The sequence below is a fragment of the Uloborus diversus genome, chromosome 10 (assembly GCF_026930045.1).
Source record: "Uloborus diversus isolate 005 chromosome 10, Udiv.v.3.1, whole genome shotgun sequence".
NCBI classification, from domain to species: domain Eukaryota; kingdom Metazoa; phylum Arthropoda; class Arachnida; order Araneae; family Uloboridae; genus Uloborus; species Uloborus diversus.
The window spans coordinates 122,544,565-122,671,293 of record NC_072740.1 but is presented as its reverse complement, the minus strand read 5'-3'; the positions used below and the strand labels follow the sequence as shown (position 1 = coordinate 122,671,293).

The 126,729-nt window shown below is 32.7% G+C and overlaps 1 protein-coding gene across 1 annotated transcript; it reads left to right on the top strand.

The window, feature by feature from the left end:
- Positions 1-27,348: 27,348 nt before the first annotated feature.
- LOC129231423 (protein lap4-like) lies at positions 27,349-125,806 on the top strand. The gene is made up of 27 exons (XM_054865735.1): positions 27,349-27,564; positions 40,741-40,858; positions 41,972-42,050; positions 45,869-45,958; positions 48,538-48,658; positions 53,918-53,992; positions 62,095-62,268; positions 62,381-62,670; positions 65,604-65,670; positions 71,500-71,605; positions 71,684-71,769; positions 72,948-73,046; positions 77,678-77,747; positions 78,871-78,995; positions 79,144-79,234; positions 81,770-81,888; positions 81,999-82,076; positions 82,242-82,355; positions 88,353-88,940; positions 93,682-93,792; positions 95,696-95,758; positions 99,277-99,393; positions 102,558-102,674; positions 109,078-109,140; positions 113,629-113,841; positions 122,236-122,427; positions 124,998-125,806. Exons 1-27 carry the CDS (start codon positions 27,415-27,417, stop codon positions 125,037-125,039), a joined length of 3,558 nt encoding a protein of 1,185 aa, XP_054721710.1. The 5' UTR covers positions 27,349-27,414; the 3' UTR covers positions 125,040-125,806.
- Positions 125,807-126,729: the final 923 nt, after the last annotated feature.

The window sequence follows — 126,729 nt, the reverse complement described above, 5'->3', positions numbered from 1 at the left end:
CGTCTCATTTACACATACAGCGAAATCACGTTACAACAAACTTCAAGGACCGCAAATTTTAGGGATTTTTGTTGTAATGAAATTCAAGCAATGTTTTGGGAACTATCTTGGGACTGAAAATTAATTCTGTTGAAACTGATATTTCGTTGCATTAGTTTTGGGATTCGTTGTAACCGGATTTCACTGTATAACAGGCGGCAGTTGCACACCAGCCCCCCCCCCCCCCTTTAATTGGTCTCCAAAACCATTTTTTCAGAGCAAGTGACTTAACCAAGGAGAGCGCCCTTGGGGTTTGGACCGTCGAAGAAATAAGTAAGAAAATTTAAAACTGAAAATGTGTCTATGAAAAAAATGACGTCCGTTCACCTTTGCAGTAGTTCATTGTAGGCCATTGTATGCCTCTTCTTTTGTCCACTCTCTTTCTCCACTCTTATATTTTGGTCAGGCCCATAATTTTGGGAGGAGGGGGGGGGAGGGGGCTCGTCTTTGAAACATTTTTTTTTACATACTACAAGTTGACATGTTTTTTGTTGTGTTTCGACGAAACTTCCATTGAGGAAATGCCCTTTGCCCCCCCCCCTGGAAAAGTTTTAAATGTCGGCCCAGGGTTTTGCCTTACAATTTCAGAATTTTACTTGAACAATTTACGTTCTTTAACTCGGTTGTGCTAAAAATTACAGTAAAAACTCATCTATTTTTGGCATTCAAGTCTCTAGAAAGCCAAAGGTGTCCACTAGGGTGGTTCGAAAAAATCGATTTTTTATTTCGGAATCGTGTTACCTCTCAAAAGTTGTAGTTTAGTATCCTCAATTGAGGAAAAACATTTTAATAAATTCTAAGTTGACATCTTCAGTTCGCGCATGAGGCTGAGGGTTTGAAAAAATATGTTAAAAATTGAAATTTTCAGAAAATAATAAAATTAGTTTTTTTGTATTTTTTCATAACGCAACGGCCATAAATTGTTAGTACAAAGCGTAGTTTGAACCTAAAAAAAATATTTCATAGCTTTTAAATAAGATCTTTAGTTCGCGCATACGCCTTAAATTGGGCTTCAAATTTCAGGAGATTTTAGCCCAATTTAAGGCAATAAATACGCAAAACGAAAGATCTTAAGTAAAAGCTTTAAAATGCTTTTTTTTCTGGTTCAAACTACGCTATATACTGACAATGTATGGCTGTTGCCTTATGAGAATCTAAAAAAACTATTTTTTTTTTTTTGGAAAAATTCAAATTCAATTTAAAACTTTCAGCTTCATGCGCGAACTGAAGATGTCAACTTAGAATGACCCCCCCCCCCCTATTGAGGATACTTAACCTCAACTTTTTAGAGAAAACGCGATTCCGAAATTTAAAAAAAAAAAAGATATTTTCGAACCAGCCTTGTGTCCACGGTCCACCTGGGGGAGGTGAGGGCGGCGCAGACTTCAATATTGATATTTTTAGGGGCGTATTTTCAGGGATATTTCGAATCGCATGAAAAGAAAGAGGAAATACGGAAGCTCCCATTGCTGAGCAAAATGAAGAGCACTAAAAAAGCAATCAATGCAGCGCTGAGTTGATATCACGAAATCTCCATGATTTTTCTTCGTAGGAGAGAGAAATCCGAAATTTCCAAGGATCTCTATTCTTGCGCGGACAATTCACGGCCGTGGTGCGCAATTATTATCGTAGCTCATCTGAAACCGTCGAATTGTATTCACCAAAAGAGCTTCGCATTCATGCATGGCGAGAGAGCACGACTTTTTCCTTTGTTTTGTTTTTCAAAGTAGTAGCCTCTGACATGCGAAAACCCACTCGAAGTGATTTTTAGAGCTGTTCCTATTAAAACCTAGGCCATAAAACTTCAACAAAGGTTGCTAAATGCGGTTATTTCAACGGAATCATTTACAGTTAAGTGGTTGTTGAGAAGTTGAGAGATGCATTATTCAGTGAAGATGGGAAGTCTTACGGAAGACATTCTCAAATAGAAGCAGAAATGTGAGATGCCACAAGGAGTGACTTTTCAATCAAAATTTTTGTGTCTCATAACTAAAATTGAAATAAACATGACTATGGATTATGTCATTTGGAAAAAAAACATATCTGGTTTTAGTATTGCAGAATATAGAATGAATAATACCTTCTATAAATATTTTTTATAAGTTGAAAATTGCCTTACTGGAAAATTCACATCATGTGGCATATCACATTCTTGCCCTGAGCCCTTCAATTGCTTTCTTTCTACTACTTGCACAGAAGTTTCTCAGACGAAAGTTATACTTGCAATGATTCGCTATTAACCCTATTTACCCCCTGCTGTTTTTTCTTTTTTTTTTTTTTAATCCCCGATTTGAAAATTCCTTCACCGATCCAACTTTTTTTTTCTTTTTTAGTATAAACGGGCTTTATAAGAAGAAATATGCTGCTAGCAGGCCTCAATACCCAAAAAACTCTGGAAGCTTGAGTTTCCACTCATAATTGTCAAGGGACCCAGAAATGACATGAAACTGCTCAAAATTTTTCATTTATGCTTTTGAGTGCATTTTTAATAATATTCCAAACATGAGAACTGACTCTATAAAAGAAAAAAAAAAAGACAAAAAAAAAATTTTGCGTTTATCTGCAATCCAAACATCAATTATATATATTTTGGTACGATATATTTCATTTCATTTATAAAATAAATATTGATGCAAATTTTTGGAAATATTTGAAAATAAATTCTTAGGTTGTGTTACTCAGTTTTCCATGCATACAAATAAAAAACAATAAACATAAGGGAACGGCAACAGTAACAGACAAGGGTCCAGTTACACATAGTCATAAGTTTGGATTTAAATAATATGAATTTTAGGTGAGTAAAACTGATATTGCTGTGGCTCATGAATACGGTGCACCCATCAAGTGTTATCAGAGTGGATTTCATGAGCCAGTTGGTATTTACAAGGCAGTGGTGGAAGGTTATGAACAGCCACCACGAGGTCAGTTGATGTTTCATGTTCATTTGAATTTAATAAGGTTTTATAGTTCTAAAAAGGAAAAACTTTTGCCCATTTTGAAGAGAAAAAGGGAGTTTGGTACATTACTCCGCCTTTCCTCCCCCTTTCTGTTGCTGAGTATCAGGTTTTTCGGTGCTTGTTACTGGGGGGTCGAACTTTTTTTTCGAAATTGAGCAAATAAAAATACAATTAGCTAATTCAAAGTATTCAGAAGCAGCCAAATGTTAGATGAGATGTCGTTGCATGAGGGAATAATAGTTTTAAAAGTCTAAATACATTAAAAGACTCCGAAAATTGAGTTAACCTGAGAGCGATGTCTTAAGCATGTCTGTTACTGGTGCCGTTGCCCTACTGAACTTTCCACGCATTCAATTTACTGTGATTTCTCTCTTCAGCCAACATGCCGAGAAGAGCCGACATGCCGTGAAATTGACCAGCATGCCGGGAAATTCGAATTTTGAGGCACGCCAGATAATTCGGGGCTCATTTCCAAAAAAAAAAAAAAAAAAATCAGAACTAAATTCAAAAAATCTTATTTACATCAAAAAAAATCCAATTTTTAAAAAAAAAATTTCAAAAATATCATGATTTTTTTACTCTTTGATCATCATTAATATTTTCATTATATTCCAAAACCGATAGTATATGTTTATGGTAACTAAAATTGGAAATAAAAACTTTGATTCGAATACATTTAAACATCTTGTAAAGACTGCATCAATTGTAGTTTATATCTGGTTGTGCTAAGATTGCAATCATTGCACATCGTTAAATTAATTCTCTATTTAAAAATTAAAGTAATGGTAGATTTTTATCATCTGCAAAATTGATGTCGAAATCTCCACTCAAAATCATTGGCAAATCATCAAAGCCCTTCCCACTTTTTATTTTTAAGTTATGCAGAAGCGTCTTTAGAAAAAAAAAAAAAAAAAAAATTCAAAAATTCCTCGTTATAGACTCAGCCAGTGAAATATAAACATTAACCATTACAATTAGCTGTCCATTTTCAGAGTGGCAACGGCAAACACATATCTCACCGATGTCAGAAGCATTGTTTTTTTCTCATCTCAAAAAATATCCAACGCGCCTGAAGAAGTTTTCACTTCAAAAATATTATATAAGCTTAAACATGTTTATTTATGAAGAAGAAATGAAATGCCTCGTGTGAGGATCGAACTCACGCTCACTCAGGAATCGGATCATGAGACTGGCGCGCTGCCGTCTGCTCAAACCGCGCTTCCGCTGCATTCCATATGTCGGTGAGGTGACGATGTCGCAAAATGGATAGTTTTTCTCCACCTCAAAAATGCTCCACGCGCCTAAAGAAGTTTTCACTTCAAAAAAGGATCTAGCTATTTGCAAATGTGAGGTTTGATTCAACTGTGTTGCGTTACAATGTAGTTTTTTTAACTACGTATATAATTAATTTTGTGAAGGACATTTTCGTTTATAACCAACACTTGGGCTAGCAAAAAAGCACAGTTGCAATTTGCAGTTCTAAAAGCATTGCTGATTTTAAAAGTAAATTGCATGAAATTTTGCCAGGAATTCATTCTTATTTAAAATCAGCGCCAAATTTATACAAACAAATTTCATTTATTAAAAAAACTATAGCAATTCTCCCTTTTTAATTGTTCATTTCCATTTTGTCGGTACTCTACTGCATATGAACTGGTTTCGTTCAAGGTCAAAGTGAACGCACTAATGTTTTAGCATTTAATCGAATTTTTCACTCTTTCACACTGGAAATCCTCGGAAGAAAAATAAGCACCAGTTGTTTGAACAAAAACACATTATTATTTTATTTTATTTTTTTCAATTTGAGAAGTTTTGGAAAAGCATTCATCCGAAATATTCATTAGCTTCGTGGGAGGTCTCAAAAGCTGTTTTTTTTTTCCTTCTCTACTGCTATCAGGGAGGTCCTAGCTCAGTTGTGGTTTCGTAATATCCTGCATTTAATAGCAAAATTTGTGGCAAAGCGAGCAATACCGCGATAGAAAAGTTTTTTTATTTTTTTTGCTCATCAGCGGTGCATATGGTTTATGCTTAACGAAGGCGTTTCAGAAGTGATTTTTGTGAAAGTTCTTTTGCGAAAATATATAAAAATTACCTAGGACAGCGTTTCTCAACCTTTGTTCTCCTGCGGATCATGCAAATCCTTTTGAAAAAAAAAATCTCGGAACGGTGGTTTTTTTTTTTTTTTTTTTTGGAAAATATTAGACTTTTGACTCGTAGACTGTTAAAAACTCATGTAAAACTTTGTGACCGGTGAGGTTTTTTTTTCCCTGCGTTTTATTTATTTATTTATTTATTTATTTTCTGTAACAAAACAAAGGGGGGGGGGTGCTCGCAGACCAATTAAAAACTTGTGGAAAAAAAACATTCTCCGGTGAGGGATTTTTCACACAAAGAATGAAGAAATTAATAACACATAAAAACTTTTCTTGGTATTCAAGAAATGCCGCAACAAAAAAAAAGTAATTATAGTAAAAGTTATATAAAAATCAATACACATATGATAAAAATCATAAAATTCAATGAAAATCGATCACAACATTCACGTAAAAATGTCGTATAGGGGACTAAGATGGGATTTCATTACCATATATTTTTTTTTTTTTTTTTTGAGCAAACACGATTGCTAATTGTTTTCATTTGACCCTCCGTGATGTTGTGGTTCCGTTTTCAACCCCACCGTCCTCTGCAGGCGCGGCTCCGGCGTGACTCATCGGTAGCCGATTCTGCTGGTCGGTGGTGTCCATGACCTAAACACACGCAAGCTCATACATATACACACTCACACACATACACACACGTGCCTTTACACACATACACACACGTGCCTTTACACACATACACACACGTGCCTTTACACACATACACACACGTGCCTTTACAACACACATACACACACGCCAACTTGCATACACACAGGTCTACGCACACACACAAGCCTACACATACACAACTAGACACACGTAACCGCCCAAGAGGAGGGGTAGGCTTGGGGGGACAGGAACCGTTTTTAGAAACAAGTGAGTGGGGTAGTAACCAATGAGTAGGGTCCTGTCGCAACTCGTGATTGCGAAAAACATAATTTAAATTCAAAATTTCAGAATTCAAACTAATTTTGAAAATTTGTTTCGAGTTTATTTTCTTCTGTTTCTTAAGAAATCAACACATTGTTTGTTTACCTCATCTGACCGTTTTTGATGTCCCTATGATTTTTGAACCTGGATCATTTGCGAGCACCACCAGCCCCTGCAGGTGGCAGCTAAACACTCCCGCCACCACCCAGGAGGAGAGACACGGATGCTACCGCTTAGATGGAGAGATATGCTCGCGAAAGTTTGTTGTTTGTCAAAACAGGATTGTGTGAGGTAGAGAAGGTTAAGTATAAATAAAATCAATTCCGGGAGAATTTTCCTGTTTATAGAAACAATAAACCCAACGTGTCAGTGGTAGCGTCCATGTCCTATGGTCCATGGAAATTCGCGAGCATGTCCAGCCTCCTGGGTGGTGGCGGTGGCGTCCATGTCTTCTAGTCCACTGGCATCCGTCAGCATGTTCCTTCTTCTGGACGGTGGTGTCCATGTGCCTCGGAATCTAATTATTTATAAGCGATTTTCTCGACTTAACACAAACCTTTTTACGCCGAAAAAGTATCCAGCATCCAGCCCCTGGCATTCATTTGAATTTTGATGACTTGATTTCAAATTATGGTTGCGATATGCGATAAAAGCCATTAGTAAAAACAAGAAACCCAACGAGTAAAGTGCTATCGCAATTCATGATTGTGAAGAACAATTTGAATTCAAGGTCTCAAAATTTAAATGAATGTTTTGTTTCATTTTTAAAGGAACATGTCTACATATCTATACCGTATTCTGAGGTGATGTTCTAAGGCTCTTCCCAAAAATAGACTACTTCGTTTAAATGGAAAACATATGATTAATATGATATTAAAAGTAACATTTCAAAACTGTCCCAACAATTGGCACTTAAGTGTACTTTGAAAAATAATAATTTGGCGTGTTGTGGTTGTGACCGCAGGGTCACACAAATCATTGCTTTTTTTTTTTTTTTGTTACCTAAAAACGTTGTAGTAAGTTGATACTTAAAATCCTAAAATTATTGCGATACATAAAATCCTTATATTTAACTATTTAGAAATTAAAAGCCAAAGTTAAAATTTCCAAGAGAAGTGCAAACATAAATTAAAAATGTCTCATTTGTGCAAATGGATTGAGAAAAAATTAAAATAACAATTAGTTTGAATTTTGAGATCTTGAATTCAAATTATGTTTTTCGCAATCATGAATCGCAATAGCACCCTACTCGTTGGATTTCTTGTTTCTACTAATGGCTTTTATCGCAACCATAATTTGAATTAAAGACGTCAAAATTCAAATAATACCAGGGGCTGGATGCTGGATGGTTTGTGCTGCATACTGTTTTCGCGTAAGAGGATTGTGTAAAGTCGAGAAGGTCGTTTATAAATAATTAGGTTCCAAGGCACATGGACGCCTGCATTATAATCATAGAAAAATAAAATCAAAGGACGGACATCATTCAACGGTCAAGTGAAAACAATAAGCAATTTGTGATTGCTCAACAATATAGGACTTTCATTTCTACTTCTTAAAAAAATGCAGGATTACCCCTTTTATTCTGTTCCAGTGGGAAGTTATAAAGGTACTCTTAATTGCATTGATCAAAATTTAAGCCAACAATGAAATTAATCTGAATTTTCATTCAAAAAATCACAGGATTTAGGACTTTATGGTATTCTGTTTTAAAAGATCCCACATCCCAGTCAACTTTTGTTTGCTACATTATTCACGTCTTTTGTTGTGAGTTTTGCAGAAAGCGCGAAAATTCTTCAAGATATCCCTCTTATCAAGAGCATTTTGATCCAGGTTTCGTTAGATTGCTCCAATAGCACGTCATATTTGTATGCATTATCAGTAAAAGAACCACATTTTTTCTTTTATCAAGGCGAATGCAGTTACAATTCTTATCTCTAATTTTTTTAAAACACTCTATGACAGGTGAATACAACGAATCTCCTTGACGTATGTTTGTTGTTTGACAACATGATGATAAGTCATGATCAGTTTTTCTTCCTCGTCTCTAAATTTTTGTTCCACTTTTTTATGATCAAATCAGACTGGGGAACAACTTGTAACAGAGTTTCTGTTGACTTCAATTTTTTGTGCTGTTTAAGGGCTAAAACAGCCTACTGTTTTCAAAACTGCAGTTAGTTTTCTTCTGTCACGTCAGTTTTTTTTTCTGTACGTCTTATATAATAAATGTAAGCACTTTCCGCGGGAAGAAGTGCATTGCAGGAAGCCTTACTGCTGCTATTCGTTGACACATAACTGTTTAAACTGAGATAGTTTCTTTTCTAAAATACTGTAGAATCCCGAAAACTCGGTCTAATGTGGACCGAAAAGTGGTTTGAAAATCCCGATTTGCAGAAACGTGCACGCAAAGTGTTTCAAGCGAGGTTTTTTCGTCCTGCCAGGAAGTGGTTCAGTTTTTGGTATTCAGCCGAGTATTCGGGACACTACTGCATTATTATTATTGTGTGGAACAAATTTTAACACACTCGATTGTTAAGGCAAAAAAAAAAAAAAAATGCAAAGAAATTAGTTACAATTTTGTGTTTATCGATTAACTCAAAAAAAAAAAAGAATTTTTTTTTTTCACAATACAAAACTTATTGATTGATCCCTATGCAGCTTCAAAGCTTGGCAAGGTAGACTAAAAACGAAAAACATTTTTGGACTCAGAGGCTATAATTGATGTCATGCTTTTAGGGTCAGGGGGGTTTGCGAATTTGCGACAGTTTGGGACAAAAGGGAGGGAGAGGTAACAATAAGTATGACATCACGCATTTCCTATGACAAGTAGCGTGATATTTGACAAAGGGGGAGGGGTATAGGGAAGTGTGACCCTCTGTGACAAAGGGGGGGGAGGATCAAAAAGTTGATGCAAGTGTGGCATTATTTATGGATGACATCCCACAAGTTAACAGAATTTAAGTAGCAGATCTAGGAGAGTCAAATCGGTTTTCTCCACTATATTTTAAATGCTGCATATTTTAATATTTGCTATATTTTAAATAGTTATGCAAATAAGGTGATGCTTAATTTAAGCCATAAATAGTAGAGAAATTAAAGAAAAAATAACAAATACCATTTCAACAACTATTTTGCTTTTTGCTATTCTATAAAGTTTAATAAAAGCCAACTCTCTTAGAATATAATGCAACTTTTTGAAAAGAAATTGAGGCTCTAAACCTTGGGAGCACATTGGCCTGAGCCCTAATGTCCTCAAGGGCAAACTAATATTTGGGGGGGGGGGGGGGAATTCTCAATTTGCCGAATGAAATTCCAATTTTACCAAAGGATAAAGTACGAGCATGCTCACATATCATGGATACGTAATATCTAATAAGAAGAAACATTAAGCATCATTAATATGTAATTTTAAAATTTAAAAAAAAAAAGGATCAATGATGAAGTTTTGTCTATTTGCAGAATAGCCAGTAAAATTTGCCGAGTAAGTAAATTTTTGAGAGGTCACAGTGACCTCCGTTAACCCCCACTCTGGTTGACCCCTGCGTTGATCAGGACTTGCGTAAAGCGAAACTACGAAATTTATTTTAAAAATTTCCTTCGGGCAAGACAAAGTCTTTTGTATTTCACGGTTGTAAGGCGCAAGAATTTTATGATAAAGGTCCGATCGCAGATGACGATTTAGATTGCAATTGTACATCCATGGAGATATCCATGTTTACATCAAATCCAGCTAATGAAAGCATGCAGTTCAGTTTTCAATGTTCAGGCGGTCTGAAATAATGAAAACGACTTTTTCCCACCATCAAATAAGTTGAGTGAACTTAAAAACCGGTTGGTTCCAAAGAGGGAAACAATTCCGTTAAAGAGGACACTGTCCGAAGCGATGCTCCCGATTACTCTTAATTCGAACTGAACCGTCTGCTTCGGTGCGAGTAGCGTTTGGCTAGTATCATCGGGATCTTTCCGAAGCAGTCGTCCTCCCCAATTTTTAATTAATTTTTGAAACTACATTTTTCTCGAGGAAGTTTTCATGTTAAATTTGGAGCTTTTCTCCACTGACACAAAAATCTAATTAATACAAAACTTGAGTTACTACAAAATTTTTGACACTAGCACTTTTGAAGTTTATGAAAATATCTTCTAAAAACAGCATAAACTTTTTTTACGAAACCCTTCTTACCTTCCAGAACGCGACTTATTTCTCTAAAATTTCTAAAACTAGACAGTTCGCCAAAAATTAGCTCGAAAAGTCAAAATGTAATGACAATTTACGTTAGTACAAAATATTTAAACAGTTAAACTTAAGCTGCTTTTAGAGGGCATTTTCAGAAACTTAAAGATGGATATCTTTAGAAATTATTATATTATACTTTCTTTAAAGGATTTGCTTTGGGATTTACTATAATAATTTCTTTTACTATTTTCGGGGCTATGGACCTTTATTTGAAAACTGATGTAAATTTGTAAAAAGACTTATTTTTTCTATTAGCTCTAAAATCTTTATTTAATCAGATAACATTCAGATTCTATTATATTCTCCGGAAGAGGTTCCCAATATTTCATGCTCTGTGCCTCCCTTTGAACATTGATGTGAACATTGAAGGAAAGTTTTTTTTTTCTCCAGTTCACTCCGGCAGCCGTAATGCCGGCATAACGAATTCCCAAAAGAAGCATGACTTCAAAATAGTCTCCAGAAAAAGTGGCCACTAATGAAATTGATAACACCGACCACTGGCGACGAGCGAATTTCCCTGCATCTATTTCTTCGATTATATATTTGTCAATCTGTAGATTTTCGTCATGTTTTTCTACTGCCTGCCTGAGAAACAAAGACCTAACTTTAAAACGTTAACGACATTTTTCAATTTTTTTATTTGTAAGGTTCAGTCTCGTTTTAACAAATCGATTTCGCTGTAACGAAGCTTCGTTATGCCGATATTACGAGTGTTGACATCGTTCTGATATAATTTGACTTGGAGATTTTACCAATGTCTTGGCTAAAATGAGATTTTCGCTGCAACAAACTTCGCTAAATTTAAAAACGATTTATAAATATACTAGTCGCCTCGGCGCCCGGCTCGTGCAAACCGCCTGCGGCGGATTGTTGTACACCACCTTCGGTGGTGTACTTTTGGGGCTACGCCCCGTATTTGTCCCCTAAGACAGCTTAAGCTAGTGAAAGAATTTAAACTGACGTTTTTGGGACGTAAATTGCATTCCTTTAAAAGAAAAGAAGAAAAAAATCATGGTCAAGAAACGCACTTTAAGCCATTCAAAAAGTAATTTTTCTTATCGCTTCGGAAAGCGCGCTTCATTACGCCACTCGATCAACGTTCGCTTTGCTTGCTTGTTTTCCTGTCACGCGTCACTTTCACTTTGGCTTCTTGCCTACAACCCCGGAAGAAGGACTTAAATAGAAAAATACAGTTATTAATTAATGTATCCGCTAATTAAAGTTGCACAATTATAACACCTAGCTAAACATGTAGCCAGGAAAATTAGGTATCGATGGATATCTGGTTCGATACTCAGCTTTCTGTCGTTCGCCAGGAATAGCGAGAACATAGATACGATGACGTTATAGTCACATACAATCAACTTTTATTAATTTTAGATATACATTTGTTTTTAGTCCCAGCAGTTGATATTTCCACTATACATTTTATTATAGACAACGCCAACGGGTTTAACTCTATTGTAAGCTTGACAAAGGATCTATTTTTAAAAAATGTTATTTCTAGTGGCAGTCTACAATTAAAATAAAATCTAAATAATGGATAAAAAAGAAGGCAACGTGAGATTTATCTTATTTGCTTTAAAAGGCAGCATAATACAACAAAGATTCTGTTGACGCTCGATTTTACTACCCTCTAATGTATGAACTCTCTCGATTTTACGAACAGCTTACCAGTACTAAAATGTGTTTTATTGAAACAATGCTATTCAAATTTTTAACATTTTTCGCGGTCCCAAACAATTCGGAAAATCAAGCGCATGTCAATGTAGCTACCCTACTAGGGAAACAATCCTCCTTGAATTTGGTTTTTATGCGGTTGATTTTCTTTCACGGAATTATTATTGCTTATTGAGCGCACTTTACTGTTTGTAAGCGTTATGCCTTTTATTAGCTTTGTGATTGGTAGATAGCGAGTCACATGATCCATTATCATTGAGTGACGAATGAAATTCTTGAAAGTTAAATTATTGAGTGGGGGGGGGGGGGGATCGCAACTATGGCAATTATGGTGTTAAATATTATCGTCTGTTTTTTTTTTCTTTTCTTTTCTTTTTTTTTTTTTTTTTGTGTGTGCTTAAAACTACATTATTTTAATTTTCATATTCATTTTATTTTTATTTTATGTTTTTTTAACTTTTTTTCTTACCTTAAAGTAATTTCTTTAATTTCAAATTTTTATATAACGGTGGTTATGAATTAGTGTTCTTTTAATCACATCTATCTTAAGAAATTCTTATACCAAAGGTGAGATTGATTGATGAATTTTTTTAGATGAATGATTTTTTTTTTTATCATCAACTTTTTTAGATGATGATTCAAATGACTTCTTTTAGAATATGTTTTTCATTTTGTCTGTTTCAAATTCAACAGTTTTGCTTCTTTTTTAAAATAATTATTACAATTAAATTAAGAATTATTACAATTATGCAAAAGCAGTACCTTTTATCCAATATTGCAATTGCACACAGTTCCTATTGCATAGATAATTTAATTTTTACTTAAATTACAGTATAAATCTAAAATATTGCAATTTTTCAGTGTTCTTTTTGTATGAAATTTAGAGCAAAAAAAAAAAAAAAAAAATCTAAAGGGAAAGATTGAAATTTGTGTAAAATTATGTGTAGGTGACTATCCAAAAACCTGACATTTTCCAATCACATTTTTTTTAAATAAAAATGCTGAAAAAAATCTGAAAAAAAGTATACTTACTCTTTGTGAGGAACTTATTAAGAGAAAAATAGAGGGAACTCACTTGAACACCCTCAAAAGAGGGGGTCAAATTTTCATACATCAAGAGACTGACAAGCAGCACCAGGAGAGTTCCGAAATGAATTTCTTTATGGGTTACCTAAAATGTAACTATAGTAATAAAGAAATAACTGAAGCCTGTATCAAAAAGTATGGTTATTATGACAAAACAAAATCTATGTAAAACCTCCCTTAACAGACACCCCCAATTTCTTCAAGTACAAGTCCCACATAGGTTTTTCCATATTATTCACTCTGAATAGCTTACACTTCAAATAACGGACATTCATTTCAACGAAAAAAATCGATTGCTACATTAAAACTTTCTTTACGTTAGCCATTCACAGTATGATAAAATTTACAAAAAGAAAAGTTACCTTCTTCTCACCTGCGAAGTGTTTTATGGTTCAGGAAATACAAACATAAAAAACAAAAAGGGAATCAGCAATATTAATAACATATATTTTGCTTTTTATTTAAAGCAACCTCGAAATTTATAGCAACTTCACTATCTTATTCGAGCAACATTTAGATAAACAAATGTTTAACCAATAAATCTCCTTTGGAACAATTCGTCTGAACAACAACAAAAAAATATTAAATAAATAGAATTATTCCACTGATACATTTTTTTTTATCGTTTGCCAAATTTAACTTTCTTTTTTTCAATCAATCTTATTTTCCAACTAATGTATTGGAAATAAATCCTTCCATTCTACGGGACGCATTACCAGTGCTTGAGAAATAATGCTAGGAGCGTAATTTTAGGACAGGATCATGACTTTTTTTTAGGACAGGAGTATGACATTTTCCATACACTTGGCCTGTTGCATAAGCCCAGGATTATATTAAGGTAACTAATGTTATTGCTCGATTCTAACCTCTAAATTCAACTACACACTATGAGTAGAATTATTATTTTTCTTTTATTTAACACAGAAATTTTGCCCAGGACAGCAAAAATGTTACACACCAATTTTTGAACTTCAAAGTTTTAATAAGAACAGCAGACAAATCATACGAACTTAATACTCAAGGAATCTAACAAAATGGTGATAATAAACACTGTTGTAGCACAGCAAATCAAAAATTCTTTCTGGGGACAAAGTTTAAAACGATGTACCTTGATGATTTAAATAATTTAATTTATTTAAAGAACGCTATTTTACACCTTTAAGTATGCTTAATTTTGTACTACAAATTGAATTTGTAGAATGTTGATATAAAATTTTAAAATAATTTAAGTCCATTTGAAAAATGGATGGGGACACGCCAAAAGTGTGACTTTCTGGTTATTTAAAATTTTTTGTAGAAAAAACTATATGAGTTATTGTTTTAATAAGAGTAGAATAACATCAGATAAGTTATTTCTAACTATTAAAAAAATGAAAACACTTTCTGAGTCAAACAATTTTTGTGTTAGGCTACTGGAACATAATATTGTTAGGATTTTGGAGAATCACCCATGTGTTTTAGAAACATTTCGTAATCAACTAACTACAGAACACGGGAAATCGAAACGAAAGACAAAAGATTGATTCAAAAAAAGAAAAGAAAAGAAAGAACGAAAGAACGTTTTCCAAAATAAATCAACGTTTCAAAACCTGATAGCAGTTCTTAATTGCAAAATTTTTTATTGTCAGAAACCAATTCAATTGTTTGTTTCTTTCTTTCCGTTTCAATAGTAATACCAACAAACGAGGGAAAATTTTCGAAATCAACTTTTTGAGCATTTAAAAAAAAAGTGGTATTTTAGTGCAATTTTTGCGTTTAAAAGCGGCGATGCTGTTTCTGATGCTGGTTTTCTTTTAACATCTCCTCCAGTTTCCGTCTTTGTAAAGTACACGATGATCTCATTGTTAAAAAGCAATAATCAGTTTTGCCCAGTTTACGACATCCCGTTACCTTGAGGTCCCAGACTTTTTCAAATGCGAAGCATTGCAGATAACAAATTCCACGAAAAGATCAATTTCTTCCCTCAGATGCAAAAATAATGTTTTAAGAGCGGTATAACTTCAATTATCCGAACTCTGGCTATACGAATCACCAATTATGAATCTCTTTCAGAATGTCAGAAAAATAAATAAATAAATAAATAAGACAGAAACGTCAGCAATCGATAGACAACCAACGACAGCATTAAAAGGAGCCAACTTACACTGTTAATCTTCGTGTCAATGCTGAAAACAAAGAATGAAGTTCTTCAAGAAAATAAATGAAGGGGGCAACACACTATTTATAAGATCCAATATTCGAGTGAATTTTGCTGCAACCATAGGCGGCTCGTACGGGAGGGGGGCGGCAAGGGAGGCAACTGCTCTCTGACTTCCAAAAGTATAGGGGCCTTACCCCCCTCACTTTTCAGAGTAAAAAGTTATTAATCGATTGAAAAAGGATTTTCCATATATGGTGGATTGGCTTATTTCACGAAAGTAAGCGCTAAAAATTCGAAATAAATAGACATATCTATTTAGTAAATTACCGCCCTATAGCCCAGACTAAGGCAGAAATACATGAAATACACCGCCATCTCAGTCAATTCTAGCTGAGGACTTATCTAATTTCATAAAAATGTAGTTTTGCAATGGAAGGCAAAAGTCTACGTTGACCATCCGTCCCAATTTTTTGTACCACATTCCACATCTTGAGAAGTATTTTAAACAGTAATAATAAAAACCAGTAATATAGTCCAATTTTCCAAAAAAAAAAAAAAAACAGCTTCAGAGGTCACGACCCTCTTACCCCCACACTTTTTTGATTCCACTACTAATTCTGACCCCCCCCCCCTTTTTTTTGGTGCACCAACCGCCTATGGCAGCAACGTTCTATAAAACAACAACTTCTTGTCTGATTCTTTGTGAAAAAGCTAAGATCTTAGCTCAGAAACTTGATTGTTCAATCTTTAAAGCAAAAAAAAAAAAAAAGTCCATGATTTAAATTCAAGTGGCGAGAAGTTAACAGCTGACTCCAAAACTTCAAAAGTTTTAGAACCATTTCACCAAAAAAAAAAAATAGATCGTGTTTCCCCCCAAAAAAATCCAACTATCCGATTTTTTTATAATCCGAGTGGGACTTGGTCCCATTTGATTTGTATAGTTGGAGTTCTACTGTAGTTAGATTGGGGGAAGTGGGGATGTACTGACAGGCGGGTCAAACCGACCCCTCTCGTTTTTGCGTAATACGTGCTACTATCTGATAAAAAGATTGTCAATAACGTTTAAGTAACTGAAATAAAAAACAGTTGAAGCTGTATTTAGTGTCTGTCGGTCGGTTAGTTTAGGTGTGAAATTGTTTTGGAAATTTTCATAATTTTTTGTCTAGTTTAATGGTAATATTGATCCAATTTTGAATTAAATTTACTCTCCAGTTTAAATTATAGAGTTATTGTGTCATTTAGCAAATATTTTTTAACAAATATATTATTCGGCTCACTGTCAAATTTTTCAGTTTCGTTGCATGATCTGATCACTGGTTAGACTAGGAAAAAAAAAAAAAAAAAAAACCTTTTTCGACTCAAGTAAAAAGAACATTTTCTTATGTAATTATTCTTATTACATAACGAAATATTCTTTGTACTCTGTTGCTTTTAAGCTTCATGCAGTGAATAATCATGTATTATAAAATGATTTAAAACTTCAGTACATATATACACAGTCGAATCTCGATACCTCGAAGCTTATAACTCGAATATTCCTTTACCTCGAAGTTTTCATCGGGTCCTTAACTCTTCAGACTGTTGTGGAAACTTCCCATATCTCGAACTACCAATAACTCGAACGTTTTAGCCGGTCCCTTGGAACTTCGAGTTATTGAGAATTGACTGTATTAATATCAGGGCCGTATTTAGGGGGTAGGTTGTTAGGTAAAAGTGTTTAGTAAAAAGTGCTCCGTCATGTCGTATGAATAATGTAATTTTGCTTATTATCTGGAAGAATATTCCGGATAATCCAAGTTTTCAGTTTTATCCGAGGTGACGTAAGCCCCAAACACCTTAGATTTTCGAGACACAACTGTACATGAACATATATGTATGTAGGCGCGCAACGGGGGAGGGGGGGTAGAAGTAGACGCCACAGAAGCTAAGGTTTTGAGCCGTATTATTGAGAATCCTTGTTTGTTGTCTTATATGCATGTCTGAGTCTGTTAAACCCCTGCCCCTCTTCCTTCGAAAAATTCCTCCAAAATAATATCCTTAATTTAAGTCAGTGGAAAATATTTTTCAAATCAAATAAAGTAAGTTTGGCTTTCGTAAAAAAAAAAAAATCCTTTTCAACCAGATAGTATTTCTTTTAAACTATTTCCTTTGAGCGTTATATTTCATTCCCGAACAGAGTTGTCAAAAATAAATAAATAAATAAATAAAATGCAAAAATTTTATTTCAAAAATGTTTAATTTTTACTTTTTAAAACTTGCAAAAAAAATTAATAAATAAATAAAAGTAAATTAAGTAGAATAAAAACAAAAAAATATTCAGCACACAACATCTAGCATCCATTCCCTGGCATTAATTTGAATTTTGACATCCTGAATTCAACTTATGCTTTTCGCAATCATGAATTGCGACATCACTTTTACTCGTGGGTTTTTTTTTTTTTTTTTTTTTTTTTTTTTGTTTCTACTAATGTTTCCTATCGCTATCATATTTGCGAGAAAAATTATTTGAATTCAATACTTAAAACATAAAATTAGTGTCAGAGGCTGGATGCCTAGATATGTTGTGTGCTGGATGTTGGATGTTGTGTGTAAGGGTGGATCCAGCTTCTGGCTTTGGAGAAGGTCATTGTCGGAAAGATAGAGGGATCAAAGTGCAATTTTGTGCTCAAATAGGAGGTTTGGGACATTTTTTTTTTAAATTATCGGACCCATAATACAGCTTTAGGCAATATTTGGTCGCTTTAGGATTGGTCACGACCCCCCCCCCCGGATCCACCTGGTTGTGTGCTGGATGATGTTTTTGCTTAAAGAGGATTGGTGTCAAGTTGTCAATTTCGTGGGACATGGATGAGAAGCCGAAGGAGTCATCAGCTCCCCCCACCACCCAGGAGAAGCACCCGTGCGTGCAGAGGCCGGTGGACTCAAAAAGGATAGTGCGTCATTCAACGGTTAAGTGAAAAAAATAAAAGCAATCGTGATTGCTTAGTATAAAAGTTTTTCCCAAAAATGAAGATTTTACAAATCAGTAATCATTATGTATGAGCAAATAATAATAATAATAATAATAATAATAATAATAATAATAATAATAATAATAATAAAATAAATAAATAAATAATAATAAAAACAACTTGAATTTTGACATCTTGTATTCAAATAATGTTTTTCGCAATCACGAGTGTGTGTGTGTGTAGGCGTCTGTGTTTGTGTCTGTGTGCAGGCATGAATGTGCGTGTGTGTATGTGCGCTTGTGTATGTGTGTGTATGTGCGTGTATGTGCGCGTGTGTGTATGTGTGTGTAGGCGTGTGTGTTTGTGTCTGTGTGCAAGCATGAGTGTGTATGTGTGTGTCTGCGTGCGTGTGTGTGTGCGTGTGTGTGTGCGTGCGTGTGTGTATACGTGTGTATGCGCGCGTGTGTATGTGTGCGTGTGTAGGTATGTGTATGCGCTTGTGTGTAGGGATATGGATGCAACCTGGAGACGGTTTTCGCAAGAGGAGCAGCATCGTGAGGTCGGTCGACGGTGGTGCTGCAGAGGGAGGCGGGGGGAAAATAAAACCATAGGAATTCAAAACAGTCAAATGAGAACAATAAGTAATGTGATTGCTCAAAAAAAAAAAAAGAAAAGAAAAAGAAAAAAAAAACAGTGTTATCGCGCTTTAAGTTTTATATATTTCGCTTTGATTCATTTAATCAATCCAGGGTTTAATACTGAGATATTTTTTGGAAGGGACAGTAGCGGACAGTAAAATGTGCCCCCCCCCCCGTCCTTCCGCTCATACAATGTTGATGATTCGCGATTGTGTGTTTCTTTAAGTGTTATACTGAGAATTTCTGCAATTTTCTGAATTTTTCGGTGCTAAAAAATAATTTTTAACGTTGATGAATCTAAAATCAATGACTTGAATTTCTCCTGTAGGATCAAATGTTAGTTTCTTTAAATTGTTTAAAAAAACCCTTTGGATAACTTAATTATAAAGCTTATTTTATTTGTTCCTCGACAAAGGTGCCGACCTAAAGGAGAGGTGGAGGAGGGGAGAGGAGAGGCAAAGACGTACACTGCGCCATTGAAATTTTTAGATAGGGTGTTTTCAGGGGTATTTTTCTCAATTAGGGGGGGGGTTCTTGTTCTTTGGAAGGGGTCTTTGTGCTATTTAGAAGGATGCGCCATTGCTCTTGGGGGGGGGGGGCACATTTACATTGTTGGTTCAAATAAGGAATATTTTGATACATATATATTTACCTGCGATTGGTTGAATAGAAAAACACCCCAGACGAGGAAGAGAGCCTGTGGTTGTAGTTTTGTTTTAGAAAAGCTCGGTTTAAATGCTGTTTTTGCTTTCTATAACTTTTAATAGAATTTTGTGTACATCGAAATTCTAAAATAGATAATAATACAACGTAGTTCAAGTAATAGAAATAGATACATAATTGTGCCGCTTTGCCAAATAGTAATGTCTAATAAATATTATTTAAATCTTTCGAAGTGACTCTAAACGTTTCTAGTTATCAAATATTATGTTTTTTCTCCCTTGTTGCTCTAAAGGTACAGGCCCGCAATTTTAAGTCAAAATAACGGGCCCGTTGCGATTTTAATCTGTAAATCACAGTTATGCACTGTTTGAATTTTAATTTTTTAAACTTGTCGCTTTTCATATTCAAAGAGATTCTGTTGCACCCGCATAATGTTTTTATTCCTGAAAAAAATATAAACACTTTCAAACAGGCGTATCCAGGATTTCTCCTTCGGAAGGGCAAGCATAAACGCACATGATTGTGTTTTTTTGTCTCTCCCCCCCCCCGTGTCTTTATTTTTTTCTTCGCGGAACAAATACTTCAGCTTTGCACCCTTCCCTACTAGCAAAATTTCTTGCATCAACCTTGACAGATCTTGATATTATACTGACGGCGTCAATATTGACACGTTTCATACTGCATAAAGCTTGCATAAAGATTAAAAAGCAATATTACAATAACAACACGTATGCAACATTGCATTCATCTTAGAATATCAATATTGATATTACCTTAAAATAACAACACGTATGCAACATTGCATTCATCTTAAAATATCAATATTGATATTACCTTACAATAACAACATTGCATACATGTTAACGCCGTCAAGATGATATTGATTTCATGCTGTCGCCGTCAAGGTAATTAGTACACAATAGAACAGGCGGACCTTCGTTGATACTTGCGCATGCGCACAGTTCTTTCTACCCAGCGTCCCTCGCATTGCTTGCTGGCACATCTTTCTAATTCGATTCAGTCGGTTCAGAGGAGCTGCACGTGGCGTTGCATTTCTTTAGGCTTCGTTAAGTTGGTTGCTTAGTTATTATACAAATACAAATACAAATACAAATGTGACGACCAGCAACAGGCTCTGGGCCCAGCTAGGCTGGTCCTAGTCAATTAATTAGACCCCAATGAAGATCAATGGCCCTCTTAAAGCTATCCACCCCCTTGCTCATTACCGTCTCTTCCGGTAAGCTATTCCAAGTGCCCACGACCCTGCTAAAGTAGTAGTTTTTCCTGATTTCCAAGTTAGCCTGAGATTTAAATAGCTTAAAACAATGACCCCTTGTCCTGCTTTCCCCACAAAAATTTAATCCATTTACATCTTTCATTTTGATAAATTTAAATAACTGAATCATGTCCCCTCTGACTCTCCTTTGCTCCAGGCTATACATGTTAAGCCTATTAAGTCTGGTATCATAATCTAAATCTGAGAGTCCCCTTACTAATTTAGTTACCCTTCTTTGAACCCTTTCCAATACAAAAATATCTTTCTTCAGATAAGGCGACCAAAACTGAACAGCGTACTCCAAATGAGGTCTTACTAAACTCCTATATAAAGGCAGAAGAACTTTCTTAGATTTGTTTGAAATAGATCTATTGATAAACCCAAGCATTCTGTTGGCTTTGTTACTAGCAATACCGCACTGTTGACTAAACTTGAAGTCCTGATTTATTAAGATACCCAGATCCATAACATTTTCTGCCTGATTTATGACTGAACCCTGTAAATGATATCTCATACGCTTATTTCCATGACCTAAGTGTAGCACTTGACATTTCCCTACATTAACTGCCATACCCCATTTATCTGCCCACTTCGTAATATGATTTAAATCCTCTTGAAGCTGATTTACTTGTTCTTCATTTTCGACAATCCCCATAACTTTTACATCATCAGCAAAACAATTCATGCTTCCAGAAATATTTTCATTGATGTCATTCATAAATATAATAAACAAAAGAGGCCCTAAAACTGATCCCTGAGGAACCCCACTTAAAACATCACTCCAATTAGAATGATTTCCTCTCACAACTACTCTTTGCTTCCTACCAGTGAGCCAATTTCTAACCCAAAGTAAAGTTTTTCCTCCTATTCCTATGTCAGCTAACTTGCTGAGAAGAGCAACATGCGGTACCTTGTCAAAAGCTTTTTGAAAATCAATATAAACAACATCCACACATTTTTTGTTATCTAAAGCTGAGGTAACCTTGTCGTAGAAATGCAATAAATTAGTAGTACAGGATTTACCTTTCCTGAAACCATACTGCAAACTAGTCAACAGACTATTAGTCTCTAAGAACTTCATGATCTTAATTTTGATCAAAGTTTCGAAAATCTTACAAATCATCGAAGTCAAACTTACAGGTCTATAATTCCCAGCAATACCTTTAGACCCCTTCTTGAAGAGTGGCGTTATGTTAGCCAGCTTCCAGTCCTCTGGCACCGTCCCCGAGTTATAAGAAGCATTGAAAATAATCAAAATAACATCCACTAATTCATCTGCACATTCAACTAAAATTTTTGGATAAATATTATCTGGTCCCGGAGCTTTAGTTGCTTTAATCTTTTTCAAATGAAATAAGACCTCCTCCCTGGAAAATACAAAATCCTCAAGCTGTATAATAGCTTGTGTCTTGTTAGTGTCAACTGTTGAGATACAGTTATCGTTAAACACACTGGAAAAAAATTTATTTAGAACATTTGCAATATCCCTATCATTTTGGATTAAATTTCCAAACTCATCAACCAAAGGCCCAATTTGACTGTTTCGAGCTTTCCCAGAATTAGCGTAAGCAAAAAACCTCTTAGGGTTCCCATCAATGTCATCTGCCAGCCTTTGCTCCAATTCCCTTTTCTGAATCCGTACCAAATACTTAAAATTTCGCCTTGCCTTACCATACTGGAGCCTCTCCGCACTCTGACCAGTTTCTTTAAACTTACGAAAAGTGGCTTGCTTATAATTAAGAGCTTCTTTAGTCTCCCTGGAGAACCACATGGGCCAAATTTTGGTACTAACACCTTTTCTCCTAAATGGAACATAGTCCCCAACGGTTTTAGCAAGTTTATCCTTAAATTCCGTCCACTGCTGATCTACGTCGTTATTTTCCAACCCTGACGAAAAAACCTCTTTCAAGCTCTGCCTAAGTGCAACAAAATCGGTGTTTCTGAAATTGGGCACAAACCTAAAATTATCATCTTTGCACACTTCAAATTTAACCCGGAACCTAATGCTGTTATGATCACTATCTCCAATATGCTCCCCTACACTCAACCCTTGAACAAAACTACCTATGTCACAAAAAACTAGATCCAAAATGGCCTCCTCTCGAGTTCCCTGAGTTACAACTTGATCTAAGAAACAGTCACCAATTACTTTTAAAAATTCCTCTTCTTTGCCATTACCAGGATAAAAATTATTCCAATCAATACCCGGAAAATTGAAATCCCCCATTATGATAACGGATCCTTTACTGGACATGTCACTTATAATACGGTACATCTGTTCATCTTGTCCCTGGTTTGAATTAGGTGGCCTATAAATGTTTCCAAAGTGTAGCTTTTTGCCCTTACTGCTCATCAACTCCAGCCAAACCATATCAATATCAGTAGGCTTATCATTTATGACCAATTCATTGCAGATAAAATTGTCTCTAACATAAAGTAAAACCCCACCACCTCTTTTACCTACTCTATCCTGTCTGAACAAATTATACCCAGCAATATGTAATAACTCTGCATCAGATTCGGTAGCCCATGTCTCTGTAATTCCAATAACATCCAACTTCTCATCCATAACTATGCTTTTCAATTCATCCATCTTGTTCCTAATACTGCGAGCATTGGTATAGAAAACTTTAAGCATGCCTAAGTTGCTTTTATTTAACACCCTGAAATTTCCTAAATTACAATTGTTAACATTACTACTCTTGTTCGTCACTTTATTTCCATTCCTAGCAATACCTAAAAAAATTTCATTCTCTCGATACCTGATGCTTGAACCATGCCCCCCATTCCAACTTAGTTTTTTGACTCCGAAGCCCTTAAAATTAATCCACTAACCATTTTGACCCCTGTAGAGCTCAGATGCAGGCCATCCCTAGCAATCCAATCCCGTTTACAATGACTCCATACATCAATGAACCTGATACTGCGCTTTTCGCAAATTGACTTCAGTAGCAAGTTCATACACCTCGCACGTTGATTTAGCCAGCTCCTATGCACTCCATACCTGGGAAGCAAACCAACCACTTGGACATTCGTCGAAAAGCTGGTTGCTTTATCCAACAGGGATTCCCATTCCCTAGAAAACTCCTCATTTTTACTGTGGCCTACATCATTTGTTCCCACCCACAAAGTAACCATATCCTCCTTATTCAATACTCCCTTCTTTTCAGCAACCATATTAACGTCTTTTACCCGAGCCCCTGGTAAACAACACCTAGCCACCTTACGCTTTACTCTCCCAACTGTGTTACCCACCTCCCTTACCATAGAGTCCCCCAAAATTACACCCTTAGTTTCCCAATCTAACTCCTCATTTGAAACTTCCCCCTGAATCTCTGGAACATTTATACCCTCTACAACTGGCCTACACCCTAATGCTAACTGGGCTTCCAAAACTAGCATCTTAAGTCTTAAGTCTGAGAGTTCAGCACATTTAGTGCAAATATAATCCTCCTCAAAAACAGACTCATTTTCCCCCTTATACAGGCAGAACATATGACATAAATCACAAGAGATCCACCTGTCCCCCTTCCCACTCTTTACCTCTTTCATAATGCATATAACACCCATTTCTACTCAGTGAATATGTTCCAAAAGGCAAAACAAAAGATAAAAATGCAAAAAAAACACAGAATAAATACTAAAAACAGCAGTAAATAAACAGAGTTGCTACACCCAATAAAGCACACAAGATCAAAAACCAGGAGATCACCACATGTTAGGCTTAGCTCCAAAAAATGCAAAAACACTTCAAGAATACAATAACAGCAAAAATGAGCCCCCAAAACACAATAAAACTAAATTACATGATAAAGTGAAGTAAAAAAACCTAAAACTAGACAGTAATAATGAAAAATTATAGTAAAAAAACACTTATCAAATTAGTAGCAATAACACTCCCTGCATCACAGGCGCCCTCTAGTGGCTTATGTATTGTTTTAGGGAGGCTTATGTATTGTTGTGTGGAATCGTATTGTTTTAGGAATAACTTATGAATGACTGCTGCTATATGATTTGTTTAGTACTATATTAATAAACAAATGCAGTTATCAGTCATTCATAAGTTATTCCTAAAACAATACGATTCCACACAACAATACATAGTGGCTTATGTATTGTTGTGTGGAATCGTATTGTTTTAGGAATAACTTATGAATGACTGATAACTGCATTTGTTTATTAATATAGTACTAAACAAATCATATAGCAGACGATGTGCGATCAATGTTAAAAATGGCCGAAAATAACTTTTTTCGTCCCTAGACTTTGAAACAAAGGACATGAAGCCCAGAATTTCGTATTATCACTTCAATCTCATGAGTAAGATTAATTTTATTCAATGGTTATTTATGTTATTCCTTAAGATAAATTCATGTGTTTTGTCCCTGGGATATTTTCAATGCTGACATCCATTTGGAAATGTACTTTATTGTATTTATTTACTTATTTATTATTTTGCTTTCTTTACTCCTAAATGTGTCATAAAAACTTCCGCAATTATTCCTAACTAGGCATGTTATGTATTTATAATACAATTAGAAGCATGAATTTAAAAAATAAGTCAAGTATTACGCAAAACGAAGAAACTTTCATTTTTTAAATTAAATTGCGAGTACTATTAATACATTTATATGAATTTCCGATCAGATGTCAGCTTTAAGAAAATATTCTTAGGCTAGAAAACTAAATTGAAGAATAACAGAAATAATTAAAGAATGAAACTTAATTCCCGACTTTAAAGTGAAAATAATACAAAAAATAAAATAAAATAAATAAATAAAATAAATAGATAAAACACCTTGCAAACGTGCTGATTTCATACTGTCATGACAATGTATCCTGACATTTTCCTGTCATATCAATACGTATGCAATGTTACAAAAGCAAGATCATCTTGCATAGACCTTGATTTCATGCTGTCATGACAACATCTTGATATTATCCTGTCATATCAATACGTATGCAAGATTACAAAAGCAAGATCATCTTGCCTAGACCTTGCTTTCATGCTGTCATGACAACATCTTGATATTATCCTGTCATATCAATACGTATGCAACATTACAAAAGCAGCATACCTTGATATTTTCCTGATATTATGCTGCATACACCTTGTCATTCAATATTGTGGCAGCCTGCTGACAGCATAAATGGAGTAACATAACAACAATGAGGCAGCATTAATGCAAGATGATTTTTCTTGCACGTCAACCTTTATGCAATACTGAGGCAAGATATTTTGCTTACTGGGCTTCCAGATCCTGTATTAAGTTTTAATTGTCTACATAAATGGTGAATTCATAAAAAGTTACCACAAGTTTAATATCGTGATTTTCTTTTATTGAAATTTATTGTTTTGAAAGATATAGATACCAAATTTTACACGTTCAAGGGCTCATTTGTAGCATCAGAGAAAGGACGGGGTAGAGGATCGGGAACTTTCCTCCAAACTTTTTGGAGATTGAAGTCTCACAAACGCAGTTTTATAGTCCATCTTTAGTGGTGTTAGAGGTTTGCTGGGGAGTTTCAGGCTCCATCTCCAGATAGTTTTTTTTTGTTTAATTTCCTGCCTAAATTCGCAAGTTTTGGCTATTTTAGTATTGTTAAGGGAAAGGGGGATTGGGGTCTCCTTCGCAATATTTCTTCGAAGATAATACCAATTTAAGATTATCTATGTGGTGACATCAAATCTTGGTCGTCAAATCTTCTCCTCGGAGTTGTCTTGAAATTGAATCTGTATAAACCCAGTTTGAAGCTATCTTTGGTGATAGGGGACGCTAAAGGAATGGGAATGATTCAAAAAGGCTCTTTATGTAAACTTTTAAGAATTAAAGTTCTAAAAATACTGAATAGTCGGAATTTAGCAGCTATTCTCTGAATTTTTTTGATATTGAAGTTTTAGAAACGCAATTTTTGGCGTTTTGTTGATATGTTCGGGGAGGAGATGGGGTACTCTCTCTGGGAAGTTTTGAAACTTAAGGCCCGAAAATGCATTTTTCGTCTCTCTTCGGTGACATTAGCGGTAGAGAAAGGACACAAGTGCTCTTCGATACTGAGGTTCTAAAATCACAATTTTGAGTTATCTTTGGAGATCTTATAGGAAAGGGTCGAACATTCGGAGTGTCCGTAACGTTGAGAAGCTACGTCAAACAAAAAAAAAAAAAGAAAGAAAGAAAAAGGGAGGGGGTGTACCAGAGATCGCTTTAAAAAAAGTCCCCCCCCCCCCCCAAAAAAAAAAAACATTTTATGCTGTTTTTTATCAGGTAAGAGAAGGGAAAGGAGGTTAAACGGTTCCCTTCCAGAGGTTTTCTAAACAAAAGTCCCAAAAGTTCAATTTTAGGGAGGAGAGTGATGGGGATCAGAGGCTCTCATTTGAGGGGCAGCAACACCTCTCTGCCTTTTCTGTCTATACCCATTCATTAAAATTATTATATTCCGAAAATTGCAATAACAATCCAAACAATTTTCGGAAAAGGTTAAGAGCTTAGAAAGCTGAAAAAAGAGTCTGATGCAGTCCCCGACCCCGTAGTTTTCACTCCTGGTTCTCAGCTCAATGCCACCGATCGATATATGGCATGTATAAACAATATGAAATGGCAACAGTGCTGTTGCATCCGAATAGTGAAAGTAGTTTCCGATTTGTTTAGATCGGGGTAATGTGTTATGTTTTACGTCTTAAACTATGTTTACATTGTTGCGAGGTTTAAATCAAAATGTACAATTCCTTGACAGAAGACATAATAACCTCAAGGAGGTCCCCGATGATGTTTTGGGGGCAAAAGCGGTTGAAGAATTATTGCTGGACTCGAATCACTTAAGGATGCTCCCAAAGGTAAACAAAACTTCAATTTTATGATCTGTGATGCAATGGGCTTTTCCTGATGGCGTAGATTTTTCGCCCTGTAAATTAGTAAATTATGACCGAATGATTTTTTCCTCAGTTGTTGATAAACTGGTGACTTGAAATTATGAAGTAGATTGCTTTTTAAATGACGCATTAGTGCGATGTGCGCTGTAATGTAGATCCAGTATCTGAACATTTTCAGCGGTTTTGTGACGCAGATTCAAAAAAAAAAAAAAATAATAATAATAATAATTGAAAAAAAAATGCACAAGATAAACCGACATTAGAGTTATCCAAAAATTTGAATCGGCACCGAGATGTGCTCAAAAATAACATGCTAATATAAGTACATGCTACTTGTGAATTAAACCCAGAAAATACGGCACAAATCTTTATTTGCTGAGATTTTTTACTCTATAAAAGTTTTAGGGTTTTTTTTTTTCTCCCCAACGAAGAAATTTTGTGCGTACTTTCTCTAGAATCTGCGACGCACCTCACTATGTGCGCTATTTCTTTCTACCGGGGTGTGGACTATCAGTCCTGCTGGAATCGGTCTAAAGTGACGAGTCAAATGCTATGTGAAAGTATGTTAGGAGAAACTTCATTCCACTACACCATTATTATCTTAGGTATTTTTAAGGGAATAATTTTTTTCTTTACTTCTAAATATTTAACAAAACTCAGCTGTTTCTAAAGCTTTAAAGTAGGGGAGAGGGGTTCACACATGGACAATTTTTTTTTCTTTTTTAATGTTTTTTTAATACAAGAATCAAGCCTCTTTCATTTTTTTTTTACTAACCATAATCTTATACTTAGTCTCTTCCAATGTGCATGTTAAAATTAGGAAATGTGACAACATTGAGTGCATATATATATTTTAAAATGTGCAAAATTGTCCACATATGCCCCTACATGAGGTACATTTGGACATGCCTGGAACACATTTCGACACCATAAATGAAACAATATTAAAAATTTAAATGACTTGAATGCATATAAATTAAAAGTTATCTTCATTCTCTCAAAACTGCTTGATTAAATTTATTGCCACTTTCAGAAATTACTTTTGGACTTGGTACGAATTTTGAGATTCCAGACATATAAAGATTTAAAAGTCTACTTGACTGAACTTGTATCATGCCATAGCATTGAAACTATTTATTTTTTAAAATTTTATCAATATTTTTGCATTAATGGCCCTGCCTAGATTTTTGTTTTTGGTCCTGAAAGGGAAAGTTTTGGACATTGCCTCATATAGCTATTTGCCTTCCTTCATCGGTTGACACAAGCATAGGCGCCCATATGGGTGGGGGTGGGGGGACTCCAGCCCCCCTCCCCCTTAGAAGTTAGAACTTCTTTGCCTTTTGTATTTTTTTCTTTACAAAGATGTAAAAACATTTCTTCTCCAGCCATTAATGAATAAGTTATTGAAAATGTGAAATTTTAATAATTCTAATCTGTACTGAAATTGGTTTCCATGGGGAAAATGTCCTGCTAAACCATGGGGAAAATATCTGAGCCCTCCCCCCCCCCCTTTACAATTTTGCATGTGGGCAGGGCCGGATTTAGAGGAGGGCAGATGAGACTACTGCCCCGGGGCCTCCACAACAAAGGGCCCTCACAATAAAATTTTTACAAAAATATCCTAACTTTCACGGGCCTATAATATCGGATATATACATATATATTTCAAAATATCGGATATATATCAAAGTATCGGATATTTTCGAAAATATGATGATCTTTTCGAACCCTGATTGGGGGTCTCCACTCCTTCGTTGCCCCGGGGCTTCCACACTTCCAAATCCAGCCTTGCATGTGGGACCCCATGGACACAAGCCATTCCATTATTTCCCCAAGCACTAGGAAGCCTTTAATTTAAATCTTCTGCATGGTTAAATGCAAAAGCTTTCTAGCTTGAAAATAGGATAATATTATGTACCTACTAGAAAATTGCCCATCTTGACATTTGAACATTTGATCGATGCCGTTATCTGTTTGGTAATATTTTGATAGTTAAAATTTTAACCCTAAACTCTAGTTGATAGCATCAATTGTTGACCACTTTTTCGTTTCTTCATTCTCTTTAAATTACAGTCTTACCAGTAAAAAAGTTAAGTTATTGGATCCACTTCAGCCTTGTCAAAATAAAGCATAGTACAGATGTGATATACCCCCCCCCCCTCCCATTTGGCAACATCCGATTTTTTGCACAAAATTTAAATATTTTTCTCTGCAATGAGGTGATAATTTTTTAAGCATGGCATCCCTAGCGAAACTAACCTGTGTTTGGCAACCCAAAAAGGCAATCTTAGATCTGTTCAAACTTGTTTACCTTTTAGCGGTTCCACTTCAGATAGATAGTTATTTTTTCATGCAATATACCTTATAGGAAAGCTTATTTTGTGTTGGTTTAAACTTAGTAGTTGTGTTTTGATGAATAAATATTAGAAAATGCCAGTTTCTTCAAATTTGAGCATTAACTAAGAGTAAAATCCAACTTGGGGTGTGTCTCGGTGAGGAGCCATTGTTTCATATGCTGTGTTTCAGCCTGAGTGTAAGGATTTATACAATAAAAACGTAAGTTTCTTTTTTTTAGAAATCAAAAAAAAAAAAAAAACTCTCACTTCCGAAATTTTTTATGTTTTCACAAAATCTTGAGGGTTTCTTGTAGTTTTTAATTTAATTTGTTGTAAATTTTTTTTACAAAAATAGTACAGTTATTTTATTCTAAAAGTTGATTCTTATCGATGCCAAGAACTATACAAGCATATTCTGTAAACGTGCCTCCTTTAGGTACTGAATTTCTAAAAATAAGTTGACTCTAGCATTTTATAAAAATATGAAGGTGTTATTTTATGTAAAATATAGTAGATATTTTTGGTATGTATTTTGAAAGCATTTCTGGATACCAAATTAATGCATGGTATTTTTGTATTGTTTATGTTTGCGATGTTCTGTAGAGACATTTTACTTTTCATACGTCGAAATTTGAATAACTGAACGTTTTTTTTTTTTTTGGCTGAAACAGTTACATTTTGGGGATGTTTTCCGCTTTAAACATCACATATTGAATCGCTTCGCCCTTTTTTTAATAGAGTATAAGAAAAGTTTTTGTTCGATGAAATGTATGTTGGAAAATAGCTTTTATTTCTATTGGAACATATTTCTTTGGTGAGCTGTAATAGTAATTTGTTAATTTAAGCATTTAAATACCTTCTAGTAATTTTTCTTTGTGTACAAAAACTTTCTAGTTTCTGGTATTTTTGAAGTAAATATTTGCGATGTTTTTTTCTGTGATTTTATGTTTTTATATATATTGTGTTTTGGAGTGCTTTGATCATGTTTTTTTATCTGAATTTCTCCTGTTGGCACTAAAAAAGCATCGCTCAGAACGATGTATGACATATGTCGTCACACATCGTTTTCTTGGCAGCGCTTTCTTGGCACCAACAGGAAAAAGTCGTCAAGGGTGGGGTATATGACATTAGTTCCTAAAGTATTTCCCTGCATGTCAAACATTGACAAAAAAAAATATATCAAATTATAAATAACTAACTGAATTTTTGGTGCTTCAACAATGACATTATGTGATCATGCATGCTATGGTGCGAGTTTCATTGTTGATGACGTCATAGCGTTACTTGATCAGTGAACTGGCTATTATATATATGAGGATTTGAAAAGATTTTATTTTTCTTCTTTACTAGAAAGTGCAAAAAAACACATAAAACATTAAATAACTTTTTTTCTAATTAAAATTTCAAAAATCGAAGCCCGAGGTGCACATCTTTGGCAAAAACTGCTACTGTATACCAAATTTCATCTTTCTAGGCCTTACCGTTTTCCCGGGAAGCGCACCACACACACACATACAAACATCTTATTTTATTATATGTATAGATTTGTACTTATAAAGACATGTTGACTGCTGTATTTCAAACGTATCTTCATTGTGTGGCTTATACAGTCAAAGAATGAAACCAACAGACTTTAAAAAAATATTTTAAGCACCCTATTTCTTCAATATTGTCTACTAGCTTATAGATATAAAGTATAAGGGCAGGGGCGTGCACGGAAATTTTGGGGCACAAATGACTTTTCCGTGCCCCCCTCCATATTGTTTACCTCTATAGTTCACACCTTCTTTTAAAAATATTGGGGCTTCAGGCCCGGGCACAGGCCAACAGGTGGCCCTTGCACGCCTGCATAAAGGACACAGTTAAACTACCCATATGTGCCTCCAAAAAAGTCTAAATTTAGTCCATATGTAGATGTTTATAATTTATTAAACCTAGCCTACTAGAAATATTTTGAAAAATTTGAGCAATTAATCATTATATTCAACAAGTTGGCTATTTACATTTAAATAACTTTTACAATGCATTTAGCGTCTGTACGTAAACAAATAAACCAGTTATTATTTTATATATTTGATTTTTTATGTTTTTCTTTTCTTGTAATGCATTGCTTAACTATTTCTTAAACCTATTTAGACTTTCTTTATTTTACAATGAATACATAACATCTGATATTTTAATTATTTTTAAATCACGTTTATATTCAAGTATGATCTTTGACTAAAAATCTTGTTTGATAAGGCATTGTTAGAATTACACGCGAAAAAGCTTGATGCTACTAAAAAAGTCAACTACATTCGTAAAATTGGTGATGCTATTTGTGGGAAAATATTGAAGTTGTGTAACTTAAATTTTTTGGAGCTGTACTAAGTAACTATGTTATTGAGCAATGACTCTAAAACTAGAGAGATCCACAGATTAGTCATTATTAGTTAAATTATTTTTTTGTCATGGCCTTCTAAAAAGTTGTTTATTTGCAATTTCAGAGCTTCTATTTCTTTTTAGGAGAAGTAAAAAATTATAACAAAAGCTCTAACAGTTTTTATCTGTCTTGGTATGTTAGCCAACTTAAAATTTCATTAACACAAATTTAGTTGGGGGGGGGGGGGGGCACAATAAGATGGCCACCACGGGTGTCACCTATTCTTTCACGCTAGTGATATATATATATATATAGAACTGTAAAGTAAAAACAAAATACTATTTTCTGCATCCATTAATTTTACTATGCAAACAAAATAATTGGTGTAACATTTTTATATTTTAATTAGAGATGTGTCGTTCATGAACAAACAGATCAAAAAGAACGAATCCTTAAAATGAACGATCCGTTAGTTCACTTAAAAAATGAACGACCATTCTTTTGAACAGTGTGCAGTTTGGAACATTGTATTGATGCACCTGTGATAAAATCGCATGTTTCAAAAAAATTACATTCATCTTCAAATTTTTAACTTTCAATCAATCTCAAATTTTCTTTTTATCAATTCAGTACAATATATTCATTTCGAACCTTTTTACTTTCTGCTTTTTCATTCTTTTTCTTTAATCGTTGAAGTTCATTTGCAATTTTCCAATGTATCCATTAGTAATGTTTGGTGTAACTTGTTTGGGCTACTAATGAAATACCCACTTCCTGTCCCACACAACTGCTAATATCCTTCTCACGCTTTATGTCGCCAAAATTATTTCGAAAAATGCCTTTTATCACTTTTCTGGCCATCCTTTTGTTTTCTTTAACATCCCTATCAACTACCATCTGTATTGATTTGACTTTATTTTTAACTTACTCGATGACTTCCAAGTTGCTTGTTTTAAATTCAGTATCCAGAGATTTTGAAAAGGATTATTGATGTCTAATTTTTTTTCCCATTTAGAAAACTGTTGCGTTTTTTTTTTTGTTTTGTTTTCTGTTCTCATTAGTACTGTGGAATTTTTTGAAGCTCCGTAACAGATGATTTAGCCCTCATGGCGCCCTATAATACACATTTATTTTTTTGGGATAGGTGCGTAAATGTTGTGTATATATAATTTATCACTCCAAGTATTTTATTTTTCGTCATAATTGTTTTCATGTCTTGCAACTCAACTTGAGCTCTAAAGGTATGCCAGCTCGAAATGATTCCATTCAGTGTGGCATGTTCCGGAATGGCGATGGTGTTTCGTCTTATAAATAAAATAGTTATTGTGTTTCTAAATAGTGCCTCCTCGTCCAATTTATTCTACCTAAAATACATAATAGTAAGTGCGATGAATAAGGTTTCGTTAAGGTTAAAAACCTAATATCTCGTTCCTTTATGATTGTATTGATCCAAGTTGACTCCTAAAAACAAAAGAAAAAAATAAAACCAAGTGAAAATTCAAGTTTCAATTATGTTTTTGAGCAGTTTCAACAAAGAAAAGCGATCTGCCCTTACATGGAATATGGGTCACATTAAGGAAAACTCTAGGCAAAGATTACTTTTTCGCAGAATTGAAGACAAAATTGTCAAAACGTACTATCAAACTAAAACAAATCGAAAGAGATTTTAATATCAATATATATTAAGCCACACTTGATAAGCTCAAAAGCATTATCAAAAGTTCCATGTTTGCTTCCATGGAAAGGAGAAACATCTATGGTCATATTCGAAGCAACTGATAATTCGCTATTTTCTGTTTTCTTTTTTGTCACTCCTGCTTGCAATTCGTGCATATATGTGCAGCATATACTTCATATGATCATCCCGTTACTCTGGTGTCATATTATTAAGACACCGGAGTGCTAAGAAGGCTAACCAGAGCTTTAATGGCCTACAATCTACTTTTCTAGGTTATCAAATCTCACAAAAAATGAAGGAGCACAGTGACATTTATCTTTCTGAATTCCTCAACTGCATAAATTAGGCTACAAGAACAATAAACAACTCTTTTATATACTAGCAATCTAAAGTGAGCCATGTATAGAAGCAAAACTTACAGAAAAATAAGAACTGGTAGTTTTTACACCACTCTTCTATAATAACAATTGCTACACTTTTGCCTGGTTATTAAAAATTGCATGTTGATACAATTGCATTATCATCAGTTAGGATTTCTGATGAAGATGAATTTATTTAAGCAAATTTTTACTATACTACATCAAAAAATGGGAGAGTGGCCAAATTGGTCTATATCACCTTATTTGGCAGACCATCTAGACATACATAGGTATTGACAATATGGACACTTTGCAGCACTCAGTTTGAGAAGCCCTGTTATACATAGTCTAATGGTAATACTATGTATATATACAGTACTGTAGCCGGTAAATTTAATAACTGAATTTTTTGACATGCTGAAATGGAATCTGTGATTTTTGGAATGGAAAAACATTTCTTCCTATTCAGCAAATGAAAAATGTCTTACAAAATGAACTGTAATTGTTTTATGCATCTAAACCCAAATAAAGTTTCTTGATTCATTTTTCGTAGGCATATTTTCTTACTTTAAGATAGTTTAAGTTAGGTTTCCTTCAAATACTATTACTGATCTAATGAAACATATCGAATGTACGTGAGTATGTCGTGCAGAGAGATCACCTGCAAATTTTTTAAATGAATGAAATCATTCAAATGAACAAGTTGAATGATAGGATCAAAAAAATGAACGATCCTCTGATGAACGGATCATTAAAAAGAATGACATTGGCCTCCTCTAATTGGAATATAAAGCAATAAAATGCATACTTTAAAAAAAAATACATTAATAGGTTTTATATAATTGAAAATTTATTTTTTTGGTACTGGAATGCAACAATTTGAATTCTCCAAAAGCAAGAATTATTTTTAAAGAAATGTTATGGTTAATTATTCTTCTGAGTTGAAAGCTCTTAAAAGTTTTTTAGTTTTGGCACTTAACATCCCTTTGCTTCTCAACTGCCTCAAATAGTCTTCTGATGCTTGTAACACATGAAAGGGGATACTGCAAACATGTGCAACACATCTGATGCTCTTTTGGCTCCTTAGTAAATTATTTATTGATGGCTCAAGTTTTCCCATCATCAGAATGTATTATCTCAGGCTTCAGTATCAGGTTTTAAGCTGAGCTGAAAAGTTCTTTAGCCAAAAAAGCTAAACTTGGGGGAAAAGTTTTAGCAAAATGCTAAAACGTTGAAGGTTAATGAATATGCGTCTACATATCTTTCTCACTGCCTCAGTGTGTTTCATCTCTAGTTGAAAGCTAAATTCAAAATACAGCCACAACATTTTTAAAGAAATAAATACACAGTAGTTTTTTTTTTTGTTTTAGTTTGAAATAATAAATTTAGGAGTATTGTACTTAGTATTAAGACAAACTATTGTTGAACTGAATAGCAGTTTAAACAAGTTAGCTAAGATTAATAGTACGATTAAGTTGAATATCACCATTGTGATGATGTTGTTATTTGGTGAATTTTGGTAAATCATATGATACATGAAGTTTCATACGTGATCTTATTAGGTTTCGTAGAATGGAAACAGGGCCGTTACTATTATTATTAATCTTTTATTTTCCATTATTAACTATATATACATATATATTATTTCAAATGGTACTCAGCCCACTAAAGGGCACTTAAATATTCAAATACTAATGAAAGGCACATTTTTCTATAAATACACCAACAAGAATGCCTTACCTCATGTTTCTCACCAAGCATAGGGGCTGCATTTGAAACATCTGAACTGTTCTTTCCACACCCGCTATATATCTTTCCCCTTCGTTCATCCCTTCTCCTTTCAAACCTTTCCCCTGGAACCCAGGCAAGTTCCTCGCTCGCCCCCGCAGTAAAACAAAATACGCCAAAAGTGCCAACACACGCGCATTTTCACTGCTCGCGAGGCCAAAACATGTAATGTCAGGATTACAACCTTCTCTCGGATCATCCCCCCTCCCCCTCATTTGAGCAAAAAAGCGAAAATGCCTTGCTTCATTTTCGTAATTTAGATAATGTTTTCGCATTTTGCAATAAATGCAACCGTAGCGGCAGTGCCGGATTTAGAGGAGGGCAGGCGGGGCTACTGCCCTGGGGCCTCCACAACAAAGGGGCCCCCACAATAAAATTTTTACAAAATATCCCTTCTTTCACGGGTCAAAAATATCTGATATATACATATATATCAAAATATTCGGATATTTTCGAAAATATGATGATCTTTTCAAACCCTGATTAGGGGCCTCCACTCCTTTGTTGCCCCGGGGCCTCCACACTTCCAAATCCGGCCCTGCGTAGCAAAAATCCTGTTCAGTATACATGTGGATTCTGATTATACCTCAAAACACCAATTCTTAATTGGTAGCCAGTGGTTTCTACAACCCTGCAAAATGTTAGCCAGCTTAAAAAACAGTTAACAAGATGTTAATATTGCAAAAACTCCAGCTACTGTGGAGCAAAAATAATTTGGGAATTGTTAACAATATTTCCCCATCTTCCTCATCCCCTCAATTACCATCTTTTGAAAATGGGCATCAATAGAACTTTTCTGTGCAGATCCCCATGTAATTTGACTAAAAATTTGCTCAAATTTAATTGAAAATGCCACAAAATTGAAAATGATTCTAAAATATTAAAGCAAAGGATTAATTAACTAATATATTTAACTTTTAAATTAACTAATATGATAAGTGTTAGAAAATTTTCAAAATAATGAAAAATATCCTGGGTTTTTGGAGCTTGCAACATTTTCTGACTTTTGTATAATTTTACTGTCTAAATTCCCTGATTTCGATATTCCATTGCTATCCAAAACGTTTTAAATCAATATTTAAAGAAAATGAATAATCTAACTCGGTTCAACGTCGACGCAACTGGTTTGAAATTCCGTAGCATAAAGAGGGTGGAATGATCTTGCACGTCCTCTGTTATAGAATGAGATTAATTAGGATGATTAAGGTAATTATTTAAGATAAGTTTAAAATAATGGTAAGCACCAAATTAGAGGTAACTGTTGTTGAAACATACAACAAAAAAAGCAGAAGAAGTTTACTTAGATGGATGTGATCAGATTTTGAAATGGGTAAAGAATTGGGACCAACGCAAATTTAAGGTTGGCAAGTATGCTTCCTTATCCTAATTAAAGCTAAATTTTTTGTGGACAAGAGGATATAACCTCCCCTTTCTACCCCTCCGATGATCCAATAGCCAAATTTTTAGTGGAGAAGACAATTTGGCAAAAGTTCTGGTGTCAGGACTACAGGTTGGGAAAAAGGTTTAACATTAGCGAGTGGTAGCCAAAATGTGAAAATGGTCACATTAGGCAACTGGCGACCGAAAGTTTTGAGCTTTAGTTCTGACCCATCCAAACGAATGACTATCGAAAAATTTTATACTTTCTCTTACAATTTTCTTGAGCATAATATTTTTTCATTAGGACTTGAACACAGTGCACAACCATTGGTGCAGTCAGAGGAAATTTTAGTCTGTTAATAGACGGTTCACAAGACTCAGTTTAGCCATCACCTAATTTTCAGACAATTATTTGCTGTATACTTGCATTTTAGGCAACCCCCTTACTTTTTGAGGGTAAATCCAGAAAAATTGAAACTCACGTATAAGTCTAACATCTTCTCTCTGGAAAAAAATCAGACATGTTTTGCCTTGATTTTTGAAAATAAGTATTTTAAAAAGAAGAAAAATGCAGACTCTCCAACTCTCCTGCTTTTAGCTGGAGATGAAGTTCTAGACTAAGAATTTGAAATAATAGCCACTGGCTACCAAAGTCACATTTGGTAGAATTTTTTAAGAAAAAAGTATGCAGGCAGCACAAATAGTAAATTCCCTGTTTGCTGTTAGTAATATTAACAACAAATTAAAAGATTATGAAACTCTATGAAAACTACAAAGTTTCTAAGGATATATTTCTTAATATAGATATAAGCATCCAACAAAAGGAAATACATTTTACGAATTTTTAAATGTAATGCAATGTAGGCAAATAACTAAGTATGTGAGAACTCATACAGGCTTTACTTAGTAGTCAGAAAATCTCTGTTGCCTGGCTTGATATGGTTACTTTTCAGAGAATTTGGGATTGTAAAAGGTTGTAAATGCAAAAATGAACCATTTATCGAACAATTTTTCGTAATTTTTTAACAAAGTTTTCAATGGAAATAAAAAGTACAGTTTATCTATGTATTTTGTAATGGAGTACGATAAGTATTGGTCCTTTTTCCATGAGAAGGCACTTGACTCCTCCCTTATCAGGTGGTTTCGATGATTCTATTTCACTGTTTACGGCTGACGGTATATTCCGATCATAGCATTTTGTTGAAAAAACCGCAGTTTTTAAAATGCAAGAATAACTAAAATGACAACAGACAAGTGGAGCAAGTGATCTAATGGACATTAAGACTTTTTTGCACATTAAAATGCTCGCCCAATTTAAGGCTGTCTGGTTGTCTTATATAGAAGCGTGTGGATTGCTTACCGATCACCAGACTTAGATAAAATGAAAAGCTTTCTGCGAACACAAATCCTAACTGGAAAATTTTCTGCAAATAATTATTTTGCCTAACTCACCCTTGAATAAAAAATTAATTTATATTCAAATATGAAAGAATATAAAGCTAATTTTCGTGCATGAAACCCAATTTCTAATTTATACGAGCATCGGATTAAACGAAAGTTAATAACTGGAAAATTAACAGAAATTACATTTTTGTGCATTCATACATCTTCATTCTTCGGCAGTTCAACTTGATTCGCAACATGAGATGATTTTCGTTTTGACAATGTAATCGAGAGAAAAGTAAAAAATCAATCTACTTAACTTGAATGATTTTACTGAAACTAAAAAGACTAAGAAAGATGATCAACAGACAAAAAGGATAACTTGAAACTGATTTTACAGTGTTACTGGTTACAACTAAGATTTGAAATAAACTTGAGGGAATTTAAGAATTCCAGAACGGAACAAAGATCTATCTACACACCCCTCAAACCATGATTTCTTAGCAACCTTTAGTAAACATAATTTTCTCCCGTAACCTTCATTTTTCAATGAGAGAAACAATCTAAAGTGGAAAAAAAAATCTACGAATGTCTCGAAATTTTTTTTCGATATATAGAGATTTTTTCGATATATAGAAACAATTTTTCTATGTAATGAACATAGAAATTTGCTGGGATTTCGATATATAGAAAATTTCGATATGTGGAAGTTCGATTTATGGAGGCTCGACTGTAGTTTGCTTATTTCTCACCAACTAAAGAAAACTACCAAAACCATTTTTTTTTACACATGTGCTTTAAAAGGCTCTTTTGGAGAAAGGCTTTAACAGAAAGAAACTCTAGGATTTTCTTAAAAAATCCCTTTTAAAAAAATTGTTTTTTTCTTTTTTATATCAACGTTAGCAGTTTGAAAAAAAATTTCTGCAGAGCCAAAAATTTTCTGCGAACGCCGTTCGCGCGTTCGTCTATATTATGCAAGACTGCCGATCACCTCTGCATGAAATGGAACTCTTTGTTCTAGGAGATGTGGTGAAGTGCCTTCTCGTGAAAAAATAGACAATAGTTGAAATGAAAAAAAAAAACAATTCTTGCAAAAGGTGCAGAAAGCTTGCCGAACATATGCATTGAGTTGAGATCAATGACACTTTTTTAAATCAATCACCACTCTTAAAACTGTAATTGTCTAACTGGCGAGTGGAGACCACTAATTTTTTTATATGTACAGTTAAACCTGTGTATAACGATAGTCTATAAACTGTCTGCAACAATTTTTTTTTTTGGCCCCAGCAAAATGTCAGCATGAATAATCAAACCGTCTATAATGATAACCTGTCTATTACGATATTTTTTTTAGGTCCCAACAGTATCATTGTAGACAGGTTTTACTGTATTTCTTATTATGAGAATGTATAAAAAAAGGCAGAGGTTGAGTAATTCCTTGACTCCAAAGAGTGCTTAAACTTCTTTCTTGTTTAATTCTTAAATGAAACTTGAAGCCGAAATTTTTCAATTGGAAATGTGCAAAAAACTTGGAATGGTCATATTGAAAATGTGTAATTTTACTACACTGAGCAGTTTTTACTTTTAAGTATGTAAGCTTCTTGGTCGTTGTAAGCATTTTTTTTATTTACAGTTGCCTTTAAAGCGCTGTGAATTTGGCATATGAATAGTTAACAGTTATTTAATGTGTATTTTGAGAAGTAACTATGTTTATGATTTTGTTATCAAATTTAATGTCCCTTTTTGGGTTTTTATTAATTGTACAGACTATTTGTAGACAATAATTGTAGCTTTGTTTTTAGCTTTATTGCTTGCTTTTGTTTTTAATACTTTTATTTTCAATTTTTTCTGTAGAATTTCTTTAGATTCCCTAAAATAAGATGCCTGAGTTTGAGTGAGAATGAAATTTTTCGCATTCAACCTGAAATTGGAAACTTATCAACTCTTATTGAATTAGACCTTAGCAAAAATGGTAAGTTGGAAGAAATAACTAAACAACCTATATGTGTTATATGTATATTGAGATTATTGATGTTACCAACTGTAGGGTTATCATGTGTCTGGGGGACACATCCACGTTTTAAGGATGGAATAGTTGAAGGCTTTCTTTTAAAAGTACATCGTGTTTAAATTTAGAGGCACCTCAATGGGAGATCTTGAGATGTTATTGTAATCTCCAGAAAATAGTCTTATTTGGCAAAATTTGTCTCATGAATCGTCAAATTTGAAGGGCATTGCAATATTGCATTTTTAAAAGTGATGCCTAATATCTCTTGTCATTAGATGTAGGTATGTGTGCATACTTTTATGTTATTACTCAGCAAAATTCAGAGTTTTATTTGGGATATTGAAAATTTCCTCCTCCCAAAAATCTTAGTTTAGGGCACCCCAGTAGAAATTCAAAAGGGCAATTGCATGATAATGTCAACCAGATGATCAAATTTTCAAAATTAAAATTTCTAAACAAATAACGTATCATTTTAAAGGTAAAGAGTTGTATATTTTGAAATGCCTGTCTAAAATTTGATGATTTCAGTTATAAATTAGTTACAAGAGGTTAAACTAAGGTCAACATCTTGAGTATTTTCAAACCATATTTGGTGACTCTCAAAGAAATTCTGTCTTTTCCAAAAAATACAAACTAATATTATAAATTGAGATGAATAACCATTTAAAAATTCAATGTTGCTGGTGATGTTGAAAAATTTTGTTCTTCAATTATCTTGATTTCTGCAGATACTGGGGTTTATCTGCCACGGCAATGTAGCTTTCTTGCTTTTTAAAGAGATAATACTTTGGATTTTATGCTGGTTAAAAATGCTTAATATGTGTAGCTTACTTAAAGATGCAATGATGCATATTCATGTACATTAATATGCTACATTAGGTGTGTGTGTAAAAGTTTTTTTTTTCTGCTTTTAATCCAATGAGAAAAAAAGAAAATGTTTTTAAATCATTTATGAAAGAAATTGCTTTTATGTTCTTTCTTAGTAAGAGAAATGCTCCTTATTGTATGTAAGTAATAAGTCATATTAATTAGCTATAATATTACATGTTTTCATTTCTATTTTACTTTTTATTTTAGATATTTATGACATACCTGAAAACATAAAGAGCTTAAAGCAGTTGCAAATTGCCGATTTTAGCTGTAATCCACTAAAAAGGTAATATGAACATGTATATATATATATATATATAGTTTCAAGGTGTTCCGTTTTAACCTGCAAGACCTTTATTTTCGCAACCATTAGTCCTAGATGTATACTTCCAATTGCATTAATAATCAAAGTCTAATACAGAGATAAGATATTGAAAGTTTGAAGTAAAGATAAAAATAAGTCAAAAAGTACAAAATTTAACTTTTTGTACAGGCCCCAGGTATCCTTACTTATGTTTAGGGAAATAATCTCCATTAAAGAATAATTCCAACATAAAAAGTTTGAAATTAGTACGATAAATATTCACTGAGATATGAAACGCAGTGTTTTGTGACTTACACCACTTTGCGCTTGCCAATAATAACACCTTTTGGGTGGAAATATAATGGTTAACAAATGCTTAAAATTATATGTGTGCATAGAGTGTGATTTTTTAAATTGTTCAAGGTTTTGTAGTGTGTTTTTGCATATCACGGCATAACATTTGCATTTATTTTTGAATAGCAATGAAAAATATAACTACCTTGTTTTTCTTACTTTGACGACCTGTCATTCTTCTGAAAGGGCGATAAGTTCCAATCTCATCTTCTGTATGGTGCCTTGAAATTTTGAACTGGAATATCTCCTTGAGTTTTGGTCACACAAATGTCAAGTTTTTTGTGTCAATAATAGTTTTCAATAGAGATTATTTCTCTAAATATTAGTTAGGGGACCCAGGGCCTGTATGAAAAGTTAAATTTTGCATTTTTTGACCCATTTTTATTTTTGCTTCAAACTTTCAATATCTTAACTCTGCATCTGATTTGGAACATTTTTGCAGTTGGAATTATACATCTAGGACCAAGGGACTAGAAAAAGTTATCATTAAATAAAGGATGTCAGTTTAATCAAGGAATGTAGACATTCAATGCAGTCAAATCCAGACCAGTGAAATGTATCATTATATTGAAGAAATCGTTAAATCGAAGTTGTGTGTACTGTAGCAAAATGAACTTTAGGCAATTTCCCTAACTAAGGAAGTTAAGAAATAATTAATTAATTAAAAGAAAATAAGTAAAATTGAGCCTTCCGGAAAATCTTAAAAAATGATCTGTTGTACTCCAGTAATTACTGTACATTCTTGCTGTAATTTTTTAAAATTAGTTTTCAGATATGATTCTACTATTAAAGTATACAATCAAGTTCTATGTACAAGCAATTATAATCAGTTGTTATACAGGGAAGTCCCATTACAACAAAATATTCGTTTCAAGGAAATACCTTTTTAGTCCTGATTCAATTTCCACAGATCCGTGTCCAGGATTCCAAAAGTGGAGGGGTTCAAACTTGTTTCCTTTGTAACTTCGATTGTCAAAGGAAAACTAACTAAGCATGTTGAATAGTACATTTTAGTTCGATAACTAGACTTCTTTTTTTTTTCTTTTTTTACAGTTTGTGTTTTTTTTAATGAAATCTTTTTTTCCTACATTTCAACAATTTGCAAAAGTGGAAAAAACTGCACACATAGTTCTTTCATGCCACCAAATGCTGGTTACTCTTTTCTTTCTTTTCGTTTTCATCAAATAATATTAATCAAGAATTTAATAAAAATATGAATTTTATACCAAACAATTGCTGTTTGGCATAAAAACATTCTTCTGAATGTGAATCAACAAATTCATCCAACACCAAATACGTATCCAAGGGAAGGGAATTGAGGACATATCCTTTCCCGAAGCCCAATAAGCTTTCCGTTTTTGACCATAAAAAAATCTAATAGTAAGCAAAGCAGGGGCAGCGGACTGGCCCACCGATCCACGAGCCAATGGGCCCTCAAGCTGGACACCTCTTTTTTTTTCTTAGTTGTTGAATTTCCCTTTTCTTTCTTTCTTTCTTTTTTTTTTTTTTTTTTTTTTTGGCACCTTTTTTTCCAAGGTTGACGCTCTCTCAAGGGATCTAGTCTGCTCCTGAAGCAAAGTAACCATTTCCCTTGTCCCTCTGATTTTTTTTTTGTCTTTTGACTACATCATTGTCTAATACTCTCTTGAAATAAATTTTCCCCTGCATACTCAGCATTGGGGGATTCTTCAGCCATTCCTTTATCGTTAATTTTTTCAAACATTTAACAGTGAAGATGCTTTGGAGTCCTAAAATTCAGAAAAATGTTAATTGTTCTAAGATAGGGAAAGATTAAAGAGGTTCAACACTTTTAACGATTCATTGTTTTTTTTTTTTTTTTTCCAATGGGAGGGATTTAACCTCCAAAACCCTCCCCTTGGACACAGCTCTGAATTTTCATTGCATTCCGTAATTCCATTACAAGGAAATTCCTGATACAGGAAACATAATTTACAGTCCCTTGAAATTCATTGAAATGGGATTTCACTATAGTTGTGTGGTTTCAAAATTGTCCAGTGGCATTTAATAGTATAAAAAGAAATGTTTTAGAAAGGGATAATTGCTTTTAGGGAAGGTTTTTTTTTTCTTTTTTTTCTTCATACTTTATCTAAAGGAATTCAAAAAATATCATATGCCTTGTCTTTCTGTGTATTTCTTGGCTGAATAAAATTATAAAAACCAGTTGAAAAATTTGATTAGTGCATGGTTTTGATTTTAAGGCTTCATTAACTGAAAGTTTGTTTGTTTTAAGACTATATTTCCATTAATATTTCTTTTTATTTCATCACAGTTTTTTGTCTTCAGTAAACTTCGGAAGAGAAATAAGCTTGTACTTTCATCTGACAATTGATTAAACTAGACTCCACCCCCCCCCCCACTAGCTTTAAAAGCTTTTCAAAAATACAAGAACTAATGTGACTTAAAAATCAGGTTCAAAAATGGAGGGTCAATCAGTGTAGGATCATTCCTGATTGAAAATATTTTTGCAAGATTACCCATAACAGTTTCTGAATTGACTTCAGCAAGCTTACTAGCTGCATAAAATAAGTTTTTTCCTATGCTGATCTGTCAAGCAATTTGAAGTTGTGAACTTCTGCACTTCCTTTATTATAAACTGGAGAAACTAAATTCTTGGATTCGTGAGGACTTCAGATTTCTTGTTTTACAGTAATTTCTCCCATATTTCCAAATTTCTTCATTGATAACATAGTATTTATTAGATATTATAGTTCTTCATAGTATTTGCTTGCTTTGCAATCAGCTACAAAATGAAGTGTGGAATCATGATTAAAATTGCCTTACTGAGATTTACTGGCATTGTAATCTTTTTCTATTTTAAATAAATGTAAAAGGTACACATTATTTTGTTTCATTGGTAAGCTACTGGATAATGGTGTAGTATATTTCTGAATAATAACAAATTTTATTAAGCTGCATGTTCTGTACCACAAAACTAATTGTATTTCTAAAATATTATACCAAATATTATTTGAAATTTTTTGTCTATAAAATGCTCCGGTCAAAAGGTATGCATTACAAGTATGTTTTACCACATAGATCCCTGCTGTAAACTAAAAATTCAGTCCACACGAACTTACTTTATACAGTGAAAAACATTTAACATGGAATTGAAACAACCAAATTTTTTTTTGTGTGTTGACAGAATTTTTGTGCTATAGGATTGCTTTAAAGTGCACAGTATACTGTCTGGACCACTACATCATTTTGCTTTGAAAGATTTTTTATGTTAAATGAATTTCAATGTACATTATATTAAGGATTGTTTAATGTACATTTAACATGAGATTTGTATACACAACTAATTCTTAATTTGGCACATATGTTTTGTTATAGAAAATGATGTTAAAAATAACATTATAGAGTTTTTGCTGATAAAGCTTTTTTATTTTTATATCTCAGCTAACTTTTTACTTTGTATTATCCAGGATACCTGCCAGTATTGTTCATCTTCAAAATTTGACAGATCTCAAGATAAATGATGTTAGCTTAACTGAACTTCCATCAGACTTCGGCAGGTAGGTGCTATATATATATAATAAGTACATAGATACATTGAAAGTTATGAAAATACCAAACCAAAAGTCTATAGATGTACAAAAGCAGCATATCTAATAAGTCAAGTAAATATTATGACAGAAAAAAAAACAAAAGTGCAAAAAACAAATTAACAGCAATGCAAATGTAAACTGAAAACTAAAATTGAGTTGATGGAGTCAGCATTCATCAGCAGTGGAAACTCCATCTTATAGTTGAAAAACCCACAAAATTAAAACTACTGACTAAAAGAGAAATGTGAATGTCCTGCCAAATTGGGCTAAACATGCCAACTGCTTAGCTGTAAGTAAATAAGCTGGAGCTTACATTTAAAATTATAGCTGGAGGTTTTGTCTCTGTTATTAGAAGCCAAATTGGCTATCAATTATAACACACCGACCAGCACATGCAATATTAATGTAAATATCTTACCTCAAATTCCAAGTATATAACCAAATAAATCCAATGCCAAGGTGTTCTGGTCCGAATCAAACTTACGGGGTTCCTTGATTGGTCAAAAAGGAATGGGCCCCAACTGTTGATCCTTATATTCTGCTTTTGAATTTATGACTTGTCTTATGTGTGTATCGATTATAATACTATTTCAATGGTGTAGTTATTCAGTAGTACTTAATAACATTCTAAACTACTGGGCTTACATTTTTGTCTTTTTAGTTTTTTTGGTTTTTACGCAGTCGAGGTTTTTTTTAAAAAATTTAATAATTATTTTTTATTTTTTCTGAGGAATTCAAGTCAGTTTTGAAATTTTGTATTTCCACTCAAATTTATGGGTTCTGTTAGCTTTAATTTCAACAAAGCGAAATATTTGTAGCTCACAAAGCCTGACAACTGGATGATTTCTTTTAAATGTACCTGCACAGTAAAAGAGGGCTCCTTTGAATCTAAGTTTCATACCCAAAATTCCCAATTAGTTCAGAGAAGGAATTGGAACTTGGATGAAAATTTACCCTCCAAAACTTTTACAACAGTTTCTGAGACTCCTGGTATACTGTTAACTCTAATACCTTGATGCTAAACCTTAAATAAGCTCATTCATGTTTGGGTAGAAAGAGAAGAAATTCTTAGATTGATATGATGCCAATTAATTGTTATCCCAAAGCAAATTGGCTTTTCTTGCGCCTATGGAATTATAGCCAGAATATACCAAGCGATTGTTTACCAGGAAAAGCGCATTTTCATTTGGATTTGCAAGCATCAGAGAGCCCTAAAGGTAAAGAGCAGTAACCGCAAATTTTTCATTTTTCTTTTTTTTGCAATTTTATCATCTATTGTAGCTTAGCTTTACTGAACAAGCTTGCTTATTTGATTTTCAATTCAAAAAAAGTGCAAAAAACATCTCATTCACACATTTCCCTATTGTTAGTATTGAATCCAAAGTGTTTTTTTTTTTTTTTTCAAATATCTCGGGAAAACTCATTTCTGCACATTTACCTGCCCTCGGCAGCCTAGTTATACTCAAAGTAGTTATAGTTTGTTGCATTTTCTTTTAATAAGTTGACTAAAAGGAGGAAAAAACAATTATCTTCAGTATGACTTATTTCTAAATTAATCTGAAAATGAATCTTTCTGAAAATGAATTTTTTTTTCAAAGAATATTAATTGAAACTTTTATTTGCATCTATCTGCTTCTTATTAAATTGTCTATTATCTTCAATTGCATTATTCAAGGCAGTAATATAAAAGGCCCCCACATTTTTTTTTTACCGCCTGGTGCCTCCAAATTTCTTTAACTGCCCCTGAGTATTGTATTACTTTTGTTTGTATTATCTCTTTGAATAATTGAACTACTTTTTAGAAATGTAAAACTTGATCATTGAAAAGATACACTTTCGATTTGCATGTTGCTTTTCATTGTAAATTTGAAAATTTCATTTTGATATTTAATGCAGAAATCACAAAAATAATGACAAATAATGTGCTATGCAGAAGGATATATTTACTACCCAATATATTTTCACACAGTTTTGGGTAAAAAACGCTGGCCTGATTTTTAGAGAATTTGTAAATTTTTGCTCTATAATAATTTTAGCATCTTTAATGTTGTACTTCATTTCTTTAAACTTGTTTTACATTTAATTTTATTATTTTTAACTTAATAAAGGGGGGGGGGGTTGTAATTCAATATGATGTCTATTTGATTGTTCTTTTTTATTACCCTGCTAGTCTTACTGTTAAACCAGGGGCAAAAAAAAAAAATCTTTTTTGCTTATTTCTAACATGATAGCAGTGTTGGTATGAATTTTATTTTGTAATCGAATGAAGAAAAAAAACATATTAAGTAATACGTAACAGCATACAGAATGCTAGAAGCTTGTATACTGCTCTGCAGTAATAGTAATGAAAAGGTTTAAAATCCCTTTTGCTGCTTCATCATTTAACATGAATAAAAATAGGCATCTTATTTTTTCTCCCTTCATACAAAAATATTTGCATTGCTTATTACATTCTAAATGCTAATCAAAATGAAATACTTTTGAAATTTTGTATTAATATGTCATTACTGTGTTCTTGGTAATTTTGAAACATATGTATTTTTCAGATTAGTAAATCTGCGTGTACTGGAGTTGCGTGACAATTTATTGAAAGAATTACCATCATCTTTTGTTTCACTAAAGAATTTGGAATGTATTGATCTTGGCAGCAATATGTTTGATGAAATGGTATGCATTTTATGACTTTTGAACTTTTGTTATCTTTTATTTGCAAGATATGTTTTTTAGCTGGGGTTTTTTAATTTTATTTGGTGCATGTACAATGGGCTCAGAATTTCCCATTGTTAATGTTTCGGGTTTTAATGCTATTATGATTGTTTTTTCTTATGAAATTGGTATCACCTTTTTCAGGTTTGCCATGCACCGGGAACATCGGGAAAACCTGGAATTGTCAGGGAAAATGAATATGGCCGAAAATGGTCAAGGAAATGTCAGGGAAAAAGAAAAATAACATACATTTCTAGAAATGTCAGGGGATTTTGCTTTATTTTCCGATCGTTCTTAGTTAGTGCAGTGCTATATGATGTCAAAAATAATTTTTTTTCTCCTAATCTTTCCCGCTGCCATTCGTCGTTTTGTAGTTTGGACTTTCTCCTTCCCCTTGAAGTTATTTTTATCAACTCTGGCATTGGCGCGCCATAGTAGTCGAGGCTTACATGCGCAGAAGGTATATTTTGTCTTTGTATTTAGCGGGCTCTATCTAAACGCTATTTTTTTACGTCAGCAATTCTGAAGTTGTTATTAATATTTTGAGTTCGTGGCTCATTGTTTTGTCTGCAAGTGCGTCAGTTCTTAATGAGCTGCAATAATATTTTCATGTTTTATATTATTTCTCTAAATTTAATTAATGAAATCGTTTTCTTCTAAACAGTTTTGTTCTGAAAATTTAGCTCATTAGACAATTTTAAATTTGGAAAGTTTCCTTTTACAGGAGTATCGCTAATCGTTAAGTATTTTGGTAGTGACCTTTAATGACTCTTTCAATGAGCTTGTTTCTTTCAAAATGAAAGAAATCCCATAAAAAAAATAAAAAACCTGCACGTCAGAAAGTTTTGTGATCATTGCTCATAATTTTACTTTATGGCAGGGGTGCCTACAGGGGGATTATGACACAAGCTGCGCCATAAAAATTTTGGGAGGATTTTTTATTTTTTTATTTATTTAAATTCATTAATTGATACAAATTTATTTATTTATTTATTTTTATTTAAAATTATTTATTTTATTTTATTTATTTAGTGTGGTGTATTTCATTGGCAGAGCGCAGAACTTTTCTTTTAAAATAATAATAATTAAAAATAAATAATGTGATACAGATGTCACAATTGAGATCTTTTCACTCAATGTAAGGCAGTGACTCCTCGCCATTGAAAAGAAGATATGCTACATTTACATTATTTCATAATACTTTATTATAGGGATTTGTTTCAGTTTTGTTAGTACATATTTTGGATTATTTTAGCTTGACTAAATTAAATTTGGTAACCATTGTTTGTAAAGTTTGAAAATAAGGAAAGTTTTATCAAAATTTAAGATGTATATATATATTAATGTTGCAAAAAGAAGGTGAACATCGATAGCCAAGAATTTTCTCAAAACCACTTGGAAAACCTCGAAATGTCCGGGAATTTCATTTGTGAACTTTTGTGGCAACCCTGTTTATTTAAACTTTACTATTTAAAACACTTGTTCATACATCCTGAAAAAGTATTTTGTTTAGCAGTAAATTATTTTTTCTTGTTTATTTAATTGCTTGTCTTGATCTCTTTTCTCTTAGCATAACCATTCTAATAAAAGTAGAATAATATTATAAATTTTGAAATGCTTGTATGTAGGTGATTAAGTGGTAGGAAGTCATATGAAGGTCATCCCAGCCTTGTATCTTTTAGGCATCTTGTCCGCTATCTTTTTAAAACACTTGCTCCACTTGAAAATGCATGTTTTCTTCAGAGCATATCACCATAAACAGCTGTCAACATTTCAGTCATTTCTTGACAACTTACCTAAAAATTTTATATTGATTAGTTGCTCCGTGATTTCATATTTTTCCATTTTCCAGGAACAGTAAAAACAAGAACAACAGAAACTAGCATAACTTGCAACATACACGCAGTTTGGCAATCTGCTAAGCACTGACAGCTCATTGGGTGTCAGCAGGGGTGGCAAATAGGGGTTCAAGAGGGGGCGGTCGCACCCCCAAATTTTTTAAGCAGAATGATAGAAAATGGGTGAATTCAATTTATGTAAGTCAGAAATCAATGTTCATTAAAAAAAATCTCGCTGGTTCTCAGTAACTATTTGATGAAACTCGACACATTCCCAGACTAGAAAAGTGTTTTTCGTTATTTGGATGATGACTTGAAAATTCATGAAGTATTTTTCGGCCTTTTCACGGCTAAATATTTCATACTTGTGTGCCCAGTGTAACGATGGTATGTCCAATATGAGAGACTCGTGCAAAGTGGTGTGTCTGCATGGTTTTCTCAAGAAAATTCCTTGATATTTTACATTCACTTTTACGCTCATTTTTTAAGTGTATATTTATTTAATGAGTGTTCATCGCTTTCTTTTGCTAGAAACACGTTTCAGCTGCTCAATGCATTATCTGCTTTCATAGAAGCTTCTTAAAAATGCATGTGCTTATTGAATAAAAAAAGACAAAATACCCTTTATGGGGCTCATGCAATCTCAAAGTGACACAAGATGGTCTTCAAGAGTTAAACCATAAAAACCTTTCTCTATAACTTCAAAGCAGTGATTTGACGACTGTGAGAATTATTGCAAAACGATTCTTTCAATGGTGAAAAAACTCATGCCCTTCAGCATGTATGACTTCGTTTGAATTTTTATTCAATTTGTTTCTATTGCGGAAAGTGTTTTAAAAATGCTTTACTCTATCAAAACATCTTCAATCCGCTGCCCTTAATTTTAGGACTATTCAAGCCACAGTTCAATCTACAATTGATCTGTGCGTTCATACTACCATAGTTCAATCTGCAACTGAAATTGAAAATAGATTTTACATAGATGCATATTTCAATCAATGATGAAACGTTTTCAAAAAAATTCTTCCTCCGAGCCAATTTTAAAAAGGAACTAAAAAACGAAAAATCCACTTGATGATGTGAAGTCAAACACTGATTTTTTAATATTTTGTATAAAGTAATAGATTCTTTTTCGAATAAAATTAACACAAGATTTTGTTGATAATTATTTTTCTGCATGGTTGGCTCTATATTATCTGGATTGGATTTTTTGAAAACAAAAAATAAAATGTTTCAATTATGAGTAAAATTTTTAGCACTAGGCAAGAAAAATTACAGGCAATATACCGACAGACCGGTTATCACATCCAGAGACTGCTGTTCCGTCCTTGTTGTGGACTCTTCAGCCTGGAATAGTGAATAACAGAGCTAGTGGTAGATGACATCTCATTGAAGCTGAGAGTGCCGACGAGACTAGATTATTCAATGATGAAAAATTAAGTTCCTCCCAATTTTTGAAGTTGCCTGTGTGATTTTGAAGAGCAAGACATAAAAAGTGTTTTCATACATAACTTTGTTACTTCAATTATTTTTTAACTATTCCAGTCAGCTCAGCTGGTAGAGAAAAATTTTTGTTAGGTTAGAGAAATATTTTCGAAGCACAATGGGCAAAAGAAAAAGAAAGAAAAAACCTTTTCTATTTAGCTGTACTGGCAAAACAGCATGACACTGGGCACTGATAGTAAGCGGATTCCCTGCTCTTCTGAATTCCAAAAAACATGCATTAAAACTTTTCCAAAAGGTATAAAAACTTCAGTATCGAGATGTTTTGTATGATAACTTATTAGAAAATGAATCAAAATTTTAATTGCTTCCAAGCACTAATTTTTATTCATATTAAACCCATTTTATGACCACTTCCTGTTAGCTTATGTGTGTTTGTTACTGCACTGTGGTAATACATATTTAAGAAACTCGACCCCCCCAAATGAAATGCTGAAATGCCGCCCCTGGGTGTCAGGCAACTATCGCCGATAGTTAGGGGGACTATAGTTTGCATCATGGCTGCTAGATTACCAGAGTTTGCGTATTTATTAGACAGATTACGTATGTTCATTCAGGACTTTTTTAATTACATGTTATGCTGATGAAAGTGCTCCATTGCTGCTTCAAAACACAACTATTTGTAAAATTTTCTTGACAGTTGTTGTTTTTTTTTACATTTTGTCTTTCATATATTTCATTCTTTTATTTTCCATGTTTGATGTTTATTTTATTTAGTAATTTCTTTACCAAGAAAAATATTATATAAAATTGAATTATGAACTCTATTGTTGTAAAAATCATCCAAAACTATTATCTGAACCATCAGCTCAGCAGTCAGTCTCTTGTCTTGCAAAGCAGAAAAGTTTTGTATTAGGCACCTTTTTACATCATTTTTCAAATCTATTTCATCTCTAATAGCAAATCTTTGTACATCTGTTTCCTCTCTAATAGCTATCGTATTAAATTTTAGGGAAAATGTTATGAACGATAAGTGATTTTATTCCCCTTTTGTTTGCAATACAGTCAAGTCCCAACTTACGCGAGGGATGTGTTCCAAGACTCCTCTTGTAAGTCAAAATTTTGCATTGTGAAAAAGGGTGTGTATATGCCTTTTTAATAAACATAAATAATTATTTTAGACACTTGTAAACACCCCTCAGACTGCTGCAAACCTTTCTTTAAGTATTTGTCAACGTTTTCCACTCAAAGAAGTGAATTTCTATTGCATTAAAACAAACCACTTAAAAATTTAAGTTATTCAATATAAACTACTGTTATGATGCACAATAAATCAATGATCATTCGGAGAGTGGGACAAAGTGCTATACTGTATGTACAGTACGCAATAATAATAATGACAACCAATCGCAACACTATTACACTTCTCTATAGTAGATAAAATAATAATAATTAATGTAACTAAAAAACAAAAATGATGATGGTTGGGATGTGAAGCTGTTCTCCTGCATATTGAGGGTCTTCACTTTTTCTTTGATTTTACGAAACTTTCTCTTCCCTAGTTTAAACTGAAACAGCACACTTAGATACTACTATGTTAAACTAATTTTATCATTAAGAGTGGAAAATACAGAGCGGTTATTTGTATACACAAACAAAGCGATGATACGACTAGTAAAGTGTGGGAATTTCCGCACTTAAGTGACGCCGAAGAGATGAAGTCCATTCACGAATTCAATATTTAGTAGCCAGTATCGAAGACAATACTTATTCCCAGGGATTCCCCAACAAAAAATTTTGTGTAGTGGGGGAGGAATTCAGGTTAGCTCTAAAATTAGTTACTGGTGAAAAACTCTCACCATAGCCACTTCGCCTGAGTCGAATCGCGTTGTAGCGTGAATCGACTGTTTTACTAATTTCTCTTTTTTTTTCATCTTAGCCTTCCTGCTTATGTCAACTGACTAAATTGCAAGAACTTTGGTTAGACTCTAATGAGATTACTACCCTTCTAAATGTAAGTATGAGTTAAATTTCTTGTCAGCATGTCTGGAATAAGTACCTTTTTGAGATTTTTGAATATAACTATTAAGTCATCTTGAAAGTATTCATTATCTTCATATTGGTTTAATTTACAACTCATATATGTCTGTGTTGCTATGAAGTCTAAGTTTACAATAGTGGACTATTCAGTTGGCCAATTCTCTAGAAAGGTGCAATTTCTTGTCCTAGGTTCATTGCAACCTTAGACGTGTTTTCTTTTTCTTTTTTGCTATTATTTATTTGTCTTCATTTAAAGAACATAATAATGGACATTTAACAATGCTAAACGATACTTATTTATGTGGTGGCATAACGTACAAAAATGTCACTACCATACACTGTCCCTCATCAGAATTTCTCTCTTTGATGGTCTGTCTAAACAGCTAAAAAAGCTGAAAAGTATCTCTGAAACATATTTTTACAAAGCTTCAAGTACTCTAATTTGCAATTAAGTTTCTATTTTGCTTGATTGCATACATTAATATGTTTCTTGCATAGTTAAAACTTTTCCCCAGCATTTTTGAGTGAAGATCGGTTGTTCGCCACATACTCCCCCAATTGAGTTTCGCCAAGTTGAACCTTGACCCTTGATTTTTTGAAAGTTAACTTCTTTTAACTATGGTTGTTTTATTTCAAAATTTAATCAAAACTCATTAGAAAAATGAGAAGATGGGTATTTTAATATATTGCAATATATTAGCAACATTTTTAGTAGATTTGTTGTGATTTCAGCTTGTAAATAGCAGGAAGTATTAACTATTCAATTGATACAGGAATCAAAATTGAGGAAAACTGTGGAGGAAATTTGCATTCATAAAATTTATCAAATTTAACCCTCAATATCTCTGAAATAAAGGAAGATTTTTTGTGAACTTTTGCTAGTTAAAAAAAAATCTGTGTTGTCTTTCTAAAAGGGGGAAAAAAAATAACTGCAATCCCTTGTGGAAAGTTGAAAATTTGAAAAACTGGAGTGCAAAGTAAGATTTTCAATACAATTGCCCATACATAGGCTTGCTGATTAGGGCAAGAATGTCATTGGTCATTTAACTTAAAAAAAAAAAATGAAAAACATGATTGAATCAATTGCAGTATTTAGTTTCACAATTATAACAAGAGGTAGTAAATAGTTATAACAATCAAAAATATGTTTTCCTTCACTTCTCTACTCTGTCCTCATAGGGTTTAGTGGTCATGTGGAGGAGGGGTGTTACCATCAGCATTAAATACTCAATACAATGTGTATACATATATACATTTAACTTCCTCTTGATTTGTTGTTGAACAAGTTCAGGCTGTCTAAAATGTATTAGATACTTTTGGTTGTGTTAAATAAGCTTGACTCATCTTTTTTTTTTTTTTTTTTTTTTCAATTTCTGTCAAGTGAACTTGATAAAATTTGCATTTTCTAAAGTATAATGTTCAGCTTTACAGTGTTTTACACTGTGATTATATAATTAATTATTCATTTGGGGGGGGGGTAGCAGTCTTGTTAGTTATCTTATATTTTGAAGTAAATATTTTTGATACAGATGAAAAAACATACTTCTAAATAATTATTCTTTATTTTCTCCAAAATTCAGTAATTTTCACAACATCTTGTTTTTGAATGAAACTAAGTACTACATGTGTTCATATAAAACCTTTACTATTCCATAATTTTGTAGGTTTTTTTTTTTTTTTACATTTGTAAAATTGGAACTTGTTTGTACAGAATTTCATTTAACATAGATTGCCAGATCATTAAACCAGAAAAAAATCCATTCTTTATGTGAGAAAAATTAAGCACTGAAATGGTTGTTTTGAGAATAGTTATCTTTTTTTTTTAATTGGGGAGAGGATGAAAGTTTAAAATAGAATCGCCTTCAAATAGTTTAAGGATTTCTTAAATCACATATATTTTTTGATCCAATAACGTTAATATGCAAAAAATTTAAAATGTTTGAAGTGTGTACCTTTTTTTTAATTTGATTGTGTTCTTTATGCTCTCAAAGTATAGTTTTGTATTTTCCATAATAATTTATGTTTTGTACATAAATTATGAATGTAGTATTGGATAAATTGGGCAAACAAGGCAGGCTTTAACTTTTAGGTTGAAAGAACATCAGAGTTATATGTAAAGTAACTTAAAAATTACTAAGCAATCAGTAGCTGGATATCAGGTCATTGGGATGTTACAGTTGTTGGGATACAGCTCACATCTTTAGATCTTCCAAAGCCAAGATTATTTGCAGACCATCCTTTGTTAAACTGACGTGCAACAAACGCTAATATTTATAATGAGTCAAACAATACCTCACATTTCTCTAATTCTACTGAATGATCTTAAATTTGCATTTTTCAATTTCTCTATCATCAATTAGTACTCGACCGATACATTGGTGCCAATGGTTCAACAATTTAGCCATCAGCATCGGCGGCCGATGCTAACTTGGTGAAAACATCGGCCCATCAGCCTTAAAAGACGTTGAAAAGCCAGTGGAATTGACCGATGTTTTCGAGAAAAAAAGGACCTCCGCTGTTTTACTTTTTAGTACAAAGTAAAGGGCATTATTGTTTTCATATAAAATTTTTTACTTGAATTTCAGTATGAATTTCAATTTTAATCTCCCCTAAAAGAATTTTTAATGCTGCATTCAGGTACAAACAAGTTAATTATTGCATTGTTTTTTGTGACTGGATGTATGCATGTATCTCTCATAAGTCATAACTCAAAAGTGGTAAGCTGTTAGAAGAATGAAATTTCGTATGTGGGGTTTGCGTACCTTCCAGTTGTGCACTTGTTTTCCAGTTGTGCACCCTTTTGTTTTCAATCAGGTATTCTAAAAGGCCTATTTACTCATTATTTTGTGGCTATCAATTACTTATTTCAATGCAAAACTAATATATCGTCTTAAACTGATGGTTTAATGATATAGTGCCGACTTGGAGACCAACTTGGAAACAAATATGAGATGGCAAAACCGGATTTTGTGACACTTTGTTAGATTCCTGTTGAACCGACTGTAGTTTTTAATTTTTCGATATTCATAATATGAATCCCAGTAATGCAGTCTTTTCTGTATCGCTTCGGTGGAGTTACAAGTTTCAGGCCCTCTTTCTCTATCACAGAACTTGTAAAGCATTTATCATAAGCATTTTTGTAAGTCCTACAGGCCCCTACGATCATGGGGCCTCTCTCGCAATTGCTACATTTGTGATATTTAAAATTCGCCACTGCACCTCAAAACAAACTGGGGTACAAGTTTTAAAAGGGTTTTTCTGCTCGCTCTAAGGCAGGGGTTCTAAAACTAAGGCGGGGGAGGTGCACACCTCCCTAGTGGGCGAAGAAGAGTGTTATCTGGGAAGCATGCATGTTTAGAAAAAATAAAATGAAAAAGTAAAACTAACTGTAATTTGCTCAATTTTGTGATCACATGTGAAGATTTTCGACATTATCGCCTTTTTTAGGTTGTTGGTGTAGTTTTCATCCACATATGAGTGTTTTTCAACATTAGTACCACATACAAAGTCAAATCATCGAAGAAGGTATTGAAAGTAATCTGATGCATTGCTTTAATTACAACCTAACATTCAGAAATTTATCAATAACAAACAATGGTAGCCCTTCCACCAACATAGCTGGTCTTATATGCCAATCTCACTTAGATCATATATTTCCTCAAAAATGTGTATTAGTTCTTTGCTTCTTTGATTACATGAATTCTAATAATAACACACTCAAAATAAAGTAATATGTGTAGTAGTAATATACATATGTTTTACATACGATTTTACTTTACTTTCACTTAATAGCCTCTGCTTCGGTTTCCAATCGGGGTTTTTCGATTGCACTATACTTGTATTGACCAAATACAGTTGAGGTGATAGAGGAAGTGGGGGGGGGAGGGGAGGACGTGAGACCAGTGGCATAGCTAGAGTGGGGCAGAGAGGATGTTCGCCCCGGGCGGCACTTTTTTAGAGAAAGCAAATTTACCCACGATATTTTGAAAAAACAAACGTATTTTCCCAAAAAGGGTAGCATTTTCTTAATCTATATTTGCAAGCAAAAAGAAAATCGCTTAGAAATGCAAGTCTTTTGTATCACTACCAGAATAAAATTACTTAGGTACCAAACAAGAGTTTTTCTTGATAGCATATCAGTACAATTCCTTGTTTTTCTGAGGGAATGGCAGAGAAAAATCATGGAACTGATGTTTTTTCTACTGTAGAGGTTAACTCGAGGAGGAAGAAAACAATGAAGTTTTCCTAAATTTTGTCATAAGAAAAAGTTAACACATGATTATAGAGTCTTGAAAACCTCCTAATAAAACACAAACTTCTCTTTTTAGCCTACTTTCCCAGTAAAAGTAAGAGAAAGAAGAAAAAAGCATGAAAGAAGGCTTAATGCATCTTGAAAGTATTGGGAAAAACAAAAAAAAAGTCAAAAATTTAAAAAAATAATTAAATAAATATCAAAAAATTAAAAATTGGAAAGTAGGGTATTGAGATGGGGGAAAATGTCTGTCGGTCTGTCTGCCCCCCTCCCCAACCCCCACCCCTAATAATTTTTCAGTGATTCGAACAATTTTTTTTGTTCGAAAGATCTCCGCAAGGACACCTCATTCCAAGTTTTCACTTTTTGATTTGAACAATTTTTTGTTCAGTTTTGAACAGTTAAAAAAACGTACCATTAGCACCTATGGGAAAATTCAAGGCAAAAATAAATCTTGAACTTAGAGGCGTAGTGACTTCAAACAAACTTCGTAGGAAAAAGCTTTTGATGAAGAACAATTATCGAAAATCTTTTGGATTTGAACAATTTTCCATTCAATGTTGAACATTTCAAATCTCTTAAACTTTACCGCCTACGGGGAAACTGAAAGTCAATATAGATTCTGAAAATAAAGGCGGATTTACTTCAAACAAATTTTGTTGGAAATAGCTCTCGATGACCTACTCCCAACTCTGACTCTAAAAATTTTGGGGCACTTTACTCTGACTCATGTGCCCGAAAATTAGACAGACTTCGACTCCTCAACTTCGACAATGACTTCGTAGCTCTTGCAAAAATTTATACACGGAGGAAAAATGACTGACAATGACTGTGACTCTTGGAAATTCGACTCCCACTCCTGTATCAAAAAATAAGTCCGACTCCGCAAACATTGGCAGACTTGCGGACTTTAAGGGAAAATTGATAGCCAAAAAATGTCTATTCAGGTTTTATTCTCACCAATTCATTTTAAAAGCTAAGTGTAAAATGTATTACTCACTTGTTTCTTTATTAATGAATGAGCAGTTTATCTTGTCCGGTTACGGACGCTTCTTACGAGTCCCGGATTAGAAAGCTACGATGTGTAAACATCAGAATGGATGAATGATTCAAAGGATGTGACGTCAGTGCATGAGCAGATGGACAATGTAATCTCCTGATGACTCGGAGCCGATGGAAAGTTCTAGAAGCATCCAGGTGGTTCTTATGTACACATTTTCGGCATGACATGCTGCGTGGTACGGAGTAGGATATAAGCAGAAGGAATGCAGAGGGAGATCATTTTGCTCATGTTTCTCATTCCTTCAACTGAGGATAGTCGTTCTTTTTTGAGGATCGCTCGCTTATTGAAGCAGCATCCTGAACTCAGCATAGAAAATGGCTGTTAGTTTTCTACATGAGATTTAGGGAATTAAATTTTTTTGAAACATATTAAGGAAACTTTATAGTTAGTTGAATGCTGTTGAAACCTATTATGATTATTTTACTATTTACAGAAGTTATATTATTTACAGTTGTTGTTTAATGAAGTTAGTTTTTAATTGAATCCTGTTACTTCAATCTTCAAGAAAACTTTCAGGTATAACAATGAAGGCATCTGCTAAACCTTAGGAGTTACTCTATTTTTAGAGTTACTTGAGTTAAGCTCGCATGTTGGGTTAACAAAAATAACCCATTCCAACTCGAATCTTTAAATTAAAGTCTTGTGGCTCTCGAATCTAATTCTTTCATCCAAAAATCAAATTGACTCTGACTCTGCAGCCATGGTTTTTACTGTGAAATAATTATTTTTATTAACATGATTTGATTTTATTTTCACGCTAAAGTTTCAATTTATGTGTTCAGTTTATGGCGGAAAAGTTCGGAGTCCTTTACATAAAAATATGCGAAGACGATTTTTTTTTCGACAATGAAGATTATTTTTTTTAAGTAGACATTTTATTGTTTTTATTTATTTTGAACGTACATTAATTCATTTGAAAAATTATTTTCGGCAACAAGGGAAAAAATGATTTTTTTTTTTTTTTGATATGATGCATTTATTTTAATGAGCTTGTAATTTTTATTTATTTTTTTTCATTCTTTGTTTAAAAGGTGCTACTACTTTGTTTGTTTGTTTATTTATTTTTTATGCATCTAATTCTTTGGACGAGCAAGGCGTATTTTATTTCTAGAAATCAGCTTAAAATATAAAAAAATTATGTTTGAAATATTTTGCGATTTTAGCTAATTTTGAGAATATTGATCAGATACTAGATAATTGATTTTGGTATGCGGGAAATCAGGCTTGTTTAGTTCTAAACAGAACTTCTTGTTTAACATCAGGAAAATGGTGGCAAAAGTAAGAAAGAGAGGGGGAGGGATCTTTCAAATCCATGACAATCTTAGCAATTTATTTCCGTTTCTTTTTTTTTTTTTTTGCCATCGGCCATGGGCATTAGCCAATCGGCCAAAAAATGCCATTGGTCGAGCCCTATCAGCAATCCTAATTCAGCAAGTGCTGAAATCTTTTTTTTTTGGGGGGGGGGGGGTTCTCTCTTAAGTATTTAAGCTAAACACTTTCATTAGTCTTTTATTTTTTTAATTGGGACAAACGAAGGTCTGAGGGGCAATTGTCCTTGAAATTGGTCTCATATTTTTATCTCTTTTAGTTGCAGCTATCAAGGTTTGTACTATTTTAATAATTTAAGCATCCTTATAACCAGAGCTTGACATGAAACACAGATGTGATTTCCAAAGATACTAATATTTAAATTACATGCTGTAATTTCTCGTCTTTGGAAAGCTGCTGTGAAATCCGTAGTGATCTATCATATGAATGTCCAAATAACAAGGTGTGACTGCAAATACTTTTTTTTTTGAGTGAGAGATGATAAAGAAGGATTGCAATATACAATATGTTCACAGTAAGTTACCGCCCTATAGACTGGGCTAAGGCAGAAATACATAAAATGCACCTCCTGCTCAGTCGGTCCATCGGAGGACTGCAGTTTTGTGCTTATTAGCACTCATCAGCCCAAAATAAGAAGACTGAGCTGGCAATGCATTTCATTTAAGTACAATATGGCTTGTATTTATGAAGAAAGCTTGTGACTTAAGCTATTTCTAATTTTTATGAATGTTTCATTTTTCCCCCACATCCTCCTGTGTCAAATACTTGCTTTAGATTTCAAACAATTATAGTGCATGTGTTGATTAATGAGGAACAATAATTATTTTGACTACTTTTGTGTGTACATTGAAAATCTGATTGGAAGTGACACAGACAGAACAGGAGGTGATTTGATCATAACTGTATACAAGCCTACTGGTTGACAGAAATTTCAAGGAGAATGCTCAACTGTTCCCCTATGGCAGTGTCATACTCTTTTGTCACCAACAGGTTAACTTTTGAAAACATTTTAACATTCTCAAGAGCTTAATTGCAAGATTGATGGTTTAAAAATTGATTCAAAAAATTTCCTTTTTAAACAGTTGGCTTTATCAAGTTCATGCTTGAAAGAAATTTGTTTTTCATCCCAAATGCTAATGCATAGAGATTTTGTGTAGAAACGTTGAATTTTCTGTGATGGGGACATGACCCTATGAAGGAATTGACAGGTGGACTTGTTCCACCTGCTTTGAAGCTGACTCCACCCTTGTCTGCAATGCATCCTAAGAATTCGTACATATAGTATTTTTTTCTACTTTGTATGTAGATATTCACACCAAAAAAAATAAATAAATAATCATAGAATTCAAACTTTTTTTTTTAATTTTAAAGTGTATACTTAATGTCATGAAAGAAATGTTGTAAATGTAATTTAGTGTCTATTTTCTTTTAGGATATCAAAAAGCTAAAGAATTTGACCTGTCTTGACTTATCTGAAAATGAACTTGAATTTTTGCCAGAAGAGATTTCAGGTTTAGAAAGTCTAACAGATTTTTATCTCTCCCAAAATTATGTGCAGTTATTGCCCAATGGTATTGGAAATCTTCAAGAATTAACCGTTTTCAAGGTTGTTATTTTTAACAAGTTTATTAAAATGAATAAAAACTGTTTTAAAACATTTTTAACACTTATTAATTTATTTATTTATTCAAGTCCTGATTCTTTAAATTTTCTTTTAGGTGGATAGCAACAGGTTGCTATCCTTGCCTATGAGTTTGGGTAAGTGCGCTAAACTCCAAGAACTTATTTTAAAAGAAAATGAAATATCTTCTTTTCCTGCATCTTTTGGAAATTTGAAAAGTTTGAAGGCACTTATAGCAGACTGCAATAAGTTGAGCACTCTCCCATCAGAAATATGTAATTTGGCACAACTGACTGTTTTATCTTTAAGAGATAATTGCTTATATTATCTTCCTGAAGACATTGGAATTATGAAAAATTTGCAAGTGCTTGATCTATGTGGAAACAGGTAAATTTTCATTCACTAGAAAATATTTGTCTAGAATATAGATCATTTTAAAATCTTACTTCTACCTTGCTATGTCTTTATTATGAGGTAACCAATATAGCTCTTAAGTTTTTACTGCAACTTTGCCTTATTCTGTTGACTTATGATCAACTGAACTCCTTACAATTACCATTCTATGGCAGTTCATTTGATCTTGAAGGAGACAAAGGTGAACTATTTTTTCAAAACTTAATAGCATTTTAAAATTTGTACTGATTTTTTAACAAGTAAGACTTGTGTAATTTGTTATTTTATTTCTTTTTCCGAACATTTTAGTGCTTACACAACTCTTTAGTTTCTTCAAAATCCTATTGCCATATCATAAAACCAGGTGCACATGATATAGCATTAAGATTTTAAAGGAATTATTATTTTTAAAAGTATTTCTTAGTATAATTTCTAACTACAATACTGAAATACTTAAGAATTTCCCATACTTTATAGTAATATTCATGTTGATTCGAAACATTGCTTTTTTTGAGATGTAGCTGGTTTGTTCTAATTTGTAACAAAGTTGGCTGCTCAATGGCGCGTGGTGGAAAAAAACTTGGGTGGTTTTGAAAAAAAAATTGTATTAAAATAATAGTTGATTGTCATGTTTTACTGACTGGCTAAAGTTGTCATTACTTACTTTATCCAAATATGTTATACTGTACAGTAAAGTCTCAAAAATCCAAGGTAGTTGGGACTCACATCACCTTGGATTCCTGAAAACTTGGAGTATCTGAAAAATTCTACCAGATTAAAAATGTAGACTATTCAGATGACATAGGGAGGAGCATCTCTTACTTCCTTACATTTACAGTCGAACCTCCATATATCAAACTTCCACATATCAAAATTTTCTATATATCGAAATCCCAGAAAATTTCTATGTTCATTACATAGAAAAATTGTTTCTATATATCGAAAAAATCTCTATATATCGAATTTTTTTTCGAGGCATTTGTAGATTTTTTTTCCTCTTTAGACTGTTTGTCTCATGAAAAATAAAGGTTAGGGGAGAAAATTATATTCACTAAAGGTTGCTATGAAACTCAAAAGGAATCTGGGGTTGAGGGGTGTCTAGATAAATTTTTGTTTCATTCTAGAATTCTTAAATTCCTTCAAGTTTGTTTCAAATATCTTAGTTGTAACCAGTAACATTGTAAAATCAGTTTCAATTCATCCCTTTTGTCTATTGATTATCGTTCCTAGTCGTTTTAGCTGCAGTAAAAATCATTCAAGTTACGTAGATTAATTTTTTACTTTTCTTTCGATTTGTCTAAACGAAAATTTCCTCATGTTGCAGACCAAGTTGAATTGCCGCAGAATGAAGATGTATGAAGGCGCAAAAATGTAATTTCTGTTACTTTTTTAATTATTAACTTTCATTCAATCTGATGCTCGTATAAATTAGAAATTAGGTTTCATACATGAAAATTAGCTTTCCTTTTAATGTTTTAGGTGATTTATAGGATAAAATAAGATTGTTTCTATATATCGAAATTTCTATATATCGAATTTTTTTTCGGCAATTTGCTACTTCGATATATGGAGGTCCGACTGTATATTTATTTTAAAATAACCCGTTAAATATAATTTTTCATAAATTGGAAGCAAAGCAAAGTAGAACTGACTTTATTAAAAATTATTAGCTCTTATAAGGATTTTTCTTAATGACATTATAATTATCTTGCAAGATCCTGTTTAAATATTTTGGTTTGGTTAAATATTGCTTGGAGAATTAACTTCTAAATAGAAAATGGGGTTTTAGTGATAAGTCAATAAAATAATATTTGAGAATTATTATAATTTATTTGTTATAGCAAATACCAATCCTGTTGCTTGCCCAATGAATGTAAATGCTAAAAAGCAAAAGTATGGCAATTATAATGAACATGATTTTCCTTATAGTGAATTAGTAGGAAGTTTAACGTACTTCATAACTTGTACTAGACCTGAGACTTCCAACGTAGTTAGTCAATTGAGTCAATTTCTAAATTGTTATAATAAGTCTCATTGGTTAGCAGCTAAAAATAGTTTAAAACATTCAATTTTAACTGATATTTTGAAAGAACAATGAGTTGTTTAGGAATATTGACGCTAATTGGGAATAAGCTGTTATGATTATAAATCATATTCTGAGGATTGGTTCATTTTTAGTGGTTTTACAATTTTGTCAAACAGTTGCAAATAAGGTACTGTGAATTCCTCTTCAATTGAGACTGAATGAATGACTTTGTTAGTTTTCACTAAAATGGCAACTTATTTATATGTTTTATTTTTTGAATTGCATGATAATCCTTTTAATATGGTATGTAGAATAACTGACAGTATGGGTTCAATAAAATTAGAGGAAAATCTGGTGTTTCTAAAACAGTGTTGTGAGACATCATTTCTTTAGATTAACTATTGAAATTAATTGAAATTGTCATATTGAAATTAATTTTGTGCTTACCAATGACCATGTGACTGATGTACTTACAGTTGCCATCTGCTAAATGTTTTAAATTCTTAAAACTTTAAGTGGGTTGAAGATGCACAAATGCTTCTTGCTAACTCTTTTTAAATACTTCTATTCTCGTTGTCTTATTTTACTCATTGACGCAAAGTGTTAAGCTATAAGTATTTTTAATGTATTTTATGCTTATTCAATTTTCTATTCCCTTCAAAGTGCTACGAACCATTCCAACTGTCAATTGTAATTCTGCCTTGTCATAGATTTATTATTGCCCAAGATGTGTGTTGAGCTGTTAGCATTTTTTTTTTTTTTTTTTTGCTTTGCCTACATTTTGTCTGTATCCAATATTAAAGGAATATGTCTTGCTCTTTTCTGATTCTTAATTACATTATTCTATACTGCTATTGTAGCCTCAATTTCTAGCCATTTTTTTATGATTAATCTCTTTTAGGATACAGTATCTGCCAATCAGCATTATGTTCCTGAATTTGAAAGCATTGTGGTTGTCAGAGAATCAGGTATTTTTTAGTTTTACATCATTTTACTATGTTTGTTTTCCATAGCTTGAGTGTGACTTTTTTTATTCTTAGAAATTTATGTGTATTGCATTTTAAAGAAACAAACCATTTTAAATTGAACCAAAAGTAATATAACAAAACACAGTAAAATAGGAAACTAAAGTTAAAGTGATGGAGCCAGCAGTGAAAACTAAAGCTTATGAGATAAATAAATACCTTTGTGTTAAAAATTAAAGTAACAAAGAACAACATCAAAAAGCATAACATGCTGATTACTGCAGACACATGTTTTGGCGTTAGTAGGAACGCCTTTTTCAATACAAAAAATGAGCTTATGGATGAAAAGACATCTGACAAAAGATGCCTTTTCATCCATAAGCTCATTTCTTTGGCATTAAAAAAGGTGTTCCTTGTAATGCCAAAACACGTGTCTGCAGTGATCTGCAATTTGCGCTTTTTGATGTTGTCATTTCTTGCTTTATTATTCCATCTTATGGTTCAAAAAACAAAGAACAGATATATATGTATATATATTGAAAACATATCAAAGAGGAAAAAATTAGAATACCATAAACCACAGGCCCAAAGATGCGCAAAGCAGCTAAACAAATAAGCCAGGTAGATATAAACATCAATAAAACAACAAACAGACAAGGTTACAACATAGATAAATGACAGAGATGAAGCCAGTACTCTTCAGCAGTGGAAACTTCATCCTATGGTCCAAAGACCAAAAAATTTATACTAAAACTAAATGTAAAATGTCCTTTTCCTAAAAAGCTAACATTCAGGATTACATTCGGCTAAACACACCACATGTGAAAATGAATGCAGATTTTTGGAACTAAGACCTAAAACTAAATACTGGGGTTTCATCTCGGACATTAGAAGCCAAGGCTATCAATAATGTCCCTGCACTGTACCACCAACAAAAGATCAAAAGTCTTACCTATGTGTCCGGATGCAAGTTCCAATCTGTGGTCCGATGACCACGTGTACTAAGGGCAAGGCCGAGGGCATCCCAAAGATTTTCAATGAGATTTCGGTCGGGTGAGTACACAGGCTAGTCCATACACACAATACCCTCATTCTACAGGTAGTCGTCAACGATGGCAGCTCTATAGGGACGTGCAATATCGTCTAATAAAATGAAAGCAGAACCCACTGCTGCAGCGTACAATCCCACAGTGGGGTCTAGGACTTCATCCTGATACCCTATAGCCGTCACAGAACCACGTCTGTAGATGTGCAGGTCGGTGCGAAACCCCAACAAAATCCCTGCCCAGACCATGATTCTTCCACCTCGGAATGCGTGATGTTTGGTGATGTTTTGGGCCCGATTACGCATGCCTTGTTCTTTCCAGACCCTTACACGCTTGACATCGGGTTGCAGAGCATATCTTGACTCATCTGTGAACATAAATAACATAGCCCCAATCAGACACAGTCCAACTGACATATTGGCAGTACCACTTTAATAGTGCCCATCTTGATTGGAGTGAAAGAAGAATATAAACTTGTGGTACCCGGGCATACAGCCCGTGCATGTATAGACTTTGGCACGCAGTAGTAGAAGATATCGTCTTACCCATGGCCGCTGCAACCGTAGATTTCACACGTGTAGAGGTTTTTCTTGGGTTCCGCTTGGCTACAACAGCAATATATCGATCTTCCAATTTTTTCGGAACCCTGGACGACCAGTCATAGGTCTTCAGGCAAATATTTGGTTCGTTAGAAATTGTTTCCATTATTGTGAAATGGCGGAGTAATGAACACCAAAGATAAAACCAATATCTGTGATTGATTATCCTGCTTCAGTGCGTCCGACACCATGCCATCGCTCAAAATTTTCCATTCATCTTCTGGAAGCCATACAATTACCTCTGTCTTGAAAACAAATTGTACAATAGTTCTAAACATCTTTTATCGGCACTTAAAAGCAACTCCTGTAAACCTTCAAAATGCTGCCTTCTTATGCCACTGTCTTTTTTGCATATATCTCGACATGAAACGGTGATTGGCTGTTACCTAACTTATTTGCATACTTCTATCTACCTCTGCAGGGAATTGCAGCTTCTCCAATTCGGATTGGTTTCCAGAAATTTGCATTTTCCTCTCTGTACTTAAATTTTGGCAGTGAGCCTTGGAGGATTCAATAAATGTGGTCAAAATACCAAAAAATTTAACTATAAACTAAAAGAGTGTATAAGCTCCGGTATATGCAATACAGAGTAACATTGGGCAAAACGCACCACATGTTAAACTATAAACAATAAACAAGAGCTTAAACTTAAAAATAAAAGCATATTTTTTATATTTACTTGGCTTTTTAGTTTTGCTGCATTGCACATCTATGCATCTATGGGCTTTTGGTGTGGTCTTTTCAAAATTTTTCACTTTTATTATAATTATTATATATATGTATATATATACACTAAGTGTCCAAAAAAAAAGATCGTGGTCGAATTTTAAACGTTCCAATTTTGGAAGAAGGTGATTCGATGAGTATTACAGATATTTGCATAAATTTTTGCTCAATGCAAGCTTAAAATGCGGGCGTTACACTATAAGACAGTTTAGTTTGAAGTAAGCTTGGCTAGAATCGGTAGTTGCGTTCGAGGAAGTGATGTAACAGAGTTCAAAAAGGGGCAAATTGTTGGCCTGTACCAAAGTGGGACAAAATGCAAAGACATATTTGAAATTAGTGGTATAGGATTGTGAACTGTTTAACGCATTATTAAAAGGAGGAATGATGGCGGAGAAGCTACCTGTTCACGACATCTTTATGGTCGCAAATCCATTCTGGACGAGCGTGACGGGCGTTCTCTGAAGCGATTAGTGAAGAAAAATCATAAGAAATCGACCATTCAACTCACAGCACTCTTCAACGAGGGAAGTAAAACAATTTCCAAGCGCACAATGCGACAAGAACTTCAAAATCGGGACTAATAAGCTGTGTTTCAAAAAGGAAGTCACTTGTGAGTGCCATTAATTGACAAAAGAGACTGCAATTTGCAAAAGATCATAAAAATTGTACTGTTAATGATTTCGGAAAGGTCATGTGTCCGATGAGTCAAGATTTATGCTCTTTCAAAATGACGGACGCATCATGGTTCGAAGAGAGCCACACGAAGCAATGGACCCTACATGTCTCGTTCCCACTGCGCACTCTTTCGGAGGCAGTGTAATGATCTGGGGTTTTTTCTGTTCATCTGGACTAGGCATTGGACCGGTTGCATTGTGCACCAACCAAATGAAGTCTCCACAGTACCTTAACATCTTGTATGATCATGTTGTGCCATCTATGGACTTTTATTTTCCTGACGGTAGTGATGTATTCCAAGACGATAACACCAGAGTACAACGGGCTACAATTGTTAAATCTTGGTTCGATGAGCACGATGCATCATTTCAACACATGATTTGGCCACCCCAAAGTCCAGACCTCAATCCAATCGAGAATCTGTCGGACGTACTCGAAAAGGATTTAAGATCACACATGACACTTCCTTCATCTATCGAAGGTTTAGGAGGCCACAACGTATGAAAGCTGCAATACGTGCAAAAGGTGGTCCAACCAAAAATTAAGGCATGCAACTTTTTTTTTTGGACACATAGTGTATATGAGAATTTATCCCAAATAAAACGAAAATTGAAGACGAAACACATTTAATAAGGACAAACAGTACATAAACGAACCTAAATACGAACATAAATACATGACAAACACAAAAAACAAAGCTCTTACTTGGTGTCTAGGGTCTACACAAAAAACATCTTTCACTCTTGTCTTCCATCATTCCTCTGTCTTGTTTTTCAATGCTCTGCCCGCAGCAGTTTAGCAGTACAGTCACAGTTAATATTATGAAGCTCAACTCCACACGGCCATCCTGGGCGCAACATTGCCCCCAATATTAGTAATCTAACAGTCAAACTTTGTCATTCGCAGCTCGTCCTCATCGAGACTCCGGTTTGGATTATTTATTTACCGAACTATTGTTTTTGCTATTGCTAACATGATGCATTAAAGCGTTATCTTCAACAAAATCACTACATGAAATTTGTTTCATATAGAAAAAACATTCTTCAGCGGCCTCATTTTTGCTTTGGCCATGCTTCCCTAAAAAAGCATGAAGTTCAGCGGAATAAAAACACTGATCAAATTCCTTAAGTAAGATTCCTTTCAAATTCTTGCCAAGAACACATACTTGTTTGGCTTTGCAAAAACATTTTAGCTTTCCCGCTGAACAATCTTTTGATAAATACTAATTTATGCAAATCACTAAGCTCAAATAAACTTGTAATATCTTCGAATTCTAAAATCCATATTTTGATTGAATGTGTATTTTCCCCCTCAAATTTTGCAATTGAATTTTCTACGTCATTAAAGCTTATAGAATATTTAACACAACTCGGATGTTCTACAGCATTAATCAAAAAGTCATCATATGTTTCGTTCATAGTTTCGTTTTTAGAACTATCGGCGTAACTTTGAGATTGCATCTTTAATCTATCATCAAACTCCGTCATTTTGAAGATAGTAAATATGTACAAAGTCACTCACCAGTTGGTGTCACGCAGCTTTGGTTAGAAGTACTCCACAAAAGTTATTTCACTAATGAACAGTTCTTACAACCCTACACTACTCTTTCACATCTGGGCCAGGCGGCCATAAATTGTGGGAATTTATCCCAAATAAAAGAAAAATAGAAGATGAAACACATTTAATAAGGACAAACAGTATATAAACGAACATAAATACAAACGTAAACACTTGACGAATGAAAAAAAACAAATGTCTAACTTCAGTGTCTAGGGTTTACACAACAAACATCTTTCACTCGCGTCTTTTTCGTTCCACTGTCTTGTTTTTCGATTCTCCGCCCACCGTGGTTTAGCAGTACAGTCACAGTTAATATTATGGAACTCCTCTCCATATATATATATCTCTCTCTCTCTCTCTCTCTCTCTCTCTCTCTCTCTCTATATATATATATATATTATATATATATATATATATATATATATATATATATATATATATATATATATATATATATATATATATATACATATATTATTAGGATACTGAAATATGATAAAGATATCAAAAAATACACAACTTATCCAGAAAGTGCAGTAATAGAAAGATGACAAAAATGCAAAATTTGAAAAGTGAGATAATTTCAAATACGAAATAATACCAAATAAATTTTGTGAAGCTAGTACTGATATGTCATCAGGAAGAAGATCAACTAGCCAACTATCCTAATGCACAGGGCTCTTTCAATGCTGCATGTGATAAGGTCCCAAAAAGGTGCAACTTTCCTTGAGAGTCTTAAAACACAAAAATCCCTAACCTTTGTAACAGGTTAATGATTTTCCAGATAACTTTAGTGGTCTGGGACCACAAACCAGTGATTTAAAATTTTGGTAAAATTATTCATACTTTTCATAATTGCTGAATTTTTGAATGATTTTGCTATATCATTTCTCAAAGCAGTTGGAAAAACTGTTTTTGGTGGTATTATTTCATCAAAAGTTTGTTATCCAGTCAAATAAATGCGATGTGTGAAATGCTCAGCTAAACAATTCATATTGCTATTAGATACTATTTGATTGCTTTTATTATGCTGTATTTAATATAAATGGAACATTTAATTGAAATATATAAACAATCGTAAGATATTTGTCTACTATAATAGGCCACATATTTTACGATTTTCATGTGTCTCGCATTATTGCTAGTACTTTGATGGTTATTAAATCACATTTAGCTTATTCCATATTTTGATTAAAATTGCATATGATTTTTTTTTTCTCTCATAGCATCAACCACTTTTAAATTTTCAAAGAGATTTTGATTGGAAAGCTAAACGAGAGATCATAACTTGCTATATGTTACCACAACAAGAATGTACAATAGATTATTCAGGTATTTTGTGTTCATATTCTTTAATTGTAACTTTGCAATTTTACAATTACTTATTTAATTTGTTCATTATTTTTACAGTGAAAGCAGAAACAGATGAAAAACCTATTGCAAGTCATCAACGTGTTGAATTCGAAGTAGAGAGCGAGGATGAAATTGATAAGAATGTAATACTTTTACTTTCTTTTATGTTATTTCCCTTTCTTTTGTACTTTAGGGAACTCAAGGCAGAATAGGATATGATCTTTTAAGATGTCTGTTTTTTTTTTCTTTTTTTTTTTTTTTTTTTTGTCGTCTGACGATAAATATAGCTTTGTATGATTGAAAAGGTTTTTTTTTTTTTTTTTTTTTTGATGCAGTTAAATCAAATGTTAAATCAATTTATTGTTTGAACTTTCCCATAATATTGTTGTGTCTCTTGGTCAATTGTACAAAAAATACGAAAAGAAAAAATATATAATTAAAAAAAAAACTACTTTCAGTGTGAAATAGTTTTACAAATAAAGAAAAGCATGAAAAATATTTTAAAATGCCAAAAAAATAGCTGTTAAGCAAGTATACGTATTGGGATTACTTGTCTTCCTCCCTTGTCTGTGTCAGTGTATGAGTTATTGACTAATTCAAAACAGTTCTAACACCACACCTAAAACTGCAGTGGATGTAAAACATAAATATGTGCAGTCCCAACACTCAGCATCATCAATTTAGTTATTAAAAGTTACTTTTGTTCTTTGAAACGTTTTTGGCTATGCCACTGAATAATAACATTGAAGTTAATTTAATGATGCATTATTTGCACTTACATAAGACACTAATATAATTCTTTGAAAAAAAACGTCAGAAATAAATGAAAAGTCTACTATGAACAAGGAATGACTAACCACTTGAGGCATAGTAGGGCATATTATAACGAAACAATTCTGGCTTAACTAAAAGCTTTTTGTTGCTCTTAAATCCTTGGATGAGAAGTAGGAACTCCAAAATTGGGGTACCTGATAACTTAGAGTGTTAGCAGAAGCAGATTTTCAGATTTAAGGGTCATTACAATGCATTTTTGGGCACTTTTTAAAGATTAACAGAATTGCAAAAAATATCTTTCATAAGTTTTTTTGAATTCCTTTCGACACCCCTCACAATTGCGACATGATGAATTCACCATTGACGGTCAAGGTGAGTCATGCTTCAAGGTGAAAAAAGTGGCTCTGTATTGGCTGAGAAACAAAATAAATTACTAAGTGGGAAAATTTAAGAATAAAATAGGAAAATCCTGTTCTATCTTGCTTTCCTATTCTACCCCAATTTTCCTAATTTGAACTTTGCTAAAAAAAAATCTCTTTTCTTTTAGGCTGAACTGGTTCGCCATGGTACTCCATACCCAAAGGATTTGAAATTGAAAGTATCTAAATTATTACCATTAAAAGGCAAAGTAATTAAAGACAGTTTGGTATGTACAATTTTTTTACTAATTTTGTGTTTTTTTTTTTAAATTAATATATTACTTATACTACTATTTAACCTAAATTTTGCTATTTCATTTATAAACATGGAAACTTACTTTTCTTTCTGTTCAAATTAAGATATATATATATTTATATTAAAAATTTGTATGTAAAAATATTTAGAGATACAGTCGGTTCTTGTTTATTGTGATTAATTCGTTCAAGACTCTACCACGATAAGTGAATATCCATGACGCAGCCGTGTCATTTCAAAAAATTCCAGGGGGCGGGGCAAAGAGTTTGTATTCAATACATTTTATACGAAAAAAATACAAGAATGCATAATTGCATTATCATTCAACCCTCTGATTACCCAACTGATGGGCCTGCCATGAAGCAGTATTCTTTGTTTATAAGATGTATATTTTCCTAGTTGGAGCTGAAAAAAACTGATTTACGAGTCTTTGAATGCAGTTTTAACATAATTTCAGGCTTCTTAGCCATGAAATAACATCCTTTAGTCACCTTTTTGCTCTTGTAACTCAATATATTCCAAAAAATATGAGAAAGTTAGACATATAAGAGGTTTGAAAGGTTTCATTGTTATTATTGTGCATTAAACTATGCAATGCACACCGCTGTTATACACTACAACTAACCTGCGAAAAGGGTGCAACTTGTTCGACAATGAAATACTTAGTGCAATGAGTGACAGTATCTCCCCCTTCCCTCCTCTTTATTTGGTTCTTATTGAAGGTTTTACATTGTTTCAAAAGCTAGTAGTTGATCATCATTTTTAAATATATTTATTTTGTTGTAATAGTACAATGATATGCACTACCCATTAAGTGTTTAACGGTCAAAAGTCAATAGAGATTCATAACACCATCATGGTGCTTGACACTCTCTTCAGCATTCTTTCTACCTTTCTAGTTCTACTGTAGCTCTTTACTTATAGAATAATTTATTGCTCCTTTGAAAGGAGTCAATATGAACCCATTAGAAAAGGGTTATGAATGCATTTGAAAAAAAGAAAAGAAAATGTTAGAGATTGAAGCTTTGAAACTTAAAGTAGAGAGGGACGACCATAATTTCATTCTTCACAGTGGCTGAAAATTAATGTTTTTCATGATAAATATTCTACTACAGCCAAACCTTGACATTTCAAACCTCCTTATCTCAAAATCCCTGATATCTTGGGAAAAAATCTTTCTCCCCTGCATTTTACATAAAAAAATCTTATGTATTTTCTTAAGTTATTTTGAAATTTATTTTTTGAAACACTTGATATGGCAAAATTTTTGCACAAAAACAAGTTTCTGTTGCTGATCTTCCTTATCAATTTTTGTAGTAGAACCAGTTCCGCTGATATCTACTTGTAGCATTTCGTCCCTTTTTCCGAAAAAGTGTAAGGACAAAAACGGGAATAAAATAGTAAAAGAGTGTTAGTATGATGGGAGAGCTGTGGTCCTTTTTATGTTTGTATCTTCCTAGAGGTTACATTCTTTGACCTTTTCTTCAGAACATGTGCCAGCTTTGAAGACGGGGTTGATTTTTCGTCACTGACCAGTTTTCACTTGAAAACAGGAACTCATGTTCCTCATCATTCCACATTTTTAACTTCTATAAAATGGCTAGTGAAAACTTTAAACTGAATGTGCTTAAAGAAAAATTAGAACTTTAGTGCTAGTAAATGAAAAAAGAAAGTTCAAATCACTGTTCATTTCAAAATCTCTCAACCTGTACAATATTTACAATAATAATAATAATAAAGCACATCGAGATCTGAGAAAAACTACGATGAAGAAAATTAAAAAAGAAAATTAAGATGTCTGCTTTTTCAGAAGCTGCAAACTAAAAGAATGCTAGATATTGGAATATTAAAACCGAAAAATATAAATAAATTTCAAATCCTGTAAAATGTTGAATACCTTGTTAATTTTTTTGCAAAGTGGTTGCATAGTACATTTATTAATGTTTATATATCGTCGCCTCAGATCAACCAGAGAGCATCTAATTCCAGAAACAACAGTAAGATATCCTACTATTGTTCTGAGGTGACGATGTAATGTATGTGTTTGTGAGAGTTACTAGTGTAATTATTACCTTGATAATTTGAAAACTCAATATCTTGACCTTTTTTTTCTTTCCGAAAGATTTGTGATATCGAAGTTGTGCTGTATTGGAAAATGTTTATGGATAAGAATGTTGCATATGGGCAAATTATATTTATAATAATGTCATTCCATGCCAACTGAAACCACAACATGGTTTTTTGAACTTAAAGCAATATAAGGCAATATGACCTTGTATTTGATATTATTTAGAAGGAAATTTATTGAAGTTTCTGGATTGAATGGCTGTGTTTGACAGACTTGTGCATAGTTATGTCTAAAATTTGAGACAGAGTCATTTCTGATTTTGATTTTTCACTTTAAAACTGTTGCTTTTCAAAACATCAATAAATGCTTAAAGTATGGTGATTTTTCATACAGATGAAGGTTCATTGTTTCTGAGTATATGTGTGTAATAATTTTCTTCATTCAACAAATATTTTTATTTTTTAAAATTGAAAAGCTTTCCAGAAATTAATTTGTCTCCTCTGTTACAAAATTTTAAATAAGTTTACTTTATGAAAAATATTAAAGAGTTTCAAACTTAAAAATAGGTTACACAGTAAAATTTAATTTTTTAATCATATTTTGTAATAATTTTGAAAAGTTTTTACTAATTAGAAGAAATACAGCCATAACAGAGGGGACATAGATGTATAATAAAGGGGATGCAGCTGGAATGTCCTCTCCGCCACACCTTGACGTTGGATTTTTTAATAAAATCTCACTTGCTGACACTGTTCATAAGGGATTCTGGGGATGCCTAAATGGGTAATAACATCTTGTTTAAACCAGTTTCCTCAGTGTTTGATCACATCAGGGTATCGTATGCTCCTTACTAACTCACTGCTTTTTAAGAAAAGAAAATAAGGGCCCTTAAATTCCTGAAATTTTACTACTATCTCCTTATGGTTTATTCTGCAAATAAGTGACCTTTCTTCTCTACCTTAAAGTTATCTTTCCTTGAAGTAATCCTGAGGACAGTAGAAGAAATGAATCTATTTTGCTCAAGGGGATTTGAGCAGAAAAACTGGCATTCTCATTCTAATAGCTTTTTACCCCTTTTTCACCATCAGGATTTTAATGCCACTTAGGGTCCCTGTAGGCAGGCCTATCTGCCTCAATTTGATTTTTTAAAAAAAACCTTACATTTTGCTGCTACTGAATTTCTAGATTTTTAAAAATTTAGCCTATTGTTTGATGCATTTTTAAGAAAAAGTTTTGAAGATTAATCTCATCACTTCACAATAATAAGCTTTGGTGTTGTACTATGCAAGTACATGATGTTTGAGTCCTCTTACCCATGTATCAATTACTGTATCAATCATAATTCTTATTTTATTAAATTTCTCTTCAATTTGAACCATGAAATCGGCAGTAAGTTTGATAATTAAAATAAATTGTCAATCACTTTTTTTAAAAATACTGTGCTTCTTAATTTTTGATTCCCTGATGGATTTTATGTCATCTAACTGTAGAACAAAATGCAGAAATGAACTGCTTTTGCTTTGCAAAGCAACGTTGAATGAATTCAGCATGTACTTTTTCTAGAAGTTTATTGTCTTATTAATACTTTTCGGTCTTCAAGATTTTGATCTACTTTGAAGATTGAATTATTTTTATGATTTTTTTGTAAAATATCTCTAATATTTGGCCTGAATTTCCTATAGTTCTATCTCATATGACTAAAACTTTATTTATAAACATGCCAAAATTGAACATGAGCTTCGCCAAAAATGTCTTGCCCCCCCCCCCCCCCCTCCTCCTAAGGTTTAGACATATCTTGTCAAATGCTACAAAACACCTTTCCCCAAAAATAAGAAGAGAAACCCTCTAAAAATATCCCCCCTCAAAGTTTCAATGGTGCAACTTGCACCAATGCCCCCCCCCCCTCCCCACTACTGATGGACACCCCTGATAAGATACAACATGTGTTAAGATATCATATATCATAACAACTCTGTTACCTACTCCAACTTTAAACAATGGAAATCATTTTTAACTTTGATATTTTTGTTGTAATGCAGTACAAACTCGTAAGCTGTCCTCTTTGTTACACTCCAGATTTCATTTATATAAAATGAGGTTATGATTTAAACATTTATATTTCTGATATTATTACTTTGAAATATTCTGATTTAGGAAAAAAATACCAAGTTTTTAAAAAGTTCCAATTTACAGACTTTTATATAAATTATGGTGCTTGTCAAATTATGTTTACATTTTCTGTCCCCTCTGTTACATACCCATTTAATTCAATTATTGAGGTTAAATGAGGATGGAATTTCAATTTTAGGTTAATTTATTAAGCATTGTTCTTTAAAATAAGTTTTATCTGGGGATTTTTTTGTCTTAGAAGTTGCTATGTATTTTTTTGATGCAAACTCTGTGTCTAATGTCCCCTCTGTCACACTTGGAACTCACCAATAGTTTTTTGAATATATTATGACTTATATTTATAGATAAAACTTTCTTTTTTCATCTACCTTAATTCTATTGTAACTGAATGTTGTCTTTTTTAGGAGAAAAATGGGGAATGTAATTCTCCAGTAATTATTGATTCAGGAGTTTCAAGTGTTGCATCAAATCGAGGTAAGATTTTTTATTTACTGTGATTCATTATTTATGATTTGTTTGAAATATGTGTTTTGAAGTTACTATATACATGCTATTTTTAAATTCACCACCTTTTACTGTTCATTGTGAGATATTTAACACATGCATCATGTAATCCTGGTACTGTGTAATCATAAGGTGCTTAAGGATGTTTACTATAATTTATGTGCTACAAAAAATTCATTTTTCTACTATGGAATGAATTCAAGCATTATTTCATGATGTATTTCAAACATGCTCTCTTCTTTATGAAACTGCTTCAGATTTATTATTGATGTTCATCGTAACAATTGGACTTCCATGGCTTAATTTTCTGAATGCCATTTGAGGTTTTTCGAAAGCACTTTAACCACTGAAGGACACTTATTGAGTGTCCACTTTCTGTATGAATAAAGCCTGCTTCTACTCTCCTGATGGCTCTTATTAGAAACTCTATACACAAGTGACGATTTGAGTTCATTATAAGTAATCAGGTATCCCAGAAGTCTTATGTGCAAACTTATTGCCTAACATGCAGTTTAGGATCATCAGAGATTTTTAAATTTTCAATGCCACAAATTTACATGCCATCATCTTATTCAACATCTTTTATTTTACAACATATTCAAATGTAATCTAGATTGATTCATTTTTAATGAGTTATCACTGCTTTTGTGATTTTTCTTTAATTTTTGAACCCACCTGTCTGTGTATTATTTTGTAAAAATACTTTGTAGCGAACAAGAAAACCAGTCCTTAAGCCTTAAAGCCATACAGACGTTAATGCAATAATCTGTATGAGCTCTCTTGTAAAGAGAAAAAAGAACTTGAACTTTTAAAATGTAACTCCATTAATTTTAATTTAGCAAAAATATAGTCACACATATATATTGTGGAAAAAAAGGCACTGATACTAAAAAGTGATTTTTCTTGCTAATGAATTTTTTATATATGTCTTTCGTTTCTGCTGCCTAATGTTTTTTAATATTTAACACAAACTAATCAGTACAACCTGCTGATAAGTTGTTAAGTGAAACGTAATATTAATAGTTGATATTATTTACATACTTCATAAATGCCATTTTTCACACCAAAGCTCATATCTTCTATTTATATTCAGGAAATTCAGATGAAGCATGTTACAATCTCACAAACATCCATGCCCATCAGAATGGCAGTACTCACTTAGATTCAAATGAAAAACTAAAATCGGTATGCAGTGAAGATCAGGAGCTAACTGAAACGGTAAAGTGACAAATTTATATTTAAATATTCGTTTTTGTTAAACATTTGGAACTATAAAAAATATTGTGTAATAATAGTTATTTTCAGAAATTCTTCAAATATTTAAATCAAGTGCTTTTTTGATAAATATTTGAACTTAATATTTTAGGATGAAAACTCTAGTGAAAATTGTCTTTCAAGTGATAAAGTCAGTGTTTCGTTTGATTCAGAAGGCCCTTTGCAGATTCAAGATGCACCTTGTAAGTAATTGTATTTGTTTAATATTTTAATAATTAGTTAGAATATTGATTGGATAAGTGAAATCCACATACGAAGTTTGTCTGGAAATTACATATAAAAGTTGAATAAAAACTTTATTTTACAATTATTCAGGCATTACAATATGGTCTCCGTCAAAGTACTCTCTTTGAGACAAGGTGCACTTCTGCCAACGACGTTTCCACTGTTGATAACAGTTCTGAAAATCTTTAGCTTTGATGCTATTCAGTTGCCTTGTCATTTCTGCCTTAAATACTTCCACATCTCCGAAATGCCACTCCTGTGAAACACCGTTTTGCATTTCGGGAACAGGAAGAAGTCACAAGGGGCTAAATCTGGTTAATATCCGGGTGATCTGTAACAGTGATTGAGCTTCCAGCCATAAACTCACCCACAGTGAGCAACTTGTGAGCGAGCGCATTTCTTCATTTCAAGTTTTTGTCTGAATTTCATGAGCAATTGTTTTGGGTATTCGTAGCATGTCAGCTATCATTCTGACTGTCAGTCTATGGTCTTTAAGAGCACAAGCCCGAATTCATTCAACCTTTTAATGAGAACTCGATGTCGAGGGGCTTCCTGGGCAAGGGTCTCCATTCCACATCACTCAAAAATCTCACAGCCATTCTTACCTAGCTTTGAAAGAAACTTGGTGTTGATGCACTGTTCCTCAATCAGAGAGAGCTCCATGCCGACGGCAGGTGAAAAAGGGCAACTTTCAACAAGCAGCCGCGTACTCCTACTTATATGCAGAGCGCTCTGATTCGAACTGAGCTTTGAGGGAGAGGCTACAGCAGTTGTGCCACCTGATGGCGCCTCCACGATGCCGTGATACGTCACTCCAACTTATTTATACATATTTTCCAGACAAACTTCGTATGTTAACGTATTAATCCTGTCGTTTGTTGCAGTGCTTTGCCCTGTTAATGTCCTGAAACAATTTCCTAAAGTGAAACATTCAAATTTCTACTGGTTTGGTTTTTATGATGTTTTGTACCTTTTTATTTGGATGTTCTTACATGTAGTTTTTTTTTTAATTGAAACTTGAGATTGAAGATTACATTGAAATTTTACAAAAGTCATGAAAAAAGTTCATGTTTAACTCATATAGCTTTTCCCTTGTTTTTTTAGCACTGCTCACTGTTATGTCTGTTTTGAATAAGTGTTATTACTTAGGTTTATTCCCAGCTTTTCCAAATGAATTCATCAATTTTGAATAAAGAACTATATTGTAGTCATAAATTAATAATGACAGGCTTTTTTTCTGCTGTATTTTATTTTTCATGAAAGAGTTTACAGTATAATGTAAGAATTAAAAATAACTATGATTTCTGAAAAATATAGAGAGTCAATGTTATTAGAGCACAAGTTTGATACATTTCATTGATTTATTTTATGCCTTCAAGGAACCCTTTTTTTAATACTACTGATTCCTCATTAAAAAAGGTTTCAATTTGTAACTAAAAATTATGTGTTACTAAGTAATGTTTTGTAATTAAGAATTATGTGCAAGCAGTAATTTTTTGATTGCAATGTTGATTTAGTTATTTAGTTTCCAGTTTAGTTTAATTTTCATCAGTACTTTTAAATGCTTTCAAAGTTGTTACTAAAATGTCACCAGTATAATTAATGATCTTATGGTCTTTGAATGCTTCACAAAGCTTTGTTCTCAGTTTGAGCAACAGAGCTCCTGAATTTTTCAGGAAGATACTAGCAGAGGTTAACTTTGCAATTTCAAATAAGAGGGTATTAAATAAAATCCTATTTTATATTTAGAAAAAAGTCCTTTTTTCTTCATATGACAAAGTGAAAATCTGTTATGAGCCCTTATCTCTTGATTCATTTTTTTTTTTCTTTTTTTTTAAAATTTTTAGGCTGCTGTGCAATTTTTCTTCAGGTTAAACATTTTTTACATTTTTGTCTCATAGTTAATTTGTGGGTTTATTAATTCTCCGTCATTTGCAGTCTTAAGCACATAGCTATAAAATCAACTGTGTTGCGTTACTTGTTTTTATATAAGGCTATCTTTGCAGGTACCACTTACAATTCTCTCTCGGATATTTAAAATATCTCATTGAAACAAATTCTGGTTTTGAATGGTATAGATATATAGTATTAAATTGATTTTCACCATTAAAGAATTGGAGTTACTTTGCTATTGTTCGAAAGTTCAAAGTTCTCTTTAGCCAATTAATATTGCAGTTGTACGGTACACTGTGTCTGCAAGAACTGAATCTACGTGGTTCTTAACAAAACAATTTTTTTCTACTCTTTCTACAGAAAAAGAGAAATTATTTTACTTGGTTTGAAGGAAGCTGAATAATTCACCAAAATATTTGAGGCTGACATCTGTTTAAATTTCATATAACTGTTCAGCTTGAGTTTCTTTTCTATTCTTTTAAAATTATTTAGTATCTTTTCAGAAATACATTTTTATTTCTAATGCTAGTGTGAGATTTTAACTGATTTTTTTTTCTTTTTTTTCTTTTTTCTTTTTTTTTTTTTTTTTTTTTTTGCAGCAATATTTTCGTATGCCCATTGCAATGTCTATGAAATTTATGTTGAACGTGAATCATCTGGTTTGGGTTTAAGTATTGCTGGTGGAAAAGAATCTACTCCTTATAAAGGAGATGATGAGGTAAAGTATACCATAATAAATTTTTATTTTCTTATCATGCCTATTTTTGCTTATAATGGGATTCAGTACTTTGCTTAAGTATAGTTTCATCATCCATCTTCTTTTTTTAGGGCATTTTTATATCTAAGGTTACTCCTGATGGCCCTTCTGATAGAGCAGGTTTAAAAATAGAAGATAAAGTTTTGAAAGTAATGCATTAAATATTCTTTAATATCTTTAATTTAACAGTAAATAGTGTTGATAGCAATGTAATGGAATAGTAAAATAACATAAATTGTTGGAATTTATTTTATGCATAGTTTTTCATTTTCCATTTCTATGGAATTTAAAAATGATTTTTGTGTGTAATTTAGGTGAATGGTGTACCTTTGGTTGATATTGATCATTATAGTGCTGTTCAAATTCTAAGAAATGCTGGAAAGAACATAAAACTTACCATTCTTCGAGAAGAACCATCATCTGAAGAGGTTATCTATAGTTTTTCTTATTTAATGATATAATGAGAACAGTTCTCTTGTGCTCTTGACTTTTGCGGTTTTGATCAATCTACATAAATTGAGTTATTCTTAGAAAGATACAGATAAAGCAAATGTTTTGAATTAATCTATTTATTATTATTTTTTAACTTTTTTGTGAATTTCAGTATTGAATTATAGTTTGCTTTCTAATCTAGTTTCAAATTTAATTAATTCTATTTGCACGAAAAAACAGAGATACTAATTAATATGTATTAAATATATTCTTTTAAATGGTTTTAGAATGGTAAAGACACAATAAGATAGTATAAAGACAATGTAAACAAAAGCATTTATATTATCCTATCCTACACTCCTTTATGTTCATTTATTGTCGGTTTCTCTTTTTCTACATGGTAAGACCTGTTTAGTAGAGAACTACTTAAATATCACAGAAAACATGTAACAACAATTCTAACCTGGAAGGCTTTAATTTATGAAGCTCCATTACTGCTATGGAAGGAGAATCCAAATTTTAGTTATTAAATGCAATTCTCAACTATTACAAAAGAATACTGTTTCCTTTGTAACTTAAATGAAGTGTCCTATAAGCACCAAGTTTTATCTAGAATCTATGTAGGGTAGACCAACCAGTGGCTGAACACTACCCAGTGAATGAACAAACTCGAAATATTTTTAAAAAAAAAGAGCTTTCAAACGATTTTTTCTAAATAAATTAACTACAAAAGCTTTCTTTATTGATATTCTAAGCTGTCTGACACCTGATTGTTTACTTTGGTCACATTTTTTTCCTGAAAGAATCTAGAATGTTTACGGCTCTTTTTCCTTGACAAAATTACAAGGCTGGTTTTGTACATGCAAACTATTTTGAAGAATATTAATTATATTTTTAAATTTTATTTTAATTCTGCAAAAGATAAATTAAGTATGCATATTTAGGCTATGGATTAAAGTTGTTTCAGCTAATGCAGAATGCGTAGTTTTCCAGGTATAGGGGTGTTCAGTCACTTTGTACAAGAAATTACAAAAAACCAGTTAATAAACACTGACAAAATTTCTTTTGATTTGAAAAGAAATTTGAAGTTTCTTTGAGATATTTTTATTTTTGTACTTTTTTGTAATGTAGATAGTTTTATGTGCTTATTTATTTATATATTTCATTTTACTTTTTTTTTTTTTTTTTTTGATATCTTTGCAAACAATACTTTTTGGCATATTACTAATTTTTGTTCCCTTTCTTTAACTATTTTAAATAATATTACATTACATTATATTACCTATTTATTTACCTATCTATCTATATATCTATCTAGCTACCTATCAATTTTTTTAGGTACCTATCTCCATATCTCTATATCTACCTACATATCTATCTACCTACTTAACTCTCTCTCTATCAATTTTTATATATATATATATATATATATATATATATATATATATATATATATATATATATATATATATATATATATATGAAATAAGCAAACAAAATTTCAAATATTAAACAAATTATATAAAAATAATGATGATATAAAGGGAAATTGCAAATAGCTATTAAATAGGAAAAGATAAAGTATGAATCCAGAGCTCATCAGGCGTGGAGGATTCATTAATTATGGTCAAAAGACCAAAAATTTAACTATGAACTAAAAGAGAATGTTTAAGCTCCAGTACATGTAATTTAGAGTAACATTGGGCAAATGCACCACTTGTTAAACTGTAAAAGCAAGCCCCCTGCTTTTACAATTTTACAAAAAATGTACTTCGTTTTGACCTTTTTAAATATATGAAAGAAAACAAAAGTTTTTTCTCAGAAAACTTCCAAATCAATGATGTATAATTTATACTAGCTGCTTCTCACGTCTTTGCATGGCCTACCACAAAAATTAAAGTTATGTCAAGTGCAGGCCCGCATCCACACATTTTACACCCCCTGCAAAAAATCAGCATGGGCCCTACCTGACCACTGATCAGCTCCCCCCCCCCCCCACACACACCAAAAAAAAAAAAACGATATTTTAAATGAGTGATTTTTATTTCTTTTTCATTACTTAAATATTTCTATCTATATTTTGAATTCATTTGTTCAAATGTTTTTACTTATCAATCATTATCACTTAAGGTTTCAAATTTACCTGTTAAGCACATCTAGATAGTTATGTGCAATTTTTAATCCTGATTATTGGAGACTCATTTTATTCATAAATTATCTCAGCAAGGAAACAAGTTTCGCATAACTTTATATTTTTCGACTTTCAACCAACATTAATTTCAATCCAAGTTTTAAAAGATGTTCACAACTGTTCTCTCCAGCAAAACTTGGTTTTGAAAGAGTTTTAACATTATATAGAATCGCCCTAATTTGGGCAAAATTCAGCTTTTATTCTGCATTTCTTACAAGTTTGGTTTATGATTGATCAAATTTGGCGGAGATCCGACGTAAACTATTTGTACAGTCGAACCCGCTTAATGGAACAGCCATTTTGCCATGAAAAACTATTCTAATAAGTGGGATATTCCATTAACCGGGATCAAGATAACACATTACATTGGTTTGATACATTGAAATTGAATTATATTATATTAAACGGGATATTCTTTTAGCCGATATTCTAATAAGCGGGCTTGACTGTATATGGAACCTACACATATACATGTACACACACACTTCAACACATATATTTTCTGTTTTATTTATATGGATAGTAACTATGAACTACATCATTCTTAAATTTAATAAGAAACATGACTTACTGTTTGAGTTTTGCAAAAATCTTCAAAGTCTTGCTTATCCTTTTGCTTTATAACTGTTATTTTCTTGAAGCACTCTGTATGATATCCGAGTTCTTCAGTAGAGTCCATGGTTAAACAAATATCGTGATGGTTAAACCTATTTTTCCAACGAAATAATAGCATTAAAAAGCACTTTTTAAATGATGTGTTATTAAAACTAAGCACATCGTTCTTTTAAATATACAGGAAACACTTCTTTTTTTTTACGCGATGAGTGCAGAATTTCGCAGCCGGATCTCATACTATAAGAACCTATTTCTTGGCTATTTTTGATGAAGTTAGGGGACCGGATGGAGTTTGGAGCCCTTCCCCGGAATATTTCCAAAATTCAGTTCTAAAAACGCAATTACAGGACATTTTTTACGATAAGGGTTGGGGTGAAGAAAATCTCTCAAAAAAACTATTTAGAATTGGAGCTTCAAAAACGAAATTTCAGACTATTTTAGATGATGTTAGAGGGAAAAAAATTCGGTACTCTTTCGCCGAAGCTTTTCAGATATTGGAAGTCTCTATGCCAAAATTTAATATAATCTTAGAGGACGTTGGCGATCAGCTACTCTAGTACGGGGGGAGGGGGGGGTGATAATACAGTCCCACAGTTCCTCTCCTAGATTCACCACTGCGCTCAAGTATTGATGCTACTCCAAAATGATGCTTTTTTTTCTGTGTATTTTAATTTTTTAATTATGCAATGATATATTTTTTAATTTAGCGATAATGTCGCAACCCCCTAAGAAATGCTTCGCGACCCCCTTGGGTATCGGAACCCACAGGTTGGGAACCCCGTAGTTAGATGGTTACAGTGAAGCAAAGTGTTGGTCAAAGGCTATGCTGGAGAAAATATTAATTATGAGATTATTTGGGAAATGGTTTTCAAGTAGTTTATTTTTATGTAGATTAATTTCTTGATTGAATGCTGTGATTGCAAAATCTTTTGATTTTGATGGCTTGTGAAACAATGATGCCAATAAAAACTTTTTTTCTGAGGCAAGAAGAAAAACTTTAGCAGACAGTTAACTTTGAATTGACATTCGCTTGTTTTGTCGTAACTAGTGGTTTCACAGTTGAAGTCAATATTAATTTTAATGTCAAGAAAATTAAAAATTTTACAATTAGAACTAGTCTTTTTTAATGTGAGGGAGCTATGATAAATATTTTTGCTGAGTTCCGAAAAGTTGTAATAGTTGATACATAATAAATCATCAATAAATCTGCAACAAAAAGGTGTAGTACCAGGATTATCAATAAAAAATTTTCTTTCATAAAATAAAAGAAAAATGTTAGCTAGGGTAGAACTAAAGTTAGCACCCATAGCAATACCATTAATTTGTTGAAAGCAAGAATTGCCATTTTTGAAATAGTTGTTAAAGATGCAAAATTTAAAAAGTTAGAAAAATTCCTCACTAATATTGAGTGAAGTATTGACTGTTTTGAAAAGTTCAGTAACTGTGAATTGCAGTTCATTTGAGTGGAATGTTGGTAAACAGATTTTCAAAATCAAATGTTTCCAGATGAAAGATGCCGAGCATATTAAGTAATTTGATCACATCATTGCTGTTATCGATTATCCAATACCATTTCTCTTGACAGAGCTTAAGTTGGTTTAAAATCTTTTAAAGATAAAATTTAAGTTTAACACTGAGATTTTTTCCAATGGTGTTAGTTGCAGAACAGATAAAACAAAAAGAAATGGGTGTAAATGGATAGTCTTAGGATGGGATAATTTCATGAGTTTGTATTCAGCAAAGATTTTTTTTTATGATAAAAGATTCATTTAGTGTGGAGCATTTATAAGTAGTAGTTTTTTCTAATTCAGATTTCATAATAGTAGCATGAAGTTTTTTACAACAGATAGAAAAATTGGAGCTGGCTTTGTCAACAACAGTGAAAACATATGCTTCTTTAAGTTTCTTAAGAAAATTAAGATCATCTGTAGAAAATTAGGAAAAAGCAGAGTCCCTATTGATAATTTCACGTTAGTTTCACGTTAAAAGTGAAACTTTGTGAAATTACCAATACTAGTGTTAAAATAGGGGTTTGGTTGCGTAGATAACAAAGTACTTCATTCTAGTGATGACTAATTGTATAATAAAATTAATGTGTACTTATATCGACTTTTATACACAACATGTATAAAGAAAACATAAATTAATTTCGTGTACTCTTTAAAAAGAGGAGCTGGCTATGATAGTCTTTTGGCAGTCATCAAGACTTTTTCTCTGTAATTCTTTGCAGAGCATTAGTGCATCCATGATCACTTGCGTCATTTCCATGATAGAATCTTCCTTTACTAATAAATCAGAAAAATCATTTCTATTGTCTAGGAATTGCTCAAAATTTTCAATGTGAACGTTTTTGGTTGTGCGTCACCAAAGTCGTTATCCTCGTTGGTTTTGGCCTCCGTTGTCACTTGTTGTCACCTCCGTTGTTTGGCAAGCACTTGGCAATATATCGCCAAGCTTTTGGTCGCCAAGTTTTGTCGGCAACTTGGCGACGAATTTAGCAGGTTTTTTTTTTTTTTTTAATCTGGTTTCAATTTGGCCATATTTAGAGAGTTAACCATTGAATCATATTAAAACTGCTAATATTTCAAAAATGCATTTGTATAAAACGTTTTCTTTGCTTCGGTTCGCAACGAACTTGGGGTGAAAATATTTAAATTGTTTCTTTGCTCACTCCGAGGCACTATTATCTTTAAATTGGAGTAAAAGGAAGTCATGTGATGCACACAACAGCTCGTTTAATCAAAATTTATCATGTTCATTACTGGACCAATTTGTGTGCATTTACTGGTTAGGGGTGTTCATTCACTGGGTCATTGTGCCATTTTTTCTTTAAACACCTAAAAAAGTCTTAAGTGGTACCATTTAATTTCCTGCAATATTTTCTAGACATTTACATAGATCAATGAAAATGTTCTAACTATCACAAATAGAAAAGAATAATATTTAAAATTACTTGGAGTTTTAAAAAAAAAATGAAATTGTGCTTAAGTGTTCATTCACTGGTCAGTCTACCCTACTTTTCTAAATCAAATCATTTAGGGTTTTAAAAATTTGCCACTAAGTTCATGGGAAAAAAATGAATGTATGTTGGAATAAAAGCATGCATTTTAAATGTTAGTTGTGATTGATCATACTGTGAGTTTTTTCTAAAATCTTATGCACAAAATTTAAAATATTCATTTTTCAGAAACCTGATATGTTGCCACGCCTCCATGTTTGCGATGGAGACGAATCGACGTTGCATTCACTAAAAGAGCTGCAACATACTGAGAAGCCATTTTCATTTGGAACAAGTAATTCCGTAAATGCTAGCATTCCAAAGCATGGGCAAAACTTCAAAATTAGTTACATGCCACTAAATGATGTGTCTGGGAGAAGTCCTGAAAAACAAACCAGTTCTGAAGCAGTCATTGCATCATCAAATATACTTCATGAGCAGAATCATAATTTGAATACTTTTGAACCAGACATGACATCAACCCCCATGATTTTATCACGTGCACCAAGTAAAAATATTCCTGATGTTGTTCAGCCTTCTACGTTCAACTCCCTTATTCAATCTGCAGCCTGTGACACTATAGAAAAATATGAAGGACCTCTTGTTAAAGTAACAATTGAAAATCCCAAACCATATGTGCCATTGAAACCTGAATTTCCATCTCCAACTAAAGCCCTTGGTGAAACATCTGAAGTCCTAACTACATCATCATTTACTGAGACTACACTCACCCGCCTCACTTCTAATTCATCCTGTACAAAGGCTCCTATCTCAGAGGTAAAACATTTTGCAAAAGTCTAAGAATTTATGGGAAAATGAACACTGGTAGTTCAGAATATAATAGTTTACTTTTGTTTAGATACAATATAGGAGAAAACTAACATTAAATAGCTGATTATGAGAAAACTTCCATTTTATAGTTGAAGTTGCAAAGTCTATTGCATACACATTTTTCTGGGCAACCAGGAGCAATGTTTTGAATGAAAATAAAAGATTTTCAACTTCGGGAGGCTCGGCAGCCGTTAGAATGAATGCAGTTGACATAATGGAAACTTCCTTGTAACTGCAACTTTGCATGCAAAAGACCAAAATCTTTTTGAAAAGGCACTCTTTATATTCCTAAAACACTTTTATGCTCTGCAATTTTTGTTACTCAATGTTTCTTTATATATTGGGATAGTTTTCAAAGTTTTTTATAGATAAATCTTTATGTTAGCTGACTTTTCTATATATATATATATATATATATATATATATATATATATACACACACTCCTGTTTGTGAAAATTGCAAAACCATGAAGGGAGCATCATAGTTGAATGAAATTTTATACACAGTTGAGTGGTAATGGTACAAATAAATGATTATATTTTCAAACCAAACAAGCAATAGAAATTAGTATTTTGTCTGGCCACCACGCACCGCAATAAGAGCTGCTACACGACTTGGCATGGAGTGAAACAAAGTTTGAATATCTGCATGCGAAAGAGTATTCCATATTGTTTGTATGCACAACCAAAGTTCGTCTGTCGAAGCAGCAGGACGAGGATCACGAGCGAGACGCCGCCCAACGAAATTCCACACATGTTCAATCGGTGACATATCCGGGGAATATGCAGGCCAAGGAAGAAGCTGTACCTGCTGCGAATCAAGGTAGGATTTGACAGTCCTGACGACATGTGGACAGGCGTTATCCTGCTGTTCAAATTGCCCACAATTCGTAGCAATTGTGATCATCCATGATATGCTATGGCACCCCAGACCATAACTCCTGGTGTTCGTCCACTGTGGCATTCGATAATGCATTCCGGAATGTGCCGTTCACCGGCATAGCGCCTGACACGAATTTGGCCATAATGGTGCCACAAATTGAAGCGGGATTCGTCAGAAAAGACAACCTGCAGCCAATCAGCACGCCATCTCCTATGCACATTGGCCCATTGTAGCCGCAGGCGGTGATGGTTTTGCATGAGATGAACCCTGTATAAAGGAATCTTTGTGTGCAGCCCACGCTGCAGCAGACGTCTCCGAATGGATGAAGCACACAATGAAACACCTGTAGCTGTTGACCACTGTGCTGCCAATTGTCTAGAAGAAGCTGTGCGGTCCGTCAGCGCCATATGCACCAGGTGTCTGTCATTGTGAGCTGACGTAACATTTTGGGGTCCACTCCCGGATTTCCGAGCTGTCCGATCCTCGTCCGTCCACTGCTTCCAAACATGCATGATTGTGCTGCTGTTACGTTGCACACGAGTGGCTACTGCACGATAAGACAATAAGGCTTCACGAAGGCCGACGATTCTGCCTCGTTCAAACTCCGAAATTTGCTCAAATTTCGCTTTCTTTCAACGAAGAAGCATAGTAAAGATTCAGTTTACGTTTACTCTAGCATATAACCACTGATAATCATACACTCCTCGCTACAACGGTCAATTCATATTCGGTTCAATCCGCCATTCAGAGGGCGCTGCTCAGCATACGCATGCGCTACCGGTCTGCAATTCTAATCATTTGCATATCATGCCCTACTTTACATTTCCTGCAATTTTCAGCTCACTCGCATAAGTCCTTCTTGATGTTGCAGTTTTCACAAACAGGAGTATATATATATATATATATATAATAATTATTATTATTTAAAGTCTCACTCGTAGGTAGCACAGTGGCAAGTGTACTAAACAGCAACAAGAAACTCAAAAGAATATTAACAATGTAAATTGAAAGCCATGTAAATATGAAAAGTTGAACAATATGAACAATAAGATAAATAATAGAATGGGCGGTAACTGCTTAAACGAGTATTATAAAAGGTGACAAGTTTTATAATACTCGTTTAATGTTAACCAATACTTAGCCTACGACGCAGTTGAAATAAGCAAGTAAATTCTTGCTAATTTGATAAAAATGCAAATACTCGCTGACTTGTGCATTACTGACCTCTATAAAAAACCTGCAAATTAGTATAATATGCCAACTGCTCCAGCTCTTTGATAACGTAGCAGTTACTGCCCATTCTATTATTTATCTTAATATTCATATTGTTCAACCTTTCATATTTACATGGTTTTCAATTTACATTGTTAATATTCTTTTGATTTTATTGTTGTTGTTTAGTACTCTTGCTACTGTGCTACCTACGAGTGAGACTTTAAATAATAATATATGTAATATACATTTAATACTATAGCTGCATTTGCACTGTCTAAATGTAGAATATTTTACTTTAAGTTTTAATAATTATATATATATATATATATATATATATATATATATATATATATCTTCTATATTTATCTATGTGATAAAACTTTTAGAAGTTTTATAAAATGCAGCATAAGTTATAGTGGTTCTTTGCCTTCGATGATTTTTTCAGCGATGGGTTTGGGGATTAATCCCTTCCTCAAGAGCACTTGGTTTAAAATCAATTGGCAGTCCTAATATGTTTATATATATGCACGTATATAAGCTAGGACTGTTATGAATCTACACTCCTACCTCCCCCCCCCCCCTTCCTAGAGAAAATACTTATTTCGCAAGTGATTATATCATTGTATTTCTGATGATCGAAGCAATTTCATGTTTCTTATAGCTATTAATATTTCTATGAAAACAAGCATAATGCACACATTTTAATTAAGTTGTGAAAGTTTACTATTGAAATGTAATGCATTGTATAAACAGCCCAACTTCAGCCAGTAAGTGGAATCATTTTATCTTTTCCATCTTAAGTTTTATACCCTAGTGTTTAGTGAAGTAATTTAGTTACAGTAATTAAATTGCTGAAGAAAATAACAACAGTTGTGCCATATTAGTTATTTTAATATTTGTTTCTAACAATTCAGTAAGTAAAATCCTGGAAAAATACGTTTTTTTACAAACAAATAACCTGTAAGAAGCTGTAAGGCCGTAAGTTACTGCCCTTTAGCCAGGGCTATGGAGAACTAAAAGCATGTACCAGTAGCCTGGTTATGACATCCGGAGGCAGTAGGATTACTATTGGTGAATCCATTACCGTATTGTCGGTATAAGCTTTTGAATAAAAACGTGCCAAACATGGTAATGTTGCCCAATAAAAGTACTAAATGCATCAAAAGTGGAAAATATTTTCTTTTCAGATCATAAAATGTGCACATAAATTTAGAGTGGGCCTTATGCTTTATTTTTTAATCATTACTTCAAATCAGGGATGGCAAGCTCTTGACAAATGAGTTTTGGATAGTTTTAGACATGGCTTAAACTGTCACATCAAAACTTCTAATTTTACAATCATTGTAAAAGCAAAAACAGTATTATTCACATCTAAAACATTGCATTAAGGAAATAGTAAATCAAAGAATGTGATCAAACTGACTGCTCTAATTTTTCTATTGCTTGCAAAACTTGGTTGTAAAGTATTAACTGACTGCTATTTTTTTTTTTAATCATTTATTGCATGAGTTTACTAGCCTTTTTCTTTTTGCTTGATGAACTATAGTGTATTGACAGTATAAAATTAGATGAAAATGGAGAAGAATATTGCTTTTAAGAGATCTAATGTTTTATTTTTTGGAAATAACTACTGCTATTACTAAAATAAGTTTTTAAAGACTGCAATATACAAATGTGGCGTTAACTTTTGTGCTTTAAATGGACGGCCATTTTAAGAGTTTTAAACCTTAAAAATTTCAGAAATGGTACGAGGGAAATTTATTTATGCTGATTCGACTAGAAACCTCACTACCTAAAGTTAACATTTAAAGAACCTTAACTTCCCCTCTCGAAACCTTAACATTTGGGAAGCGGGGGGGGGGGGGGGGGCTTTAAATTTTGTCATTTTTTATATTATTTAAATTTAGCATATATCAAGTAATCATAAGGCATTAAATGTGTTTTATGATTACTCGAGCTTGTTTTCTTGAAGTTATATGATTGCAGTTTAAATGACACTAATTAATATAAATAACGACAATTTAGAAAGATACTTTTTGAGGTATTACTTTTTGATTTAATCAATGATAATTTTCTATATGAATTTAAGCTTAGCTGAAAAATTACTTACATGTAAAAGATGTTCTCATAGCATCTACCTAGGTTTTTGACAGTTTTCAACTGTTTAAACCAGTTTTTGACTTTAAAAAGCCAACCTTGCTGCAAGTCTTAGAAATATGAATGAAAATTGCATCATATGCTCTATTGTATTACTATTAAACACAAGTTTATGTTAAACAGTAATAAAGTAGGAGCTAATACTAGTGATAAAAGTTTTGAATACAATAGTCTTCAAAAGTGCAAGAAAATTTTCTGAACCATAGGAAACCAAAAAAGCTTGCTCTTTATTCTTTATAAATAACTAACACATTTACATATTTTAAACTATGCTCTTTATGATTTGAGCCTGTGTTACTGTGTGTGTTACTTTTCAAGAGAATATTCTCGTGAAAAGTAAATTAAAACAAGCAGGAGTTTTTTTGCAATGCTTGAATGAATTTTTGATTGAGTATTTCTTAGTGTTTTTATGTGCTTGAATTTTTTCAATAGGAAGTTATTTTGCATAAACAAAAAAGACCTCTTGGATTGAGCATTATGGGTGGTTGTGATCAAACTTGCATCCCTTTTGGTTCAAATGGCACAGGAATTTTTGTTTCTCGAGTAAGTTTTTCACTCATTTGGTTCATTTAATACTAATAGACATATTAACCTGAATTTTTATATTTATTCATTTATTTTGTTTGTATTTATTTATTTATTGGAATTAATATTGGTGTTTAAAGTTAGAAAAATGGATTTTGAGTAGTTAGGTCCCAATGCAGAAGGTGTTTTTCTTGTCCTAACTTTTCAAAAAAGTATGACTGTCACTACATTTCAATCAAATTCTATCAGAAGTGAAACGCAGAACTAGGTAATATAAAATGAAATGAAAGCAGGGGGGATTAAACCGAACCAGGCACTGCAACCAGTGATCTAATGTACTAGTCCCCAAACAGAAGTCTTAAAACGAAACAGTAGCTGAAGCAAAATTCAGAAAACACTTAATAGAAGTGTTATGATTCTCTCAAGTTTCAAGCAAATGACGACCAATATGTTCAAACCTATAGGCAAAAATACTTCAGAATCACACGTGATGTAGTATTAGTTTCCTCAAAATGATGCAACCCCAGAAAGTTGGATCCTTACTGAAGTGGCACCTTGAAGCAAGGTGCCACTTTAAGGTGCAATGACCAATAAGAAGACTAAAAAAGCCTTCTAATACCATTTTTGTTTAGAAACCTTTTGCATTTTCTGCATGTGATCCCCAAAGAGAATCAGGACTGTCCTTATGATGACTAGCTTTATACGTTCTGTGTCATTGTAAGATAACTTCTCCTGAGGGAAGTTTTCTCTTGCAACAGCCATCATAAACATTCACACTACTTGGGCATAAGACTGTGGTTGACCTGTCCTTACTCTTAAAGATGCAGCAGTTTGTGCAGAGGAAGGAGTTGAAACCTCTGACCAAAGATGTTTGGTTTCTCGTACCTTCTCGAGAAAGGCTGCCCCAATGGCTTTTGCTTCCTATACCCCTCTCCTGCCTGCTCCAGTTGCAGTTTTGTGGAAAAATGAGCATTTCCTCCCCTCCTACTGCAGAGCTGTGAGTTGCAGACCTGCGCCCTCACCCCCTTCAGTCAGTGGGTTGCAGACTTGCACCCTCACCTCCTACAGTTTTCTCCTTCAAGCCAGTATCATCCAACTCCATGGGAACTGGGAGGTGGTAAAAGGTCAACACCAGCACAACCACCCTGTATGACTGCAAGGCTAAATGCAACAAGGTTTCGTCCGGTTCTTTGAGGGGGGCCGTTTAAGGCATCATAAAACCCAGATGCCTTATATCCATTAGCACCGTGCCTCACACCTTAGATTGGGTATCCATTTTAGTCGCCTCTTGACACGCATGTACTATGTTTGGACTATTCTGCTCAGGTCACCAAATGTATAACTGGATAACAAGTCTTTTTCTTTCCCTTGTCTTTAGGACCTCAATCCAACCAGTTGCACCACAAGTAGTGGTACATACCAGGGATCCTGGAGTGGTTTTTGAGCCAAAAGCTTTTTTAGAGTTCTTAAACATAGATTGCCTATATCAGTGTTCACACTCAACTATGAGAACCTGGGTCCTTCGGTGGAAAAATTGAGCACCTCGAATTTTAAACAAGTAGTCATATAATTTAAGTAAATAATATTATATATGTAACATTTGTTTGCCTGGAAAAATCAACCCACCATATTGTGGTAGGAAAAAAAGTAATGAAATAAACAAAATCAATTGCATTTTATCCTTATTTTCTATGCAAACTTATTTTCTATGCTACTTTCAAACAATAATTTAAAAAAAAAGTCATGTTAAAAACTACTTTTTCATTTACAATAAAATTATGGCACTCAAAAGGGACTCTTTTAAGTACAAATCTACCATAAAATACCAAACAAAAGCCTCTCATTCAATAAGCTCTGACTGCCCAATGACAATATCCAAAATGAAAAAATTTCAATAATTGCCATTTTCTCTTCTTTTTAGATTGTACCAAATGGAATAGCTTCTAAAACTAAAAGAATTCGGGTTGGAGATAGAATTTTAAAGGTACTTGTATTTTTAGTTTGCACATATTTAATGAAATCACGTGCCAAATTTACAACCGACTTTTTCTGTAACATCATTATTTATTTTATTTTTATTATTATTTTTTAAATAGTGATATTTGATTTCTTGTTATTATTGTAGCTTTATGTTCAGATACTGTACCTGATTTTTAGTGTCCCGTTCAAATTTTATTGATAAAACAACCCTATAATAATTCTCTCAGCTGTATTGCTTTTAAAATTTGGCTACTAAAATTTATATTTCAAGTTTTGAAGTTATTTTTAAGTAGATAATATTTTTCATTGCTTCACTTCTGATTATTATTTTCACCTTTTCATTTCGTTTCAAAATTTGTCACATTAACCTAATTTGCATGAGTAATTTCCACATTGAGACAATATTTTCTAACCTCTTTAGGACTTTAGTTATTTTCATGCTAAGAGATATTAAGGTTAATGTAAAAGGATGCCACACAAATCATAAAATGTTTAGTCAAAAAAATAATAATAATAATAATAATAATAATAATAATAATAATAATAGTAATAAAGAATAAAAATAAATAAATAAATAAACAAATCGAAGTAAAAAGAAAATCTCTAGAAATAATTGAAGCAAATATAAATGATCAAATGTGTGGTAAATTTTGGCAAACATTGATCTGTTAATCTGTTTAGCATATTCCCTTTCTCAAACTTTATAGTGATTAAGGAAATGCCTTAACACTGAAAATAACAGTGATTCTACTGTTATATTTTTAAAAGTGTTTTTCTGAATGGGTACAAAAATTAATATTCATTATCTTTTAATATTAATTGAATAACTTGAAATTAATTACTTAAGCAGAATTGCTTATAATTCCTAAAGAATGTCTAAAAGAGCACCTAAATCAGTCAAAATAAGGGGTAGCAACTTTTATTTATCTTCTTACAATGTTCAAAGTTTTTATGTTGTAACTACACTGAGCCTGTTTTGAGCATTTTGTAACATATATTTTGAGGGAAAATTATGCAAATTATTAAATGTAGTATCCGACAGGAATTAGATTACAATGAGCTATCACAGAAGTCGATTGTTTACTGTTACTTCTTTACTTTTGGGGTAACATTGTCAAGTGCTTGGATAATTTCTTAAGAGCATTTTATCTTCCTCTTAATTGTCAATAATGCTAGCATAACCTATATTAGAGCTGAAAATATAATTGGTAAATACACTTGAAACGCATATGTATTTTTAGTTTCAAAATTGTGCCCTTTTGCCTTGGATGTAGTCAAGTGTTAGAATAACTAAAAGGTAAATATTTACCACTTAAATTTTTACCAGTAAATTTTGTGAGAGGACAACTTTCCTACATATACATTGCATATGAATTTTCAGCGGAACTCTCATAACTGTTCAAAAGATAAAAGGAACGGATCACATGCTATAAGGGCTAGAGATCCTTATGTTAGTGTCTCAGCACTTCACTCTTTGAACTTGTAAGATGCACACTATATGACCAAAAGTATTGGGACACTTCAAAAATTCAGATTTTAAAGGATTTCTCAAGAAATAAAAAACTAATTACTTTGTAACTTTTGTCTCATAAAAAGTATGATTTAGCTGTCATTTTCCATTAAAAGTTATGTCACCAATGCATTTAGAGGACCAGCAACAAATTGAGGAAAACAAAAATGTTTTTTGATCATCGTTTATCCTAAATAGCTGAGAATAAGCTGTAAATTTTAGAAAATAGTTACCTTACCATGTACAATCATTTTATGTACTTTAGAGAAAATATCACTGATATTCATGAAGATATAAGCATTTCTCTCAGAACTACGAATTTTATTTGAAGGATTTTGGCTCATAACAAGTCAAGTTTTCGAGCAAAGCTTACCCAACTTTCAGAAAACTTGACAACACACAAAAGAAGTGTAATATTAAAATTAAAAAGTAAAAAGCTGAAAATTTGATAAAATATGGACATTTAAACCAATTAATTTTTCTCTGTGCATGCACGAAAGATAGCAATTTATAACTTTCATACTCCAAACCCCAACTAGATTCTCCAACTCATAATAAAGTTTTAGTTTAGTATCAAAAAATTCAGAAAGTTATCAGCTATATAATGAGCAGAATTTGAATAGATCGGGGACGACTCGTTAGGGGTAATTTGCAAGTTTGCAACATTTGGCTTGAAATTGCTCAGTGTGATTTGTGATAAAACAGATTATTTGCGAACAATCCCTCACGATTAGTAGTCTGTCCAAGAACTATTTAAATTCAGTTTATTAGAACGCTGATAACTTTTTGAATGTTTAAGATATTGAACTGAAATTATGAGTTGGAGAATCTAGTTAGGGTTTAGATTATAAAAGTTACAAATTACTATCCTTTGTGCATGTGCAGAAAAAAATTAATTGCTTTAAACGTTCATATTTAATCAAATTTTCAACATTTTATTTTCAAATGTTAATATAACACTTCTCTTGTGTGCTGTCAAGTTTTCTGAAAGTTTGGTATGCTTTGATGGAAAACTTTACACGTTATGAGCTTAAAACCTTCAAATTAAATTCTAAGCTCTGAAATAAATGCTTATATCTTAATGAATATCGGGGATATTATCTCGAAAGTACATAACATAATTGTACATAGTAAAGTTCCTAATTTCTGAAATTTACTGCTAATTCTCAGCTATTTATGATGAACAATGATCAAAAAACATTTTTGTTTCCCTCAATTTGTTGCTAGTCCTCTAAGCGCATGGGTGATATAACTTTCAATGGAAAATGACAGCCAGAACATACCTTTTATGTGACAAGTTACAAAGCAATTGGTCTGTTATTTCTCAAGAAATCCTTTGAAAATGTGAATTTTTGAAAGTCCCAATACTTTTGGTCATATAGTGTATGTTATCAAGTTTGTTGTAGGAACTCGATTCATAGTAAATTTTTAGCAGCCTTAACTTTCATTAGTATCTGCAATTGTAAACATTATAAGGCAAGGTGAGTTATTTGTTTATTTCTTATCCACACATGGCGGGTAGGTGTACGCTTTCTTTAAAAAAAAGTTTCAAGTTTGACCTGCAGTGCATTTTATGAGAAAAATTATTTTTATGGAATGCTTCAATTGTTTCACTCATCCTTCAGTATTTTGACCTGAAGACAAAGTCCGTATATTTTTTTTTCATTAATCTGTTTCTTTCCGGGATGAAGTTTCTGTGTTTTGGTGATATTGATGATGTAAAATAAAAATTTTCAATATCACAAACTTTGGCAGTTAGCAAGAGCTGCTATTCGAATGTTATTCAATGCTATTCAAATGCTATTCACTTCCCACCCCCATAATTTTCAAAAATGTTTCAATATTTTGAAATAAGATCTAACGCCACAATTATAGTTAGAAATGATTTTAAAAAGACTGGTGTGCTGTATTTATATAATTTACTCTTTATTATACATAAAATATCTGAAATTATCTATCAGAAATTTCTGATCTATAACTAATGCCAATTTTTCCTATTTAATAAATATCAGGTAAATGATACAAATATAACTACAGCTACACACAATGAAGCTGTGTCTGCACTGTGTGCTGCAAGTGATGAAGTAAAACTTTTGATTCAGCATGATCCTCTTCCTGATGGCTGGCAGGTAGATGAACCTTTTCATTGCTAAAGGATTATCCATTATAATACACATTTGTAAATAAAAATAATAGTTGTTAACAGTTGTAATGTGAAATATTGCAAATTTTCAAGTTTGTTTACTTTGTTGCTTCAAATCATGCAGAGAAAATTTTGTTAGATCACTGTTATATCTTACTAGACTTTTTCTCATTTAATTAAGCAAAGATTGTTCAATGAACAATCAGAAATAAAGTTTTAGGAAGATAATTTTCTTGTTTCTTGCCGAAAATTTTAATTTTATATGAAGGGCTATGGAGAAGAAAGATCCAAGTCCATTTTTCTAAAAAACTCTGGTTAACCTATGGGAACATGTAGATTATTACAGACAGTATTCAAGAGAAATATTATTCAGGTAAGACCTATCATAGTGAGTGAGTTTTAACATGGAAGAATGTGGCTAACTTGGAAACGCTTTGAGATTTCAAGCTCAAAAATGTAATGAGGAACATTCGAGCATGGTGGACTATGATCATTCTTCATATGTGTGTATACTTGTATATATAGCAAAATGAATGTTTATAGCACAAATTATGCCTCAAGTTTGATTGTATTGTGTAGATTATATTTCGAAATTGTGGATTGAATAATCTGCATGTAGTTTTAATGGGTAAAAAGACTTTAAGTTTATTTGTATTTATTTTCCTGCTTAAATGAGAATCCTGCATCATCAGTTACAATTTGTTTTATGAATATTATTAATATTGCATTGGAATTACCTTGAAATCAACATTTCTTTCTTGCTCTCTCTCTCTGCTTTGAAAGGTGTTTTAGCATTTTATGCAAAATACTTTCAGTTAGAGGTTTTGGTATATTTAGAAAAATATCTTAGAGAATGCATTATTTTTTCAAAGTATAAGACCTTAACTTGATTCCGTAGATATATTTGAACTTTATTGACATAATTATTAAAATTTCCTGGGACAGTGAGAGGACATCTTGCTGTAAAAGTAAAATTTGCTTGCCAAATCGCCCTTGGCTGAACCAAAGACCAGAAATTGACTGCTCACTACCTCGCACCCAGTTAGTGATTGCCAAAACTGTTCTGCATTAAAATTGCTATCGCCAAATCATTTTTGCATCTCAAAACGACCACCAAATAAGTTTTGAGCCAAGAAAATTTAAGATATACTTGTACCATTGCATAATGTAGCTACAACCTGTCTTTTTTTGCTATATGTTTCAAAGAAATTTTAAAAATTTCCTCTTTCACGAACAAAGAATTTGTCAAAACGAAGTTTAAAAAGAGGAAAAATATTGTGTACATGTGTAAACCCAATTTGATACTTATTGGAATACAAAATTTCTGCTTTTTTTTCCCCTTTTCATTTTCTGCTTAAAAAACATTGTCTTAATTTTATTTGTTCACATGATTTTTATTCTGTATACAGGGTGTTCCATTTTAACCTGCTAGGCCTTTATTTTCGCATCCGTTATTCCTAGATGTGTACTTTCAATTGCAAAAATCTTCAAAATCAGATGCAGGGTTAAGATATTGAAAGTTTGAAGTGAAAATAAAAAGGAGTCAAAAAATACGAAATTTAACTTTTTATACGGGCCCCAGGTCCCCTAACTTATATTTAGGGAAATTATCTCCATTGAAAAATAATTCCAGCACAAAAAGTTTAAAATTAGTATGACCAATATTCACTGAGATATGAAACGCAGCGTTTTGTGACTTACACCACTGTGACCAAGTGTTTAAAATTACATGTGTGCATAGAGTGTGATTTTTCAAATTATTCGAGGTTTTGTAATGTGTTTTTGCATATCACGGCCTAGCATTTGCCTTTATTTTTGAATAGCAATGAAAAATATAAATACCTTGTTTTTCTTACTTGAACGACCCGTCATTCTTCTGAAAGAGCAATAAGTTCCAATCTCATCTTCTGTATGGCCCCTTAAAACTTTAAACTAGAATATCTCCTTGAGTTTTGGTCGCACAAATGTCAGGTTTTTTGTGTCAGTAAGTTTTCAATGGAGATTATTCCTCTAAATATTAAATAGGGAACCTAGGGCCTGTATGAAAAGTTAAATCTCTTGACTAATTTTAATTTTTGTTAAAACTTTCAATATCTTAACTCTGCATCTGGTTTTGAACATTTTTGCAATTGGAAGTATACATCAAGGGCTAACAGTTGCAAAAATAAAGGTCTTGCAGGTTAAAACGGAACACCCTGTATATCTGTTCATATATAAACTTTTTTTACTTGTGATAATAAACTGATCTGCCATGTATGATGATGGTTTTTTGCTTTCATAGAACTTTTCTACATTCTATGTAGTCTGTTGATTGCTCAATGTTTTGTACAAAAATATGTATGGGATGCCCAACTTTTTGTTCATTTGTTTGCTTTTTACCTACTTACAGTTTGATCAGAGTCATTTTGAACTTTTTCAAAAAATCTCACCCACCCTGTCCCCCATGGATTTTTTCCTTGAGTTAAATGTAGTCTGATTTTCTTTTACTAAGCTTTGAATTTCACTCTAATTTTCTATTTACCTGCAGTTCTTGGTTACTGCTTGTCAAACAGAGTAAATCCCATTGATGCTGTTTTTTAATGGAAGAAATATACAACGATTCATTTGAAAACATAAGATAACTGATATGAAACATAGATTAGTTAAATGAAAATTCAAATATAGTTGGGGCAAATCTAACCTATCAAGGTTGTGAAGCCTATGCAAATCCTAATTGCAGCATTACTAGGTTGCCAGGTTAGGTTTGCTCAACTATAGAGTTTACTACATTGCAATTTTTTTTTCTTCTTTTGAATTATGAGCATTGCTCCTCTTTTGTGCTATTCTGCTTTTATGCCTGTGCCAGTAGATTATACGGTGTACACTTTCACTGTGTGTGTAGTGCAAGGTAATTGTAAGGTTTTAGACTGAAAGAGTATGCAGAAGAAAATTACCAATAGAGTAGCAGGTATTTATGCAGTTTATTCTATAGTTTGGATGAGTGCATTATAGGTTAATGATGGTGATTTTCTGCCATGCAAAACTCAATAATATTTATTTTAATTTGGCACTTGTTTTCTGCATTTGATATTTATGTCAACAAACTCATATTATCTGTTATTGCTGATTTTGAGTTTTGCATTGATTCATTTGTAAATTTTTTTGTTTTAGACTATTGTTTTGAATAAGACAGATGCTGAAGGTTTTGGCATTGAATTAGGAGGTGGACTTGGTGGTTCACCAGTAAATCCTTTTGATTTATATGATGAAGGAATTTTTATCTCTAAGGTAACTTATGAATAAATTTTATGTTATTTAAAACTGAATAACCTTTTCTGTAGCCAGTGAATTAAATGCAAACCTTATTTTCTATTAACTATAGTTCAATTTTTATGACCAGACTTGAATAGAACAATACTTGCTGACCCGTGCTTCAAATTGTTTTATATGGTAGTCCACTCTTTAAAAATTTCAAGGAAAGAACATTATGAAGAAGAATGGAAGAAAGTAAACAGATTAAAGTAAACGGAAAAAATTAAAAATGCAAAAGGCGGCATGTAATTTAAAGACATCAGCTACAAAACCTCAATAAATACGACGCTGTGATAATGTGATCATCACACACTTTTGGCTGTATGCATTTTCAATGGAAGTATAAATATCATTAAAAGTTTCTACTCATGAAAAAACAATAATTGTGCATGGGAAGAAATGGGTCTTCCAAATGCAATCCTGCCAATGTAAGCCTCTGACAGGGAAAAAAAAGAAACATTAAACGGATAGTTATTGACACGGATTCAAATGGTGCCATTTTGATTATCTACTCAACACTCCAACCAACGAGAAAATGCGCTGAATTTCGAATGCTGTTCATTGAAGCAATGTGTAATAAAAAACAGCAAAAAAACTTTTTGCCAAAAAAACCATGGGTCTTTGTTTTGTCATTAGCCGGCAATTCATAAAATATGGAATTTGATTAAGGAATAAAGAAAATCTCACGTAGCGATTGAAATAAGCATTCTAGAGAAATAATAAATAAGATTGAAAAGAAGTGTTTTTATTTTTGAAAATTGCAATTTCCCATAGCAGGATGCATTAAACCGTCACGGCTTGCACATGTTTTTCTTTTAAAATTCAAAACCAAAACCAGTTGAACTGAGTCTGTTTTTTAAGTGTAATTTTTCGAAAGTAGACAAAATGTAGTTGTTCTTTTTTTGCCGTAAGCAGGGGAGAAAATGATTCCTTACTTATGAGTTGATAGTAATTTTAATGTTTTACTTTGTATTTTAATAAATACTTAAAGGTTTATGGGGCAAAACATGTAATTTCAATTTGGGGTAGTATTTTTTAATTTATACAAAATGTCGAAAACTGCTATTAGATAAATCAAAATTTCAACATACAGAGAAAAAGTTTTCTGCACAAAAAGGATTCCCTTGAGGTCTGAATTTTTAAACCTAATACATTTTTCATGCTTAGTTTTCTGAGCAGAGTCCAAGATTTAAAAAGAAAAGAAAGAACACCCTTCGATTAATGGTCAACTTATCTGAATAATAACTGTAGCCTGCATTAAGGAGTGGAAACACAAAGGAACATTCACATCACATTTATTTTATTGCATTACGTGTGTTATTAATTTTATGTTATGTGTATACGTGTAATGTGCAATAATAATTTAAATTAGCTATAATGGCACAGGCCCGGTGGACCCGAAGCTCTCTAAGTATATAGCCGAACACTCTACCAAAAAAAAACTTATCAGTTCAACCAAATAACTGAGTCCAGTGATTTTAAGCTTTATTTTAAAAAAAACTGTTATTAGAAGAATCTGCATTTCATTATGCAATTTGTTTTTCTTTCTGAACGAAAAAGTATTCCCTTGTAGTCTGAAATCTTAAACCTGATACTTATATTTTTGCTTACATTATGCTTTAGTTTTCTGATAGGAGACAAAGATTTTAAAAAAGTCTGAAAAGCACAGTCTCTCTATACAGGCTAATTCATGGAGCTTTCCCAGCTCATTTGTTTTACTGCCTCATGTACATTACTTATTGTATAGTAAGTGTCCATACACACGTAATGCGTGATATAAGAGAGACTGGGGTTAGATGACTATGATAACAATTTTTGTTGTTTATTAATTTATTTTTAAGGATAGTAAAAATAATTTTACATGAGCTGTTAGAGTAGTCCTTTGTAGTAATAAATATATTATCATTTAACTTTTCAAATGAAAATAGATATTTTTATTTTTTCATACCCTTAACAAATCGTCATCTTTCCCCAGTACTGGGGCAAGATGACAACACTGAAAAAGGTTGAATATATTTTATGTTTTGAATAGGTTATCTAGTAAATGATAACTGTGTTTTTACGTCTTACAAAGTATCAAATTAAGCGTAATGCATTGTAGCCTAATGTTGAAGTGTTAAGTTGTGCAGCTAACAATAGCACAAATAAAAATGCCATTTTCATAATTGGAACATTCCTCATGCCACCACTCTTGGCTTTTACAGTACTGGATCCATTCTTCTGTTGGAGGGTCACAATATTCCTCTTTACAAGCAGGGCATCTTATAACACCATCCTTTGAAGTTGATGCAACTGAATTGCTTGGCATGAATTGTATAGACTTGGGCCTGCAGTAACTTAGTTTGAGTTTTTTTACTCCCTTTTTAGCTTATTTTTCCTCTGTTTTTTTAAATAATCCTCTTTTTTCCCTTCTGCTTACTCCTTGTTCTGGCATTGCTTTGATGGGTGTGCTTGTAAGAATGTTTGAGATCAGTTTTCTGCTTGTTCTTTTTTTCTCACATTGTGTTGCTTTAGGCATTGCATTGAAATCAGAAATACTAACAGGCTTCTTTGGTACATCAGAATCAGCATTTGCCGTAAATTCTGCTTCATCTGAAGGGTTTATATATTGGTTTTCTACTACCTAGGTCTAAGGATTAGCACTATTATTCTCAGTTTCATCACCAACAACATCATAGTCCGCTAAAAACAGGAGAATTATGAATCTTGATCCCACATTTTTTAAACCCTTTATCAGTATTTCCAACTGTAGCTGCTTTGAAGTTAGCGGTGCTCACAAGCTCACCAATATTTTATTGTGTGATAGTTTGTCCCAGATAAATGATCATAAAGTTGTCACATGCTTGGCTATAGTAGGTTTTTAATGAGCAGAAAATGACACATCAGGAGCTAGAGACGATGTGATGTGTAGGGCAGCAACCCAACCATGATAATGTTTTTCTCACTGCAATATAAGATAGCCGGAACAGTTAAGTGAGATTTATAATTTCAATAATCTACAGAGCAGGAGGTTCTTTGCTTAGCTTCATTAAGTCAACTAGTCATTTGGTCAACTAATTTGTAAGTAACCTCTGGTCACCAGCTTTCGAACGATACTTCACTTGATTCTAAGCATCCATTTGCCCCAAAGGAGATTGAAGCGCAAAGTCGCCTGGACAAACGCACAAACAAATTAGCGTTTACAGGATGCAATAAAATAGACAACATTGTTAGTTTAATAAATTCCGAAACACGATGGCAAGATGACGAGCTCATCATCTTGCCCCGCGTTTCAGCCCGTCATTGTGCCCCTGACTACCTGTTTGAATGGATTCGTCTCCATTGCCATAAAGGAAGGTGATTAGTTGACATTTATTCAGGATAATAGGTAGTATTTAAACTAAGTTACTCACAAATACTAAAGGGACACAATATATCTTATCTGTATGTGTAGCAGAGCTTATTTACACAAGCATAAAAGTTATAACGTGCCCATGGTAAACAATCAGAGCTTCAGAACTAACACAAATATGGCAATAAAAACATCTTTATACTATTGCTGAAAGAACAGCAGATAGGAGAGCAAGTAGTGTCAAGTTGATGCTGTTACCTAGAAGAAAACGGAAAAATTAAGACATTCGTCATCTTGCCCGGCTCGTCATCTTGCCCCAGTCTCTCCTAGTTCTAATTTTTTGATTTCAGCAGAGCGTCCTGGACAGGCCCAAACACTTGCTCATAGGGTTACTCTACCGATCGAGCTATTCAGCTCTATCAGTCACAATGCAAGTTAAACTTATAAATTTAACCGAAAAACTCAATCTGATGCTTTTAAACAGGTTTTTTTTGACAGAAAAAACAATTTTTTGACCGTGGGTCTATTGTTTGTCATTAGCCTGCTCTATAAGCTTTAAAATGAGGGGTAAATCAAAGAGATTGATTAAGAATTGAAGAAGATCTCACTTAGCGACAAAAAAAACAGGCTACAGAAATAAAATATAAAGATGTGTCAACTTTCAATATATGTCTCATTGAAAGTCATAGGGGAATCTACAGCTATACAAAGAAACAGTATAATAGATTGCAAGCATCAGTATGCTCTTCATGCATGGAACAGGAATTAGACATATCACAGAAACTATGAATACTATTTTAAGATGAAGATTTTATTTTGTACTAGCTGCACTGCCCAGCTTTGCACGGTCTACCTGGAAAATAAAAGTTCTGTCAAGTGACGCATGTTCAACAATCAGGCTTCAATTAGAGAAAAAAAAATGAATTTCCCGTCAAATTAATCATTCTTTAAGAAAGAAAACGGCAAGTCATAAATTCCCGAATAAATTAAACGCAACACCTAAAATCCAAAAGGAAAAAGATGAATTGCCAAATAATAATCAAAAAGGGAAATTTTTGTCTCAAAATAAAAACAAATTTCATCTAGTCACAACCGAGAAAAAAAAAATGTGGCAACCTTCTTAAAGCTAATTTAAAATGAGATCGCTCAAACGACAGTTTATTCATTTAAAATTACTGTTCCATAAGGCTTAGCAGTGCTTTTTAATTTCTTCCCCGGTGATTTTAGTGTTTTTTTTTTAATTTGAAAGAAATGAAGGAACTCTATGGGTGTTTTTTGCGGACTTTTGAATGGGACCTGAATCAAAGAAAATAGATCATTATTTCCGGTAGAAAGAACCATTTAATGTCATTTTCGGGTTCTAAAATTAAAATTTGAACAGTTTGGTACTTTTTTGGCATTCGAACCCCCCCCCCCCCCTATGTTCCTTCTTGGGGTCCCCAAGTACCTTCCTGATAAATTTCATTGAGATCCGATGAAAACTGGATTTGTATAGGGAACATACATACATACACACACATATATATATGCTTTGTTTTATTTATATAGATTGAATTGGTCAAATCAAATATTCCCAGTGTTTTTTTTTTTTTTTTTTTTCTCGTAAGAAAACTTGACATTTCAGCGTCCCTCAGCTATGAGCCAAAATAAGAGGATACATGGAAATGAGATTATCTAATTCAAAATGGGATGTGTGATTAGCTTAATTGTGGTCTATATTGAGAGAAATAAATTCTGCCTCACTCATTCAAAAGCTGTATAAATTATTTATAAAATCACATTTGGAAAATTTTGATTTGAAAGAAAAGAAAAATTCTTTTCATTAAAATATCATTTCTACGTATAAATTGGTTTTTGATATGTATGCAGTTGCTCTGAACTTTAAAAAAATCTGTGAAAAGCATCTTTCTTGTCTGCATCTTTTTAATAAGTAAAATGTTTTTAACATAAATTTCTTGGTTTGAAATAATTCACTGTAATGCTTTCCATAAAGCTTAGAACCAAAATTTTCTGTGGATTTTAAATTCTTAGAAATTTGGTAACACCCCCCGCCCCTCCATCTTTAATTGTTTTCAAAGCTTTGAAAAGTGTTCTTATTTTAATTTTCTTTGATTGAGTGTGTAAACTTGGGTTTTATTAAAAAAATTTCATGAATTTAAAGCTTTCTTAAAATTTCTTTAAAGTTAAAGAGAAAAAACCTTTTGTAACCTAACAACATTATAACATATATGTAATTTTATAAGCTATTTATAAAATCACATTTTAAATATTTTTGATTTGCAAAAAAAAGAAAGAAAAGAAACTTCTTTTACTAAAATATAATTTCTACCTTTAAATTGTTTTATATATATATATATATATATATATATATATATATATATATATATATATATATATGCCTTTGTTCTGAACTTAAAAAAATATTCTGAAAAGCATCTCGAGTTTTATTAAAAAATTTTTATGCATTTAAAGCTGTCTTTAATTTTCTTTAAAGTTTAAAAAAAAAACACTTTTGTAGCCTAACAACATTATAATATACAAGTATATGTGATTTTATAAATTATTTATAAAGTCCCATTTTGAAAATCTTTGATTTGAAAAAAAAAGAAAAATTCTGTCACTAAAATATATTTTTTCTACCTTTAAATTGGTGTTTTGATATGTATGCCTTTGTTCTAAACTTAAAAAATATTCTGAAAAGCTTCTTTCTTGTTTGGTCTGCATCTTTTTAATAAGTAAAATATTTTTAACATAAGTTTCTTGGTTCAAAAGAATTCACTGTCATGCTTTCAATAAAGCATAGAACCAAAATTTTCTGTAGATTTTAAATTGTTAGAAATCTGGTATCCCCCCCCCCCATCTTTTATTGTTTTCAGAGATTTGAGAAATGTTTTTATTTTAATTTTCTTCTATTGAGTGTGTGAATTTGAATTTTCTTAAACTCTTTTCATGAATTTAAAACTGCCTTTAAATTTCTTTAAAGTTTAAAAAAAAAGTCCTTTTGTTGACTAACAACATAACTTACTGAATTTTCATATTCTATTTCAGATTCTTCCAGATTCTGCTTGCTTCAGGGATGGGAGACTTAAAGTTGGAATGAGAGTTATAGAGGTATGCTCTTAACTTGATTTGTTTTGATTATCCTACAGAGAGAAGTTTTTCTTTTCTTATTTTATTTATATATTTATTTCATTTATTTATGTATTTTTATTTTATTTATTTATTTTTATTTTATTTATCTATTTATTTACAGTTTATTTATCTATTTGTTTATTAATTTATCAGGTAACACATATTCAATCCCTATGTATTGAGAAAATATTTTGAGTTTAACTTAGCATCAGAAAAATTTACCTAAAATTTCAATTCATAAGAGGTCAGCTGTTTTTGATTTAAGTCTACCTTGCTCTTCAAAATCCAGATCGCAATCGTATTATGCTCTGCACTTTGTGGCAATCTCGATCGTTACATCGCTTCCTGGAGGAACAACAAGTTCGTCCAGAACTGAGGGAGCCTACTTTCCCATATTCCAGCATCGACTTTCTATTATCTGATCAATGTTCTCTAAATTAGCTAAGACTGCAAATTATGTCAAACAAACCTTTTACACATTTTCGTTGATTTCTAGAAACAGACTATGCCTTGTTCATCTAATGAAATAGATACGCAAAAAATAAATGAATGAACAAAGGAAGTAGTAGCACCTTTTAAGTAAAGCAGCTAATATATTTTTTCCATTTAAAAAAAAAACTTTAATCACTTTCAAAAAGAAAAAAAAAGAATTAAAATACAGTCGGGTTTCTGTATAGTGAACACTCTATTTGGTGAAGTTCTCTATGAAACGAAGCATGTTCAGTGACATAGAAAGTTTCAGTGAAAAAGCATGCAAATATGTCTCTCTTTAACGAATATCAAACAGCAGGATTTCTTTATTGCAAAAATTTTTATGGGGGAGAAAATGTCGATGTTTTGTAAAGTAGACGTTTTTCTTCTGGTGCTTTTGTTGAGACTTAATCATTCTACAGCTTCCTTACCTTGTCTTTCAACTTTCCTTTCTCTTTGTCACTTGTGGTGATGGAAGGGGAGGGATTCGAAAGAAGGAGTGCAGAATTCCTAGAGACCTTCCTGGAAATACATTGACGCTGTGCTAAAATCTCTGAAAGTGACCATGTGCACTTTTTGTTCATTTTCACCTTGCTCTGCAACGTGGTGTGCTGTTCTCAAAATGTAGAAGAGAAAGTGTTTGACTATAAAGGAAAAAATTTCATTTGTCAATGATGTTGGAAACGGTGTTAAGAAGAAAGATGTAGCCGCAAATATGGGATTTCTGCAAATAGTGTATCCACTTTATACTAAGAAAATAAGAATTCCACTTGAAGTAAAGCTGGTGAAATGTGCAATTCTAATATAAAACAAGTACGATTGTGCGTGCATGACGACGTTAATCAGTCCGTTTTAAAATTTATTTATTCACTGCGTGATCGGGAATTATCTTTGTTAAAAATTAAGCATAGAAATTTATTATTTTCTTTTTTGCGAAGTTTCTATGTAACAAACCTACTCAAAGTAGTGATGTGCTGGATCGTCAAAAAAGTAGATCCATGGATACAGATCATTAGTGTTGAGATCCGCGGATATGGATACGGATCTCAATATTTTTTTACCCAATTCAGCCATCCAAGTGTTTAATTTGTTATGGAAGGTATTCCCATCAGAAAGGCTTGGAATTGCATTTAAAATTTCCTTAACAAAATTATAGCTTTTACTGTATATAACTTGGAAGTTTCAAACGCAGAAAACTTAGTTCTTTTAATTTGGGGCCAATAACGTACAAGTAAGTTTTTACTACCATAATTCTGAAAAACATTAAGTCGGTTTTTATTAATATTTCTGGTAATTAAAGTTCTGCAAAAACGAGGCTAAGCTAAGAACACTTTCGATCAAGTCACCTTTTGAACGAAAAAAGAACTATCAAAATCGGTTTATCTGTTTAGGAGCTACAATGCCACAAATACACACTCAGATACACTTTTAAAACTTATTACCTGTTTCTTTTCGCGACGGGGGATACAAATTGGCTTCTGAAATGATACCTTATAATTTAAATAGGGAAGAAAACCTAATTTAAACGGAATTTAAGAGTCTTTTATTCAAATATTTAAGAATTTTTAGAATAGAAAAGATCCATTTAAGATCCGTCAAAAAAGTAGCGGATACGGATACAGGTCTTTATTTTCCCTCGGATATCTGTGAATATGGATATACGGAACATCACTAATTCAAAAGTCCCTTGCCATTTTGTTATATGGAGACTCGACTAATAATTTCATTAAAATAAATTCATTCTACCTTTGTTTTTCCCTCGTTGCTGAAAAATAATTTAAAAAAAGAATAAATAATAATGAACAAAAACTAATAGAAAATAAAATATATACTTAAAAAAATATTTCTCTTATTAACAAAAAATCCTCTGCACAGCTGTTTATGTTAAAACGTGAAGGAGTCCTATATTTTGCTTTATTTGATGTTGCTAAAAATAGAATACATAAATTAAAACTTAAGAGTGAAAATAAAAACTAATCATATCAACAATAATTATTTCACATTAAAAAACCAGGACTGCACAGTCGGAATCGATCTGATCTTGGGGTAAAGGAGTCAGAGTTGGGAGTCAACGGGTTTTAATTCAACGACTCAGAGTCTGTCATTTTCCCTCAAAATCCGCAACTGTGTATATTGACTTTTAGTTTCCCCGTAGGCAATAATGTTAAGGGGTTTGAACAGTTCAAAATTGAATGGAAAATTATTTAAATCAAGAAGATATTTTTATTACACCTTCTTCTTCAAGAGCTTTTTCCAGCTAAGTATGAAGCAAATTCACCTCTAAGTTTATTGGGATTTATATTTGCCTTGAATTTTCTTTAGTTGCTAATGTTAAGTTTTTTGAACTGTTCAAAATTGAACAAAAAAACTGTTCAAATCAAAAAGGGAACTATGGGAATGAGGTGTCCTGGGCGAGATCTTTCTAACAAAAAAAGTTCGTTTGAATCGGACTATTCACTCAACAGTTATTTGGGGGGAGGGGGAGACAGACAGACCGACCAAACAAAAGACATTTTCTCCATCCAACCCCCCCCCTACCCTACTTTCTAACCCCTACATACCCTACTTTCTAATTTTTAATATTTCGATATTTATTTCAATATTTTATTTATTTTTGACTATTTCGTTTATATAGCGATATTTTAAAGATGTATTAAGCCTTCCTTCATAGTTTTTTTCGTCTTTCTTTTACTTTTGCAGGAATACTAAACAAATTAAAATACAAATATAAACTTTCAAAAACGTAATTAAGAAAGAAATATAATTTAATTGCTCTGATTAGCAACAAAGTCCCAATGCATTGATGAACGATTAAAAGAAATTTCGTTTCTGAATTCTCAAGTGAGAATTGGCAACAAAGATTATTATTCAGCTTTTTCCAAGCTAAAGTTTTCTTGCACAGAAGATGGTGGTACTAAAAAGTTTGGATTTAAAAACACTTACAACTTTTTTAGCCATTTTATGCAGTTCAATGATCAAAAGGTTGGGGAAAATTCCATAGTTTTTTTTTGAACGTGCTTTTCATCTGTATAAAATTCAAGAAGATGAACTCTTTCTTGGCATAGACAAATGTTAATGATACGTATAAATTAGTTAATTAATATCTGTGTTTATTGGTGTTCTACCTGAACGAGAGAAAGATATAAGTAATCCTCCTAAAATTTCAAAATTTTTAATACTTGGCTTGACTCTGAACTCTAGCCCTTTCTTGAGAATTTTGTATGGGTATTTGGAAGGGCAAAATTCCCCATTCCATTTCACCCTTTTCAAAATAAAATTTCTAAAAATCCCTTCTTAGCATGTGTCTATGTTATAAAATAAATGCAACTTACAAATTTCAGCTTTCTACCCTTAATAATTTTGACTGTGCATTGGTTATCTGTCAGGACTTGCTACTTCAAAACATAAAATGTATAAATTACCTTTCAACTTTACAGCATTCAGTACAATTTTAAACTCCTGTAAAACTGTTTTCATCAAGAATGATTGTTATTTTGCTTCTCTTTAAATAATAACACAATTTCAAAAATTAGTAAAAGAAAGAAAATTTTCTTTTTTTTTTCCCTTCTGGCAATAAAACTCCATGTGATAACGAGTGAGAATGTCAAAATCCATACCACCTTTTTTCAATTGATGAAGATTGGTAGGAAACTCTTCTCTAGGTTCCACCTGTAATTATTGATCCTTTTTATTGTTATTATTATCAATTTTGTCTTAAGAAAATATTACACCAGTTATAAACTCTTTTAAATTAAAAGTTCTTCTCCAGTTAATGTAACAGAACATCCGCCTCTGGAAAATATGTCAATGAATTCCATAAGTATTGTGGTATCCAGGTTTTACTGTTGTATTTTGCGTGTCATGAGTACTTATACAATATGTTTTGCATGATTGCAGTTTTCAGTTTGTTTTATAAAGGGGAAGTTTCTCTTTTAGTTAGCATTTTCTCTTATTTTCTTCCTTTCTTTGCTGATTGTTTACTTATTTATTTTCTAGGTTTCTGGATACACATTCTTAGGTGCTACTTTAGATGAAGCAAATACTGCTCTCAGTTCTGTGGGAAATTCCATTCATATTACAGTTTGTAATGGCTTCAATAGAGCATTGATGAATGCTTCCTACAATTGTCTTCCTAGTTCTGGTTCAATGACAACCGATTCTGTGCCATGTATAGATAGTGATGATGATTCAATCGATATTTTCCGTCCGGTAAATATCTATTCTCTGAAATCAGTTCTGAACTTAGTAATACTTATTCTTTTGTTGAGTCATTTTAATCTATGCACTTTCTTCAGTTTGTGATCATAAGCTCTACATGTTTCTCACTTAACACACATGTACCCCATTAGCTACATGGTTTCCTTGTGTGAACAATTGTTTCTACAAACTTCAATTATTAAATCCATGTTTTATGTTTTATTTCATACACTATGGGCTAAATTACTGTATCTAAGACAAGGGTATATCCAGCTCAAAATGGAAGGGAGGTAGGCAAAGCCATCATTTAGACAATCAGAAGAGTCAAGTTCAACTGCCCCCCCCCCTCCCCCAAATTGGAAACAATGTAGTTATGCATTTGTGTATGTATTAAGTTGTTTTTCCCTAAAATAATGCATTGAGTACTATACCTTGTGCCCTCCCATGAAAAGTTCTGATATTACAGGCTTGGGGGAGGTTTTTCAGGTTGTATGGTGAAAAGGTTGTGTGTAATAACAGACTTTTGCAGCAGAAAGAGCCTTTTTAATTGGGAAGTGTTTTTTATACTCCGCTCCCAAAGAAGAAATGTACATTTTCCAAATTTGTCACCAAGTTACTGTAGCAGAACTGATTGATAAGTTAAAGAGTTAAAGTAACCGTGAACTGACAATTGTTTTATTTTTTTGGTTTTATTTTTAAACATTTTCTATATTGGAAGAGAGGGTTTTTTTCCCCCTTGCTTTCCTCTTGATACGCCCATGTATACAGAAGCACTTATTGGTTTGCTAGATCATGTGGCTAAGACACTATTACATTAGCATATTTTATGTGTTATTGTAGCAAATTATTAAAAAATATATTTTTGGGAAAAACGCCAACATTAAACGTCAGTCGCAAAAATTAGCTTCCTGTGTTTGAGATTTCAATCCTTTTGCATCTTGAAAATAATTTAATATTTGCAGCAACTGTTTGTTGTTTCGAAATATACTGCCTTAGATTAGCATATTTCATGTTTAATTTTGGTGAATAATAAATAAATTTATTTTTGGGATTCATATTGACATTAACACTAGAACCGCGGTAGGGGTCAATCTGACCTAAATCAAATTTCATTTCCATTTTTTCAGAAATTTTACAAGCGGTATTACTTGAAAATTTTTGACTTTTTCTTAAATTGTATGAATATTAATCTGCAAAAGAATTAACCATTCAGAATTTTTTATTTCCGAGACATTAATCCTTATACCTAAAACCAGGGTAAGAGTCAGAATGACCCTTCGCTTAGTAGATGCAAAACCAAATGATTTTTGGAATCGGTAACAGTCAAAACTGCTCCCCAACTGGTATGAAAAGGACCTACAGTAGGCACTGAAGGTTAAATGAGTCAAGGTCATAGAACAAGACAGTTTACTGATAAGAAAAACTAGCTGTTTCTCTTTCTTTTACTATCTGACACTGCTGCAATTATACTGCTAGTTGCAAACCATTCTTGGTCTCGGCAGAAAAATGTCAAGAAAACATTGTTTACTTTCGGTCAAGGAAGCTCTTGAATACATGCAAGAGCTGTCGGAAAATGAGTCCGAAGGTGAAAATTTTGACCATGACTTATTCAGCAAAGAATATGCCCCATCATTGAATGAAGAATGAATCGTCAGATTATAATTTATCTGTTGATTCTGCCACCCAATCTGACAATGATACGAATCACTTATCCGACAACCAATGTGTAAAATCAAAGGCAAGAGGAAAAGAACATAAAAAAAAATCTCCAAATATAACACCAAAATTGATCGAAAGTAGAGAAATTTTTTGGGTAGATGGATCAAAATGGTAAATTATTTTTTCTGAAACTAACGATTGTGGTAGAATTTCACAACATAATGTTTGTAAAGAAGCTTGCGGCCCGACATCGTACGCAAAGCGGAACATTGATGATGAATTTGCGTCCAGCTGGTGGAGACTATTCATAAATGAAAGTATGCTTCGTCACATAGAAATGTGCACAGAAGAAGCTCATAGACAGCTGGGAAACAATGATTGGACCCTAATGCTCGAAGAAATTGATGTGTTTATTGCAATTTAATATGCTCGTTGTTTATACTGCTTAAAAGACCTAGAACTTGACAGTTTATGGTCAACTGTTTGGGGTCCTCCTTTTTTTCGTGAAACAATAGCGAGAGACAGGTTTAGAGAAATTTTGAGATTTTTACGCTTCGATCAAAAAACAACCAGATCAGAACGTTTGGAAACAGACAAATTTTGTCTAATTTCAAAAATTTGGGACATATTTACTGAAAATACTATCAATTGTTAGAAACCTGGACCATACATTACAGTAGATGAACAACTCTTTCCCACAAAAGCCAGATGCAAGTTTACGCAATACATGCCAAATAAACCTGACAAGTTTGGGATAAAATTCTGGATTGCCGCAGATGCTGACACAAAGTACATAGTGAATGATTTTCTATATCTAGATAAAAATAAGATTTGTCCTAAAAATCAGAGTCTTTGCAAATATGTTGTTCTGAATTTAATCAAACCGTTTGAAAATGAAGGACAGAAATGTCACCACAAACAATTATTTTACAACTCTTAACCTAGCAAAAAATTTATAAGAAAAAAAGATAAGCTTAATTGGAACAGTAAAACAAAATCATAGAGAAGTGCCTACAATTGTAAAAAAAAATGAAGTCACTCTTGCATGAAACGACATTACTAAAGCACGATGACATCACCATGACAGTTTATCAAGGGAAGCAAAAGAAAAATGTCATACTACTTAGCTCATTGCATACAACTGTTCAAATTGACACTAATAATAAGAAAACGTTACCAGAGACTATCATTTTATAACTCTACAAAATGTGGTGTGGATGTCGCAGACCAAATGGCTCGAAATACACCGTAAAAGCTGGGTCTAAGAGATGGCCTGTTCACATCTTTTACAATATCCTTGACCTTGCAGGAATAAATTCTTGGATTTTGTATACACAAGCCACAAGAAAGAACATTTCAAGGAAAGAGTTTCTTCAGCAGCTTGTCGAAGAACTGAGAGCAACATACATTTCAACAAAACGTAAAAGAACATATCCAGACATATTACAAAGTCGAAATTTAGCCACACTGACACCTGCATCTGAAAAAAATATGTCAGTAGTTGCAAAGAGAGTGCGTTGTCATGTCCCAAAATGCAATAATAAAACTGTTGACAACTGTTTAGATTGTAAAAAACCAATATGTGGCAAGTTCACTAATAAGGAGACGGCACGACCGTGGGGTCGGAGATTTGCGTCAATTTTTTTTTTGTGGTGAAAGAGGACTACTAGTACCTTACATGGTTAAAGTAATACAACGCAATACTCAGAAAATTATGAGAAAATTTGATTTAAAGTCGCCATGCAGTCTCCTAGGCTCCTTATGAGTTTAAAATGTCAGTCTTTTGACAAGCGGCCACTAGCCTAGTTGGTTAAGGCGCGATATTGTGCTCCAAAGATAGCATGATCGAATCCCACTCTAGACCCTTTTCTTTTTTTTTTTGCTATCACAACAATTAGTGGTAATGCTTTTCACCCCATACTACTTTCTAAAATTTATTTTTGCCAAAGATCGCAAACTTTTTCATTCACTGAAAAACATTCTTGCTCTTTATTCTATACAGTTTGTTTTGCCTAGTAAAGGTTTTTGACCTGTAGTCCCTTCAAAGGGACATCTGCTCAAAAGACGGCGTGACCCTGTGAGAATTGCACTGTAGTTACTTTTTCTATTTCGTGCTGTACGTGAACCTACGTGTCTATTCCATTAAACGCAAAGTTAAAGTACAATCAAAATTTAAAATGTTGGCTGAAGAAGTTGCTGGCCCTTCTGGAATAGGAGAGGAAATTCCCAAAGAATCTATGTACAGTGCACTCTCTTTTTGCAACCTTGTGTTGTTTACTTCTACAGACAAGTCAAAAATTTCGTAAAGCGCTTGTAAAATTGCAGCGAGTTGTTAGAGTAAAATAGAGAAATTAATTCCTGGGAAGATTGTATTAAAATTAATTCAATTATTCACCATCAATTATCGTCACCAATATTCCAAGACATGATTCAACATGCCTGGTTTGCATCTAAATTATCCACTATTCGAAATATTTTCATGAATGTTAATGAGGTATGTTTTTCTACTGATATATTGCAAATTCCCTGCAATTGTAAAAAATATGCTTTCATTTGTTGCGCAAGATGTTGCAAAAATTATTGCTTTGTTTGTTTCTATGATAACTACCAGTGCGGTTTTTGTACATAATCATTAAAAAAAAAATTTTGAATTCTTCCTTATAGACTTGGTTTTTCTCATTAAAAACTCAATGTTCCTCTTCACATACTTTAGAATTAAAAATATGAATTGTTTTAAATTGTTTTGCCCGAAGAAAAGGAAATATTTTTTTTAAAAAATGATGTAAATAAATTCTTAAAAATTATGAAGGGATGAGAAATTGTGTTTCAATAATTGCTGTGATAACAAAAAAAAAAAAAAAAGATCCAAATGTCTTATGAGCAAATGTCCCTTATAACTGTAGGGAGACCACAGGTCAAAAACCTTCACTAGGCAAAGCAAACCGTACAGAATAACGAGCAAGAATGTTTTTCAGTGATAATGAAAAAGTTTGCAATCTTGGGCAAAAATAAATTTCAGAAAGTAATATAGGGGTGAAAAGGGTTAGCCCTAATTGTTGTGATAGCAAAAAAAAAGAGAAAAAGGTCCAGAGTGGGATTCGATTGTGCTATGTCTGGAGCACAATACAGTCGACGCTCGATATAACGACCATCTCCGTCCCAGAGAAAAAGGTCTTTATAATGGGTGGTCGTTATAAGAGGTAGAAGTTAAAAAACATATATACATGCATCACGCATGTTATGTTGCTCTAATAAAGTTTGCATTTTTTCAAAGATTCCAGTTAAATTCCAAAAGTATTTTTTATCATAGATATTTTTTAAAAAATAATGGGTGAAAAATATTATGACCGATTTTAAAGTAGAAAATATGGGAAAAAACTGATTACATATTTAAAAATCGTTTACTTAAAAATCATTTATTTTCTGAAGATAAAATCAGAAACACTTGTTTGCCTTTTTAACGCACATGATTTTTGCAAAACACAATTTTCCATTTCAGTTATAGATGATAAGTAGTGTGCTTTTGAAAGAACATTTAAAATTCCCTTGAACATTCAAAACTTTTCACACTAGAAACTTTGGTCTCAATTCCTTCTTCATCTGATCATGATACATCAATTAATTTTTGTGCACAGTATCGAGAAATAGTTCATCTTCTGACAGATGCTCAACACATGCTAAATCAGAATAGATGTTAGCATAATTGTTTTAGTTTAACTCTTCATCCAGTTTCATTTTCTTAAAAACATTTTACAGCATTTCATCTTCTTCATCGAAATTTTCATCTTGGATTGCCTGACTTCAGCAAGTTGCTTTTGCATTTCAGCAGTAGATTCCAATTCCTTTTGCTTTTCAAAATCAACATGATGAAAGCAATTTTTGAGGGTCTTTTCTGAGACTTCATTCCATGCTGCTTCAGAGAGATGTAAAACTGCAAAGATCTTAAAAACCACGTGATCAAACACCAAACTAACATAAAATGTGTCAACCCCTTTTACTTCGGAATCCGGAAATTTCACTTTATACCCCCTTTATTTTTTCTGTGCTGTTTTGAGTAGTACTCCCACCCCCTCTCAAAGTTGGATTGAACACTGAAGACTACATGCAGCTGTCTGTAAACAGTTATCAAGATCATTCCAAGCTACAAATTTGCTTTATTGGAAAAACATCGGAAATAGTGCCCGCTGAATTCGGTCGTTGTATTGGATTAGAAGATACAGAACGGTCGTTATACCGAAAGCAAATTAACATTAAGTTCATAGGGACAAAGTTCGGGCTTTTACCACTGGTCGTTATAATGGAATGGTCTTTATAATGTGTGGTCGTTATAATGAGCGTCGACTTTATTGCGCCTTAACCAACTAGGCTAGTGACCGCTTGTCAAAAGACTGACATTTTTAACTCATAAGGAGCCTAGGAGACTGCATGGCGACTTTAAATCAATTTTTCTCATAATTTTCTGAGTATTGCGTTGTATTAATTTAATGACGTGAGGTACTGGGGGTCCTCTTTCACCACAAAAAATTGACACAAATCTCCGACCCCACGGTCGTGCCATCTCCTTGTAAGTGTATAAAAGGAGCAGTTCTAATTGCATGTAACACACGAAGAATGTATCCATATTGCTGGTAAGAGCTTTGTCATTTTAATTTAAGCATTTTTTCATAAAAAATATATTCATAAAATCATTCATATAAAAATATTCATATTTATTCATAAAAAATAAGCAAGCAATACAATTAAAATAAACCACAGAATGTTTCCTTCTTCCTAAAATTACAGAATTTTCTTTAAAATATCAATATTTTTAACATGTGCTAAAAAATTTACACTGCTAAGTGAAATGAATAAATGATTAAAGTTAATGGGACAGAATTTTATATATCTTAGTATTATATTATATAATCTTAGTTTTACTCTTCTTCATCAAAAATATTTTATGTTTAAGTTAAATGAAATCTGGGTGCAATATTCATAGTACAAATCTATGGTAGTACCTTAAAAAATATTTTTGGTATCTTGAAAAGTGCTTACATTCCCCCCCCCCCTCCTTTAAGGGCATGAACCTTGCAAATAATTTAGGTTTCTTTTTAAACTTCAAATGGGGGGGGGGGGGAGAGATACTTTCTTATTCTGCTATTTCTCATATTCAACTTTTCCAGTTTCTTATCACTCTTGTTGGATGCAACAAGAATCATAAAACAAAAAAGATCACAGTTAAAATGTTTAAATATTGTTTTTTAGAATTAATAAAATATTAAAGTTCTTCATATCTTATCGGAAAACCGATGCAGTGTATTAACTCTTAAATTAATTAGTTGCTTTGAGTATATAGCATATGCATTCAAACATAGCAATATGAAAAACAAATGTGATCTGCTTTATTTCTTACAGAAATTTTTATTATATCCTATAATAAAATCTTTGATATACTCTCTTCTCATAAACATTTCTTTTTAAAATCAATTACAGAAATGAAATTTAACTGTTTGCGAATAAAAATATTTGTCACATAATCGTTTAAAATGAATGAGAAGGCAAGGTGGATGGACTGTTTACTAGTAAAAAAATCTGATGTTATCTTTTTTATATATTTTTATATGTTATACTTACCTGTTTTCATTATATAGTTTTTAATTCATAAAATAAAACAATAATTAAATAAAATTATTTTATTCATATTGCAAGGTAAATTTTATAATAAACAATATTTTGAACTCCTTTGTTTCTTAATTGGCTTTTTTGCATTTTTCCCTCTTTCTCTCTCTGTTTTTGAAGGGGAATGTGATTTGTAACAACGTGATATTTTTAGCAAAAGCCTAAATTATACATCACACTATGGTTAAGCTGTTATTGTTTCCTGGCCTAGAGTATATATAGCTCTCTGTATTTTTGGATTGAACCACATACAATGTACAATAATGAGTATTTAAAAATGGTGTTTAATAATACTTCAACACGAAGAGGGGAAAGCAAATAAGATGAAGATCACAGAAGTTGAATATTCAATCTTTGCTGTCTTTCACTGAATTTTTATTTTCTTTTGCTTTTCATTATTATTTTTTTAAACATGAGTGTAAAGATAAAATTAATTGACACATAAAAAAAAGAGTTCATTAGTACTGCCATATCTATGAAACAGGGAAAATAATCAAATGACATTTTTAATATTAACCATATGATTTGATCATTCGGGAGAGGCATCGTCGAAACTTCCAATAAAGCAGGTGCTTCCTGTACTCGTCTAGGACATTTTTATTTTTGTCCAACATAGCAGACACATTAAATAATTAGGTCAGTGTTAAAGTTGATACAAGGGGGGAGGGAGAGAATTGCCACTAAGATTAATTTTTCAAACCTCCAAATACTGTTGCAACTTTCTATTATCCACGTTTTTGAAAATTATTATCTTTTTAGTAGGTCTTAACTTTTTACAAGCACACGCACTGCAGACAAATATTTTAGTTTATTATATTATGTATGGATATTAACTCTATGCAAGATAGAACATTGGAAAATTATATTTTAAATATTGTGTAATAAAACTAGGAAATTATATTTTATTTAGTGCATTGCCATCAAGAGAAAATTATTACTTTTAATGGAGCAGATTGTATTCTTTTTTTTATGCTGATTCTTTTCTATGATTCAGTCAGTTTTGTTGATATTGACACTATTAAAGAAAATGTAATAAGTTTTATTACAATTTCTTTGCAAGCACATTGCTTTAATTTCTCTCTCTTACAGTCTTCACAGGATGTTGTGTTATCGGAAGAGAAATCAGTTGATGAGAAAGTGTTAGACATTGTTCGTGCTGCAGAGCGATTAGTTTCTCCAACCCCTCAAGTGTTTACAAATTCACCTTGTGCAATGAAGAAAAAGAAAACCACCACCATTGTTTTGTCTAAGCACGTTGTTCATCCTTCATCACTGGAAGATGTAAGATTTTTTTGTGAGCATTGGGATAAAGCTTAACACAATGTGCCCACTAAAGTCAATTGCCACCCTCCTAATTTCAGAACTGCTGCTGCTATCTTTATAAAAGTGATGTCTAGGCATAGTAAGTCGGATATATACTACCGAATGAGATCGCTCACAGCTCCACCTGGTGGAAAATTGGAGAGTTAGAATTTCTATCTCAAACATAGATTGAGATAGAGCAAAAAAGTAATTTACAAAGTTATTGAGCATCATCAATGTAATACGAAAAGACACCTTGTGAACATCAATGCAAAGAATAGAACACTAAAACGTGCCTTTGTTTCTCCGTGACTTTGTACGCTGTGACGGGAGAAAATGATCTGAGATAGTTTTTCACGTCCATGTTAATGAGGTGTCTATCCGTACTAAATCGATAACACTCTACAACTTTGTAATTCACTTTTTCCCCCAATCTCGTTGCGTTTCCAAGATATGAAAGCTAACTCTGCAGTTTTACACTAGTGACGCTGTGAGCATTCATTCAATAACACATACCTGATTTACTATACCTAGACACCACTTTTATAAAGATAGTAGCTGCCGTTCAAAAACTAAGAGGGTGACAAGGGACTTTATTGGGCGCACTGTATTTAATTATTAACGACATTCTGTAATCATCTGCCTAATTGCACAAAATGCATATTTTTTCCACTCTGTAAAAAAAAATTAAGTAACTTATAAATAACTTATGCAAGCTGTCTTCCTTGCTTAAGGTAAAATGAAGTTGAAACTGATTCAAAGGTTTTATCATTTAAACTGTAACAAGGGCGTATATAAGGGGGCCCGGGCTCCCACCAAAGTCTGGAAAACAATTTAAATAAAAGTAGTTATTTTTGGTTTTAGTTGCTCAGAAATCATTTTCAAACTTTTAGCTACAATATATATATATGAATCGCTGATTTTGAAAAGGGCGTAAGTCACCATTTTTGACAAATCTAGATAATAATGGGAAACGGTACTGTGGTAGTAAATTAGATCAAAAAGGGCATAAGTATGTATGCATAGTGATTGAGAAAAATGGAGGGGAAATTTGCGATGACTTTGAAAAGGGTGTTAGTCATTGAACTTACGCCCTTTTCAAACTCATTGACAATTTTAATAGGTGTCGCTGGTTGTGCAAGGTTTTTTTTTTTTTTTTTTTTGTTTCTCTTGTGGTACAGTGTTTTATAAACTGTAGTGGGTAATCTTCTGCCCTTATTTCGCCATGTTGCATCATCATTTTACCAATATTGCATCGTCATTATCTATGTTGTTTAGGTAATTTTTTTAAACATAATGATTTACGAAGTAGATGAAAAAAATGTAAAAAAAGAGTCAGTCAGAAACATGCTTTGATTCATTTTCTCCAGAAAAACGTGACGGTGTCCTTGCTAATCTGTACTCTATGCAATCAAAGACAATCAAAACGTCTATCTTCAGTCCCTCGTTGATCACTATAAAGTCGAAAAACATCGTCCTGAAAAAAGAATCACAAGTGAGGCAGTCCATTTTCAACTATCATGTCATGCAGCCTTTCCACAAGTTACTTGTTTGTCAAAAGGTTTTTCTCAGTCTTCACAGCATCTCGGAAAAGATGCTAAGGCGTTTACAGGGATTGTCAAGTGGAGGAGACACTCCAAAAGAACTGCGGGCTCAAACTCCTCGACCAAATTTCGAGATTTCTGCCATTGAAATCAACCGAATGGTGGAGCATATTAGATAATTTCCCACGAAAACGTACCACTATTCCAGCGGAAAAAAGGTCTACGTCCCTGACGAATATCATGCAATGATTCTGGCTGCCGGAAAGGATCCCTTCACTGTCAAGGTGCTACGCCCCAAAGAAGTCAAAGCTTTCAGTCAATGGTGGCCAGAGTTTTATAAGAAATCCTGCGTCCTTTTGAAAAAGACCCACGATCATCGCAACAAGATGTACGTTTTTGATTCTTCAACAACTGAGATCCTTATTGCTTTTCACCGGATTAACGGCCTTAACTACAACTGTTACAAACTCCTGAAAGTCAAGAACATCCCCGATCTACCAACTACGCCTGCATACACTCACTGATCAGGTGCCCATCAATGGAAAGAAGTTGACTGACATTAGAAAGCTCCTCCCTCTCATTCCCAAATAACACCATGGATTCTACAAAAGGATCCTCCCTTGGAAAACCACGGCTTCTGACAACGCCAGCGACAATGATGAAATTTAGTTTAGAAAAAAATTTGTAACATTTATACAATTAAAACATCTTTAAAATAAGTGCAAAGAAAATATTTTTTATTGCCAAAAACCGATTGCTACAAAATTACATCAAAGTATCACCATGGAATATGAAATCTTAATGTTTAGGTGGAGTATATTGTGAAGTTCAGTTGCATTTGTAAATGAAATGTGTCAAATATGGTACACATCACTTAAGAACTTTTAAAGAAGCTTATTGGTATGTTTGTTTTTATTTTTAAATGCCCTTATGCAAATTTGTATTTGGTGAACTTTGTTTTCTCCTTGGTATGTTCTTTTTGTGATTTTTATTTATTTATTTTAGAATCAACACCAAAAACCTACATATCTGCCATGTGAAGTATAGAGCTGGAATCTACTAACAGATTTTGTAATTAGTATGGCAAGATCTACATAAATGGTTGTCATAAAAAGTCATTGTTTAATGTTTGTACTTCTGTTGCATGACTTTAAAAAAAAAAAAATCAGGGATTCAAAAATTTACTGCATTTGACTTCATTGCATTTTGTGATAAATTTCTAAAATTTTTATATTTTGGCATTCCATTTTAATACATATATATATAAATATATCTATATACATATATTATGTTGTATGTTAAAAGTTTTTAAATGATTTTTATGATATAAAATATATTTTTAATTGTATATGAAATTACTACTTGTTATGGCTTGTAAATATCATATTTTCATCCTCTCATTCCCCCCTTCCAAACATTGCAGCTTATTAAAGCATAGTTAAAATATGCATTTCCAATAACGTTTAATGTTACTTTATGATACATAATGTAGTACATGTGGCAGCATTTGCATTCATGTATATATCAGCTACAAAAACCATTGTGTGTCCTAATTGAAATTTCCTTTTGCTTTCTTTAATGCTGTTGATATAAATTACTAAGTTATGCTTTCTTGCTTTAAATTATTGGTCATATTTTGAGTTTTTTCATTTATTTTTCTCCATACACATTTTAGCATTAGTCAACTTTATTTCATCTTTTTGAGTTTATTTATTTTACTTTCAATTTTTAATGCAATTTTTCTGTTTAGTTACATAATTGTAATGTTTTATTCATATGTTTTATCTTGTACTTTTTTGTAAAGTTATGACCTTGTTTTTTCTTATTTGTGTTGCAATAAACAGATGTTTAAATGGGTTGTTAATTCTTTAGAATCTGTATTAAATTCCTTTACAGAAAAAATATTTAGTTCTAATTTAAACTTGTTAATATTTTAGTAACTGGAATTTTATCAACTTACATAAGTTGATCTTTTTTATGTTAAGAAAAATAAAAACCCATTTATCTTTACTCATTAAAGTAATTGTTCATATTATTTTTTGAGAAATGGTATCTCTACTAGTTTTTTGGTACTATTAAAATGATTTTTGGGGTTTTATTTTAAGTCTGTCTAACTCAATTATTGCAACTGTATTAAAAAAAATTTTGAGATGGCCAACTTTAGTCAAACATTCAAATCCTTTTCTGTGCGATCATACAAGACAATAACTCTCAGTAATTAAATTCGAGCAATATTATTGTCACCTCAAAGCAAAAGTAGGATATCTTACTGTTATTCTTGAGATTAGATGTCTTACTGTTGCTCTGAGGTGACGTTATGGCTACAGAGTTATCCAGCACCGTTCACCTGCTCTTTATTTGAAACAAAAAATGTATGGTGATATTCTGTCTAGCATTTGGATACCAAGAGAGGATTGTAAAATGTAAGCTTTATAAAATGAGTTGTAAACAGTAGAAATTGCAATAACATTGTTTTAATATCTGTTTTATTTTCGACATACAGTAAATTTCAGTTACAAAAACTGAAAAAAGTTTAGTATTACATATCTAGTTCAATGTTTGATTAATTAATCATTGCTTGCTTGTTCAAAATATATAAATCCAGAGGTTTTTTACCAATTTGAAACATGCCATTGCTTTTACAATGTCTACTTATTACTTATACTTTCATTTAAGGGTGTGTAACAAAATTTTAAAAAATTGTTCAAAGACTAAATATTTTTCTAGAAATACAAAA

Bases quoted from the DNA above. Each gene is read 5' to 3' on its own strand.
- LOC129231423 (XM_054865735.1), top strand. From the start codon at position 27,415: ATGTTTACATTGTTGCGAGGTTTAAATCAAAATGTACAATTCCTTGAC. The intron at 45,959-48,537 runs GTAGGTGCTATA...TGTATTTTTCAG, and splicing joins CTTCCATCAGACTTCGGCAG to ATTAGTAAATCTGCGTGTAC. The intron at 122,428-124,997 runs GTAAGATTTTTT...TATTTATTTTAG, and splicing joins ATCCTTCATCACTGGAAGAT to AATCAACACCAAAAACCTAC.